Genomic DNA, 144,179 nt, shown 5'->3' on the forward strand with positions numbered 1-144,179 from the left:
AAGTGAGATCTTTCCAGCAGGATTTGTGAGTCTGAGACGGGGAGAGTTTTCAGTTTCTGCACATAAAACTGTTACATGTTAAAGATCTAATTACTTTAACTTTATTTTACTTTATTATTACAATGAATCTTATCATAAAATCAAACCATGTTTCATAGTTATAGTTAATTCATAGTTATTAAGCAGCAGTGGTTGATGAAGATGAGTGTCATTAGTGTTTGTTTTTGTATTATTGGTGTTTTATCCATGTCATGTTGTGAGAAATAACAGTATTGACTTTCAGTAGAGCAATTTTATGGTCTTTTCTCATATATCCTGACTCCAATAATCAGTTTCTAACAGCAAACACTCAGAATAAAGTGAGATGATGTGAATGTCTTGTTGAATGAGTGTTGATAGTCTGAGGATCATCAATATTAACAGAGAAACTGCTGAAAACACTTTTTATTTCATGTCAATAGTTCCTGTTTTCACCTCATTTATTATGCTGATGTCTTCAGATCTGCTGTAAATTGACACTTAAAGCTCATTTCATTGCTGTCAATAGACTGAGAGGATTTGTGGACCTCAAATATGAACAATTATTTTTGTCTTTGTGCTTTTAACTGTTTTTCTTACCATTATCCATATTTGGAATAATTTTGCTACATTATATTCTGTTATCATTTATATATATAAAACAAACCCCATAACTGATATATTTTTATTTTGGCAGATCAGCTCCTCCCACACTGGGATTCATCATCAGTGAAGCTCCTCCCACTGGAATGCATCAATAAATGCTGGAATATTCCCATCAGATGAGCATCAGGAAGAGCTGAAACCAGTAAAGACGGAGTTTATTAAAGAGGACAGAGAGAACATGAGTGATCCAGAACCCTGCAGAATGAAACACACTGAAGATACTGAAGAACAAAGAGGTTGGTGTTTATTCTTCATTCGTTCATGATGCTGAACAACATTCATGTTGGAAAGATTCAGCTACACATTTAGATATGCATTTAATCTAATATTCAACAAATGGTCAGTAAAGTGAGATTTGAAAAATGTTCAAATTGATTGTCAACATCAGGTCAAAATACAGATTATTTTACATTTATTTTATATCTGGTTCAAAATTTGCAACAATGTAACCAACATTTTAGACATGTTTCAAAATAAAAAAAATAGTAATATCAGTAAACACCAAACTGCATCAAGTAAATTCACTTTCCAGAATGGCTGACAGGGTTTTAAGCTTGACCTAAGCAAAAGCTGATTTATAGTTACTGATAAAGTTGTATTTTTCATAAAATGTAGAAGTTATTTAATAGTTCTTACTACAGAAACAGTACACTACAGACAAATACAACAGTGATTTGTCTATAATGTTTTAAATATAATAATTGTTTCAGGGACATATAATAAATATATAAAAAGGCATCAAAGTGATCAGAATATTTTATAGCAGTTGTCTACTTCAGTACATAAAGATTCACTTTTATGTTCTTTCACTTCATAATCCTCATTTTGAATCACTTTAATATACTGAATATTAACTTTTTTTGTAATTTCATTGCTGATGGAAGTGAAGGAGGAGAGTGAAGAACTGAGTGAAGTGGAGGAGGAACATCATGTCAAACCTGGAGAAAAACCTTTGAGTCACTCAAAGAGTAAAAAGACATTTTTAAAGAAAAGAGACAAGAAATCTACAATCTGCACTCAGTGTGGAAAGAGTTTCCCTTCCAAACATAGTCTTGATGTTCACATGAGAGTTCATACAGGAGAGAAGCCGTTCACATGTGATCAGTGTGGGAAGAGCTTCACACAAAAAGGACATCTTAAGAGTCATATGAAAGTTCACACTGGAGAGAAGTCACACATATGTGATCTGTGTGGGAAGAGTTTCACAACAAAACAAAGTCTTGAGATTCACAGTGGAGTTCATACCGGAGAGAAGCAGTTTGCATGTCATGAATGTGGCAAAACGTTTCTCTGGGCATCAAACCTGAAGAGTGTGATCTTGAGTGTGAGAAGACTTTTACTACAGCAAACCATTTAAAACAGCACCAGAGAATTCACACTGGAGTAAAACCTTACAGGTGTTCACACTGTGACAAGAGATTCAGTGTGTCATCATCTCTGAAAACACATGAGAAGATCCACACTGGAGAAAAACCTTACAAGTGTTCATACTGTGACAAGAGATTCAGTGATTCATCAACTCTGAAAACACATGAGAGGATCCACACTGGAGAAAAACCTTACAAGTGTTTACAGTGTGACAAGAGATTCAGTGTGTCATCATCTCTGAAAGCACATGAGAGGATCCACACTGGAGAAAAACCTTACAAGTGTTCACACTGTGACAAGATTCGGTCAGTTAGCACATCTTAAAACACATGAGAAGATCCGCACTGGAGAAAAACCATACAAGTGTTCACAGTGTGACAAGAGATTCAGTCAGTTAGCACATCTGAAACGGCATGAGAAGATCCACAGCAGAGAGAAGCCGCACACGTGTGATCAGTGTGGAAAGAGTTTCACTATTAAAAGTAACCTGAAGATACACATGAAGATCCATGCAGTGGAGAAACCACACCACCACAGTCTGAAATCATGATAAGTAGTTCATCTTTATGTGCTGAGCAACAAAGTAGTTTCCTTACAGCCACAATAAGCAGACAGTTTGGTGGTTGCTTAGTGTCTGCTTGGAAAATCTGAATTTTCTCCTGAAACTACAACAGAATGATCAAATCACTGTAAATACAGACTGTATGGATTTTTCGCTTAAGGTCAATGTGACAAACTAGTGACTTACACTTAGTGAACAAACTGCCGTGTTTCTATTATTGTCATTTACAACATAACAATAAAACAACCTACAACTGACAATATTAACTTGCTGTTGCTCCTCTTAATTCGTTCCATGATAAATCTCCCCCCATTTCCCATCATCATTCCTTCGATCTTCTGTAGTAGTTCTTGTACCTGAATGTCTGATTTACCTTTAATACTGAAACAGTAAAATCATCCCCCACATTCAGATGTTCATCAATGCCTGTTTCAGATCCTCCAGTTCATCTCCATGCGTGAACAGAATCATGATGTACTTCTGAACTTCAGTAGTAAAGGCAAGCAAAAAAACAGGCCATCATAGTAAGAAAAATAGACAGTTTCCAGACTATATTTACAATTCAATGTGTCAAATAATAAAGACAGACAAAAATGACACTGTGTAGACTCACTGGGCCAATGCCTTGACAAGTAGCCCATTCTGATAGTTAATGAGAAGACATGACAATGCAAACAGTTGATTAATGCTACCAGAAATGGACAAGGGGATGACTGTGTCAAACAACTTGTGTTCCTTCACCCGCCGGATCAGGCATTCAACATGCACCCTGAGCCTGGCCACAGACATTTGTGTGCCCTTGGTCACAAAAGCAGGCCTGTGGATTTTGCATGGTACCAGGTGTGACGACCTCTGCTGTTGGTCTCGGGTATTGCTGCTTGGTACCTGTTCCCACAAATTAGCAGTCTATTGGATTCACCTGTGACCAGTGCTTCAGGTGCTCCTTTAAAAAGAGATCTCCAGTTGAGCCAAGGAGAGCTTTGGGAACTTTGGCTTTTGGACTTTGTTTGGTTTTTGACTTTATGTTTTGTTTGATTTGTTTTCTGCATTTATGCCTCAACATTACATTACATTTCCAACCATGCACTCTGCTTTACACACTGACGTTACTGATGACACAGAAACATTGTGACATCCTTTGATTGTTTTCGTTTTATTATTTATTATTTAATGTTACCTTAATTTAGAAGTAAATAAACATCTTCTTGAGCTTAATATTTGGTTTGCGTGTGTCCCTTGTTTTTGTTGCTTCCCTTGAGCCAGGGGTCGTAACACAGGTTGTCAATTAAGAAGCCCCTGTTGACCATTATGGCCATGTCAGGAGTGAGGACGTCAATGATCCCTGATTGCTTGAACAGCTCCCAATCACTGATTGACCCCGCATACAGTCCAGAGACAAAAGTTACTGCACCATGAGGTGCCATTCCTATCAAAGCCTTGAAGGTGCAGTGAGATTTGTAGCTGGAAAAGACCTCACTCTGTAATAGCAGAGACAACGGCGTTTGGCACAGTAACGGAGCTCGGTACTGTCCAGGATAACCTGGGTGTCTCGGAAATTCTCAAATTCCTCTGGCAGGTAGGCTCATACTCTCTCTTTCGGCAACCAAATTTGCACGGAACCTAAAAGAAAATAGAGGAAGTTTGCCCAAGTGGTTATGATGCGGCTCACTGTACTCTGATGGACATGGAAGCGATAAGCCAGGTCTTTCTGCTTGAGGCCCAAGGCAAGGTGCATCATGAAGAGGAAGAATTCAGGCTCCGGAACTGACCAATAATCATGTCCACGATCAATTTCCATTGCGTTTTCTTCCATATCAGAGTCTGGTAGCGGTGGTCGATCTCATCGTTCCCAAACCCTTATCCTCGGCGGCTGCATTTGGCATTCACTGTTCCACTCAAATACTGAAGGGACAGCATCTTTTTTCAGACACCTCCTACTTTTTCCTTCCACAAAATCATCTGGTTTGAAATGTACACTGCATACCTTTGTGTGTTTGATCCTTCTAATGTTTAAAATCCATTTTTTTCATGATCTCTTCATTCACTGGAAAGGAACGAAAACTAGCGCAGAAGTTGTAGCGTGAAGACACAGAGCACAGCAGGGACACTACAGTGCTCAGACACTGCATCAAATGTCAAGACAAGAAAAACAAAAAAAGATTACTTACCTACATGACATTTTAGGCAGAGGGATACCAAACCAACTTTCAGCTGGTGGTTGTCCAGCAAGAATTTCCATGGAGCTGCTCCCAAGTGCTTCAGAAGCAGCAAACATCTACGAGCAGGAGTTGGGATTCTCCCTTTCTTGGGTGTCTGCATTTGGATCTGAACCATTTTCATCATAGATGTCATGCGGTGCAGCTGTTTAGAGAGCGCTTCCCAGACATGTCTCTTTTTTTGATAAAGTGGTTAACAATGACCATGGACTTTTCAGGAGGCACTGTTTTACCTTATAAATGTTACAGAGAGGCATCTGTGAGATAAATATACACAGATGGGTGACATTTAACCCTTACCATGTGTTTATTTGAATGCATGTTAAGATGTTTTGTAAGACCATCTGTATGTTATAAAATCTAAGCTGCAGTTTATTCAGCTGCAGTCGAATAAATATCAAAGTTTGTTCAGAACTTCTCTCTTTTAATGTCAAATTCTAGTATAACAAACATAACAATTCATCAACTCTTTACTTAATGCCATAATGTAACACTGCAATTCATAACATTAATTTAAAACACAATGGTATAGAACTGTATAAACAGACCAACGTTTGTGGCCACCATAGTAGAAGACATGCTACAAGAATAGCTTTTCCAGTGTTGCCAGGGCTTCAGTCAGTCCAGTCACTTCGTGGATGCAGTCCTCCAAATCATCAGCCCGACACTTTGGGCAGTAAGTGTGGCAGCTGGTCCACGTCCTGTATTGTAAATGTTACCTGCTGTCGGTGAGTCGTTTAGTCAAGTCATGTCAAGCCACGTCAAGCCATGTCTCTGTTTTTGTTCACGTTTGTATTTTACTCTTTGTTTGTACTCTGTGATGAAGACGAGCCCACCAGCTCGCCTTCGGGGAGGAAGTGTAAGTCCGTAAGGGGATGTAAAAATGATGGCTCACTCACAGAAACACTTTTCGTGCAAAGTGTTATTCATTTACAGTGCCAAAAGTTAGTCCACAGTGAAGAATATATACAGTGTCCACAAAAAATCCAAAGTACCAAACAAAAACGAAAAATAAACCAGAAAATAAAAGAAAGGTGTTTTTGGGTTTGCTCGAGGCACCACAGTAGCACTCTTGCATCGACTTGGTAAACAAGTCCTGTCTTTAGGTTTGGCCTGGCTTTTATTGGCCAAACCCCGCTCCTTTTTGGGCCACCCCATCTTTGGGTACATATAACATAATACACATCCAAAATACTTCAACTATTTCATATTCAATATGAAAAAACAATAATAATTAACTCCTAAATATATATATAAATAATAAACACAATCCAATCACACATAATACACAACACATAAACTGGACATTTCAATACACACTCAAACACCTATTCACAATGGACAATGGTTTCGTCAGCTTCCGGTTGCGCTGCACCGGCGCGACCAGGCCGTGACGTCATAAGCGGCCACCGCTTGATCGTTCGGTTTGGCAAGCGCAGAATTTCCCACCAGAAGACTGACTACGCCCACATCGACAAACAGCACAGAGACGAAACAAGACGACAAGTGCAGTGTAGGTGTATGAAATGACCGGGAAATGGATATGGAATGGATGGCGGGAGGAGAGTGGAGAAATGGGAGAATGTCCATGTGCTATCGTGATTGTGTGTGTACGATAGCGGCAACGGCTGGGAGGAAAAATACAGAGAATGAATGAGGTAAGTAGACAGGAGTGTGTGTGCGTGTGTGTGTGTGTGTGCGCCAGTGCTGCTTCCCCAGCAGTGGCAGCTAATGTGACTTTATCACATAATCTTAATAAACTGCACTTGGGTTCTCACTACGCTCGCCTCCAGTAGAAGTTACAGAATACATGACCTCACCATGAACCCAGCAGTTGCACTCTTGAATCTTCGCCAAGGTCATCGCATTGAAGACTACGTCCAGGACTTTTGTGAACTCTGCCACCTGGTAAATTTCAATGATGTTGCCCTAAAGGACATTTTTCACTACGGTCTGAATGAACCTGTCCGTGCCAGACTACCTGGAGGGAATATCCACTGGTCATTGGAACATTATATGGACTATGCTCTACTGTTAAGTGGGTCTTCCTTCACTGTGGGAATTGTGGATGAGGAGCCACACAATCCCACATTACCTTCCACATTATACTGTCTCCATACCCCAACATTCATGTCTGGAATTTATGCCACGCCAGTGTCTCGTCTCGAGCGGCCGCTTCGCACTCAGGCCCGCCGGCCATATCGCCCTCGAGGCCAGAGCCTCGCCATGCCACGGCTGCCAAGCCAGAGCCTCGCCATCCCATCATGCCTGCCATACCAGAGTCCCCCCTCATAAATCCTGCCCTAGTTTTCCCCAAGTATTTTTTGTGGAAGGGTTATAGGTACCAAGCTCCTGTGGCTGCAGAGCTTGGTACACCACCTAACCATGGCCCAGGTCCTCCAGTGCACCGGGACCCCACGCTCCAAGGTTCAGGTCCTCCCATGCTCCATGGTCCAGGTCCTTCAGTGCACCTGGACCCCACGCTCCAAGGCTCAGGTCCTCCCACGCTCCACAGCCCAGGTCCTCCCACGCTCCACGGCTCAGGTCCTCCCACGCTCCTCTGCCCAGGTCCTCCCACGCTCCACGGCCCAGGTCCTCCCACGTTCCACGGTCCAGGCCCGCCTCTGCCATGCCCAGGTCCTCCTATTCCCCTACATGGGTCTGGCCCACCATCCCTCTCCCAAGACCACCCTCCTGAACTATAGTTTTTGTTTCATGTTGGGCATCAGGAGCCGCCCTTAGAGGGGGGATCTGTCACGGGTGTTTTGGTTTTGTGTTCATGTCTTTTATTTTGTAGTTTGTTTCATGTTGCTTGTTTTTGTCATGTTTCCCTTGATCCTCAGGTTCTCCCTTAGTCCATGTGTCATGTTCTCATTGGTTGTTTTTGGTCCTGTGGATTTCAGTTCTGTTCTGTTATTGGTTCTCTTGTTCCTTGTGTCACTTCCCCATTGGTTGTCCTAGTCATGTGTTCTATCAGTACTTGTATTTATAGCCATTGTCTTCCCCATGTTCCTTTGTCATGTATTGTAAATGTTACCTGCTGTCGGTGAGTTGTTTAATCATGTCATGTCATGTCATGTCATGTCATGTCATGTCATGTCATGTCATGTCATGTCACGTCTCTGTTTTTGTTCACGTTTGTATTTTACTCTTTGTTTGTACTCTTTATAAACTGCACTTGGGTTTTCACTACGCTCGCCTCCAGTGGACTCCCTAGGTTACAACCTTACTTGCTATTTAAAATCTATCTGCTGTCTAGGTGCTGAGTTATTGTTATAATGTCAATTTAGGATATCATAGATGATGAATCTAATTTGAAAAAGTGGAGATGCAGGACAGGCAAATCTGATGATCACAGCATTTGTTCTCCGCTACAAGATTACAGGAGCAGCTCTTCAAGATCTCCTTACACTTCTTAATGAACTGATGCCTGGTATAGCACCCCATACTCCCTACCTGTTTGAGCAAACTCTATCAGGTGTGCATGGTAAAATGGAATTACATTTCTATTGTCCATCTTGTACTAAGTACATTGGAGAAACTGGGGAGGGTGTGTGTAAGAATACTGATTGCCAATACAAGTATGATTTGACTATTTGCAAAAAAATGGAAACTTCTTTATTTATTTACCACTGGCATCACAAATAAGAGATCCCTTGGAAAACAATGACACTTTCTCAAAGCTTGGAGGGTCCCACAATCACAGTGATGATGCGGTCTCTGACATTTTCGATGGCAGTGAAATGTGGAAAACAATGCTTGAAAACAACATAAGTGAGACAGATCTAACTTTACTTTGGAATTGTGATGGTGTTCCAGTTTTCGAATCATCAGGGTATTCTATCTGGCCTTTACAAAGTGCTGTCAATGAATTTCCACCCGAAAGCAGAAAAAACATGTTCTTTGCATGGCATTATGGTTTGGAAGGTCATTACCAAATATAGCCCTATTCGGACAGGACTAGTTTTCCAAACGACGTTTGAGTAACAATTCTTATCAACCTACGTCTGTGATTTTATGTACGGATTCGGACGGGACTAACATCTCCGTGTTTATTACCGAGGTAGGAGTGTCTGTGTTTTACATGTGGGCATTTCAGAAGATCACGTGTTCAGAATGCGTGGATTGCGTATGGTCATATGACCGATCAATGGCAAGATGGCGGCGAAAAAGAAAGTGACGCGACACTGGAGTAGGGAGGAAACATTGGCTTTAATTTCTGTTTGGAGCGAACCTACGTTTCAGTTTCAGTTTGAAAATTGTATCCATAACCACAAGGTGTGGGAGGCAGTTTTTAAAAAAGTTTGTGAGGTTTGTCCATCTATTCAAAATACCTTCGACTGGGTGAAGTGCAAAGACCGTATAGAATATCTGAAACGACGTTACCGCGAATGTGTGAAGCATAACAAGAAGACGGGGTCGGATCCACAACGCTGCCCATTCTTTGAGGAACTGGACTCTGTTCTTGGTTAGTTGCTACTTTTAAGAGTATTCATTTTCTATTGAAAAATAATTAACAGTGTACAAAGTACTTAAACTTGTAATAAGCATTCATATGAAAAAAAAAGACAAATAATAAAATGCAGTGAATAAGCTAGTAATAGAGACACAAGAATTCGATTTAGGAATTTAACCAGTACTGTCGATATTGAGTAGATATTTCTGTTTCGTTAGCTTGTCGTCCTATGACTAACCCTGGGGATGGACATATGGATGTGTCAAGTTCAGAGGAAGGTGAAAATTCTGGTAAGTTTGTTATTTTTCCCTTTACAAAATGTCAATGTTGCCATTTAATTAATATCTTGCAGCTCTGAAATGTTCTAAATGATATGCTTTGTTACAGGTACCAGTTCACACCACTCATCTGGTATAGCAGAGCCATCAGGAGACCAAGCAGCTACAATGACAGCATCTGATAATGACAGTGGTCCAAGGTCAGAGCTGACCTCCAATCCCAGCCAAAATTCCATCATTACAAGTATGTTTTTTCCACTCTCTCTCTCCAGTAAACCTGCATAAGTTGTCATGCATGTCATTTCTGTCTTGTTGTTAGGGACGTGACAGTATTTTCATCATGTCACATAATGGTAATTGCTAAAATTTTATTGTGGTATACTGCTATTTCACGGAATTGAATTAGCTTACCAAAAACTGTTGTTCTCCTAACATTTTTAGCTCTACATTTGTCCATATAATAAAGAACAATACCAAAAACATATAAAGCTAACATTTTCAAACAGGTTGCACTGGAAAATGTAACACTATAGAGAAAAATATGTTACCCTTTACAGTGAGGCCCCATTAGTTAACATTAGTTAGTCCATAATATAAACTAGCAAGGAGCAACATCTACATTTGTTTCACATTATTGTTCTTTGTTAATGTTAGTTAAAGTACTACAGTTCATTGTTAGTTCAGGCTCTTTAAATATATTAACAGATTGGCCTACTACATTTGATTTTAATAATGTATTAGTAAATGTTGAAATTAACATTAAGCAAGATTAAAACATGATTTGGTATTTATTTTTCTGTTGTTCATGTTAACTAATAAATTATCTAATATTACCAAAGCTATTGGTAAAGTTTTACTGAACAATAATAAAGAATCATAACAGTTTAAAATGTTTTTTATAGTACATTGTGATAGATGTGACCAGTATAGGGAAAAAGATCACGGAGACAGCAGCTTATGCAAATGCTTAAAGGTTTATTTCCACAGAATATGGTTACAAAAAAATATAAATGCTAACCCAACTGAGGAAAACCAAAATGTAAAGGAAAAAAAAAAGGAAGAAAAAAAACAAACAAAACTTATACAATAAACATGGGTCACTGCATTTTGGCTCTTAAAATACAAAGCTCTAGGAACTGCAGGACCTATTCTCCCAAAACAACACTAACTACAACAGACACAGCTCACAAACTTATACATTGGTGGCCAGCACCAATTAACAAGAAAAGGGGGAAGACATATACACATAATGGCCATTACACATCATAAACATATAAAAACATCAAATATACACAAACATCACTTCAAATACCCATTTGTAGAATTACTTCGTTTATAACTTTGCTTAATTTATATATGTATATACAAAGAGGAGAGAAACAGTCCTTGAAGTCCCCCTATGCAGAAACACCAATGGTCCCGGCTAAATCGTCGGCCGGAACTGTATATATAGGTCTGAAGTTTCCGCCCGAACCCCTTTTGATGGTGCACCAGCTCGCGGGACCCAGCCGTGACGGACAAACAAAAGAAATGGTAAGAATAAACAAACTACTCGTTAAAGAGTGTGCGCACTTAACTCCAAACGAAAGTTTAAATAAAGCTTATTAAACCAAATTAATGTTTTTGTCTCTTCTTTACGGTCAATAAATGTAATTAAATGCATAAACAAACTAACCTGACCAAAGCTCTGCAGACATCCGCCACATACATTTATAGTGAAACATTTTTAAATACTGTTCAGAAACAAAGTAACCGGTTAAAAAGTATTTTTCAAATTCATTATAAATATCAAAACAATTCATTAGGAATTATTACATTTTGAAGTCTCCACAATAACAATACTGAGCATGTTCATTATCATGATATATTGTATTTATCAATGTAGTTTTCAAAATGAACCTGTATAATGAGCATGATTTTTTGTTACTATATGAAACTATTTTCTTTTTATTTACATTATACTAAAATTAAATGTATAACTTACATAACTTACATTACACATGTCTGTTTCCACAATACTTACGTTTTTCAAACCTTGTCGAGCGACCTGGTCTCTCTGCCCATGCAAAATCACCCCGGTGGTATAGGGGTTAAGCTGGTACAGTCTCCCAGACTTGTCATGTTTGTTGAGGACTGTACGAATGTAACTCTCCATAACCTACAGAATATTAATAACACAATTAGTATATACATGCAAGCTATTCTTTCTGAAAGCCATAGAATATCTGCACTTACTTCTCCATTTAACAGCTCGTGGGGTCGTAGAGTGAGTGGGTCTGCGTGCCTTAAAACAATACTAAATTTATAAGGCACAGCTTTTATTTGTGCAACAACCTGCTCACTCTCTTTACGTCACCAGAGGGCTGCCACCTGTAGATGTATTATTTGACATTCAGTGGAGAACCATAGGCTTAATTTTTCACATACATTTTTTCACATAATAAAAACGAAGCCTGAGGTGCAACTGCCTCTCAACTTGCTGTCCAAAACAGCGTAAAGATTGCTTTTACTTTTCACAACTTTTTTCCATTCTAAGTAAAACAGTCATCATAGGTTTAAAAACATAGTGCAACCATTTGAAGGAAGTACAGGTCTCCTCCTAGTCTCGTTTTTGCAAAATAAATAAAAATAAAATTAAGCGCAGTCAGACTTATTATAAATACTATAGTTCTTATACCTCTTCTGCAATTTATCCTTCTTCAGCTTCTCCCGCAGTGGCTGGCTCATTGTACTTCACTGATGTGGGTTTATTTTTTTTTTTGCCTTTATTACGACTCTTTGGAATGGCAGCTTGTCAGTGTGTTTTGATCTGGAAATTTTTGGAACTCAAATGAATAGCCAGGAAAAAAAAAAAAAAAAAAAAAAAAATATATATATATATATATATATATATATATATATATATATATATATATATATACATGGAGATAATAAATAATTAATTTCCACAAAGCGGTAGGCTATATTTATATGTGTATTAGCGAAATAATTGTTATGTAGTAAATGATAATATAATCTAGGGTGTTTAAACAAGATAATCTTGTCAAAAGTTTCATTCAGTGGCCGTGCTTAAGCCTCCTGATCATCTGTCAGTTGCTAAGCAATATGAACGAACTTTTTCTTCTAGACTAATGGTGAGCAAATACAACAGATAGAGAATTAAATTCAGCGCTTTTATTTTCAACATGCACTCATTCATGTCTGTTTTATTTAATTCATGTAAAGTTATGTCTTTATTGGGGCAGGACATGACGAATTACACTACGTGACTCAATGAGTTCGTCTCAATTGTTTAGAAACAAGCTGCATAAATTAACTATATCAGGAATTTATGTCTCAGATCTCATTTGTGCATGTCTGTTATGTTAAATAAAGTTGATTAATTAAAGCAAACCAAGTAGAACATATACTTTACCTGTGCACTGAGTTGTTGTTGACTGATCTCCTCAGACGCCCAGGCTGCAATGGCGGAAATCTCAAAACGGCGCCGTAAATCGGCGAATCCGATATTACAAAACCGATACCCGATTATGGAAAAATGCTTAAATATCGGGAAAAATATCGGTAAACAGATACATCGGTCGATCACTAGTCTACTGTATGGAGAACCACCAGTGATTGTTTTAGATGTTATTTCATCATCTTCGCAGTTTGGGGACTCTTCTGTTGATTCTTGCATAGGTAGACCTACTCCTTGATCGATTACCTCCAGCAAGAATGCTACACTGCTTGACACACTGTCAGTGACATGTTTTGAAAGCAGCACAACGCACGTCCTTGAAAATGTGCAGGGCATCTTCAACACACACCGTGTTTTGCAACCTCGCAAAGACAAACGTGGCAAATGATTGCAAGCCTTTATCGCTCGTCTTTTTTTTAAAAGCAGAAGAGACAGCCTTGATTACATGTGCTGCACAGAGATGTAAAATGGTCTTCGATCTAATTTATGACCATTTTTTCTGCTTTTGGCAGATTGCATGCACACTTTCAAGATATGCAAGCACTGATTCCTTGTTAAAAGAAAGAAGAACTGCTTGCATAAGAGACCAGCTGTAGTCTGTCTCTACACAGGGTACTTGCACAGTGGTGTAAGCGGACAATTTCAGCAAAAACTGCATGAGCCAGAATGTTATAAATATGTTATAGGCGGGACAGAATGCTCTGATGAAATCATCTCACTAACTGGCAAAGGTGGGGCATCTCTCCCTCTTCCTGGTAAGGTCAGAGCATAGTAGAGTATTCTCCTTTTTTGAGTTGGCATACTGGAGATTACACTGCCTGTAGTGTCTAAATACAGCGTCACTCGGGATTTTTTTAAGCAATGTGCTAAAATCGTCATTCCAGTTTCCGTGTAGAGGTGGGCCCCAAACGGGTCAATTTGAAAATTGTGCACATATTCCGGTGTGTTGTAGAATGCAGTGTCCGTTGCCCTGATTATTGACAGTGTCAGCTGTGTCTCAATTAAAACGTTGTCATGAAGCTGCATGTTTTTTTTATTTCATGAGAGATTACTTTCAAGATGTTTTTATTGAGGCTGTGGGTTATGTTACCTGCCATAAGTTCCTCCACTGGGGTGTTTCGCAGTCTGGTGTAATACTCTTTACTGACGCCTTCAATGACACTTCTGGCAATAGCTCCTCGCCTGATGTTACTTGCTTGTCGGAAGTGCTGATGGGATTTTTGATGGAGTATTTCCCCAGAACGGCGCACTGACACTGGAACGTACTGGTGTTGCAAGGGTTTGTGTTTGATGACAAACTTGTAATTAGCGGAGCATGAAGGGAAGGTGCATTTGGCCCGCACCGTTATGTACGGACAGTGCCGTTTTCGGCTTCCTGTTACACAAACGTGTTGGTATTTGAATCTAATTGGACAGCAAGGAGTGCTTTTTTGAATTTTTTTATATATGTAGTGAGTCCATGGTAGTCTAAGTTTATTTATCCCTTTCAAAGGACAGATTTTTTTTCCAGATTTTTGGTTCTATGATCAATTTAAAGGTTTTTGGTGGTGGGTTTAATATCTTTCGAAAGTCATCCTTTGTACCATGTACATCTTCATTTTCACCACTTTGGAACTTGCTTGGAGGATGCACATCATCAGCTTCACTCTGAACACTCAGCTCACTTGGAGGATGCACGTCAGTTTCACGCTCCATTGGTTTCACTCTCTCAGGCCCTTTCTGACCCCTCTTCTGATTACCCTGAATTACTTCTTTTGGATGCCAGTTGGAGGGCATAGAATCAGTAGACTCATCTTCCTTTTAAACAATTGTTCTCAAGTCCCTCCTGTTGTATCTCCACACAACATAAAGCCATTGTCTGTTGTTTTGCGTGTTTTGACCAAATATGTTAGTGGACAGCATATGCCAGATTGGTGCATTTTGAGTTGTGTCTTGCTGATTTATGTTTGCTGTCTTGAAAAACTTTACAATTACCTCTTTACCTCCAGCTGCTTTCCACATGTCTTTTCTGACAGCTCCCTTTCCCCTTTTCGTTTTTGCCATGATTACACTGTTTAGTGGTTGACTTTCTCAATAGCATTGAAAGACTAGTTGTGGCACCTTTATAACCATTACCTGAAAAGATTTGTAGCAGGTGAGGCAGTTGTGTATTACAGGTGATAGTTATTGCAATTTCGTCAATACTAAAACAGTGGCAACAGGTTATGCTCACCTCGCCACCATTACGCATATCTTAATGTATCATCAGCTGCGAGCTTAAGGCTACACCCTGAAAATTCTGAGTTGGTCCATATTTTACCCAAACTTGGGGTGAAATAGCCCAGCAATTATCAGAGTGTACAAAGAGCAATGTCTTAGTGTTTAAAATGCCTTTATTCATGTTCATATTAGGTCATACACAATTACTTATTGTTTTTAATATTGTTATAACCCCATCTAGGGGTTTTAAACACATTATAAAAAAATTTCTATGATTTTTATGATTTATGGTAAAACATTTCTACACTTAAAAATATTGATTAAATTGTAAAGCAGTTTAATCAATTACATATAACGTATGAACTAAGTAAATGTAAGTAAAAAAAGAAAGAAGAAGAAGATCTGGGGTGCGTTTCCCGAAAGCATCGTTGGTGAACCATGGCCGTAAGTCCCATTGAACTATTGGTAACAGGCAGGCACATGCACACATAGACAAAAAAGGGGCTTGAGCCCCTGCCCTTTTTCTTCCTCGAGAGAAAGTGCCCTTTTTTCTGGGGTGCTTTTTTTTTTAAATAAATGAATATATATTCCTGTTTGCGCACAGCTTCCCTGTCAAACAAATATATTTACTGAATAAAAAAAAAAAATACTATATCAGGTCGGCTTTGTCGAGTTCAGATGCCATCACTCCGCGACACGCCATTCATGCCCGCACCCCACCTCACCTCACCTCACCTCGAGTTTGCTGCTGGCTGAAAACTTGTGACAATTATTACCGCGAAAATGCAACTGCTATCTGGCGATGAGAAGAGAAAGAGAAAAAAGCCCTAGATGGATCCATCCCGTGCATTTCTTTCAGGTAGGCTAGCCTATGTTCACAAACCTGAATGTTTTGTCTATTTAAGGGTTATTTATATATTTAACGCTGCATTAATAGTTTGACCACAATCAACACATCTGCCTGATTTGATACTAATGAAATGTATATGGCGGCATTATAATGCCATTAATAACCGAGCATAGAACTGATGCTTGTGTAGCGGATCTCGCCCAGCACCACAAATGAACCACCGACACCAAACTCTTTGGGGGACCTCGTCTGCAGTTTATTAAAGACAGGACAGGAATTAAGCATCAACACACTCTCAGTTCTGTGGTCTCTGTCTCGCTCAAATCCGAAGCTGTTCTCTAACATTTACTAATAAAACATTTTTCTTTTTACAATGTCTCTTTTCGTTCATTTCCTTTCACAAAATGCATCACAAATTACATACTACACATCTTAGACACATTAAATCAGGTAAATAGATATAATGAATGCATATAACAAAATGTTCGATGTGTATATATATATATATATTATTTGATTCTTTGAAAATACATTACAGTATGTTTCAATCTAACATCACAATGACATATGATCGTATAGTGGTAATATTTTTTGTTGCAATATGACATACCTGCAGTTTATTAAAGACAGGACAGGAATTAAGCATCAACACACTCTCAGTTCTGTGGTCTCTGTGAGGAGTGTGAGAAGATAGAAAAGTGAACCCCTGCCCCCATTAACACTATAACTGCATCTGCTATCAAATATTTCAAGTACACACGTGACTACAAATACACAATTTTAGACCGATAGAGACAATATACTCTAAGTTAACTGCACAATATCTTATGAGCGTAATCCACCCTTTTTAATTATATTTAAGAACCATATTACTATAGAAACCCGCTGTTCAAAATGGCGTGCGGGCGGCAACTTGAACCAGCACATTAAGAGCTCATTAACACGAAACCCAGAATATGCACAAAAATAACAGTATTCAAACACACTAAGTGACTCAATTCAGCATTAAAACATGTCATTCACCGATATTGATCAAAATATTGACTTAATCTCTTATATTTAAACCCTTTACTTCAGAGCTCATTTACAACATACCTGTCTCGCTCAAATCCGAAGCTGTTCTAAGCTTTGGGCGAGACACGATTGGACAACTCAGCAAATGGAAATGACGTCACTCAAACATATAACTCAATATATTATTTTAAAATGAAAAATGACATTTTTCCTATAGTCTATATAGGATGTGAATGGCAATATGTGCGCAGAAACACAAAAATAATATAGAAATAGATTTAATTTATTTCTGGCAGGGAGGACAAAGTTTGCTGGAATGATCGCAAAACTCAAAACACTACACTCTCCCCTCCTAAATTTCAGCAAACTTTAAGGCCGTAGGTGAGATATTTTCCTTTAAAGAGGGATACCCAGACTTCAGTCATTCAAACGAATAGCAAAACATTTTGCTTGGGAGAAATATGCCCTTATACATATAACCATACATTCCTCAATGAAGTACTTCTCAAATCCTCTTAAAATTTTCCTCTACACAATTCTGATCACTTCTCTAAAGGAAAACATACTTGTATTGCTTAATCTAACTCCCCACAAAACTGGAAAGAACTCTTAACAATTCTGCTAATGGGTCTCTTTTAGTTGGCTCAGATATTATCATGCTCATGCACTCAAGCAGTCTTTTAACAGGTTTCACTAACCTGCCTGACCTGGTTCTCACAGTTCCCTCATTTGCTTTTCGAATTGTGTCTGACCCTGTCACTTTTCTTGGGGAAGCTTTCAGTGTGACTCTAGATCTACTACTTGGGGCTTGAAACCTTGAGCAATGATCTGATCTGTTTTCAAAGCTAGATTCTCTTGGCATAGTAACTGGTTCTGCCTGTACACTGTGACCGTTCACAGACCCTCCAGGCCTGTCTTCTTCATCAATGCCTTCACTGGCCGAATCTGTCTCGGATGCACTGCTCAAATCATCTACACCCCACTCACTTTCTTGGACGTCATCTGTATCACAATTACTAGACAGTTTGCTGGGTTTGCTCCCTTCATTGGTGATCAAAGGGCCTCCATGTCTCATGTGATCTGTTGAAGCTGAAGCGTGAACTCCTCGGACTTGCCAAATGCCCTGTCCTTGAACAGAATGTGCTCCAACAGGCTGAGATGGTTTTGGGCCCTGGCCTTGTAAGACCCAAGCAGCTATCCTCCTGCTCCTCAATTCAGAACTTAACAGAGATCTGTGTTCTTCGTCTTTTGTCTCACTTATTTCTTCTTCAGAGACTGTGGAGAACATTGTGGACTCAACTTCTGGCTTCTCCAAGGGCAGAAAGTTTACAGGGAGGAGGAAGTTATGGTGAACCACCTTACTTTTCCTTGTGGTTGGATCTTCAACCCTGTAGATGTGTAATGTTGGGTCTTTCCATGTCACCACATGAACCACTGAGTCCCACACATCCGCTAGCTTTCTTATTCCCTTTTCTTTCTTATTCACCAGAAGGACACGGTCTCCAACTTCCAAGGCAACACCTTTGGATTTCTTGTTGTACTCCTGTGCTTGCCTTCTCTGGGCTCCTGTGGTGTTTCCTTCAGCAATCCTTATTGCCTCCCTAAGATCCCTCTGAAGAGTCTCCACATATTCATCGTAGGTCTGCACATCATCATTCCTCAGGGCACTCCCAAACATGATATCTACAGGCAGCCTAGGCACCCTGCCGAACATCAGGTAGAACGGTGCAAATCCTGTCGTCTCATGAGTGGTACAGTTGTAGGAAAACGTAAGAGTCTGTATCATCTGTGGCCATCTCTCTTTCAGTCGAGGGGGTAAGGAGCGAATCATATTTCCAAGGGTGCGGTTGAATATTTCCGTTTGCCCATTGCCCATCGGGTGGTAAGTAGTATGGGACTTGCGGACACCAGACACCAACAGCAACTCAGCAATCAATTTACTTTCAAAATTGTCTCCTTTGTCTGAGTGTATCCTTTGCGGAAAGCCATATATACAGAAAAACTGATTCCACAGCTTCTGAGCCACAACTTTGGCTGTCTGGTTTGGGCAAGGGAATGCATGTGCTAACTTTGTAAAGTGGTCCGTTATTACAAGAACGTCAACATTTTCCCCATGTCTCCCTTCTGCAGACCAGAAATCTATACATACAAGTTCCAGCGGCACACTTGTCTTAATAGATTCAAGAGGTGCTCTAGCCTCAGGTTCCTGAGTCTTCCCGACTACACAGCGCTTACAGTGAGAGACATATCTTTTGACGTCTGCATCCATACCGGACCAAAAGAATCTCTGACGCACCAGGTGGAGAGTTCTACTTTGTCCTTGATGACCGGCATCATCATGAGTCCCTCTCAGGGCGGCAGCTCTCAGAGGATGAGGAAGTACAAGCTGGTATCTGAGTTTTCCCACCCTATCCTTGGATCTGCGGTAGAGAACATTGTCCTTGACTTTCAACTTTTCCCAGTGTTTCAGCAGTCTCAATACCAAGGTGGATTCATTATCCCTCTCTCTGCGTGATGGTCTCCTCCTCCTCTCAACAAAGGATAACACATGGGCAATGGTGGGGTCAGCTCTCTGTTTCCCCTGTATCTCCTCCATCGAAAAGACTGGGAGTGTATCCACTCCTCCATGAACCAAATTACTGGCACAGTGGGTCAACTGAGCACCACGTACAGGTCTGCTAGATTCCCAATCTAGACAAGACTCAAAAATAGCTTTCACACCTTCACTTCTTATCTGACTCATGCTCCCAATTTGGACACTCTGAACACTATCCTCAGAATTTTGATGGAGTACATTCACAGACAATCGAAAAGCTTCTTGAACCAATTTTGAAGTTACATGATGAGCCTTGCTCTCCAAGGTTTCACAGACTTCCAGAGTTCTGGCAAAGGGACGTCGACTTAACAGATCAGCAGGAATGTTCTGGGCTCCGGGTATGTATTTCAAGTCAAAGTCAAAGGGAGCCAGTTTGGATACCCACCTCTGTTCACAGGCATCCAACTTAGGCTTAGACATGATATATGTCAAAGGATTGTTATCCGTTAGCACTGTGAACGTAGTCCCTTTCAACCAGTGAGCAAACTTGTCACAAACTGCCCACTTTAGAGCATAAAACTCTAATCTATGAGCTGGATAATGTGACTGAGCCCTCGACAGGGTCTTACTCGTGAAGGCTACTGGTCTTGGCTTTTTCTCCCCATCTGGTATCTGACTCAGAACTGCACCTAGCCCATCCATAGATGCATCAGTAGACAAGAGGAATGGTCTCTTAAAATCTGGATGTGCTAGAGTAACTGTGTCTGTGAGCGACTGTTTGATCTTTTCCACAGCAAGGTCACATTCTGCAGTCCAGTCTTCAGGGCTCAAACGTTTGGGTTTAGGAAAACAGGAGCGACCATTCCCACCTTTCTTCCTGATCTTCTGCTCAGCGGTAAGTTTAAACAGTGGCTTGGCTAACACTGATAGACCCTCTATGAAATGAGAATAATAATTCGCCATTCCAAGGAAAGATTTGATCTTTGTGGGTGATGGAGTCTTTCCATCTTCCTCCATCAAATCCGCCACCCTGAACTCACTGATTGCAGATACCTTTGCTGGGTCAGTTGCAATACCATTCTCTGATACAATGTGACCTAGAAACTTCACAGTCTTCCTCATGAAGTAGCATTTCTTTTGGGACAATTTGAGGTTGTGCTCTCTAAGGCGAGAAAACACCATCTCAAGGCGGTCGAGTGCTTCCTTCTCAGTCCTCCCAAACACCAGTAAGTCATCTAGGTAACACAGAAGAGACAGATAGTTCTGATCTCCAAATATTGCAGTCATCATTCGAGAGAACGTCGCAGGACTGTTGCATAATCCCTGAGCCATCCGGTTGTATTCATAGAGACCCACGGGCGTTGTGCATGCTGTGTACTTGCGATCCTCCTCATGGATTGGGATATTATAAAACCCTGATGTTAAATCCATGGTGCTGAAATAGCAGTTATTTCCCAAGGATGCAAGGGCGTCAGCTTGGTGTGGCAGTGGATATGCGTCTTTCTCCGTTCTTTGGTTAAGCCACCTGAAGTCCGTGCATATCCGCAATTCTCCAGAGGGCTTCCAGACCAGGACTAAAGGTGAGGCTCACTCGCTGTTGGACTTCCGGATGATACCGCGCGCCTCCATTTCATCCAGGGTCTGTCTCAACTTGTGGTAGTGAGCCGGCGGAACCCTTCTATAAGGCAATCGGAACGGTTTTTCGTCTTTCAGGCGTATCCTGTGGACAATATTCTTGACTTCTCCACAATCTAACTTATCACGTGAGAATATGCTCTCATACTGCACAATGAGGTCTGACAATCGCCTTTTCCAGAAGTCATTCACTTCACATGAGTCAATATCAATCTGTGTCAGTCCCAGCTCTCGCAACTCAGCTGCACAGTCTGTTAGCAACATCTTATTTTCTTCATCAGGTTTGTGAACATGAACAACATTTTGAACCACCTCCCTTGACTCACAATTAATGTGCTTTATAAGCTCTAACTCTTCAAGAGCAAGACACGGGTGCACCTGAGCAATCTTTGCATTCCGACGTAGCACCACTGGTCGATCCAACATATTTATCACCTTTACAGGATGTGGTAAAGGTTCTTGTGTAATGGGAAGGAAGAGGACAGGGATCGGCTTTGGGCTGCTGACAGTCTTTATTCTCACCAGAGAAAATATCAAACACATAAACAAAAAGACGGTGCAACGCACACTCAATAATTCCACATCCAAGGACGGGCTTCACTCCATGAAACGAGCACGGCTCACTCAGTCTGACTGTCAGCAGTCCCTCTCTCTCTCCCACGCTCCTGCTTCTCCTGGCGTTTTATCCTGTCTCCACGCCAATTACTGGAACAAGAAACAGGTGTTCGTGATTTACATTCAACCCGTTCAATCACCGCACATCCCCAGACGCTCCCTCCTGTTGCAGACCCCGCTAAACCACGCCCCCCTCGCCACACAGGAATCCACTTATCAGCCCACAATGGACACACACTACGAGCAATCATGATGTTCCGTGGTGAAGATTTGGAAGTTGAGGACTCTACCATCACAGTACTTCCGACAGACAATGGAACTTCTTCTTTCAACCTTCCCCAGACTATATGCTCATGTTGCGGCTCCAGTGTCACACACTGTCTTAATAACACAGTGCCAACTCTTTCGGGCATCCTATCTCCGTGCCAACGGTCGACATTAGAGAGTAGACTGAGGAGAGGGTCATTACTGTTTCCTTTAACAGCTGTGAGATTTTCTCCCAGTACCACTTTGTATTCTTGACCTGCTGAGTCACATGTCTTAAAACATTAGAGCCTACTATCATGTCATCCTCTTGACCTGGAACAACTAAAAAGTTCACAGTCATCTTGCATCCAAGCAAATCCACATTCAGCTCATATGCACATTTTGGCTTTGTCTGCTTGCCTCCACATCCAGTCAGCACTTTCCTTGTGGGTTTACTTAAATTATCACAAATAAGATTGTGATCCTGAAGTATGCGCTCAGCTGACTCACTCAGGGTACAGGTTACAGATCCACTGTCTACAAGGGCTAAGAGTTCTACTTTTCCTTCTACTAACACAGTAGCACGGAAAAGATCATCTTCATCATTCACTTTTGCATAGATCGGATCTTGATGGATGTGTGAGCAACTATTCTCAAGGGTACTTGCCTCACTCTCATTGCTTGTCTTTAAAGTCAGACTGTCATCAGTTTTTTTTTCCAGGACATTAACAAAATTCTCTGGGGATTGGCTGGTACCCACACTATTCCCCTCACAGTGTGGGCTTTCTAGTTTAAAGGCCGCTTGGGTTCAGAAGACATTCTGGTTGTTTCCCGTTTGATTGGTTTTCTTTTGGGGCATTCGAAACCTCTGTGTCCAGTCTCATAGCAGGTGAAACATAGCCCTTCTTTGAAGCAGTGTGTCTTTGTTGTGTGATCAAGGGCCTTGCAAACTCTACAGGAACCTGAATATGCACTCAGCTCTCCAGACGAAGCTTTGACTTGCTCTGCTTTTGGCTCTTGTCCCTTCTGTGAGATGAGAATTTGTTCCAGGAGAGACACCGCTCTACCAAGAAGAGCTGGATCAAGACCACTGGACTGACTACTGCCAGAAGCTTGCTGCTGTGTCATACACCAGGCACCAGAGGGTCTTTCTTCAACTTGTAATGTTCTCTCCGCATTGGTTGACTGTTTATCTCTATGATGGCTGTCTATTAGCGCTTGAACTTCCCTAGCAGTCCAACTCTCCAGTGGTTTACTCCGCAGGGCCGCATACAATGCAGTGATTACTAGGTTGAGATTCGACCAGTCAGGTGGCTGAGCTGAGGACTGTTGGGCATTTTCTCTCTGGGTATTTTGCCCTACTGATGACAAGCTGGCAGCAATCTGGTTACCTATTTCACTGCCTAACTGCTTCATTAGGTCTGCCATAGTTTGCCATTGGTTCGGTTGGTCACCTCCTAAAGAACCTTATCTTTCACTATGAAAGGCTGGTGAGTCACATCTTACACCTGACTGACTTGTGTTCTTGGTCTGTGGGGGGTGTACTGGGGTAGCAATCATGTCATGCTCTAGCATACTATTCATTAATGCCCCCCGCCCCAACCCAGTCGAAACCCTTGGTAACCTTGGAACAACATTCAGAGGGGTAACATTCACATGGTCAACATCTGCATCTTGCAACTGCTCATGTGATCTGGTGTGTGTATTACTGTAATGGTCCATGCTTAAGTGTCACTGCTTATCTGCTCCCCAAAGTTCTCTTTAAAAGTGATGTCAGCGGAGGTTTCTTCCGGCGATCTGCGATGGCTGATCTCTTGAAATCCGGGTCACGGCACCAAATTTGTAGCGGATCTCGCCCAGCACCACAAATGAACCACCGACACCAAACTCTTTGGGGGACCTCGTCTGCAGTTTATTAAAGACAGGACAGGAATTAAGCATCAACACACTCTCAGTTCTGTGGTCTCTGTCTCGCTCAAATCCGAAGCTGTTCTCTAACATTTACTAATAAAACATTTTTCTTTTTACAATGTCTCTTTTCGTTCATTTCCTTTCACAAAATGCATCACAAATTACATACTACACATCTTAGACACATTAAATCAGGTAAATAGATATAATGAATGCATATAACAAAATGTTCAATGTGTATATATATATATATATATTATTTGATTCTTTGAAAATACATTACAGTATGTTTCAATCTAACATCACAATGACATATGATCGTATAGTGGTAATATTTTTTGTTGCAATATGACATACCTGCAGTTTATTAAAGACAGGACAGGAATTAAGCATCAACACACTCTCAGTTCTGTGGTCTCTGTGAGGAGTGTGAGAAGATAGAAAAGTGAACCCCTGCCCCCATTAACACTATAACTGCATCTGCTATCAAATATTTCAAGTACACACGTGACTACAAATACACAATTTTAGACCGATAGAGACAATATACTCTAAGTTAACTGCACGATATCTTATGAGCGTAATCCACCCTTTTTAATTATACTTAAGAACCATATTACTATAGAAACCCGCTGTTCAAAATGGCGTGCGGGCGGCAACTTGAACCAGCACATTAAGAGCTCATTAACACGAAACCCAAAATATGCACAAAAATAACAGTATTCAAACACACTAAGTGACTCAATTCAGCATTAAAACATGTCATTCACCGATATTGATCAAAATATTGACTTGTATATTGATATAAAATATATAAAATATTGATCTCTTTTATTTAAACCCTTTACTTCAGAGCTCATTTACAACATACCTGTCTCGCTCAAATCCGAAGCTGTTCTAAGCTTTGGGCGAGACACGATTGGACAACTCAGCAAATGGAAATGACGTCACTCAAACATATAACTCAATATATTATTTTAAAATGAAAAATGACATTTTTCCTATAGTCTATATAGGATGTGAACGGCAATATGTGCGCAGTGTAATGACTGAGGCAAATCAGACACAATTATTGGTTAGTTAACCAATAGTTTTAAGCTCACTCTGGAGTCTGTCCCCATCCCCCGGGAAGTATTCAGTTACAAGTTTATTGCGCTGAGGAATGTGGTTGCCGCATGGAGAACAGAGTAGAGACACAGAAAATCTGCATCTTCCCTGCATTTTCCACACAGAACACAGACTCTATGGCATTAATGTATAGACAGACTGTGCTATAAATGATTCCTTCTCAGGAAATGGTATCCATTATTACTGATGTTGTATTGTACTCATTGTATTTACATGTTTGATGATTGTTAAATGTTATGACCTGCACGGTAACTTCAATCATGCCATGTTTAGTGTCTATATGTTCGTAGCGGGAAGATTTAAATGTTTGTGTATGCGGTACATCCATACCTGTGCAACACATCAGTATTAAAAGAATATTTAATAGTTCTGATTCAAGAACTCAGCTTGTTAATCTTTCTGGGTTGTAAAAGCCCTGACAGGAGGGGTGTTGCCACCCAGAATTACAACATCTTCATTGGTCCGGTCAACAACTGAGAGGTGTGACTTTGACCAGAGGTTAAAAACCAGCGAACAGTGCCACTCCCTCTCTTTTTCTCCTTGCTTCTGAACGACCGAATCGATCTCCTTGCGGCCGGCCTAGGCCAGGCCTGCAAGGCCTGTAGGCCTCGGCCTACAAACGAGCCATGTGCTCCTCATCCCACATGGAAAAGACTGGCAAAAACTTCGGACTGAATCACCCAAGATCTCTCCTCAGATGGCAGAGCCGATGCTCCTCAGCCTAAGGGCATCTTGCAAGTATCGTACATTTTAACACTAAACAGCAAGTTAGTATTAATTTGTAAGACTTACCTTGCTATTGCTGAAGAAACTGATGATTCCTTTCCAGATTACCTTTGACATTTCATGTAGCTCTAGTAACAGCATCTCTTCCGGTTCAACACTATCATTACTCATTCTGACTTGCGTGTGTGTGTGTGTGTGTGTGTGTGTGTGTGTGTGTGACCCTTTATGTATGTTATGTTATGTGTTTGTTAGTTTAGTTATGTGTTTGTGAGTTAGTTAATAAAGATTGTGCACAATACACGTTTGGTTCTGACTCCGTCTGCTAATGAATTGCCTCTTAAGTGATAGATCCGGACTACGTGAGTAGTACAGTACAATAAGAAATATTATTTTTCCATAACTTGGAAATTGACATTTCTTAGAATTAATAAACAATCAACACTGAGCGTTCACTGGACGAACAGGTTAACTGATTGTAATGTTAATTTTAATGTAGCTACGTCCAGTTAATCTGATTAACGGATTTGCATATTCATAATTAATCATAATTAATAATCATAATGAGTTATGAATAATTATTAATATTTCCCCTTTGAGTTAATTTTCGCTACAGCAGAAACACAAAAATAATATAGAAATAGATTTAATTTATTTCTGGCAGGGAGGACAAAGTTTGCTGGAATGATCGCAAAACTCAAAACACTACACTTGCGTGCGCAGTAAATCACTTCCGCGAGAGGATAACAGATCTACACGTGAGGAAACGGGAGTCCGTGAGCTCATTTTAAACCCGCTCGCAAATCAATCTTCTATTTCGCTATTCTATTCCGCTATTCTATTCAATCTTCTATTTCGCTCGCGCGAACACTTTTTATTTTTGACAGTCATGGGGTGGGACCTTACCAGTGCCCAAGGAAGTCGACCGGAAGTTGAAGTCGGCCGGGTGTCGCCATCTTGTAGCAGAACTTCACTTGCGTTAGCATCCCCATTGACTCCCATTCATTTTGGCGTCACTTTGACAGTGAATAACTTTACATCTGAGGCGTTTAAAGACTCCATTTGTCCATTATTTATTTCTAAAGATACACGACAATGTATAAAGGGCTCCATTACCTTCTATGTTACATTATGGCCCCGTAGATACAGTTTTTGTAAAAATAGGCTAACGATTGCGTCATAACCACTCGACTCTCTGTCGCACAGTAGAGAAATTACCGTACAGACAGGAGGAGAAGCTCCAAGGCAATCAGGGAGACGTCAAGAGAGAAGCCCATAGATATAGAGTCCATAAAAGCAATGGGACAAAATATTTCAACAAAGTTTTTGGGGAATTGGAAATAATTCGGTATGTGGCAAGTGAATACTTATGAAGTAGCTTTTATCCACGAACTTTAATAATTTATCTACTTCATTAAATAATGAAGTATGGGTAACGGCCGGTAAATTGACGGGGAATGGAGAAATTATCAGGAAATGATATAGGCAGTGTAAGAAAAATCTCAATGTCAATCGCGGTTAACGTTCTTTTATTTATTTACAGATCTACGCTTGAAGATGAATGTGATCCCTTTCATCCTGGTCGGAAGCCATCTACAAAATGTCATAGCCTACATAACGTGAAATAAAGACAAAAGTTTTTTGTTTAAGTGTTTTTGACCATGATTTATTAGCCAAAACTGCATGATTTAACACCTAGCTCACACTTATTTGAATATTAGCCTATGGGCAAATGTTTTACGTGAAGAGATGAAATCATGTAGAACAATAAACAATTTTAAGAGACTATAAATGAACAGCCTATATTGAATCGATACGAAAATGACTCGAGGGAATATTGTATACTGACAGTATGGTTCCTGGGATTATATATGTCTGTTTTGGATGGGTTACTATTCGGTTTGATGTAGATAGAAGGAAACAAAATTTTTTTTAATGTGTGCGTTTATGCATGTATGTGTGCATGTGCTATTTGAATCACTTTTAATAATTTTGGATGATTTAACATGTTCTTTGTTATCTGTTATATATATATATATATATATATATATATATATATATATATATATATATATATATATATATGTGTGTGTGTGTGTGTGTGTGTGTGTGTTCAAAATATGCTAACTAAACTAACTAAAATGACTAAGTACTGCAGAAAGGCAAACGATTACAATCCAAAAATAGGCTATAATTTCAGAGTCGACAATAATAATCAAAAAGTCGATTTTAGCCACTTCTTCTGTCAGGCCTATAATGTTTTAATGTAAGATGTCATATTATATATAGCGTAATATGATATGATATATAATTATTATAATATTATTATATTATATTATGTTATTATATTATGTTATTACTATACAATACGATTTGATTTCCAAAATCACACACACAGACATATGTGAGTTTATTCTGATGCGTCATTGAGCGTTCGAGTTCAGCTTGCTTGCACTTAACGTAACGTTATATACACCTGGATAGTCTGAGCCCTTATTTCTGGAAAGCCGTGATACTTCGACCTTGGAAACTTCTGATCATCATTCAAGACATTTAAGTATTGTGTTATAGGTGGTATTTTGTTAATTCAGTGTGTTAACTGTTTATTGCCTTTTTTTTCGTGATTTCATCTTCCCATTTACTTCAATTTAATTGTTGCTAGCATATTTTCCCTCGTGCGAAAATGTCTTGCTGTGTAGCATACATGTGTTCTAAGAGGCAAGTCTCTTCTTCCGAGTTAAGCTTTTTCAGGTAAGTACACTTTCTCCATCTATATAATGCAAGATTATGAATTTTTGAATCATCATTATATAGGCCTAAGCAGAGGTGTAAAGAGTAACGTTACCTGAAAACCATAACGTTACTTAAGTACAATCTGATTTAAATCATGTTTATTTTCTATAAAATGCTATAAGTAAAATATAGATTATATTTTGTCAATATAGAGGATATATAAAATAGTGTAAATTAAAATTAAATGCACTGGATGTGCTGGTTTCGGCCTCATCAGCAGCCAGCTGCAGTCATGACCATAGGTCACGAACTCAAACACCTGCAATTCAGAAACCAAGCCCAAAAACTAATTGTACTCTAAGTGATATGCCACAACAACAGGTTTATTTTAAATGAATGGCTGTGTCAATCATATATATTTGTTAATATAGGGAGTGTATGTGCATAATGTGTGTGTTTGTGCATGCACATGTCTGTACGTGCATATTCATATGGGTGTGTGTGTCATATCCCATACACAAAATAAATATATTTGAAATATATTTTTGGAATATATGCAAATATTTGAAATTGGCCCAATAAATATAAATATGTTTACATATATTTTCATATATGTTTTAACTTTTGCGAATTGTTTCATTTGAAATATATTTTAAAATGTAAAAAGTTAACATTTTCACAAACAAACACATTTTCAGTTTATTTTTTTAGATAGACCACTTCAGCCGTGGATGTGGGCATGGGAGAGCAGTGCTGTACCACTTCCCCCACCCACATTTTTCCTATTGGTCGGGATTGAACAGGCAACCCTTCGGTTACAAGCCCAAAAGCCCTAACCAGTAGGCCACGGCCTCCCCTTTACTGACTTTATTGGCCTAAAATGACAATTTTATGTAATAACACACAGAATGCAGAGTTTTTTTCCCTATTTTAACAGAATTGAATACAGTTATTTAATAGTGTGTGTATGCAGTGTTAGATACTGAGTTCTATCTATTGTTTAAGTGCACTTCACTGTAGGAGTGTCACTGTTGTACTTGCATCATAAATATTGTGCATATTTTCAATATTTAAATGACTTCAGGAAAGATGTCAATAAAACAACAATACATCTAATAATTGCACTTAGTGTTAGGTACGTGCCACCTAATATGGCCTAATAGTCCTAGGAAAGCAACTATCTGTCATTTTACATTGCAGTAATTTAAATGTAAGTACAGTACAATATAGTATAGCTGTGTGTCATAATTCAGTAGTGAAATATGGTAGCCTACTGTTGTGTATAGGGGAAAAGGTTGAGGAATTACTATGATCAAAATACATTTCCAGATCCATTGTGATTATTTTCTCCTTCATTTTGATCAAAGTGTTTTTTGGTTTGTTTTTGATTATGCATATTTTTATGCGTATGTGGATATGTGTCCATTTACATATTTATGTATGTTTAAAGAGGGAGAAAAAAAAAGGAAAAAAAGGGGGGGGGGGAAAGGATAAATTGTATCTGTGAATGGAAATATTGTATTGTTTTGCTTTTCCCAATAAAAAGAAGAAAAAAAAAAAGAAAAAAAAATACATTTTCGACCCTTCTTTAGCAAGCTAAACATTTTATGACCATATATTTTGTCATATATTTTACATTACGTTATAAATGTAAATATATTTCACAATATATTTTTGTTATATTTCAGAATATATTTCAAAATGATAAATATAAGTGAACAACAATGCAAATATATTTCAATGTATTTGAAATATATGCCACATATATTTTTGACACTTTAAAATATATTTCAATATATTTCTTTTGTGTATGGGATAGCCTATAGTGCCCAATTGAATGCTTTCTATCAATTTTAATATACCACCACAGCCACATTTTATTGTTTTGGTTGGTTGTGAGTGACAGATCAGCTTTTGCATTGTCGCTGCAATTTATTCTCAACTGGGGTGGGGGGTAGTGAGATCATTTTTGGGTAGCATGGCATGCAGATATTTTATGAGAAAAAAAAAAACATCACTTCTCATCCTTTTGGTTTAATTTCCATTTAATTCATTGGATGAATTGAATGACATGAAATTCATTAAATGTAAATGATATTAATTTCCATTTAATTCATTTTCTTGAACAATGTGATATGCTTTTTTCTTGTCAGGTTCCCCTTCAATGACAAAGACAGGTTGCAGCAGTGGATACACTGTGTCAAGAGAAAGAACTGGATACCAAAGAAGTATTCTCGCCTCTGCTCCCTTCACTTCACACAGGACTGTTTCATCCCTGTTCAGGGACGAAACACCCTTAAAGCAGACGCGGTGCCAACCATCTTCTACCCCCATTGCCAGGCAAAGGTCAAGGTGAGGCACACCAGAGTCAGTAAGAACACAACGGTAAGTAAGACTGACTCTAACACACAAGCTGTTAAATGCAGGAACTTCAGTCATGACCATGATTACATCAGTTGCACTCGCAGTGAACCACTGACAGTCGAGATGAGTGTAGCCAGCTGCAGCCATAGCCATTCTGCAGATCATGGTGCATACACACTGGAAAAATCCCATAGTCCTCTAAAGAGGAAGGTGTCATTTGGTCAAAGTAGCTTGCGTCCTTACAAGAAAAAATTGAAGCTTCAAACGCAGAGAGTCAGAAGACTGAAGCAGAAAGTGAAGTCTCTTTCTTCAGTTGTCACTGATCTGAAAGAGAAGCTGCTTATTTCCACCAGCTGTGCTGATATGCTGGAGGCTTCCTTTAGCGGTGTTGCTAAAGAAATTCTTATAAGGCCCAAGTGCAAGACTAAATCTCAAAGAATCTCTGATAATTTGAGATCTTTTGCCATGACTCTCCATTTCTACTCTCCAAAAGCTTATTAGTTTGTTCGTGAAAGCTTTGATTGTGTTCTGCCTCACCCTGAAACAATCAGGTCTTGGTACAGCAGTATTCCTGCAGACCCAGGCTTTACAGAGGTATCATTCGCTGCCCTACAATCCCATGTGGAGGACGGAAGGAAAGATGGTAAGGAGACTGTTTGTGCCCTTATGATGGATGAGATGGCCATTAGAAAGCATGTTGAATATGCTGAAGGGAAATTCCATGGGTATGTTGATGTAGGATGTGGCAAAGTTGATGACTCTTTACCAGTAGCCAAGGATGCATTGGTCCTTATGGTTGTAGCTATTAATGGATCTTGGAAAATCCCTGTGGCTTACTTTCTCCTTGATGGGTTAAGCGGACAAGAGAGAGCAAATATTGTCACACAGTGTCTTTACAAGCTGCATGACATTGGAGTGCGCGTTGTTTCCCTGACATGTGATGGACCGTCTTGTCACTTCACCATGATGCAGGCTCTTGGAGCCAATATCACAGTTGGAAACATGAGGCCATTCTTTCCTCACCCTGCAAATTCAAAGCAGGCTGTACACGTGGTTTTTGACGTGTGTCACATGATGAAATCTTGAGGAATGCTTTTGCTGATGGACGTGTTTTCCAGACAGGCAGTGGCAAAAAGATTAGGTGGAAATACCTAGAAGACCTCAACAAACTTCAGGAGACAGAGGGCTTGAGGCTGGGTAATAAGCTGAAGATGGCACATATTCAGTGGAGGAATCAGAAGATGAAGGTAAATCTTGCCGCTCAAGTTTTCAGCAGCAGTGTTGCAGATGCTCTTGAATTCTGCAACAAGGAGCTCCACTTGCCTCAGTTTCATGGTTCTGAGGAAACCGTTGAATTTCTGAGAACAATCGATTTAGCTTTTGATGTTCTCAACAGCAGGAATCCTCTGGCAAAGGGTTCCAAAGCTCCTTTGAGAAGTTGTAATAAACTTCACATGCTAAGTCTGTTGGAGAGAGCTGAAAATTTCCTTCTGCAGCTCAGAGATAGCTCTGGGAGACATCTTCATGCAGGCCCTAGGAAAACGGGTCCCATTGGATTTGTTGCCAGCTCCAGAAGCATTTCCAACATTTTTAAAGAGCTGGTTGAAGCGCAGGAGGCCCCTTGTAAGTATCTCCTTACTTACAAACTCAGTCAGGATCATCTTGAGCTGTTCTTTTCTGCAGTTAGGGCACGCGGAGGCTACAACAACAACCCAACTGCCCGACAGTTCAAAGCTGCATACAAACGCCTCCTAGTGAGACATCAAGTGAAAAATGGAACAGGGAACTGTCTCATTAGAGATGGAACCAACATGTTGGCAGTGACAGTTGTTCCAGCTTCTCGTCAATTTGATGTCACACCAGCACTCCCTCTGGATTCTGACCAGGACTACAGCATCTTACCTTATGTCGAGTCAATATCCGAGTTCAAGGACGCCGCTATCCATTACATTGCTGGATTTGTGGTGAAAAAGATGAAGGAGAAAATCTTGTGCATGCCCTGTTCTCTTGCACTGAGTTCTGATTCCAGCATGCACGCTTTCATTGCCCTGAAAAATAGGGGAGGCTTACAGAATCCATCAACAAACATTGTGGAGGTGTGTAAAGCCTCTGAAAGGTGCTTTCAAAGACTTCTGACCACCAGTGGAGGAAAGCTTCCTCAAGGAAAAGGAGTGACAGCTGCCATTACAATTCAGGTTCTGAGTGATTGTGCTGACAAGAATATTTTTTCAGAGTTGCACAACCACATGTTTGACATCACCAATAGTATGGTGTTTTTTAGTGCACATCTTCCTGTTAGAATAATGTTTACAGCACTTTTTGTGTATCGCTCACACTTGCTTTGCTTAGAGCCCGCATCAACGGGGCATAAGTATTTGCTGTGAGAAACCTTCCTTTAAATACGTTCATAATTCGCTCACACTTGCTTTGCTTACACATATGCTATCAACAAGTTACATGAGGTTATAAGGTTGAACTGTTATTTTTTGTTATTATACAGTACGTTCTGTTCAAATGTTACACTGAAATGTGACCCTGGACCACAAAACCAGTCTTATGTGTAATTTTTTTTAAATTGAGATTTATACATCATCTGAAAGCTGAATACATAATCTTTCCATTGATGCATTGTTAGGATAGGACAATATTTGGCTGAGATACAACTATTGAAAATCTGGAATCTGAGGGTACAGAAAAATCGAGAAAATATTGAGAAAATCTCCTTTAAAGTTGTCAATTTCTATTGGAGATAGTGCTGCATCCATTCACAAAAATAAATGTTTTATATATTTAAGGTGGGAAATTTACAAAATATCTTCATGGAACATGATCTTTACTTATTATCCTAATGATTTTTGGCATAAAAGAAAAATCTATAATTTTGACCCATTCAATGTTTTGTTGGCTATTGCCACAAATATACCTGTGCAACATAAGACTGGTTTTGTGATCCAGGGTCACAAATGTTCAATTGTTCAGTTGTTTCAGTGTTATCTGTTTGTGGCGTCTGTTTTAGTGATGGGATTTATGGCTCTTTGAGGGGATCCGGATCTTCGCGATCCGTTCCTTTCAAAGAGCCGTTCAAAAGAACGGCTCTTTTGGCTCTTTTTAAATATTTAGTCAGTTTTAAGAAGCCAGCTTGGGGGCATCTCAGTTTATCCTGGAAATAATCACTGGGAGGAATGATGAGGTGAGATTTGTAGTCAAATAATTAAAACTCGGATATCACACACCAATATCTGAGTTTGAATTATTCTGAAATATTGATTATTACCTCATTTGTCATGTGTGGACTATATTCCATAGGGTTGCACAAATCCCTCTGCTTAGACAGTGACATCACTATTTTGGATTTACCTTTAGTACAAAGTGTGTGTGTGTGTGTGTGTGTGTGTGTGTGTGTGTGTGTGTGTGTGTGTGTAAAGCTACGTTGACTTATGTTATTCATACAATACCTACTCACAAATAAACAAAAAAACAAAGCCGGCTGCAATGAATTTCTGTGCAAAACAGCTTTTACTACAAACACTTCCACACAAGAACATTGTTATCACACAAGAACATTTTGATAGAAAACAAAAAATATTTAAAGTAGATAAAATTAGAATAAATAAAATGGAAATGTCTACATACTACATACTATTACTACTGCAAACTTTGCAAATAGGACATCAGCCCCTTCAAGTCAATGAACAATAACAAAGTGGGCTTTTTTTCCACTGGAGTACTCACGTGAAGGATGCGTGCACAACTAATAACTAATATCATCACGCTATAAAGGGTTGGCCTGCGCTGGGTGCGCCCCTCCCCCTATAACTGTTCTGTCTCGCGGAGGAGCTCATTTGTGTGCATCTGTGTGAAACACGCATAGGAAAAAAGAACGACAGAAAGAACGGCTCCCCTCCAGCCGCGACTCGGCTCCCATCGTTCATGTTTATGAGCCGTTCAAAAGAATCGGTTCGTTCGCGAACGTCACAACTCTAGTCTGTTTGTTACGTTTGCCTTGTCCTGTGTACCCACTCTGAGCCTGCACCTTGACGTGGTGAGTGGGCTTCTAACTAAGCCAGGCTAGATGTTGAGAGTTAAAGCCAAGATGCTGTTCATCCTTTCTCTTTTTCAGACATGCTGGTGATTGCTGTTTCCAAGTTTTTCCAGTAACGAACACTGCTAAGTATGAAAGAACTTTAACTCAGATTGAGGACAGTGAAGAGCAGCACACATACAAAGCACACATACATAGTTTAGTTATAATTAGTCACCTGGCTGTTAAGCCAAGTTAAGTTAGATAACTCAGACAACATCTGTAGTTTATATTGTATTATTTGTATTTGTCTATATTGTTCATACTGCAGTGCATACCCATGTGTTCTGCTCTTATGCTACCGTTAATATACTTTACATATCGATTCCATCATCCGGCACGTCCACGCTACCTCAGGTAAAGGTAAGGTGCGCAGTCACTGCTTTCCTGGTGCTCGTGTTCTAGATATTGCTTGCCAGGTTCCCGAGATCCTGAACGGTGACGAGCGCGTCGGAGCTGTTGTGCTGCACGCGGGAACGAACGACATCAGGCTGCGGCAGATGGAGGTTCTGAAGAAGGACTACAGGAGCCTGATTGAGACAACGATCATCGTGAACATGTTGAACATGTGTCATAATGTAGCTCAATGTGTAAAAGCCAGGTACCTGACGAGCCCTGTACCTAAAGATAGTGGGTTCGAATCTCGGGTGGAGTGGTTTTATGAAATTGTGTGTTTTGATTCCTTTATTGCCTCTAGATTAGAAATAAATGCTTTTTGTTTCATGCTGTGTTCATTTTCATCTAAGCTTCTGTACTTTCTGAGTTCATTCTCACCCATAATTCTGAACCAGGTGTTTCATGTTTGTTCATTTTCTGCTGTTTTTCTTCTTCCTGCTCTGTATTGCGCTACAGCATGATGAGCTGCAGAATGATCTAAAGTAAAGTTATTAAATATAACATTCAGTGCAGTTTCATAAAAATTCTTCTTTTTGAGTCCATTTTCACATAAACTAGTGAACTTCGGCAGTTGTGTCAACAGTCACCTGCGCAGTGGTGCAATGACATGCGCAATGGACACTGGACCTGGAGGTTGTGGGTTCGAATCCCGTGTTGGGTGGTCATTATGCAATTGTGTGTAATGAGTCATTTTGATTCCTTTTTTATCCAAATAAGCATTGTACTAATCTTTATTCCTCTTGAATTAGATACAAGTGTTTTTAGTTCATTCTGTGTTCATTCTCATCTGAACTTCTATTGATTTTCATTTCATTTCCACCTGTCCTTCTGAACCAGCTGTTTTGCATGTACATTCAATTTCTGATGTTTTTGCTCTACCTGCTCCGTATTGCGCTACTGCCCCTTCTGGGGCTTGGCCCCGAATTGCTGCTTGCAGCTATATTTTATTGTTTATTATTGTGCCAGAAAGGCTTTATAGCAAAGAGGATAACTATTCCAAAATAAAATAAAATAAATACAAATAAATAATTCAAAATGAAATAAAAAATAAAATATAATAAAGCCACAGTAATAATAATAATTATAATAATTATAATTAAAAATGAATATGTTTAAAATAAATAACACTTTTGTGCCAAAAAAAAAAACTTTATGTCAAAGAGGATAACTATTCCCAAAAGAATTTTAAACCATTTAAATAAAAAAATGAAAATTAAGAGATACTAAAGCTACGGAGCTTTATAACAAATTACCTTTAAAATCACAACAACAACAAAATATTGCACAACAAGCTAGTCTCTTTCTAAATAAAAAAAAAAATTAGATTTAAAATAAATAGCACACTGTGGCTATATTTTTAGGACTTGCTTTAAGGCATGTTTGCATTCAAAAAAAAAAACAAGCTCCCGGACCTTGGATGGGCTGAGTCTGAGATAATCTGCCCAGTTTTAGAAAAAATTCTTTCAGATGGCACAGATGTGGCCACACTGCAAACTCTTGTCTTTGTGACTTCAGAAAGAGTTTTGTATACTGGTGAACATCTCTTCCACCTGGCCAGAGGATCTGATGTGCCTCAAGCTTGCTACCCTCTCATCAAAGTCTTCCCAAAATTCAAAACATGGCCCCTGCACCGGCAGTCGCACCAAGATCTGAAGTATGCTCCTCCTCACTCTGAGCTGGGTTAATAGCTACTGCAGCTGCTGTAATCCGCTTTACTGTCTCCTCTGCTGCCTGATGATTGACAAAAGCTTGCTTTTTGAACCTTGGGTCCAGGCAAGTAGCATCAGCAAGCTTTTCAATGTGTTCCACTTTGCCAAACCTCCTAAGTCATTTCTGACATCAGGGCATCCACTAGTTTTTTAACAGGGTCAAAGCTGGAGGGATTTCTTTGATATCAGGCAACAATCCTCTGAAGACCTCTTGTCATCAAAATGACTTTGAATGCAGTCACAAACCAATGAAGAATACAAATTGTTTATAAAATAATTATAACAAAATAAAAATCAGTACTGCATATACTTCTCTGTTAAAAATAAGGCTACAGAAAAACATGCATCAAGAGACGGTATAAAATGTGGTTTTAAAATGAATAATAATTAAAAAATGTCCTAAAACTACTTGCTTTTCTGCACTCACTTGCTTTTCTGCACTCACCTCCTCAAATGGCTTAATGATGTCCAACATTTCTCTGGAAATTTTCCACTCCTCTGGCGACAAGGTTGGCAGAGATGCATTAGTTAGTGCCAGGGTGGAGATGATTGGATCTTTGATTTCAGTAAATCTTTTCAACATGTAATATGTTGAATTCCACCTTGTGGCCACATCCTGTTTTAACCTCAACGGCTCTTGACCCATCTGTTTCTGTGTGGCCTTGAGCTTGTCTGAAGCAACTGTACTTCTATGGAAGTATTCAACTACTGTTTTGACCTTTTGCAATATTGCTTGGACCTCCTTCAATGCAGCTCTGGCAATGAGGTCCAGGCGAAACAAGGTATGTGGTCCCAGTGGAGATGGTCTTTCAGGGCTGAAACAATGTTGGTGGCATTGTCTGTGACACAAGCTACAATTTTGTCACCCACACCCCATTCATTTGTAACCCTTGTCAGCTCACTTGCCAGGTAAGCAGCAGTGTGTCTGTCTGTCAAAACAAAGCATTCCAGGAGATAGGAGGTCATCTGAAAGTCCTCTATGGAATGACATGTCACAGTCATGTAACATGTTGTAGTCAAAGAGGTCCAGCAGTCTGTTGTGAGACAAACAGCAGAGGCAGTCTTGATTTTGTCCATTATATCACCTCTTAATTTGTCATACAGCCTAGGCATTACAGTTTTTTATAATGTTTTTCTGCTAGGTAGACTGTATGATGGGTCCAGAAGATGTGAATACTCCTTAAAGCCCTTGTCCTCCACTATAGAAAATGGCTGAAAGTCACAAGCAATCATTCTCACCTGAGCCTCATCAAGTTTGCTTTGTCTTAATGTAGGGGTCGGCAACCCAAAATGTTCAAAAAAGCCATATTGGGCCAAAAAAACAAATCAGTCTGGAGCCACAAAAAATTAAAAGCCTTATATAAGCCTTACATGAAGGCAACACAGGCTGTAAGTGTATATTAGCTATATTAGCCTACTATCAAAATGACTAAATAGACTACAAATACATAATGAGCATTCATGATTAAATATTTATTTTCCCTGCATCGCATCCTGGAGAGAATGACGCACCACGTGACTACTCTGCTGTACGATATTTGGTGCTTTAAGTTTAACTTCCATTACAATATTAATGTATTATGTTTTGTTGCATTGATGAAATTATAGAAATACAATAAAGAAATCAGATTTTTGGTGTCATTTTTATTTTCAGGATTCGAAAAAAACAAAATGGAATGTGCATAATAGGCCTCCTGTAATTTCAGACCTCCCCATGGAAATAAAATGCAGTCCTCTTCAAAACTCAATAACAATACAATCCTCTTCTCTTTCCCCCCCTATCTGGGCAACAGAGTGCAATAAAGCGCAGCTTGCAATTATAAAAATAAAACAGCCTTTTGAAAAGGTCAGTAGGCTATATAAATATCTTTGGCTCTGTAAATAAATCACGTTGCACGGAAGTGCTATTGTGGGCTGAGCCATCATTTTAACATCTGTTATGGACACTCACTTTGTCCCCAAGTGAGTGGTGGATCTCGCTTTATCACACAGTGCATCTCAGAGCACAAACCAAGCCTTGAAGTCCAAGCAATTGTCTGTAGACCTCTGAGACAGGATTGTATTGAGGCACAGATCTGGGGAAGGGTACAGAAAAATTTCTGCAGCACTGAAGGTCCCAATGAGTACAGTGGCCTCCATCATCCATAAATAGGAGAAGTTTGGAAACACCAGGACTCTTCCTAAAGCAGGCCGCCCGGCCAAACTGTGAGATCGGGGGAGAAGGACCTTAGTCAGGGAGGTGACCAAGAACCCGATGGTCACTCTGACAGAGCTCCAGCATTTCTCTGTGGAGAGAGGAGAACCTTCCAGAAGAACAACCATCTCTTCTGCACTCCACCAATCAGGCCTGTATGGTAAAGTGACCAGACAGAAGCCATTCCTCAGGCACATGACAGCCCACCTGGAGTTTACCAAAAGGCACCTAAAGGACTCTCAGACCATGAGATCAACAAAGATTGAACTCTTTGGCCTGAATATGTCTGGAGGAAACCAGGCACCACTCATCACCTGGCCAATCCTATCCCTACAGTGAAGCATGGTAGTGGCAGGATCATGCTGTGGGGATGTTTTTCAGCGGCAGGAACTAGAATACTAGTCAGGTTTGAGGGAAAGATGAATGCAGCAATTACAGAGACATCCTTGATGAAAACCTGCTCCAGAGAGCTCTGGACCTCAGACTGGGATGATGGTTCATCTTCAAACAGGACAACGACCCTAAGCACACAGACAAGATAACAAAGGAGTGGCTACGGGACTAATGTCCTTGAGTGGCCCAGCCAGAGCCCAGACTTGAACCCGATTGAACATCTCTGGAGAGATCTGAAAATGGCTGTGCACTGACGCTCCCCATCCAACCTGATGGAGCTTGAGAGGTCCTGCAAAGAAGAATGGGAGAAACTGCCCAAAAATAGGTGTGCCAAGCTTGTAGCATCATACTCAAAAGGACTTGAGGGTGTAATTGGTGGCAAAGGTGCTTCAAAGTTTTGAGCAAAGGCTGTGAATACTTATGTACATGTATTTTTTTTTATTTTTAATAAATTTGCAAATATTTCAAACAAAATTCTTTTATGTTGTCATTACAGGGTATTGTTTGTAGAATTTTTAGGAAAATAATGAATTTAATCCATTTTAGAATTAGGCTGTAACATGACAAAATGTGGAAAAAGTGAAACGCTGTAAATACTTTCTGGATACACTGTACTTTGACTGATTTTGATGAAACTTCATCCGTCTATTCTTTGTAGGAGACCGATCACATGGATGTGAATATTGTGAGTCTAAGTTATAGCGCCACCAACTGGCAGAAAGAAGTACAAAATGGTTTGAATCACTCTCTTATTTATCAGAATAATGTCAAGACACTGCAGATGTAGAGCTGTGAAAGGATTTTTGATATCTTAAATACTGTTGCCATGGTGACGTGCCACATTTTAATATTCATTTTGGGTGTAGTCTCTTAGCATGCTTAAAATTGCATTAAACCCGACACACATCAGAGATGCTGTCTAGTAGAGATGGTCAAAGGCAGCGGGGAGGAGGGCCTCTATAGCGCCACCTTTTGACAAAAGTGGGGGTGGGTTAGTTTTACCTACAGTCACCAAGCTCATTACATATATTGTTCTTATCAAGCTGCACAACTTTCTAATGTACAGTCATTAGCTCTGACCAGCAAGACATTGACTACTTTGGTTTAAATGTGGATTTTAAAAGGAAGAAAAAAAAATCAGGTTACATTTTAAACTACTATTAGAGGGTTTATATAATTCAGACCAAATTTTTTTTTTAACATGGTGCTTAGACATTGAAGATGTTAAATTCTTAACGAATATTGGATATCTTGAACAGTGTTGCTGTCATGATCACTGTCAGTTCCTGTCAGTTCCCGGACTACATTTCCCATCATCCTCTCTGCCAGTCACATGCACACACTCCACACCAATCACCTGTCGCCACATACAGCATAGCACTAGGCATGTGACGGTATCAAATTTTCACGTTGCGATTAATTGATGAAGCTTTTATCACGGTATACGGTATTATCACGATATTAAAATAAGTTGCAAAAAAATGTTGTCATAGTTTAACAGGTTTAAGAACTCTTTTTGTAATAAAACAAAAACAACTCTGAATGTTTAAATACAATAATACACTACAAAAAATATATAAAGTGAAATTTTCAAACAGATTAAAATGCAAAAGATTTAGGCTATAAAGAACAACAGATAACACTTTACAATAAGGTCTCTATTTATTGCATTAACTAAGATTGAGCAACAGCTACATATGTTACAGAAAGTTTTATTTTTTGTTAATGTTAGTTTAGAAACACAACTGATCATTGTTAGTTTTATCTCAGGTCCATTAAATAAGTTCTTTTGATTTTAGTAATGTTATTAAACAGTAAAAAAGAAATTAACAGTAACTAAGAATAATTAATGCTTTATAAGTATTTTTCATTGTCAGTTTGGTAATAATGAATTAACATGTTAACTAATGAAGCCATATGACTTTAAGTTTTACTGGACAATAACAAATAATCAGAACATTTCTAATCATTAGGGCATGTTGTATTCCAGATTAAAATATAAAAATGTTTAGGTTTGAAAATAAATATCCTTTTAAGTCTTTTTAATTATTCAGTTTTTGGTGCTGTGATGAACAACACTGAAGGTGCGTCCCAATTCGCGTACTTATGCACTATTCTGTGACGTTTTTAAGTATAAATAGTGCAGTAGTGCGTTCACACTGAAAATTCCAAAAAGAAAAAGTGCACTTTAAATACCCGGATGATGCACTAAATTAACGGAAAAAACGAAGTGTGGAATGTTGGACACTTCGTGCACTCAACTTTCGCAACTTTAATCACGTAGTGGAGGGGAAGGGAGGATCAGACTCTGTTGTTAAATGACAAAATAACCTTATACAATTCACGCACTACATGGATGAGTGCATAGTGCACAAGTACATAGTGTATAAGTGCATAGTGTATAGTGCGGCATTTGGGACGCAACTTGAGATTACAAAAAAATTAATGGCTGTTTGAAGCATTTTAAAAACTTCACCAGCACAGTTACTTTGTTTGCGGGGTTTCCGTGGTAACCGCTGCATTCTGCTGTTCCATCAGCGCCCTCTGCTGTCAGAGAGTGAATGCGCACTTTCATTCAGCGCGTCTCCTTCACTCGTTCCGCCATGTGCTTCTCATGCACGATGGGCTTGTTTACATCTGAGCGCGTGTCCTTTTGACGCAGAATACAGCGGGGTTGTACATTTTATACGAGTGATGGGTAAAGTATTCTTAATTGCATTATAAAAAATTAATAATTGGTCATAAATGATTATTTACGGTATTCTGAAGTGCCCACGATTACAATATCGTGCATATTCATTATCGCGATTTATCGCATTAACGAATATCGGCACAAGTCTACTTAGCACATCATCTGGACTATAAAGGACTCACACACAGTGTGAAGTCTTGTTTACCTTGTGTGCAATTCTAAGCATTATTATCCTGTCTGCCTGTCTGTTACTGTTCCTGCCTGTTACCTGTTTACGATCCTCTACTGCCTACCCGACCTGTGTTTTGTATACCGACCTGTGAGTGATATCTGCCTGTCCTGATCTTTGCCTGTATCCTGACTACGACTCTGCCTGTCCCTTGCTGTTCCTGTTTGTTCCTGCCTTGACCCTGCCTGTATGACCACACTCACTTTTAATAAAAGCTTTGCATTTGGATCCCTGCCTGAGTCCCGCTTTGTTACAGTTGCCATGGCAAGAGATTAAATAATGTCAAAAAGGGAAACAGCAAGAGTCTCTTATCTTCTAAACAATACATAATACAGCATCAATTTCTATATAAAACAATACAAATGTTAGAAATAAACATTTTATTCAAATTTTATCAATTCAAGAAGCATGTCTGAATTAAAAAATGAGGAAATTAGTCACCTCTGGTTGAGAAAGTAAATAAATGTCATACATACTGTAAACACTAGATGAAAGTATTTGCATATTTTTAAACTGGGTTGAAAAAGCTTGAGGACATTGTTTGATAAGAACATGTGGTGTGAAAGCCACAAATAACTTTTTTCATAATAATGACTTAAAATATCACAATAATGTGAAACTTTCCAAGCAGACACCAAGCAGTCAGAAAAATGACCTTTCAGTAATCATAGCTGTTAGGAAACTAACTTTGCTTCTCAGAACATGAAGAAGAACTAGTCACTGTGATTGTTCAGACTGTGGTGATGTGGTTTCTCCACTGCATGGATCTTCATGTGTATCTTCAGCTGATTTTTAAAAGAGAAACTCTTTTCACACTGATCACACGTGTGCGGCTTCTCTCTGATGTGGATCTTCTCGTGTGTTTTCCAACTTGTTAACTGATTGAATCTCTTGTCACAGTGTGAACACTTGTAAGGTTTTTCTCCGGTGTGGATTCTCTGGTGCAGTTTTAGACAGATTGCTGTAGTAAAAGTCTTCCCACACTCAAAGCACATATGATCTTTTACACCATGTATTTTCTCGTGTTTACGTAAATATGGCAGCCGTGAAAAACTCGCTCCACACACAGAACAGAAATGTGGCTTCTCCTTTGTATGAACTGTCAGGTGTTTCTTCAGGTCTGATGAATCGAAAAATGTTTTGTCACACTGACCACATGCGTACGGCTTCTCTCCGGTGTGAATCTTCATGTGTCTCTTAAGATGTGCTGATTGATTGAAACTCTTCCCACATTGATCACATGTGAACGGCTTCTCTCCGGTGTGAACTCTCATGTGAAGATCAAGAAATGTTTTTCGTGTGAAGCTGTTCCCGCACTGATCACATGTGAACGGCTTCTCTCCCGTATGAACTCTCATGTGATCCTTAAGATGTTGTTTCATTGAGAAGCTCTTCCCACACTGATCACACGCATGCGGCTTTTCTCTGGTGTGGATCTTCATGTGTTCCTTAAGATTTTGTTTGTATGTGCAGCTCTTCCCACACTGATCACATGTGAACGGCTTCTCTCCTGTATGAACTCTCATGTGAAGCTCAAGACTTTGCTTTGTTGATAAACTCTTCCCACACTGATCACAAGTGTGTCGCTTCTCTCCTGTATGAACTCTCATGTGAATCTCAAGATATTGTTTGGTTGAGAAACTTTTTCCACACTGAGTGCAGGTTGTAGATTTCTTGGCTCTTTTCTTCAAAAATGTCTTGTTAGTCTTTGAGCGACTCAAAGGTTTTTCTCCAGGTTTGTCATGATGTTCCTCCTCTACGTCACTCAGTTCTTCACTCTCCTCACTCTCTTCCATCAGCTCTGAAATGAAAGAAAAAGAGTTTAATTGCATTTTCAGTACATCAAAATCTTTCAAAGTGAGAAATATGAAGTGAAAGGCCATTTTTTTGCATATTTTGTATGCATTTTTATAAATTTTAAACTTTTCATGAATGAGCTACCTTGATCTATTTTTAAACATTACAGACAAATCCCATGTTTCTGTAGAGAACTATTAAAACATTTAATCAATGACACAATTGTCAAATGAAAATATTAAACATGAAATATTATGCAGTATTGCCATAAATTTGGCACCAACTTTTAGATTGATGATCATTTTATTAACAACTTTTATAATCATTAAGGTGATGGTCACACTACATGTTTCATTCTACTGACTTCCATTCAAACACATATGAATGCGGGGGACCGGAGAGTTTTCATATCAAGTTAAGACGTGTGACCAATAGAAGTTACTTCACATATAGTGTGTGCAATGTTTATCATAGCATAATGCTGTAACTGATGTATTGACGATGTGCCAGATGACATTGTAAAGTATGTTGCTTATTTGCCAAAAACAAAAACACGTCTTAAAGAGTCCAAACGGATTCACTGCATGATGAAGTGCAGTCAGAAATCAAGTTATGAAAGCAAAAAAATATCCCTGTACAGGTTTTTGTTTTTATATTTATAAGATGTGATGTAGTTCAATAATATCATTATTTTTCTCAAATACCATGTGAATAATGCATGTGAGCATCATTGCAAAGGTAATATTGATTTTATACAACAGTTCAGCAAACAAGAAGTTAATATGATGAGCTACATTTTAGACAATATTGTTTTTTTCTGTTTTGCCAACAAAAATACTTAAACAAAGCCAGATCTCAGAGATTTGCCAGATTTGACCATCTCAGACTAACACTGTGGTGTTTCGTTCCTGAATGAATCTGTTTTTGAGCGAATCATATGAGTCAATGAACGATCCAAATTAAATTAAATTAAATTAAATATTATTCACAGCATTTTTTGTGTCCTACATGTTTCACTCAACCCTGTTACTTCTGACATGTTTTTCCTCTTAAAAATAGAGCATTTCAATGGATTGAGATTATTTTCTTGTCCTCCCATCGTGCTGTAGAAAGAGCCTAGATGATGTCACTTCCTTGGCGACGGCTTCAGAGTTTTAAGTCTCATTTTTTTACACAAACTGTACAGTGTTGATCACATTCATCAGCCCTGTTAGCAAAGTTATTATAAGAAGAAAGTTATTATAATCTCTGAGAAATACAACTTTACCTATAAATCAGATTTAGCTTAAATTATGCTAACAACCCTGTCAGCCATTCTAGAAAGTTAATTTACTTGATACACCTTGGTCTTAACTGTTCATTGCTAAAAAAAATCACAATTTTGTAAAATATATTGAGAAATGTACAAAATTGATAACATAGTAGCAAAAGATTGTGAAGCAAAATAAATGTAAGATGAAACAGCTAAAATAATGTTTAGTTTGAACTGATGCTGATAGTCAAGATGAAAGTTTGTCAGTCAAACCTCCATTTACTGACCATTTGTTGAAAACAAACAAGTATATTTTGCACCATTTCATAGTTTAACTGTTTCTCTAAATGTGCAGAAGTTCTTGAATCTTTCTAACATGAATGTTGTTCAGCATCATGAGTGAATGAAGAATAAACACCAACCTCTTTGTTCTTCAGTATCTTCAGTGTGTTTCATTCTGCAGGGTTCTGGATCACTTGTGTTCTCACTGTCCTCTTCAATAAACTCAGTCTTTACTGGTTTCAGCTCTTCCTGATGCTCTGATGCTCGTTCTGATGGGAATATTCCCAGCATTTATTGATCAGCTGCTCTGGGAGGAGCTTAATAGGTTGTTTTCAGTCACGTGGTTCTCGTGACGCGCGAAATTCCGGTGGAGGGCAAGCGGTGAAAATTAGAATGGAAGAGATGGGAAAAAGTCTGTTCTGTGCTGATTTAGACAGAAAATCACAACATATGTTGGACGTGATACTTATGTTATGAAGAGGAGCGACATTTCCACTGAATTGAAAGACTTGACTGCCATCGAGGAGGTAGATATAGAGGATGTTAAGCTGCCGTAACGCCGTGTTCAGTTCTAGTCTGGGTTTGTTTATATCGCGCTGCCTTTCTGCAAGTGATGTTAAGGGCAGTATTTTAATTTTCTGTCATGATTGTGAAAAATGTCGCCATTGTTGGTCATTTATGCTGAATCGAGAACTGTAATAGGAACTCACGATATCGTTCGGGGGGAAAAAACTGCTAATACAATTTTTGCCTTGGTTGAGAAGGTGAGACGACTAGCAAATGTAATAATGTCACTAAATAAACCCACTATCTTTCACTCAAAATAAACACATACTGTACTTAGCTGAGTTTTGTATTTGGTTTTTGTGTAATATTTAATTAACATTGTTTGTGAGTATGACTCACTCGCTTGTGAATGATTATAACTTGCACACAGCCACTTCAAAACTGTTGACGAGCTTCTATGAGTTTGATTTTGGTTGTCATTTGTTGAAATAAATATAAAAATACAGTGTGTCGGTGTCTGTCCCTGAATGTGACCCTCCGATTCTCCTTCGTGGTCATATGGGAAAGTGAATATTTACCAAAAAAACATTAAAACTAGTTACATTTACACGCTTCCAACAAAGAAATGCATCGACTTCTGTCAGCTTGTTAAACATTTATTTTATTTGGACATTTTCTACAATACGACGGCTGAAGCAGCAGCGCGTGACTGTTTTCATGGTAACCAGATCAACATGAACGGAATTCTACAAAAATGAAGTTAAAACACCAAATTATCATTCAATAGGATAAAATATCTTCTCCTCCCTGCAAACAATAGCATGAAGAATGTGAATATTTAACCAATTCAAAAACAAAAGGTAAGGTATCCATATTCATTTCAGTATCAGCAGACGCAAAACGCTATAAAAGGCGACAACTTTTAAAGTTAAAAAAACTAAATAAGTTATAAAAAAACGGTATAAGATATGTAAACGATAAAAACACCTTCTGGGTTCTCGATTTTAACGATTTGTGCAACCATAAACAACGCAAAACATACGAATATTGAGTTTTTGATAGGATTCCTATATAGAAACATCACTCCCTGCCCTCCGGACACATTCGCGCTGCTGCTGTGACGTCACGTGAAACCAACCGGTGATATGACAACTGTGGGAGGAGCTTAATTAATGATGTGACTGCTGTGGGAGGAGTTTCGCTGACTGAACTGCAGATTGGTTGGATCTGCCAAAATAAAAAATAAAAATATATCAGTTACTGTGTTTGTTTTTATAGGGTTAAAGACCAGATCAAATTAAATGTACAAAAGTGATATTACATAGAAAACCAATTAAATGCATGTGTCTATTTTAATGTTTCAACTTTTGTGAAAACAAAATGTTTTAATGTTCCATCATCTTTTAGTGTAACAGATATATTTATTGCTAAAAGGAAACAGTTATTTCGACCTGTACTTAATAAAATATATAAAGGAATAAGAGATATCATACTATTATATTTTAAATGATTAAAAACTTCTTGCTGACAAATGAGTGAAATCTAGTGGTTTGAAGGAAAGTGGCAAAGTATAAAGATTTAAAATGACAATTAAAGAGTATTTTGGGCTGCACTGTGATCCTTACAAACAGTGTTTGAATGTCAGAAAATGATTCTTATTCTAAATACTGACAAGTTATTTTTTTTTTTGCTATATTCCTTTTTGTATTTCACCCATAAACTAATTGCATTAATAAACTTTCATACCCATAAACCATCTATCATAAAGCAACTTTTTGTTTCTAATTCTAAGGCAAGGCAAGGCAAGGCAATTTTATTTGTATAGCACATTTCATACACAATGGTAATTCAAAGTGCTTTACATAAAGAAGAATAATAAAGATAAAACATAAGGAATAACAGTAAAACAGATAATTTTGCTATCTGGATGGAAGAGCTAGGAAGTCTTAGGGAGTTTTGTGTTGTTGTTGTTGTCCGTCAGAGTGGATCTAAACCTCACACGACAGGACCGCTCTCTAGCGACCTGTTAAGGCACTTCAAACTGATAAACAAAGTTTCAATCTCCTCTTTTGCCAAGACACCTCAAACTGCGCCACACAGCCCTAATCCCCCTTCCGGAGATATCTTATCTATGCAACACAGTTCAAATTTCCCCTTTGGAAATTTCCCCTTTGGAAAGTGTCCTGACTGTAATCCAGAGATATCTTAATCATCCATCACAGCTCAAATTTCCCCATGGTTTGTCCAAATTTACCAAATTTTAACCTAATCACAAATGCTTTCTTCCTAATTCTCCCAACTTTTTTCAAACAGACAGCAATATTTAAAATGCATTAAAAATATATAAAAGAAATAACAAGATAAAATACATTAAAATGAAATAAAAACAGGAAAAGTTATTAAAAGAATAAAGAGATAATACATATAAAATAAAGTGCAATCAGTTCGGACATAGCACAGTGCTCAATCTGAAAATGCATAGGTAAAAAGATGTGTTTTGAGTCTTGATTTGAATGTGGCTATTGTTGGAGCACACCTGATCTCTTTTGGAAGCTGGTTCCAGCTGCGACTGGCGTAACAGCTAAAAGCAGACTCTCCCTGCTTTGAGTGAACCCTGGGTATTTCTAAGTGATATGATCCTGATGATCTGAGTGATCTGTTAGGTTTATATTCTGTGAGCATATCCGTAATGTATTGGGGTCCTAGGCCATTGAGTGATTTATAAACAAGTAACAGTACTTTAAAATCAATTCTAAATGCAACTGGAAGCCAGTGCAAGGACCTGAGGACTGGTGTGATGTGTTCATATTTTCTGGTTCTGCTCAGAATCCTGGCAGCAGCGTTTTGTACGAGCTGCAGCTGTCTTATGGTCTTTTTGGGAAGGCCAGTGAGGAGCCCATTACAATAATCCACCCTGCTGGTGATGAAAGCATGAACACGTTTCTCTAAGTCTTGACTGGAGACAAAGCATCTAATTCTTGCAATATTTTTGAGATGATAATATGCTGATTTAGTTATTGTCTTTACATGGCTACTGAAACTCATATCTGACTCCAAAATCACACCAAGATTCCTGACTTGATTTTTAGTTGCTTGACCCCTAGCATGAAGATATGTGTTCACTTTGAGAACTTCATCTTTGTTTCCAAACGCAATGACTTCAGTTTTGTCTTTGTTTAACTGAAGGAAGTTTTGGCACATCCAATTTTTAATTTCATCAATGCATTGGTACAGGGAGTCAATGGGGCTGTAGTCGTTAGGTGATAACGCAAGGTAAATCTGGGTGTCATCTGCATAGCTGTGATATGCAATTTGGTTCTTTCTCATTATTTGGCTCAGTGGCAGCATATATAGGTTGAACAGGAGGGGTGCAAGTATTGAACCTTGAGGGACTCCGCATGTCATGGATGTCCACTCAGACTTATGGTCACCGATACTCACATAATAACCTCTCCCTTCTAAGTATGACCTGAACCATTTAAGGACCATCCCAGAAAGCCCAACCCAGTTTTCCAGCCTGTCAAGAAGAATGTTGTGATCGACAGTGTCAAACGCAGCGAGTAGAACCAGCACTGATAATTTACCTGCATCTGTGTTTAGGCGAATATGATGCGGTCGGAAACCAGATTGAAAGTTGTCAAAGTACCCATTCAAACTTAAGAATTTGTTCAGCTGATTGAAAACAACTTTTTCAATGATCTTGCCTATGAAAGGAAGATTTGAGATTGGCCTGTAGTTGCTCAATATGGTGTTATCCAGATTGCTTTTTTTCAGGAGGGGCTTAACAACTGCAGTTTTCAGGGATTTTGGAAAAGTCCCAGAGAGAAGAGAGGCATTTACCACTTCTAGGAGATCTGCTTTTAAACAGTTAAACACGCTTTTGAAAAAAGATGTGGGAAGTGTGTCAAGGGCACAGGTTGATGTTTTAAGGTGCTGTACTATTTCTTCCAAAATTTTACCATCAATTGCTTCAAAAACAGACATAATGGCTACTTTCTGAGGTTGTGATCTGATCTGTTTTTTCCCCAGTGCAGCTCAAGGATGTGCTGATCGCCTTTCTGATATTATTAATTTTCTCAGAGAAGAAGGAAGCAAACTCACAACATTTGCTGTCTGAGAGCATTTCACTAGGAATCTGACTTGGGGGTTTGTTAGTCTCTCTACAGTAGCAAAAAGAGTGCGGGTGTTGTTTAAGTTTCTGTTTATAATATTTGAGACGAAGGTCTGTCTAGCTTTCCCTAGTTCCACATTGAAAGCATGAAGGTTATCTTTATAGATGTTATAGTGGATTTCAAGTTTTGTCTTTCGCCACATCCGCTCAGCTTTTCTGCATTCTCTTTTCATATTTTGCACTGTTGTTGAGTTTCTCCATGGTGCTTTTTGCCTGCCACTCTTCTTCCTGACTTTCACAGGAGCAATGTTATCAATAACATTCTGTACTTTTGAGTTAAAAGAATCAAGGAGAAAATCAACAGAGTCTGCAGATATGCTTGGTGTTAAAGATATAGCCTTCATAAACAGAGCACTAGTATTCTCATTTAAGCATTGCTTTTTGACCGAGATAGATCTAGCTTCAACAGTCGGAGAGATCAATAAATCAAAGAAAATACAGAAATGATCAGATAGTGCTACATCCTTAATGACAATGGATGAAATGTTTAGGCCCTTACTAATAATTAAATCTAGTGTATGTCCACGATTGTGTGTGGGTCCATGTACATGCTGAGTCAGATCAAAAGTATGCAAAACTGTTAGAATTTCTTTTGCCATATTGGATTCTGCATTTTCTATGTGGATGTTAAAGTCCCCATTAATAGCAAAACAGTCAAACTCTGAGGAGATTGCTGATAACAGTTCTGTAAAGTCCTCCACAAAGGCTGGAGAATATTTTGGAGGCCTGTAAATGACTATACGTAGAATGCGAGGAGCACCTTTTAACACAATACCCAAGTATTCAAAAGACAAGTAATCACCAAATGACACTTGCTTGCACTGATAGACATCTTTAAATATAGCGGCTACACCTCCACCTCTCCTAAAAGCTCTGCAGACACTCATAAAAGTAAAGTTAGGAGGGCTGTTTCATTCAGGATTGTTGAACTGCAACTGTCTTCAAGCCATGTTTCATTTAGAAGCATAAAATCTAGATTGTTTGTGGTTATTAAGTCATTGACTAGAAATGATTTATTTTTAAGTGAACGGATGTTTAAAAGTGCTAACTTAATAGTCTTACTTTCTGTTTCTACAGTAATCTTAGTTTGACGTGTAATAGGCAGCAGATTAAATGGGTTTACCAAACGTTTTGAGAAGGCCTTTGGCTTTCTATTATGTAACAAAACAGAAATAGAGAAAGCAACAGGCACACTGGGTTCCCGCTTGTTCTGTAAACATTTGACAAAGTCACTGTTATCATAGCGGGGACCCGACACACATACTGAGAGCTGTTATCAGTTGTTTTTGGTTCACCTAGAACAGACGGAGGAGGTTGAGGGCCCTGGCGTTGTGGCAGGGGCCGAAGAACTCTCACAGGAGGAGGGGGAGGTCGAGCTGGGCCCACAGGCTTTGGTGGTTGTGGGGCTTGTCGCTTTTTTGTTGATATCTGGGGGCTCGCAGCAAAAGAATGGCAGAGTTTGGTTCCAGCATACACCAGTTCCTCCATTTTCTCTGAGAAGCACAGAAGAGGGGATGCTGGAGAGAGGGATAACGTGTCCGGTGAGAGAGGCTGTTGCTCTGGTGTTACAGGAGGCTGTAATATGTTGTCCTGGCTTCCCTGGCTGTTTTCCAGAAAGTCGTCCTTGGGTGCTGAATCTTGGAGAAGTTCTAATACGTCACTCTCTATCGGTGAGCTCTGTGGGCAGGGCTCAGTTGGGATTCTGTCCGTGAGCAGTGGTTGTTGTGGCTGCGTGGTGTTATCATTGTCCTTGTGGGATGTGTCAGCCGCATGTCCATTCAGCTGCTGAAATGAAGTCCTGTGGTTAGTTGCACTCTGTCCAGGTGTGTTTGTGCCATTCAGATTGAGTGGATTTGCACACACTGCTGAAGGATGATGAAGGGAGAAGTAGATATTATCCTTTAGCACTCTTGAGCCCAGTTTGTTTGGGTGCAGGCCATCATGTGTGAACAACTGTCTCTGACTCCAGAAAAGATTGAAGTTGTCAATGAAATTCAGTCCATTTAAGTTGCAGGTATTTTGCAGCCATGTGTTAAGACCAAGCAACCGTGTAAATCTATTTGTTCCTCTTGCTGGGAGTGGTCCACTGATGAACGACTGAACTTTTAGTCTTCTGAGCATTTCAAAAGTTCATTGAAATCCCTTTTAAGGAGTTCTGACTGCTCCTTCCGAATATCATTCTTCCCCACATGGATGATTAGTCGGTTTGCAGTTTTATATTTCATCAGAATGCTCTTAAGTTCCCTGTTTACATCAGAAACTGTTGCTTGTGGAAGGCAGCATGTAGTTGTATCCCTGCTGCTAATGTTTCTGATAATAGAGTCACCCACTATCAGAGTCCTGGGCTCGGCTGCTCTAAGAGCTGAGTGCCGCTGTCTGTTCAACCTTGAGCGGCAGTTAGCGGTGTTAGCTGCTGGCTGATTTGATCTGTGTCCGATCATGTTTGGGGATTCCTCACCCACATTCATCACGTCTGGAGATTCCTCACCCACATTCATTAACACTTCAAATCTGTTCTCCAGATGTATTGGCGGTGGTAGGGAGCTAGTGTTTGGGGTAGAGGATGCTACTGCAAAATGTGATACTTGTGATAATCTGATGTCTCGAGTGCCTTTGGGTCTCGCTCCCTGTTTGTGCCATCGATTAGTATGTTGATCAGTTACGGCACTCAGTATGGCCTGATTAGGAGCGTTAGATTCATGGGACTCACCGACTGTGTGCTGAGGACGTCCATGACGAAGCTCTGTTGTTTGTTCCGTCTGGTTTGGTAGTCCCGCAAGTAACTTTGTTTCAAGAACTGCAATCCTTTGTAGAAGTCTGTGGCAGTTTGTGCAGCAGGTAGATTCTTCAACCAGAGGAGGCATATTATTTCTAATCCTTTTGGATGTAGGCGGCTGTGTTTTCCCTTCTCCGGAATGTAAGCTGATGGTTCCCGTCAGTGGGAGGCTGGTTGGATAAAAAATTCCCCTTTTTTGTAGCAATTCTTCCAGTTAAAAAGTTTGTTGGTGCCAAGATTTGCCGTTTGAGCACTGTGCTGTTTGCTGTATTTAAAATTAGGAGATAAAATATAAAAGCAATAGAGCAAAGCGCAGAGCTGTAAGCAAGAGCGTCCGAACAGTAGCGAAGCAGGAAGTGCTCTAACTTTATTCTCTTTCTTCATTAAAATAATGACAGATATCTAGAACAGTAGAAAAACAAAAAAGTAAAAAAAAAAAAAAAAGTTGAAAGCATGAATACAGAAAGCAATTAAATGAGTTTTAAGTGTCAATTTACAGCAGATCTGAAGACATCAGCATAATAAATGAGGTTAAAACAGGAACTATTGACATGAAATAAAGAGTGTCTTCAGCAGCTGTTAATATTGATGATCCTCAGACTATCAACAGTCATTCAACAAGACATTCAGATCATCAGCAGATCATCTCACACTCTTTATTTCATGTCAATAGTTCCTGTTTTCACCTCATTTATTATGCTGATGTCTTCAGATCTGCTGTAAATTGACACGTAAAGCTCATTTCATTGCTATCATTGGTGGTGTTTATTTCTGTATTCATGCTTTCAACTGTTTTTCTTACAGTTCTTTACTACTTTTCTTGATATTTGCCATTATTTTAATGAAGAAACAAAATAAAGTTAGAATTAGAAACAAAAAGTTCTAAATTAGCCTTATTTGCTTTACGATAGATGGATATAAATGCTTAATGCAATTAGTTTATGGCTGAAATACAAAAGGGGTTAATATAGCAAAAAGAAAGAAAGAAAGAAAGAAAAAACTTTTCAGGCATATTTAGAACAAGAATCATGTGCTGACATTCAAACACTGTATTGAAGGATCACAGTGCAGCCCAAAATACTCTTTAAAGGATTAGTTCACTTTTAAATAAACTTTTCCTAACTTTTCCATGTCTTTCTTTCTTCAGTCAAAAAGAAATTAAAGTTTTTGATGAAAACATTCCAGGATTATTCTCCTTATAGTGGACTTCAATGGGCACCAAACAGTTGAAGGTCATAATTAGTTTCAGTGCAGCTTCAAATTGTTCAACATGATCCCAGATGAGAAATAAGGGTCTTTTCTAGTGAAACTATCGCTCATTTTCTGAAAAAAAATGAAAATTATATAAGTTTTAACCAGAAATGCTCACCTTGAGCTAGCTCTCTTCTTCTTCTTGTCTATTTGAATTCCAGCAGTGTAGACACTGCTAAGTGTATTACTGCCCTCCACAGGTCAAAGTTTGAACTAATTGTTATATGCAATATGCTAGTTCAATAGTACAGGACAGGTTTGAGAACCACTGCCTTATAGAATCGTATCATTTAAATAATCGTCACCTGATGTGGATTAGAATAAATAAATAAATAAAGATTAAATTAATGTTCTTCTGGAGGTAGAGCTAAACACGATTTCTTTAAGCTATATATATATATATATATATATATATAATATATATATATACACAGTCAAACCACAATTTATTCAGACACCTTGAACATTTTATTCATATTTACAGATTATTCACTATAGTTTTTTTTTTTTTTCTTCTTTTAATGGTAATAAAATATGACAAGATCTCAAATAACACTTTAGCAAAACACGGTCAGGTGGCTACTATCTCTCGCTTTAGCTACTGTTTATAGACCTCCAGGGCCTTATGCTGATTTCCTAAAAGAGTTTTCAGACTTTCTCTCAAGCGGCTCCGCGATGGCTCCTCTGGTGGGGCCCAGTCGAGGTCCAGATCCTCGACGGCCTTGGACAGGACACGGAAGAGCTCGGCGTCCATGCCCGTGCCGTGGTCGATGGGCTCCAGGGAAGGCAGGGGGGCGGGGTCGTCCGACTTGCCAACCCACACTTCGGGTTCAGAGGCCGGCATTGACATTGAGTCGAAGAGTGGCTCTTCGTCCAATCCGCCGAAGGAGACGAGGGCGCTCGCTTCTGCTGAGGGACGCTGGTCCGGGCGGGAGAATGAGACGGGGGAATGCTCTCTGTTGGGAGAGGGCGAGGCATGCGGGCGCTGGGCTGACGTGGGCTCGCCCATCTCCACGCGCTGAACCGTTCTGCCCCGCGGTCTCTTCCTCGCCAGCTCGTGAGGAGAGGGGGACGGGAGGGCGCGAACGGCAGGGTCGTTCTCCCTGAAGAAGGTGGCCCGCGAGTGCAGAGACGCCAGACTCATGCACTCGCAGTGCGGGCATAAGCCGCCGGCAAGTGTGTCATCTGCGTGGGGCTTGCCCAGGCATCCAACGCCCTCGCCATGCCCGTCTCCTTTGTGCAGAGGGTCTCTGCACGTACCACAGGAGTGGTGTGGCATTTAAAAATGCCGGGCGCCGTGAAAACGGCGATTGGGAGGCTCTTAACGGTGAGGGCCAGGCTCGAAGCGGTGAAAACCGCTGGAAAGTGCTCAGAAAAGTGGCTGTGTAACCGCGGGGAGATGCTCAAGGACGCGCCGGATGGCTGCAGGAGACGCGCTAGGTAGCGGCCGGTCGCAGGAAGCGCGTGGCAGTGGCTCGTCGACGGTGTGAAGGCGGCAGTTGGCGAGGGCGCGGGCGCTGGCTGGATCCGGCGAGTCAGCTGGGTCCGCTGCGGGGCCTCTTCAACGGCGGCAGAGCGTCTTCTTAGGCGGCGGGCTTCTTTCTCGGCGAGCAGGCTTCGGTGAGGATCAGCGAAGAGAAGTAGGACTGATGGCCTATGGCGAAACGCTCGCTTATATAGCACATTACCCCGCCCCTTTCGGCGGGAAAGTTCGCGTGCTCTGTCGCCATAGGCTGCGCAGCTAAAGCCGTGCCGTCATTGGCTTGTCTATGAGTGAACCAATGACAATGCAGTTACACTGCGTTATTGAAAAGGCTTCAGTAGCGGGGAAAAAGGGAGAGTTTTCCCCATACGCAGTACGAATGAAGTATCGAAAGGGAACAATGGAGTTTGAGACTCACTGTATGTCTTTTCCATGTACTGAACACTTGTTATTCAACTATGCCAAGGTAAATTCAATTTTTAATTCTAGATCACCTTTAATGACAATGTGTGTTCCATCCACTGCACCCAGTACATTTGGAAATGCTGCAATCTCAAAGAATTTTCACCATTCTGCTGAGAGCCCTTGACACACTGAAAACAATTCTGCACACACACTGGATTGACTTATTCCCACAGTATTACTTAAAACTGCTTGGAATGATCCAGAAGCAAAGAATCGTAGCGCAAACATTATCTGCAGTATCACGGGAAGTGGAAAGGACCTTTTGTTTTTCGCTGCATATTATCTCTCAGAATATGTGCCAGATACATTACTGAGTTTCTTGGTAGCCTTTAAATTCTAAGCAGAGCATGATCAGGAAGGGTGAGAGGATCTGCTCGATCTCTAAGAGGCCTTTCTGGCTCTCTCTCCCTATCGACAACCCACAGCACTTCCATCTGGAACACAGACATCTAATTAGCTAAGTATACTAGATTATATAAGTAAAATATTTAAGTAGTTACACAGTTTAATATAAGTTTTCTAATTTTCTAAGGTTTAATATCTGAAAAAAGCATAAATTTCATTAAAAATCGTACCTTTTGGGGATTTACAAATGGTATTCAGTTATCCTAACTTTAAGAAGCTATTTAAGATGATTTTTTAAGAACATTCTTTTCAAGAATTTGAAGTTTTCTTAAGTTTTGTCTTAAGAACAATCTTAAGAAAAAAAAAAGAACTTTCTTTTTTGGAAAGATTTTTTGGAAATACAAAATATTCTTATCTTTTTTCTTAAGTTAAAAATAAGAAGAAATTGGCAGTTAAGAAGAATTTTATTCTTAACGTTTTGTGAATCCGGCCCCTGGACTCGCGAATCAATCACTCGCTTGATGTGATCGGTTCATTTGAACTGCTTTTCAGAAAGGTCTGAAACTGTTCTTCATTTAGTTTGATTCATTCAGGGAGTTCTCTCTCTCTCACACACAGAAAAACAGAAAGAGCGCTGGATGAGGAGGAGATTTACTGACAATCCATTAAAGAAAACAAAACTTGTGAAGTGACCAGATTTCTTAAATGGAAACTGGGGATATTTCCTGTTTAAATGCTCTAAATATCACCAATATCATCATTAATCTATTAATTAAAAACAGGGGACAATACATTTGTGAATGTTTTATATATCTCAGTCTTGGGTATACCATCTTCCTTAAAGGGGTACTTCACCCCTGGAAAGATGAATGTGTATTTAAAATTGGTCATTTATGTAGTAGAAATGTGAAATTATTTTTGAATTTGGAGCTTTCTAGACTGAGAAAAGGCAGAAAATGTATTTTGACTAATGTGGATGAAAGACAACAACTCCCAGAATGCACTTGTTTTGCTGCCCTTGCGAGGCCACGCCCAAACCACGCCTATCGGTTACAGGCGGCATTACAAGGAAAATTCAAACAACTAGGCATGCTTTGTTACATATTAATTCTAAAAATCGTGAGTTAGTTCATACATTTACAGCGAAATGGTGCTAAATTGACACACGGCCTAAGGCTGAAACAAATTCCTGCAAAATCATTTACAAGTAAACAGTGCCGTGGATATTCCGTATCATAGCAACAAAGCGTCTCAACGGAAAAAAAACGCTGCGCTGCAGAAGCGCTCTCAAGCGCTCACAGACGGGCGTTTTAAGCAGAGCGCCTAGCGTTTTCAGCTGGCTAAAAACGCTCTGGTGGACACACGGCCTAAGCGTATTCGCCTAGAGGTAAGACTCGCTGATACTAGCCTCTATTTCTGATAACACAGTAGCCTATATGTAGTGTTGTAGGTAGCAGTGAAACTGCAAACTTAGCAAAGTAACGTTAGATAGACAATTACATATAAGTTGCATATAAGTTGACTGTTATCAAAGTAAAGCCACTGTTCTGTAAAACTGAGTTAGTCTATTTATCTATTTATGCTAACGTTACCACAAAAGCCTGTTGCTGTATTGGTTGAGATGACTGCAGAGACCGATAAATTTGCGAGATGAACCACTGATGTAGTGCAGACAAAATAAAGTTAATTACTGTAAGCTTAAAAATATAATTGACACCCACTTTTGATAAAATCTTTGATCTATGTCCGTGAGTAACCTCAAACGCGCTATGTTATGGGCGTGGTGAAAAAATGCGGAACTACCTGCTATTACTGGCTGTAGTTTTAAGCCTCTGGCCAAAAAAGCCTCCGATGACGCAAAATGACGATTTTTGCATCATCGGAGGCTTTTTTACAGAATAAAAATGCATAAATCTCTCATCTCGGGCTGATATGAAGGGGGAAAGCATGGTAATTCGAAAATAATAGTGGTATTCTACTAATACAAAGCTTAATGCTAAATCCTGAAGTAACCCTTTAAAACCATCGCTGGCTGAGAAAAGTTTAAAAAATAAAAAAGTTTAAAAATAAAAATATAAACCAGAAAGAAATCGCACTCCAACAATCAAGACACAAGCCGTAATCACATCAACTGCAGACACTGTTGATCAATTTACAGTCAAGAAATTAATTGATATAATTATTATATTTTATTTACTGACAATAGGAATAAAAGTAACCATCACAATAAATAAATACACACACACAAGTCAACAACACATGAAACAACGCTTTATTCAAACTTATTGATTGAACAATCACGTGTTTACAGTCCTGCTGCATCTCAACACATCAGAATCTCGCGAGAATCAGTACATCACTCAGGTAATTCTCGCTACTCTTTTATGATTACTGAGGTTTCTGACACACTTATTCTCTCGCCTACTGCTTTTCCCCTACTATATAGTAGAGAAGTAGACGGTTTCAGACTCTTTCAGTCAGAGTGTCTCAACTCTCATATTTAACGGCTCTGACCAATAGTTATTCTCACTGTCCAATGACAGCGCGCGTTACATTTACAGTGACAGAGGATTGGCTCTTCAAACTGAGGTGAAAGTTGATTGGTTGCTCCACGTGTGTCCTGACCAATGGCATTTTTAACTCGATTGACAAATGGATAAAGAAAAGCAATTGGCCAATGCTTTTTAAAAAGAGATTTAAAATGATTTATTAATGTACTTTTCATTGTTCTGTTAATCTACATTTTAAAACATGAATCGAATAAACAGTTTAAAATGTGTGTATTTATTGATACATGTAAAAATGTCCATTTGTGTTTGAATGATTAAATTGATGAATTGATTGTTGATGTTATTTTTCAGTGGGTTAGTGGATCTAAATCTGTAAGTGTCTCTCCTGCTCCTCATAACGGCACCACATGACACAATATACATGAAAACATTTATTACAATATTTCAGCATTTATTTCATCATGTGATTTTGAGTCATTAAAACACATTTATTGTGTCGTGATATTTCAGTATTAATGTAATGAAGAGACTATAACATTTGATTCATCATCAGCTCAAAGCATTATGGGTAGAGTCTCTCTGTTCTGATTCATCATCAGCTCAAAGCATTATGAGTAAAATCAGCCTGTTCTGATTCATCAAATCAGTTTCACTGATGATCCAGGATAAATCCTAAACCCAGGATAGAGCGGTTGAGTGAATGTGGTCTGGACTGAGTGAATGAGGATCATTGTGTCTCCAGAGACGCTGTAGAAGGACAGAGTTCCTGCACTGTGATCCACATACACTCCTACTCTATAGTGATTCTCCTCATTCACTGTTCTACTGATGATGGGCTTTACAGGGAGAACAGTCCATATGTTATTGTGTATGAATGAGCTACTGGAGGAATAGCAGATCAAACTCCAGGACTGATCATTATATCCAAACCCACTCTCATCACCCGTTCCTTTCCTTCTGATGCTCTTATATGACACTGATATAAACACATATTCTCCACTCCACTCAATCTCCCAGTAAGAGCGTCGATCACTCACACTCTCTCTACACAACACCTGAGGCCAATCGAATCTGTCTGGATGATCAGGATACGACTGATCTGTGTCAGTGTTAGTAATCACTCTGTTCCCCTCAGACAGAAGGAGGCTTTCACTCACTGTGTTCAGATCCAGAGTGAGCCGATGGGAATCTGATGGAGATAAAACACATCACAATCAGGAATGATCAATCTGATCTTTTAATGTATCTGAACTCTTCATGTTCAGTATTTCATCAGTGTCTCAGTACAGCTGAGCAGATATCCTGTGAAAATCATCATTATCATGATCAACTCTAAATCTCTTCTGTCGTGTTTTCTCACTCAGTGAGTTTCTCTGCTTGTTTTCTCAGTGACTTACATTGTAGGAAGCCTTTCCTGGTCTTGGGAACAAAGTCTCTGTCTGTGAAATCAAGAGACATGAAGAGTGTGATTATCATGTCAGGAGAAAATGATCCCTGCATCCATCGCTCACACATGCAGAAATCCTCCAACACAGAAGATATTTAGAGAAATGCCTCTGCTGTTTCCTGACACAGACACTACTGAGGGTTTGATATTATTGACACGTCAACATATTTGATTTGTCTTCTGTAGACATGAACTGATCAGAGGGAACAGGATCAAATTTCACTTTGCTCCCCATACAGAGAAATCATATCGCTTCATAAGACTTGGATTAAACTTCAACCTCCTTAGTAATGTTCTTCAGAGAGACTCTGATCAATCAATAAATGTCTCCTGCTCAATCATTTGATTAGCCGACAGTATATTATAATTCTACTGTTTATTATGAAAATGACTGAATACATGGAAAACACATTTCAGCTTTAGTCATTAAAATCATAAAAATTATGTTCTGGTTTTAAATTCTTCTAAAAACATATTTAGTATCATCAGTATTTAAATGTGTGATTTTAATGGGGCTGCAGTAGACTCATGTTAGTGCTGTTAGAAGTGACCCAGTGTTTGACGAGTCGATCTCTTCTCTCCTTCAGTTCACCAGGTTGAACCAGTTATACCTGTTTTACTCTCATTCTGCAACTTTACCATCCTTACATTAGCAACATTATGATTTCACACTGGTTATGCCTCTCAGATAATCTACCAACAACAAACAAAGCCTGATATTAACCCCATAGCATTCCTATAAAATTTGCCTAAAACGCCTAAAAAATGCATACCCAAAGTAAATTGCATTCAGTTCCATAGATGTTTAATATGGAATATAATCTACATTGTTTAGAGTTGTAAATTATGTAAAATAACAAAATTATAGGATCAGATCAGGGGTCGGGATCTTACTGCACTGACTCCATATTCAACAATGAATGAATTCAAAGCAACAATGGCTGGAAAGATATAGTTCCCTTTCAGTCGGTCACGTTCGACGTACGTCAGTAGTGACCGACGAATCGGGCTATCGCTAGAGAGCCCTATCAGCTTCGAGTGAACTAAAACAAGCCAATGGAATTGGCGTGCGATATTTGCATAATGCGCACCGCCCCCGACAGGTGCATATGAATAGGAAGCAGATGCAATCGCACTCTGTCTTTCGCTTCGGAGCCAACCGGTTGGTCTCTTCAGCTTTCAAGACTGATTAAGTCAGAGTGTTCTTCAGCCTTTGAAGTGGTGCAGCACTTTCTGTTGGCGTTACAGCACAGCAGCGAGGTTGCGAGTTTCTCCAGGAGCCTGAGCATTGAGCTCTAAACTGCTGTTTTCACAGCAACCGTTTGCCCGTTAAGCGCGCTATAGAAAGAGCGGTTGCGATTTGGGCCGGTTCCTGCGTTGTGTTCGGGGAGTGGTGTACCCGAACACATCGTGACACTCCCCGAGTGCTTCAGCACGAGAGAGCTGTAATTCCCCTTCTAAAAGAGCTTCACAGACGAACCCTTCGTCTTTACAAAGATGTCATTTCATCTGTGTGTTACTGGGTGCGGTCGTTCCCTGGTCCCTGCTGATGGGCACAATCGCTGCATCACGTGTTTGGGCGTTCAGCACGCTGAAGCAGCTTTTGTGGATAGCTCATGTTCCCATTGCGGGAACATGACTATCGCAGTGCTGAGGTCTAGACTCTCGTTCCTGAAGTCTCAGGTAGCGGGGGTCCCCTCCCCTATGCCCCGTTCGGCCGTTTTTTCCGGCTCCGGCCGGAATGATGGTTCGACGGCGTATAGGCAGGGTGACCTGAGGATCACCGTCAGGGCTTCCCCGCCGAGCTCCGCTCCTCTGGCCCCTGCCACCTCAGCAGCACTGCAACCCGTCGTGCCGCCATCGGTTTCCGCTGGGCCCTCTACGGACTGTCCAGCCGTTACCTTTGGTGCGCCTGCTGCGGATCAGATGTCGATCTCAGCATCGGAAGGTGAGCCCGAATCCTCGGGAGATGAAGACTCGGCTCCGCTGCCGCCCTCCGGGACGGTAGCGCCGCCTGAGGCCGATCCCGAGTTGATGGCTGTGCTTTCCCAGGCGGCCGAGAGTGTCGGGCTCGTGTGGAACCCTCCACCCTGTCCCGGGCCCTCTCGGCTCGATGATTGCTACCTCGGGGCCGATCGCGCTGGTCAACCCTAGCGCCCCGCCCCGATGCTATTCTTCCCGGAGGTGCACGATGAGGTGATCAGATTCTGGTGAACGCCGTATAGCGCTCGTGCTAGAACTGGTCCCTCGTACGCCTTCACCTCCCTGGATAGGCGGAGAGGCTAGGGGATACGATCGGATTCCCCCCAGTCGAGCGGTCCGTTGCGATGCAGCTGTGTCCAACGGCCACCGGCTGGCGCAGTGAACCGCGTCTCCTGTCCCGGGCCTTTAAATTCTCCTCAGGACTGACGGAGAAAGCTTACAGAGCCTGTGGACAAGCTGCCTCCGCCCTGCATGCCATGGCCCTTTTGCAGGTGTACCAAGCAAAAGCGCTATCGGAAATGTCCCAGGGAGGGCTTGACCCACAGCTGCTGGGGGAGCTGCGCGCTGCCACCGACCTCGCCCTCCGAGCGACGAAGGTGACAGCACGTTCTGTTGGTCATGCGATGTCTACGCTCGTAGTCCAGCAGCGCCACCTCTGGCTGACCCTGGCGGACATGAGGGAAACCGATAAACATCGGTTCCTGGACTCCCCCGTGTCCCCGGTCGGCCTTTTCGGCGACAAGGTGGAGAGCTTCGCCCAACAGTTCTCCGCCACACAGAAGCAGGCTGAGGCCATTAAACATGTCATGCCCTGGCGGTCCGCTGCTGCCTCCACCCAGCCGCCGGCGGCTCAGCCTCAGCCCGCTCGTCGCCGAGGGCGCCCACCTGCGCCAGTACAGTATCAGTACAAAGTCCTACCCTTTGGGCTGGCCCTGTCGCCCTGCGTCTTTCACGAAGGTTGCGGAGGCGGCCATTGTTCCCCTCAGGGAACAAGGCGTTCGTATTCTCAACTACCTCGACGACTGGTTGATCCTGGCCAGCTCGCGAGCGCAGTTGTGCGAACACAGGGATATGGTTTTAGCTCACCTCAGCCCTCTTGGGATCTGACCCTGGTTCTTACATCTCTCCGGGGTCAGCCCTTCGAACCTTTGAAATCAGTCGAGTTAAAAGCACTGTCTCTCAAGACCATCCTCCTGGTTGCACTGGCTTCTCTGAAGAGGGTAGGGGATCTGCACGCATTTTCGGTCGACGAATCGTGCCTAGACCCCGGCCCAGATATGTGCCCAAGGTTCCTACCACTCCCTTCAGAGATCAGGTAGTGAACCTGCAAGCGCTGCCTTCGGAGGAGGCAGACCCAGCCCTAGCTTTGCTCTGTCCCGTCCGCGCTCTTCGTGTGTACGTGGACAGAACGCAAAGCTTCAGGACCTCAGACCAGCTCTTTGTCTGTTACAGAGGCCAGCAGAAGGGAAAGGCTGTCTCCAAGCAGAGGATGGCCCACTGGATAGTGGATGCCATCACCTTGGCGTACGAATCCCAAGGCGTGCCTTGTCCGCTTGGGTTGAGAGCCCACTCCACCAGAGGAGTGGCCTCTTCCTGGGCGTTGGCTCATGGCGCCTCGCTGACAGATATCTGCAGAGCTGCGGGCTGGGCGACACCTAACACGTTCGCTAGGTTCTATAGCCTACGTGTAGAGCCGGTATCTTCCCGTGTACTCGCTTCCACTAGCCAGTAGACGCGTTGAACCCGCTCTAAGTGTTGGCTTGCAATGCCATTCCTGCCCCCTGGGCCGGATGCTTGCATATTTTTGACTCCAGTCGTGTTCCCCACTTGGCGAACCCTGTCGAGTTCCTCCGCCTCCCCCTTCGGCTCGGACATGGTGGAGTGTCTGATGCCAGGCCTACATCTGTCGCTGACGCTGTCTGTTGGCTGGGGTCCATATGTCGTGACTCCTCTACGTGAGCGGTCCCATATGTGTAATCATCCACGGTTTAAAACTCCCTACGGGCGAGTCCGTGTCTTCCCTTAGCAGAGCCAGCTCTGCTGTCACCTGTCAGATGAGTCTCCCCCTACCCAGGTGGAGCCATCCCAGGGACTCCATATGCGTACTGCCCCTCGGGCCAGTCCATATGTGTATTCTCCACGTAAATTCCTCCCCTGTGGGTAGGTAGTGGCCTCCGCAGCGTCACCTACGAGTTCGCTTTCCCAGTGTAGTCTAGTTTACTTAGTGGGTAATTGTGGAACAGCAGTAGACTCTCTCGGTGTAAGCTTGCCCCCTTCACCGTCCCAGCTAGTGCCATGGGCGGCCGAGCTTGCGCTGGGCACTGGAAGGGGTTTCATAACTGTGGCGCTTTAGTTGGGATCCCAATTCGTCAGTCACTACTGACGTACGTCGAACGTGACCGACTGAAAGGGAACGTCTCGGTTACGTATGTAACCCTCGTTCCCTGAAGGAGGGAACGGAGACGTACGTCCCGTCACCACAGTTTCTGTCCCTCGCTGCTGCGCCACACCAGTCGTCTCCTCAGCGAAAAACAGTGCGATTGCATCTGCTTTCTATTTATATACACCTGTCGGGGGCGGTGCGCATTATGCAAATATCGCACGCTAATTCCATTGGCTTGTTTTAGTTCACTCGAAGCTGATAGGGCTCTCTAGCGATATCCCGATTCATCAGTCACTACTGACGTACGTCTCCGTTCCCTCCTTCAGGGAACGAGGGTTACATACGTAACTGAGACGATTTTTTTAATGTTTTTTTTTTTTTTTTTTTTTTATGATCTACATAGGGCCATAAATGTTTAATATAAAATATTTAATATGAAATGATACAATATAAGGTTCCAAAAATATTTATTATGAAATGTTACAATATAATATAAAGTTCCAGTTTAATAATACAAACATACAAAAAGTTTTTTTTTTTTTTTTAAAGACAACATTCCTTGTGTACTTTTACAATTTGAGTGCATCTCTCTCCGTCTGTGTGACACACAAGAGCGTCCTTCAACGATTCAGTCTCTGTTCTGACACTGTTGTGCTTTCAATTCATAACATTAACAGAGTAAATAAAATAAAGTTAAAATGTGAATAATTCAGTGCAGAAAAGCATCTCTCAAAGGTTCTGTATACTTCAAGCTAAGTCATTCTTCATTTAGAGGTTAAAACCTTTGCAGTAAGTGTATCAAACAACACAAGAACTGTGGGTAACACTTTAGAGCACTGTTTCTTACTTACTGCATAACTAATAAGAAATCACTGAAGAACTAATAGGTAATTCTTCATTAACACCTAATTCACTACTGTTAACTACTAAGGAAGTTGTGTTAACTAATCAGTATGAAATAGAATCTTATGATTATGTTGAGTAACAATTAGCTAATCAATAACTAATGAATTCTGTCATAACTCCTGAAGAACTATTAATTATCTACTAATTAATGTTCAAGAACAATAACTATGAAATAATTACTAATGTATTACAAAGGGTTACTGAACTGTGATATTGTTTTGTTGATTTGGCTTTATCTTACAACTGTGACTGTCTTTATTATTGCTATGTTACATTTATCATTGTGTCTGTAAAAACACTTGAAAGAAAATTGCTGATAAATTAGTTATTAGTTCAAATATATATAAAAATATGCATGAAATAAGACAGTTGTTGCATCACTCAAGTCATTGTAGATAGATAGATATATTTTAACAATTTAACACATTGCTAGCTTGAATTAGCATATTGTTAACATTATTTAAACTCATTGTTACCATTAATTAACATGTTGCTATCACGAATTAGCTCACTGCTACCATGAATTAGCACATCGTTTGCATGTATTAACACACTGCTAGTAAGAATTAGCATGTTTTAGCACATTGCTAGCATAAATTAGCATGTTTTAATAGTGCCCTAGAACCCTTTTTCACAAGATGTAATATAAGTCTAAGGTGTCCCCTGAATGTCTCTGTTAAAGGTCCCGTTCTTCGTGATCCCATGTTTCAAACTTTAGTTAGTGTGTAATGTTGTTGTTAGAGTATAAATAAAATCTGTAAAATTTTAAAGCTCAAAGTTCAATGCCAAGCGAGATATTTTATTTAACAGAAGTCGCCTACATTGAACGGCCAGTTTGGACTACATCCCTCTACTTCCTTCTTTAATGACGTCACTAAAACAGTTTTTTGACTAACCTCCGCCCACAGGAATACACAAAAAAGGGGGCGTGGTCTTGTTGCGCTCCCACGGAGAAGAGCAAGAGTTGCGTTTGTAGAGTGTGTTTGTCGCCATGTCGTCGAAACGCTGTTATTTTCATCCCGCAGTCCAATCACCTTCGTTTGGCCTTCCCAGGGACGCTATACTTAGAGATCAATGGTTACAATTTATGTTTAACTCGGTTCCCGAAAATTATAATTGTGGTATCCTTACTGCAATAGTTAATGTTGGACTGCAGTGCACATAATGGCCACAAGAGGGGACTATGTTTATGTATATGGCTGTTTTCCGTATGAGGTACTCTTCTGAGTGAGTGCTAACGTTGTACATTTTCTGTCGCTGCTTGTGAAGATTAAAGAGTTCAGTCTCTCGGGAATTATTGTCTTTTGTGTTCATTCGGCACGACACCACAATAATCCACATGTAAAACTGTGCAGCACACGTTATGGTAAAATGTGCAGCACACGTTATGGTAAGAGGCGTGACCTTTCCGGGCAAGGTGCGCTCTCTCTATGGCTCTGGGTGCGCTAAGCTACTGTCGAATCACAACACAGGAACCGCTGGCACAATCAGAACTCGTTACGTCTTTCTGAAGGAGGGACTTCATAGAACAAGGAAGTCATCAGCCCGTTTTTATGACAGTGGAAACAGCGGTATACAGATAAGTAAATTATGTGAAAAATACTGGGGTTTTTTTACACGCGAAACATGAACACATGTTATATTGCACACTATAAACACAATCAAAGCTTCAAAAAACCACAAAAAAATGGGACCTTTAAGTTTCAGCTAGATTTTTTTTATTCATTAATTTAGCTGCCTATTTTGGGGCATCATTATGAATGCACGATTCAACGTGCTTCCCCTTTAAATGCTTGTGATCCCGCCCCCAAGCTCGCAAATCTATAATACATTGCATAAACAAAGTTCACACAGCTAATATAAAAATGGATCATTACAAAGTGTTCGTCATGCAGCATATGAGATCATGTGAGTATTGTATTTATTTGGATGTTTACATTTGATTCTGAATGAGTTTGATAGTGCTCCGTGGCTAACGGGGCTAAAGCTAACATTACACACTGTTGGAGAGATTTATAAAGAATGAAGTTGTGTTTATGAATTATACAGACTGCAAGTGTTTAATAATGAAAATAATACTGGCTTGTCTAATGCCTTGAACATGGGCTGGCATATGCAAATATTGGGGGCGTACATATTAATGATCTCGACTGTTGCGTAACAGTCGGTGTTATCTTGAGATTCGCCTGTTCTTCAGAGGTCTTTCAAACAAATGAGATTTACATCAGAAGGAGGAATCAATGGTGTTTGAGACTCTGATGATTCTTGCAAAAAATAATGATAAGTAAGTTTTATAATTATGACCTTTACATTTATGACCTTTTTTTAATAATTTGCTCACACTTTGAATATCAGGTAGGCTATTGTTTAATTTAATTCAATAGCACTTTTCACAATTTTGCATGGTTGCAAACAGATATACATTATGGAGGACCAAATTACTCAAAATGAAATAATTAAATAAATCATGAATTCAATAAAACAACAATTTAATGTAACAGTTTATTCTGAAATAATTAATTTATTTAATTATTAATTCAATTATTAAATACATCAATAAATAAATGTATTAATTTTGTAAAATTCCATGAAAACACAATGTTTATTGTATAATATATTTCACAATATCCTCTTTCACACACTAGTATTGTGTTCAAATATATATTTTTTCATAATTAAATGTGCTTTTTCAAAAAGCTGTTTTTCATAATAATATGCTGCATTTATTACGAATGACACCTATTTGACAAATCATATATTTCCAAAGTTCGATTTTCCCAAAGATTCTTTTCATAATAATAGAGTACTATTCACAAATGCCAATCAACAGGCAGTGGGCGGTGCTTGGCGCTAATTGGTTTAAAGTTGAGGAGCTGACAGGCAGACACGGCAAATCGATCTTCGTGTGGTTGGTGACATTTGTCATGGAACGCCATGTTCCACCCTCATGAAGTTTTTTTCTCCTCATTAAAATCAAATGATCAGCAGTGATTGTAGATCAAGAGCAGGGACACGTTTGTGTGCATTTTGTTTTGTGATTACACCGGAAAGAATAGACCCTCCGCAGCGGCATTAGCGATAGATACGCCGATCAGCCTGCACAGCGCCGATGCATCTCGAAAGTTCAGTTCACCACGCCAGACCCTTAGTAATTCATCCAAAAGGATTAGCCAATTAGCGCCAAGCACCGCCCACTGCCTGCTGATTGGCATTTGTGAAATGTCCTCTATTATTATGAAAAGAATCTTTGAGAAAATCGTGCTTTGGAAATACATGATTTGTCATATAGGTGTCATTTGTAAATTCAGCATATAATTATGAAAAACGGCTTTTTGAAAAAGCACATTCAATTATGAAAAAATAATTTAAACAATAATATTGAAAGAGGATTTTTTGAAATATATTAAACAATAAATGTTGTGTTTTCATGGAATTTTACAAAATAAATAGATACATTTATTGATTTATTTAATTAATAATTATTTAAATTAATTTAATAATTATAAAATTCTTTCAGAATAAACTGGTACATTTAATTGTTGTTTTATTGAATTCATGATTTATATAATTATTTCATTTTGAGTAATTTGGTCCTCCATAATACATAAATATAGAAAGTAGTTACATAAGTAAATATTTGTAATTATGACAAATAAAGAAAACAACATATAGTCAGTTTGAAATGGTGAAAGAAATTCACGTACTTGATCATAAGTTTATTACATTTGTGTATTCCTAATGCACTTCAATGCAGCTACTGTGATACACTTTACCCATTAATGCTACTTTAATGGCACTTATTCTTGCTGTCAAAATATTATGAATTATTAAATTAATTATTAAACTGATCCTGAGAAAAAAAAAAAAAAAGTTTACTGCATGAAAAGCAAATAATTTTAATGTATGCGTCACATATAAATCCGCAGCTTAAAGCAAGACCGCCAAATCATTTAATGTGTTTTTGTCAGGAGCAGTTGTGGAGCATTGAGAGTTGAAGCGCACAGAGACAATCGGCAGAGGAATGTTACGGATTATATTTCATCCGCACACATGGAAACACAAGCAGTTCTGCAAGTTCACATTTTTTTCACAATTGTTTTAGTGCGTGCACAAGAATAAAACTAATGTGCCGGTTTATGAAATTGCTTCATGTTGCATTAATGACGGATAATGTCAGGTAAAATGGAAGCAAAACATTCTTGATATTTAATGTTGCGTCTAATGGTTTGATTTCTTCAACAGCTTAAAGTTTAACACACATTCGTGTTGTTTAGCAACAGGCCGTTTCATGTTTATTTTCACGCACGACTTACTGTGTCTATCACAGGCTTTTAATCTATATAATTTGTTTTGTCATTAATAGTTGTCATTAATAATGTCTGCATGCTTATAGCTGTACTTGTAACAGTAGAGAGAGAACACAAAGTAACACCAGTTTAGTGTAGTTTATATCTGTGTGATGGTGCATCAGGTAAGCCGAGTGCTCATACTGCCCATACTGGTTCCTGCATTCAATATACATATAAATCTGTTCCCATTGTCTCACTGATGTTCACTGGATAAGTAAGTTACTGGTATACTGGGGCTGTCTGTAAAAGGCATATTCTAAAGCTGTAACTTTATTTATAAAGATTACTTTATTGTAGTCTATTTGAAGCACACTATAATGATGCCATTAGCACACTACAAGTTCACTTGGAATGTTGTAAAATCACTAAAAGTTTGTTATAATATTAATGTATGTTCAACACTCTCAGTCTAATTGAATTGCAATTCTAATGTCACCAAAATACATTTAAAGTTTATGGTGAATGAATTCTGCATTTAAAAACTTAAATACAAGAGTATATTTAAAGTGTACTTAAGTATAGTTGGAATAGTTCCACTTCAGCACAAACAAGTATTTTTAATACAACTTTAATTTAACTTCAGCACTGCTTTTGGACAACTAAAATGCATTTAGTACAAAATTAGTTTTAATTAGGGTAGTAGGTTTAGAAGGCTATACCTATTTATACACAGTACATTTAGTTATACTAAAGTACATACAAATAAATTGTGTGGTACCACTTTATATTAAGTGGCCTTAACTACTATGTACTTACATCAAAAAATAAGTACAACGTACTTATTGGGTTCATATTGAATTGAAAAACACATTTGCTGCTATTGAGGTGGGGTACGGGTAAGGCTAGGGAAAGCTTTGGTGGTATGGGTAGGTTTAAGGGTAGGGGTAAGGGTTAAGGGATGGGTCAACAGTGTAATTATAAATGTAATTACAGAAATTAATTACAGATGTAATTACATGCAGGTGTTTTAAAATATAAGTATAATGTAAAAACATGTATGTACACAATAAGTGCATTGTATCAAATGATTAATTTAAATGTAAGTACATAGTAGTTAAGGCCACTTAATATAAAGTGGGTCCAATTGTGTTTAAGTATACTATTTTTTCACTAGTGTAGCCTCACCTTGTTTTTCCTTTTTGATTTCCTCAATCTGAGCTTCACTCTTAGTGAGTCTGATTTCCAGATCTTGTAGTTGCTTCAGTACATCTGTGCATTTCAAAGGACAAGTCAATCCTGAGACGGCAGCTTCTGTTGCGAATATGACGTTCGGAGCGAATACAAGACATTTGTACAGAAGCAGAAGAACTGCTACTCTGAACTTCATTCTTAGTGCTTTAGCTAAAGCGTGTTGGAGATGTGTGTGCTGTATCTGTATGTTCAGAGTGTTACAAATCGAATGCTTTTATACCATAATCTTCAGTCATGCTCACATGATTAACAATTTAGCCAATGACAGACAAAACAGCCTACAGCATATGACTGTTTCTCAAAAAATTTTGTTGTGCTGGCTTAATGTTTTACAAATGTATGCAATGTTGACATTAGTTTTTCTTTGGCTGCTTTGATCTTACAAAACACTGAACTTTGGGCTTAATAACAGTACAAGCTATCCAGTACTAGACATGCATTCCTCTATGTGTGCAACATGTTTTTTTCTGCATTCACTGTAGTTTGGATTCTGAGAGTGACGAAACGCAGCTGTTTGAGATCCTGCTGTGCTTATTCCATTAATTCATGTATCATATCGTACAAGGTATAAATAATTTAAATAAACATATCAAATACTAGAACATGTGTATGATCAGGGACGTGCACAGACATTTTGGGGGGCAGGGGCTCAAGTGGAAAAAAGGGCACTTCTCATAATTATTTATTTTAAAAAATAATAAACCCTTAAATATATTATTTATATAAATATATTATAAATATAAAATAATCAGTTCACACACAGAGAACATTGTCCTCTTTAGTATTGACTAGGTTTATCACAAGATAAGGCAACAGCAAAGGAAACTATGCAACAATGTGAATGTTTTTTTATTTTTAAGTAGCTATATATATTTAGAATTAAAGACTGCACCAAGGAGAGGGACATAGTTTCACTAATAATTTGTTTATTTTGCACAAATCAATAAATCGTTTTAATTATTTTGGTGTTATTGGAATACTTCTTTCATGTAGTGGACAATTTTAAGATTGTGGTCCATTTTTGCTTCCATGACTTTTACTTTAATGGAAAGAAAACTTAACCCTAACTCTACACATTTAGATGGTGTTTGTTTTAAGCCTTCTACCCTCCGTCTGTTTGCATCTGTAGATTTCTTCTAAATGAACCAAAAGAAGCTAATCTGCATATTTAAATACATCAAGAGTTTTTCCCCCTGAAATGCTGTAAGTACATAATACATATTATAACACATGCCTGCAGAGGGCGCCAAAAATGGCGTGTCACTGAGGGAGGGCATCTGAACTCGACAAAGCCGACCTGATATATAGTATTTTATTATTATTCAGTAAATATATTTGTTTGACAGGGAAGCTGTGTGCAAACAGGAATATTTATTCATTTATTTAAAAAAATAGCACCCCATAAAAAAGGGCACTTTCTCTTGAGGAAGAAAAAGGGCAGAGGCTCAAGCCGCCTTTTATGTCTATGTGTGCACGTGTCTGTGTATGATGTAGTATTTTAGTTGATTTACTAATACTGTGCTTTCCCCTGGCTCTCCTGAAATCCAGCAAACACGATGTAACCAATCACAGAATTTATTAATTAGCTCAAATTATGGATATATATATTCAAACCCTATTCCAAAAAAGGTTGGGACACTGTACAAATTGTGAATAAAAACAGAATGCATGTGCAATGATGTGGAAGTTTCAAATTTCAATATTTTATTCAGAATACAACATAGATGACACATTAAATGTCTAAACTAAGAAAAGGTATCATTTTAAGGGAAAAATAAGTTAATTTTAAATTTCATGGCATCAACATAAAATAACCCATAATGGGTTATTTTTGACCCAAATCCAGGGTTAAAAAGGGACCAACTAAATTCTGGGTTATTTTAACCCAGAAAAATGGGTTATTCTTTTTGACCCAACTTCTGGGTTAAATACCTGACCCACATGTTGGGTTAAAAATAACCCAACATTGTAGTTAATATAACCCAACTTCTGGGTCAAAAGAACAACCCCAATATCTGGGTTGAAATAACCCAGAAATTAGTAGGTGCCTTTTTAACCAAAGGTCAAAGGTCAAAAATAACCTAACTTGGGTTTCTATGCCAGTATGCCTTATTTCAGAAAATAAAACTTCAGGCACTTACACACTTCAAGCACTTTTACATTTTTATTGCATTAAATTAAATAAAAAAACTTTATATTAAAAACACACACTTGGACCTATTTATTTTAGGTCACACTATAATAACATTAGAAAAAATAGAAAAATAAACAATTCATTCTCTGTCAAACATTTGACAACATTCAATAACTGGATTGAACTTGAGTCTTAAAGTCTTCAAACATTGGTTGTGTCATTTACTGCAGCTTAACACAACTTAAAACAGTTCTGCAATTAAGCAAGGCAGTCTGAAGAAATTTGACAGGTTTTGATTCAGATCCCTCAATCTGATACACAACTTGCTGCAGAAACTCCCATGCGGGAACACACTGCCTGACCAGCTAATATCACAAATGCCTGAGAAGCACATTGCTGGGGATCTCCCAGCGCCAGGACAGAGGGGAATGGCTTCGATTGCAGGAGGGATTCCACCATATTTGTTCCAACCTAAAACAGACAGAGACAGAAAGATAGACAAAAGAAAGTGAATATTGAGTAGAAAGTGAATTGTAAGCAAGATAATAGACTACCAGTTTGTGTTATAATGCTGATACTAACTGTACAAGGAAGCCAAATGAACTGTGGTTCTTAATTGGTGTGTTCATTTTGAGTGGGTCATGAATGTGTACAAGAAAATGTGGGTTGAGAACCACTCAGAGTAATAAAACTTAACATCTTTAACTTCACTTTCTAGCTACCTTAGATGGCATCACTCAAAACTGAAGGCGAGGAACCTTGGAGTTTTTTTTTTTTTTTTTTTTCACACTTTAGTTTTCACATGAAACATGTCACTTGGATTGCCTTCTTACACCTGTACAGTATAGTTAGAATTAAGAATATTCTCTCTCAGAGTGGTGCTGAGAAACTGTCCATTGTACTTACAGGCATTTTGTGTATGAACGCTGTCTAGGACTCTTCAATGGAGTGCCGGATAGTCTTCTTCCCAACCCTGTAGACGGCCTGTGGCACCATGGTGGGTAGCAGTGTTAGGGCTAGTTCCCCTTTGGCATCTGTAGGTTAACAATATTCTAGGTGAATTATTATTCTAGGTCTAGGTGTGGAAAATAAAATGACTGTATAGAAATATGTAAATGAACAGATATTTGTGATTCCTGTGTCAGATTGTGACCTGTTTGAGTCACAGCTCCACACTGTCGGGCAGACATGCTGTCTGGGTAAACCAGGTATGAGAGCACACTTCACCTCTACGTTATCTTTCATAGCCGTTTGTGTTTAAGCTCTTAACGTTTGTTTGTAGTTAATGTATATTTGTGTGTTCATTATTTAGACAGTCACTCTGGAGGAAGTCAGCGAAGGCGGCAGCTCCTGTGTTTGTTTTATTTAGGTTTTGTTGTTGTATATAGTTGGTTTTGTATGTGGTTTAATGTTTTCATCTAACGTCTTATGTTGGTAATTTATTTGTTTGTTTAATTTTTATTTAGTAGTTTAATTTGATTTTGTCCTAGCCTGAGGAGCAGACAGTGGTGCATGTAGCCTTACGCCTTTTTCACACTGCAAGCGTAAGCAGCGTGTGAGCAGCGCATATTTTTTCAGCGCCCATGTTAACCAACGGATGCATTCACTCATGCAGCAGGAGCAGCACGTAAGCGGCAGTGCTGCGATCGTTTCGGCGCCGAGTCTATTTTTGCTGATTAACAAATTGCATTTTTTGTTCTTTTGTGCAGTCCTAAGTACTCACTCTGTTTCTATAGCAATTCAGAGCTTCTAATGGCAGCTGCAATGAGTCACAGGTGTAGATGTAATTACTCAGCTGAAATGGGAGAAACCAAAAGGACCATCACAGTGGGACTTATAATATGAACTAATACAAAGAATAATCACAATTTCACAAACATCAAAGAAAAAAAAGACAGAGAATAAAGAGAAAACAAATCATATGGTGGTCATTTCTTTTTCTTTTTTGAAGTATGCGATTACAACCACACCTATAACCATGGAATTGGATGAAGCTAGAGTAAAAGTTTTTTTGTTTAAAAGCAGAAGCTCTGGTGTTTATACTGAAATAATGTTAGTGCAGATATTCATACAACAAAATATTGTGGGGGTGATGAAAATCATCAAAAACACTGGTGGTGGCTGGCATCTTTTTAAAAACATTGGATGGGGAAAGAAAGAGCACCGTAACGACTGCATAATGTTACCGACTGTAGAATGTGTATAATATAACCTATTGTATAATGTTACCTTCCACATCTAGGAGCCAGTCCCTCCAGAAACAGACTATTCTGTTTTCCAGTGCTCGTCTGTTGGTGCCAACTGGAGACAGTTGTGGAATGAAAAGCTCAGCTAAATCTCTTGCCATAAGTGGCTTCTCCTCGAACATTAGCACTCCTCTAAAGAGATTGGGATGCTTTTCAACATGTTCCAGAAGCTGCAAACACTCCAGGCCTTCTTTGAATCTGGAAAAAAAAAGGATTTAAAATGAACAAGCTATGGTTAAAGTTTTTCAGTTTAAGGGATCTTCAACATGTTGGACACACCTACCTAGTAGAAACTATATTAAACATTAAGATGTTTCTTGAGGTTTCTTAAGATGTTTCACTGTAGGCCTGTCTAACAGACAGACTGTACTCCCTGAGTCTTCTCTTGACAGTCGATTTACTCACACCCAGTAATCTGGCCATGTCTGGAACTGAGAAATGCAGCTCAAGCAGAAACTCCAGCTGGTCATAGGTGACTATTAACACTCTGGGGTCGGCGGTCACGCCGGCGTGATCACCGCATTTTTTTTCTAACCAGTGTGAAAGAGACTCAAAATACTCTGTCAACGTTGCACATACAATTAAGAGTTATACACCATTTTAATCTGTGGAATATCTTCTTTTATTTGTGTACACTCGGACTAAAAACAAAATGTTGTGCTTTTTGTAAAATAAAGAAAACTAACATCATGCATGATCTCTCGTCTCCCTCTGAACGAAGTCCAATCTGATAGTTCTCAGAAAATGAACTGTAACTTAGTGAATACTAATCACAAAAAAATTAGACTTATGTCTAAAAAACTTTGAAATGTCAAATCGAAAACAAATATTCTGAGTTTATGTAATCTGTATGAAAAGAGAGCCATGTCAGAAGTCCTTGATTCAGCTCATTACCCACTAATGCGGCTACGCCAACGGAGCGAGCGCTATTCAGACGCAAATTCAGTCAATACATGCATACATCGTCTCAATCGTGTATTTATTGCCTTGAAAAGTGTTTTGAATAGCCATAGTTAGCGATCTCTGTCCTCTGTTAGTTCGGTTAGTTCCTGGATTGCCTATTCTTCTTTAGTGCTCAGGCATTTGTGGACTAAAGGTGTACAGAGTGCCCTCCGGCTGCAAGTATGAATGATGAAAACACAGTATCCAGCGTTCATAGTAATGATAATAAATCCTGAATATTACTCCTTTTGTATAGAAAATTGACAAACATATGAGAATCCATCAATATTTCTCCAAATGTGCATGCTTTTAAGCTAAAAGCCTATATGAAATGCCATAGAGGTAACATAATTGTTCAGACACTTTGCATCACAGAAATACATGATATTTTAAAGAATATAATAGAATACCATTATTTTAAATTGTAATAATATTTCACAGTGTTGCTGTTTTTTCTGTATGTTTGATATACACCATGAGCTTGAGACATGATCAATGTCTCACAGGTTTTTTCACAGCCTACCTGACTGAAAGAGCTCATTATTATGCAAGTCATTTCAGGTCATTATTATGTGATTCTTTTGTCTTCTCAGGTGAGAATCACCCATTATTCATGATTATTCATGCCTCCACGCATACTGTGTTTCTTGACCAAAGATGTTTTAGAAAATTTAAATCTCTCTATTGTTTTATATGAACAAGCAGGCAGCATAATTTTTACCTCATTTTGAAGCAAAAACTCTAGTCTCCAACCTCCAATAACCAGAAGTCTTGTGAACAAAGATTTAATATATATTTTTTGGCTTTATTTCAGTTAAGTTATTAAATTTTTTGTTTTTTCAATAACCACGCATAAACGTTATTCCTTCAAAACACAAACATGTACATACATGTTCCTCACATATTATGGTAGCCTAGTTTGTGCTGAATACGGTGTAATGACACTTTTTCCATTAACCCTCAGGGGTCTGAGGCTGATTTGGGGCCTGGAGAAGTTTTGACATGCTCTGACATTTGTGCTTTTTTTCAGTTGTTCATAAACATATTAATGGAAAAATTTTCATTACACTGTATTCAGCACAAACTAGGCTACCATAATATGTGAGGAACATGTATGTACATGTTTGTGTTTTTGAAGGAATAACGTTTATGCGTGGTTATTGAAAAAACAAAAAACTTAAGTCACTGAAATAAATCTAAAAAAAAGTATATTAAATCTGTGTTCATAAGACTTCTGGGTACTGGAGGTTGTAGACTAGAGTTTTTGCTTCAGAATTATGTAAAAATTATCATTCCTACTCCTTCATATAAACAATTGAGAGATTTAAATTTTCTAAAACATCTTTGGTCAAGAAACACAGTATGCGTGGAGGCGTGAATAATCATGAATAATGGATGATTCTCACCTGAGAAGACAAAAGAATCAGATAAAGAGCTCTAATGACCTGCATAAATAATGAGCTCTTTCAGTCAGGTAGGCTGTGAAAAAACCCTGTTGATCATGTCTCAGCTCATCATAATGTAAATCAAACATACAGAAAAAACAGCAATACTGTGAAATATTATTACAATTTAAAATAATGGTATTCTATTATTAAAATATAATGCATTTCTATGATACAAAGTGTCTGAACAGTTATGTTACCTCTATGGCATTTCATATAGGCTTTTAGCTTAAAAGCATGCACATTTGGAGAAATATTGATGGATTCTCATGTTTGTCAATTTTCTATACAGAGGAGTATTTCGAGGGCTTGGAACCAGAGGGGCGTAAGTGGCATTTGACAAACTTTACAGGAGAGCCAAAACAAAATTTTGACCACACTTCAATCAACTGTATTTATTAACCTTCAACCACAACATTGCAACCACATACATACTTATATGAGTAAGTTCTTAAGTGAACATATTATGGCATATTAACACAATGAACATATTATAAAACCTTGCAAAATCTTGAAAATATGGCAAGAACATCAAATACGCCTTTTTGGCACCAAACATTTCCAATTCTTCTAAAGAAAAATAGGGCGTATCTGCTGATCAATGCAGAAATGATTGGTAAAAACATTGGTTAAAAACACTCTAACTTCATAACTTTTCATTTTATTTAAAATACGGTATACATAGTAATTTAATTTCAGTTCTCATTTATGAGTTCACATTCATGTCAAACAGTTTAACATTTAATTTCAAACAGTTTAATTTCTCTTGTTTATTACACATTTCACTTTTTAGTTCACTTTAGTTGAACTAAAAAGTTCACTCACTGCCCACTGTCAGAGTGTTATAGAACTCTACATAACAGTGGGGAATACTCCCATTGGTGCACAGGGTGAGTAGGTCTTTTTTCTTTAAGGCACTGATCCCTGGAGGACTTTCATACAATGAGCTGGGGTGTGTGGTTCTGGTGCCTCTGGTGCCTCTTGTTGCCTGTCGTGCCACCGTCAGTTTTCGGAAGTTTGGGGCGGTGAAATCATACTTGAAGAAGATTGTGTTTGGTTCATCTTTCGTGTGGCGGAACCATTTAATCTTCTGCCAATGAACTGATTGTCCCTTCTCATCTTTTGTTCTGTTTTTGAGTATGTGGTTGGAGAGGGACTTGAAGTCCAGAAAGTCCTTGTGTTCAAGTTCATGTACACTGTATGAGTCGTTCCTTCTTGCCATTCTCACAAGTGTGTAGTAGCCATCAGGGGAGTAAATAGAAACTTTTCTTCTTGCAGTTTCCACTGCAGCATGCACACTATCACACTCCATCTGGCTGTGACCAGACTCCATGTATTTATGGTCAATAGTGGAGAGGGGCAGCGAGCTGACAGCACGCAGGCACATCGTGCTAAAGGCAGCATTCCTGTTCTGTCCACCACAAGTATCTGAATAAAGAACTGCATGTTTTGCATGTGGACTAAGTTCTTTAAGGTACTTGTAAACACGTGCTAATCTCTGAAGATCCACGGCCGCCTTCCCCCTCATGCCACATGTAACACTTGACATCTTTACTGTCTAATTCATACACAGTGAGGTTGTACGTACTTAGCTTGCGTGAGTAGAACAGGCAACTTGCGTTGCTCCAGGGAGTGGTCAACACTTGTTCTAGGTCAAAAGTGACAGCCTTGTATGACTCATTCTCTTTTGCTTTCTTTTTTATCATTTTCTTTTTGTTCTCTGGCCTGGGTCTTTCTTAACTGGTGAGCATCATACTCATTCTTGTGATTTGTCTTCTCACTGCCTTCTAAACGTTGGTACCACTCACAGTATTTACATGCATCTTTCTTCGGAGTGTGAAAGGCAAGATTGAACTCATTGTCAAACACTGTTCTATAAAGACTTTGTTTTTCTGGTATAATCTTCCACTCCTGTTCGCATTTCTCTTTATACAGTGCATACATTTTTGGCAGATTCAGAGATCCTTCCAAGTAGAGCTTGTTTGTATCTTTCCTGGAGTAGTGGGATTCAAGTTTTGGGAAAGAATCGATATGCTCTCGAATTTTATCTTTGCTACTCTCAGGGACTTTGTTTTGAGGTGCATGCCGCCCTTTCTTGCTTGAAGGGGTAATTCCCAATTCACTAGAGGTATGGCCGCCTGCAGACCGTGCAAATTTCTCTGACACATCAAGGGTCTTCAAAAAAATTGTCCTTGCATACCCTAATCTGTCTTCTCTCTGAGGTTAAATAATACTCAAATGTATGATTTCTTCTTGAGATTGTTTCCCTGTTTATTTTCTCTCTTTTGACAACATGATTGACAATGAAGTCTTTCTGCCTCGCTGCATCTCCCATCTCCCAATAATATTCAAATACTTTTTCCCTCACTTCCTCAGGGAAGTTTTCATTGCATTTGTAGCAACAGGAGGCACAGTTCTTCTCCCTCATCCTCCTTCTTGGGACCTGAATGCCATGTGAATTCATGTAGCTTTGGCCAGAATTTCTTAACCTCTTGCGTTTGTTCTTTTTCCAGTTGTCAACATTTCTCTGTCTTTTTCTCCCTCTTTGTGTGTTGGCATCCTCCTCCTGTCCATTGTCTGCCTCTCCCTCCTGAACAACTTCAAGCACAATAACTGTCTCACTCCCTAGAGCTTCTTCTGTCTCTGTGTGTCCCTCATCAATTGCATGATCTCTCGCCCTGTCTGTCTCTCTCCCTCCATCTTGTGCTGTTTCCATGTGCGTGTCTCTCTCTCCAATCTCCTCATCTCTCTCCCTCATCTCATGTGGTTGTGTCCCTAAACGATTAATCATTAATATTTACCATTATCCTATATTGGTAGTACTGTTTATAAAATATGATATATATATATATATAGGCCTACTGAGCCTGGGCCTGCAACAGATTCTTGGGCCTGCAACAGATTCTTGATAACAGATAACATACCATTATCCTACATGAACTGAATGATTGAGGGTTAAATTAGGTTATGCTTAATGTTCAAAAAGTGCAAGTCAGAACTCACTTTCTCCATCATGTGCTGTCTCCATGTTTCCCTTAAGCCGATCTCTCTCCCTCACTTCATTCGGCTCTGTCCCTTTATGATTTACATACAGTATGTATTAATATCCTACATGAATTCCCTGAATCTAGTAGTTCAGGGTTAGAGTTAAGTTGACTGTGAATTTTTAAAAGAATATTCGGTAACACTTTATAATAACTGCACACTATTAATCATTAATAGTGATTAATGACAAGGCATAACTAGTACAAGGCATAACTAGTCCTCACTTTAGATGAGCTCACAAAATAGTTCACTGACCACTACTAAATGCTTTATAACTACCTGAATTAACCCTTAATTACAGTAGAAATACATAATAAATCATTATTAACACACCAAGCAACTATTACTATATGTCTGAATAATAAGATGTATGCATGTACATTTAAATAGTTTATTAATCATTTACTTACAATTTCTAAGTGATCTTATCTGACAACTCCTAAATAATTGGTGTGTAAATAATGCTGTACTTCATTTAGAAATGATAAATTGATCATTAATAAAGTATGAAAATACATTTATTAAACACATTATAGATATGCTTGTAAATCAAGTATAAAGTGTTACCAAATAGTCTATGCCAGAATATTAGGCTACTTTAAATCACAGTTAGCCAGATTAGACCAAGACAAAGGTATTAGCATGCTAGGCTAGGCTAACAAGGCTAGACTATCAATGCATGTGTCTTACCTCCAACACTCAAGTGAGGAGCAGCATACAAAAACATCTCTTCATCTGTCACTTCTTCACAAGATTCATCCGTTTGCTTCATTATATTCATCAAAATTTGTTCTGCCTCAGACAGTTCCATGTGTGCAGCATGCGTGTCAGCCATTTTAGCTAGTGCTGTTTAGGGGCACCACCCACTTACGCCCTTCTGGCTCTGAAAAATACTGTAGGCTCTTGTATTGTTCAGAGCTAGAAGGGCGTAAGTGGACTTGCGCCCTTCTGGCTCCAAACAATGTGTAGGCCATACATGTATTTTTTAGAGCCAGAAGGGCGTAAGTGGACATACGCCCCTCTGGCTCCAAACAATGCTCAAACTTTTGTGTTAGGTCTTTGTTGTTTTGTTGCTTTATTCAATACAGGTTGATTTCTGATGCGTCTTTTTGGCACAACTAGATAGAGCTCATCAAGACCTTTAATTTGATATATAGAACTCATTTTCACCCAAAATGCCACTTACGCCCCTCTGGTTCCAAGCCCTCGTTTTGTATTTATCCATTATTTAGACACCCTGTAGGCTGACGCTCTCTGGGTCAGTCAGTAAAGACACAGCACAGAGGAGATCTTTCTCTAGTGGAGAGAGAAGACTAGAAGAACTGCACACTGCGTTTGGTTCATTTAGGGTGCTGTTGCTTTGTATATACTCAGAGATGGGCAGTATTTATGATACATGTATTTCAAATACAAAATAGTATTTTGTAATTTGTATTTGATAGGGTTGATGAAAATGGCTTTGTATTTTGCATCAAAATACTTTAGTGTTTTGTATTTTTAAAATACTGTAAAATACTTTGTAAGAAGTCTACATGATGACATCATAAAATTGCGGCCTCTGATTGGTGACTACTCTATAGTTTGCAGAGACAAGGTGCTCAAGAAACGTGCAAGCTGCCAGCTTTCCATCAATTTTTAGCATTAATTGCTATAATTTTTTTTTTTTTTTTTAGATATTCTTTTTATTAAACATTTTAATTATTACAAACAAAAACATATTAAAACAAAAACACAGCACAGGAAATAATTAACATATCTATGAACGTGGACAATTTACATACAGCATTTCGTCATATGACTGTACCTAAATTTTATCCAGTTTTTGTTTATTTCACCGTGTGTCTCAGTCTACACTGAACGTAAGTTGCTTGTAACAGTTCTTTCCAACATTTAAATAAATTTGTGAGCTTTCCATAGTATCTGCTTTCAAACATGTATTGTATATTACTTATTGTGCCAGATATTTTATACAACTTGTTTTATCGTAGTTGGATGACTTAGAACAGAGCATCACAGATGAGGGTGGAGAAGACCAGGAGACAGAAGAGGATGTGTGCGAGTCATCCACCTCCACCTCCCACCACACATCTACACCTTCAACTCAAGAAACCTCATCATCTCACCATCATCACAAGGTCACAATCAATCCTGAAAGGGCACATTACAAGGCCAAACAAAAATCAGGAGATAAATCATCAGATGAACTTGAAATAGAGAAAGTTAGCATTCTTAAAAATATGTCTGAATCACTAGTAGATGCCAATAAGGATGTCGATCAAACATTTGGCAAACAGGTAGTGACCGAGATGAAGCTGATCAAAGACCCACTGACCAAGATGAGATTGCGTCGCAACATCCTTATGATGTTATATGATGCACATGAGAATGAGGTCAGATTAGCATTAGACCCCCACGAGCTTTACGCCCCCAAACAACTTGGCAGGGACACGCAAATTTTAAATCAACCCTACCAAAACACATCCAATCATGTACCCTCTGCAACACCTCCAGTGAGCTATCTCAGGGCAACAGAATAGGCATATGACCAGGAAAGAGACAGGATGTAGGGTCAAGTCTTGATCTGTTTTTGTTTTTTGTTTTCTGATGGTGATAGACTGCAGTCACATTGTTGGTTTTGCTGTTTTTTCGTTGGCACTTTATCAGCCGTTGATGTTTATTCTGTTCTGCAATATTTGCATATTTAAAAAAGTGAATACATTTTTTTGTAAAGAGTAAAGAAAAGAGAGTGTAATTTACTTTTAATAAAAGTTTTTAATAAGGAAAATTAATCTTGTGTGTTTTTAATAAACAAATCATATTAATTTTGGCCATTCTGCATTTTTTTTAATTTACACATATATAATTAAGACTTTAAAATGTTAGTTTAATATTGTTCTAAATGTTATGTTGGTTGTATTTTGTTTTAATATTTCCTTAGTGTAAAAAAAAAAAAAAAAAAGGAACGTTTTAAGCATTTACTTAATAAGTAAATTTACGTAAGCTATTATAGCTTATTTTCTGAATAAAATTCTGAGTTTTTGCTTAAAACGAGCTAAAAAAATGTATTATCTTACATAATTTTACTTATAGTAAATGCTTCCTGATTTAAGACAAGACAAAACAAGGCAAAAATATTAAGTAAGAAAAACATTTTTTTTGCAGTGCAGTTGGTGTCTATGTGTAAATCATATTTTCCTGCCAGGAAACAGATCCAGCAGGTGAAAAAAATATGCCTTCAAATTGTCCCGATAATGTTGGAAAGAAAAACACGAAGTCTATTGGCCAAAATTCCAAATGCATTTTCAACTGTACGCCTTGCCCTTGAAAGCCTGTAGTTAAATATTCGTTGCCCATGGTCCAGATTTCGGAAGGGGTATGGCTTCATTAGGTCGGTTCGGAGAGGGAATGCTTCATCACCAACAAATGTATAGGGCAAAGTTTTGTTACTGGCTGGGAGTGGCTCTGGACGGGGGACATTCAGTAGATCTCTGTCCATGGCAGCTCGGAGGTCTGACTGGCCAAATATTCCTCCATCTGACACTCTTCCTTGTACGCCAACATTTGCATAAATAAATTTGTAGTCAGCGTCGACTACTGCCATGAGTACAACTGAAAATCTTGGTTTGTAGTTGTGGTAAGTACTTCCAGAGTTTGCAGGTGGCTGGATGTAGATGTGCTTTCCATCTATGGCACCTAAGCAATTAGGAAACTGCCACTTGTTTTGAAACCTCATTGCCACCTCTCTCCACTCTGTCTCCGTTGTAGGAGTCTGAAAAGATAAACAGCATATATAATTAATACATGTAATGTTCTCACATTTTTACAAAAGTCATAAAATGTTTTTTTTTTTAAATCATTAAAATTAATATAATTTAGAAATCCATTATCTACTCTGGTTTTGCCTCTGTGGTTAAAACACTTGTTTTTGATATAGCACCTGTAAAGGCTGTGTCCACCTACTGTTGTGAAATGTACATCTGTCTGTTATTTAAATCAAATGCCTTGCCTTTAAATGATCATCAAATGGCTTACCTTTAAATGATCATCCTTTAAGACGTCATACAAGGCTTGACACGTCTCCATTACTATCTCACTGATAGTACTACGACCGATCCGGTACTGGAAGCTCAGAGATCTAAACGTCTCTCCTGTGGAGGGGAGCATGTGTATAATTTGAATAATACACCATGGCCTGCTTTCACAGACGACTTAGATTAAACCAGGATTAGGCGTTACATTTACTAGGACATTTAAGTAGCTTTTACAATCGTAAATGTAAAAAACATTACTGGTGTGCATCTTGAGACAAAACAATGGCATTGACATTTTTAAGACAAGTCAGTGTAAGTTACTTTCAGTTAAAAACAGCTCAAGCATGCATTTCAGACTAGTTTAAGCCTGTTCTGTGAAGCTAGGGGTATATGATTTTTAAAATGTACTTTTTACCGGTAGCAAGGAATCGTAGTGTTAGTGACAGCCGCATTCTTGCACTGATGGCTCTTCTTTATTTTGTGTCCCTTCTTTGGATGAATGGTGTAACTTTGTCAAGAAAATAGCTGAAATCCTCCACATCCATCCCAGGCCCGGTTCTAGGATTGCGTGACTTGGGGGGCATTTTGAAAAATTGGTGGGGCAGCATAATATGACATATGAATCATAGGTTTATGATCTCCTAATCCCTCGCCCCCCGCACCCCCTTTTAACTACTAAACAGTTTCCTCCCTTTTTCAGGTTTTTTCAGATTTAATATTGATCACAAAAGTACTTTCTGTGATTTTTTTTTTTTTTTTTTTTTTTTTTGTGATTCTGTGAGACTTTTGGTCTAACATATACGAATGGCTTAAAATTACAATTCATTTTCTAAAAATGACATAACTTTTGGCATAATAATGGAAGATGTACACATTCAATTTCTACTGAACAATATTTTCATTTTGGGAAAATGTTATATTCATTTACTGTAAGTTACTTAAAACAAAGCCATTGTTTTCTGTTTTTCAGAAAGAATTTTGGATTTACTCTAAATCTTTAAGAATGGTAAAATTTAAAAGTGGAAGAAGACAACTTGGTTCATTGAAGAAATTTAAACCATTAGAAGACCTGGTTACATGATTCTTTCCTTTTTCGTGTTTTTTCCCCCTTATATTTTTGGTTAATTTCTATAGAGTTGTGCTCAGTTATTTTGACTATATAAAAATAAAAACAAGACATAATAATTGAATTTACACAAAAGATCCAGTTCAAAAGTTTATATGCTTGATTCTTCATAGTGTGTGTTGTTACCTGGATGATCAAAAGCTGCAAACATTCACTGATGCCCAAGACAACACAACACAATAACCTATGAACAGGATGACTGGAAATTCTGACTGGAATAAGACTGGAAGTTATTATTTTATTTAAAGATCTACTTTTTTTTAGTTTTGTCCTACTAAAGCTTTATAAAACACTTTTCAGAAGACAAAATAAAAACAATTTACCCCCCTACCATCCTGTGCAAATGTTTACACCCCCTGAATTTTAATGCATTGTTTCCTTCTGGAGTATCAGTAAATGTTTTCACCATTTGTAACAGTTGGGTATGAGAAGAGTCCCAAACATGGGCCTAATCATAAAGAAAATTATAATTAAATTAAATTAATGACACACAGTACTGAGAATAAATTAAGTGTAAGTAAACTTTTGAACTGCTTAATTTGTGTAAAGGCAGATATTATATATTGTGGACTATATGTAAACATCTCATAATAATACATTTTTGTTGCAGTGCTAAATAAAAAAAAAAATTTGATCTCACTTATTTATTTTTTTAATTATTGATATTTTGCAGATTCTGAAAGGAGCATGTAACTTTTGACATCAAATAATAGGCTACTATTCAACAAATAGCGCAATATGCTGATAGAATATTTCAGAGCTGAACATAAGTGAGCAAAACTATTTTATATTACTAGAATACTTACATCTATTTATTTATTTTTTTTTTAATTTATTCATTTTCGAGATTTTTCATGACTTGGAAATCACAATTTTAAAATTCCAAGCTAAATTTCCAAGTGTTCCATGATCGTGTAGCAATGAATTAACGGTGTGTGTGCATGTTTAAATATAGACTAGAGCGCATTTATGAAGGAGCTGCATGTCATCTGCTCATGTGATTGTCAATGGCCGTCTTGAGAAGTGATCCGATAAGGTGTGCAAAAGTCTTGGAAAACTGCTTAGAAAAAGGATGTGGATGAGGACATGAATGCTTTTTACAAGTTGAAATCTTGTAATTCTGGCAATTCTGGCATGGTGTGAGCACCTGAAGTGCTGAGCATGCCTGTGAGGGAGAACTGTAAAAGGATGCGCGCCGTGAGGTGCGCCAGAAAAATACAACAGCACAATGTTTCTAGTAATTTGCATGTGTAACTAATTTAGTGTTGATATATTTTTTACATTTTGTGTGCTATCACAAAAAAAAAAGAGTATCCTGGGGATGTTGGAGGGGCACAAGAGAAATCTGGGGGGGCTTTGCCCCCCCTAGCCCCCCTAGACCCGGCCCTGATCCATCCTGAGCAGATCACGGAAACCTTTTTTGTCACTGTCCTACAGTGTAAAGAAGAAAAAAAAACATGTTGGAAAGTCAATTTTGTTTTTGTTTTAATCTAAAGCAATGTTTAACTTTTTTTTAAGCATATGATGGAGTTATGAATCAATCAAAGGCATTAAACCATTGAACTGAGATTTTTTTGTTAGAGGCTCAATTACCCTATATGTGACTAACGTACATAACAAACAAATTGTACATCTGTACATTAGAAGTGTTAAATTACATTGGTGATCATTAAAAAAACCATTGTAGTTGTATATTGCTTTAATGTAAGCTTAATAGATTTTTACAAATGCGTTGTGGCAAGCTTTTACTACTGGCTAATAACAAAATATTTACTATGAAAAGAATGATATTTTACCTCAAGTTCTCTTTGGAGGATTGACAGCCCATACCGTCCTCTTTGAGCAAGCCAGGAACGTGTCCATTTTCTGTTTTTTTTTTCTTTTCTTTTTGTCTTTTTTGCGCTTTTCTGAACATAATACAGCCAGTACAAAACACGCCGCTTCAGTCATTGTTTACGCTCTTGTTTCTCGCGCGTGTCGTGACAACAAGCAACGATTGGTCGCGTAGCAACGTGTAGTCTGACATGTTTCAAGTCCAGGACACGACAAGATTTTTGGAGTCAAAATCTGACACAGTGACTATCGTAACAGACAAAAAAATCGTGTAGTCTGAACCAGGCATTAAAGACTTCAGACTTGACTCTGACTCCAGATAAAAGACTCGTGAACATCTCTGGTGGGAAGAGTTTCCTGCTTTTGAGGCTTCTTACGTGTGCCGCTAATATCAATGTTGGGGTGATGTCTCCAGAGATGCGCTTGCATATTAGACGTGTTTCCTGTCATATAAGTAAGTTTTGTGAAACAGTTACGACAGATTGTATGTGCTTTGTCTATGACACGAATTCCATTCCTGTACTCCACTGGAAAACCAAAATGTTTCCACACAAGAGACTTAAATGTGTCTGGGGGATCTGCAATCTCAGGCGGAGCAGCCATGTGTACACAGCAGTAACCGAGTGTGACGCTCACTCCCAAGTCACGTGACATGACATGCACTTTGAAAACAGTAACTTTGGAATATAAAATTTAGAACAGCATTTAAAAAGCTCTTATTAGTCGTTACTAATACAATTTAATCACATGTATGCAAAGAATTTTGTTTTTTTTAGAAAAAGATTTTGTTTAAATTAATAGATTAGTTAGTTAGAGATAAGAGATAGAGATAGAGACATAGAGATAGAGACATTTACCTCAACAATGGGCAGCAGGAGGTTTTTAATTACCCATGTGAAGGTAAAAAAGAGCTTTAGCCCACTTATTTCAATACTGAAAAATATTTTGTCAGCCACAGATGGTAAAAATGAGCTAATATTTTTTTTTTTCAAGCTGAAATATTATCTAACCTAATCTAATGTTATTTTCTTAAACTTTTGTGACTGTCATTTAGGGTCATGGACATGTATGCAAAGTTTCAACACACTGATGTGTTGTGAAATGTGAATACAGAAATCTTGTTGTTCGTTGTAACAAAAGAAGAAGGACAAAGTAGGGCTGGCGCAATCCTGGGGTGTTTTCAACGGTAAGGTATTCAGATAAGACACTTCAGTATTTCATCATTTTAAACTCAGAAACAAACTCAGATAGTGAAGTCAGGCAATGTAATGCTCGCACTGAAACCAGGACTTCAGCCAATGTCGGACTGGTCTGACTCGAGTCATGCTAAATATAGAAATTTATTTACTCACCCCCATGTCGTCCAAGATGTTCATGTCTTTCTTTCTTCAGTCGAAAAGAAATTAAAGTTTTTGATGAAAACATTCCAGGATTTTTCTCCATATAGTGGACTTCAATGGAGCCCAAACAGTTGAAGGTCAAAATTACAGTTTCACTGCAGCTTCAAATTGTTCAAAATGATCCCAGATGAGAAATAAGGGTCTTATATGGTGAAACCATCGCTCATTTTCTGAAAAAAATATGGTATATATATATATATGGTATAATGGTGGTATATATGGTATATTGGTGTTGGTATATGCGGTGATAAAACTACAAATCCCATGATAAATGCAATAACTGCCCGCGAAATATGTCTGCGTCTCCTCAGAGTTATTTTCAACGAGACATGTTTAGATCACAGCGATTTCTGCTGTTGGTTACAAGCAGCACCCAGCTCCATGTACGAGGCTCACTGCAAAAAAAAAAAAAAAACACAAGCTAGCTGCAAAATGCCTTCAGCGGACTCGGGCAATGGACCCTTCTCTAAGCCCCGCCCTCCTTAGTTACTGTTGGTACGTCTGGCAAGTCATTTACAGTATGTATGCACCGGTGTCAGACATTTTCAAGGAGATAATTAGTCATTTTTGGCGAACAGGTGAAATATCTGAGAGAGCAAGACAAAAGGGACTGCAGTATGCATTCGAGGGATATATCCACAACATAATAGCAACAGATTAGAAAATAATTTGATCAAATTGAAGCTAAAGCTCCCAGCGCGAGCAGCAGCCGCCTCATATGCTGACCAGTCAAATGGGAAACAGACAATCTATTGAGGAAAAGCTTTGTTCACACAGCAGGCTAAGTGAAATTTGTGAAAATAACCTAATAATTGTAAATCAAACAGCTTATCCATAAGTCTTGTGGAATAAACTCAAGACGTTAGCCTGACCACTTTGCAATGATAACATTCTCCCGCTTATATTTTTAGCACGCCAGGCTAACGTTATGGATTATCTGGTGGGTGTGAGTGAGTGAGTGAGTGTGTGTGTGTGTGTGTGTGTGTGCTACATTGGTTGTTACATGGGTTGGAGTAGCCTGTTCAATCTCTATTAGGCTAATATGCTGTTTTGTAATGTAAATAAATATGAGATGAAATCTATTCTATTTGAGGGCAAGTTTGTTTTAGTCTATTTTCATTTTGGGCCTAAGATTTTGGGCATTTGGCACATTGATGTGTGCAGGGCCGCGGGAAGTAATTTTGAACAGGGGGTGCTGTGAATCTTTTTTTTTTTTTTTTTTGACAAAAAACCTATGAGCCTATAGGCCTATTTAAAATACATTTTAAAAATAAATACATTGAGATTTACTACTTTATTGTCATATACACTTCAGTGCACAGCCAGCCAGGGTCTGAAACACACAGACATCAGTTCTCAGATATGCGCAATGCGCTATTAATCTGAAGCAGAAGCAGAATCAGAAATAATAGTTTAATAATCGAAAGAAAACGAAATAATTACTTTCATTACAATTTCAGATAGCCTATACATACATGCAACTTATTTAGATACAACAAATAATATTACAACAAAATATAACGCTAAAACAATGCAATCGATTTGGTCAGCTGGCTTGAGTCACTGCACGTTTATGTCACACGCAACTCTATTAACTCCAAAATCTTTTTACGCACACCACAAGGAAATAATCTCTGACTATTTAAGCAATTTGTTTATTGAACAGTTCTCCACATCCATTACGCAAAGAACACACGCACAGTATAAAGCTTTCTGTCTCCATCTCCAAACTTTTTACACAAACCACAAGGAAATAATCTCCGACTATTTAAACGTTATTTAACAGTTCTCCACAACCATTACGCAAAGAACACACGAACGAAATAATACTCTCCATCTCCATCCCCACCACCTTACAAAAATACTATAGTGTACTACTTACAATTGCTTGGCTAGTCAAAGCTGATCCCACACTTGTTGCCAAAAAAATAAATGTTACAAGCGCGGCAGCACCATGCTCTTACCTGAGCTACATGCAGGCGGGGGTGCCCTGGTTACAGGTGTCCAAATGTCGAGGTGCGCTCTGCGTTTCTGTCATTAAACTATGTAAATTTACTAGTCAGCTGCTGCCAAAGATGGATGTATTCTGCATGGAACGAGCGGGAAACCTCTTTACTCGGCGACCAAACCTGCCTGCCTGACGTTGACAACGTAACTTCCGAACCTGTGTTGATTAGGCCTCAAAATATGAAATTAAAATCCAAAATATACGTAATAGCCTACGTGTGTCAAAATCATTTTCTAAAATATTCATAAGGAATTTATAAATTGTGCAAAATATTTTAATAGGCCTACATTTTTTTTTTTTTTTAAATCTCCCTCTCGTCACTAGGGGGTGCTGCAGCACCCCCAGCACCCCCACTTCCCGCGGCCATGGATGTGTGTGAAAGGTTACTAATGTGATTGCTTTATCTGTAAATTAAATTAATGCTTTTTCAATGACTGAATTCATTGAAATAAAATGATTTTTTCAGAATTTCTTTGATTTGAGTATTTTTTGGTAATGCGTCGTGTAGGTCTTAAATTTCAATCTTTATGGTCTTAAAATGTCTTAAAAAGGTCTTAAATTTGACTTACAGAAACCTGCATAAACCCTTTAACAGAGGCTTCCAGAGGTCGCTAATCATGGTTATAACATGCAGATAGACACTTTTCAAGATAATAAATACACAATTGAGACGATGTATGCCTGTATTGACTGTATTGATTTGCATCTGAATAGCGCTCCCTCCGTGGGCGTGGCCGCATTAGCGGATAATGAGCTGAATCACGGACTTCTGACATGGCTCTATTTTCATACAGATTACATAAACACAGAATGTTTGTTTTTGATTTGACTTACATGATTTAATACCTGAGCAATTTTCTGATAACTATCAGATTGGACTTTGTTCAGAGGGAGACGAGAGATCACGCATCATGTTAGTTTTCTTTATTTTACAAAAGTTACTCTGAGTGTACACAAATAAAAGAAGATATTTCACAGATTAAAATGGTGTATAACTCTTAATTGTATGAGCAAATTTGAGTATTTTTAGTCTCTTTCACACTGGTAAGAAAAAACCGAGGTGGTATCGCTGGCGATACCTCCGACTCCAGAGTGTTAAACAAAAGAAGAGGAAGTAGAATGGTGCACTTTTACTTAAGTTGTGTCTCATTTCGAAGGCTGCATCCTCCGGAGGTTGCATTCAAAGGTTGCATACCTCATTGAGGCTGTATCATTTCAGAAAAGTAAGTAGGACACTCCGAATGCAATCTTGGAATGTGTCCTTCTTTCACAGGAATTTGGAGGATGCATGAGGTGTATCCTTCGCTGCTGCAGATAGCCCACAATCCTTTCCTATGCTGTTAACAACCGTCATTTATTTGAGGATTTATTTATTTATTTAAGCCTCGGCAGATGTACATGTACAAGTGAAAGTGTAGTGTTTAAATGTAAGTAGTTTCAAGCTTGTTTTTATTTTACACTTTGTTCTTCTTAATATCTTCCTTTGTCTCTGTAACAGATATCTGTTGTACATACACCACAGCTCCTCAAGCATTAACCAAAATAAAACAAGTAAATACATTTTCTTTTCAAATTACTTTCCAAATTCATAAATAATTTCCATTCAATCGACTGTTGTGAGAGCGCAACAACGCTGCCATGAACGTGTTGGGATAGCAACGTAATACTTCCTGTTTCCTTTCCTGCCCGTGTGTCCTACGAAGGATGTCTTGTTTAATTCTGTTTAAGGACACTCCGTATACTACATCCTTTACAGGATGTGTCCTCTGGAGGATGCAGCCTTCGAAATTAAATGAATTGAGACACAGCTTTATCGTCTGTTTCCATGGTGAATCATTGATTCGTCGCTCTGTTGAGTTTCTTGTGTGTTACTGTCAGTGCCGTTTCGGGGCATAGGCAAACTAGGCGGTCGACTAGGGCGCAAACAGCTGGGGGGCGCCAGTGAGAGCCTCCGCCCCACCAATATAAATATATATATATATATATATATATATATATATATATATATATGTATATATAAGTAAACAAAAATGTATTCAGATAACTTAAACATTTCACACATCAGTTTATTTGCTATAATTTAAAAAAAATGGTGATAAAATATGACAAATTCAAAGTTAAACTGTCAGAAAAAATTAATCTTCATAATGTCAGATAACACTTAAGCAAAATATGGTCAGGTCAGAGTGTCTGAATAATTTTTGGTCCCAGTTTTTTTTTTTTTATTATTATTTTACTAGTAGTCCACTGTATGAAGAATGTTTGGATATAATATGTCACAATTTACTTTATTTTGCTATCCTCACTTATAAATGAACTATAGTGTATACTGCACACACTAGTAATATATATATATATATATATATATATATATATATATATATATATATGTGTGTGTGTGTGTGTGTGTGCCCATGATCGTTTTGGTCTAAATGGAGTTTGTGTCCTGTATAAGCAGCACGGTAAGGTATAGGATTAAGATTCTGTGCAACCTATGACAAGAGAAGGGAGAAGGGGGGGTTATATGAATTAGAGTCATGTTTGAATTACTTGTCCAGTATTTGTTAATAGCAGTAGGCCTGAAAAAGTAAGAGATGTAATGCCAAATGTACATTACAAGATAAAATGTTGCAGTAACAGTAATTTAGTGGTGTGTGTATTAATAATACTTTTTACTGTTGTTTTGATGAGTACAGACTAATAAGGATAATAGGAACAACAATAATAATAAATAATAATAAACTGCCTTACTCACATTTCATGGTATGGTCGATGTATTGTCCGGAGGGCTCGTCCAACCCGACTTTCTGCGGCTCAAATTCCCTTTGCTGCCAAAAACCTGTCATCAACTTACGACCGTAGGTTGGTCCTGCCTAGTGGAGGAACCAAATTAATAGGAAGTTAGGAACACAATATGGTTTACTACAGATTATAAACCTATAACAGTTCTCAGCAGCGCCGGTTCAAGCAGTGGTTTTAAAGCAGAGTCAGAAACAGATCTTTGAATGCTACTGCTGCACTGCATTTAACCGTCACTGTGATCAAAATAAGATGCAAAATGTACAGTATGCTGCTGCTGCGCATGATGACACCAGCAGCACCTGCATGCGCTACACTAGGCTACTGTAATAGGATCTATTTAAACCTGCAGTGTATGTTGTCCATCTTCTGAGTCATATACCTCAATGATCATTATTCACGTGGAAATATTTTCTTTGCACTAAAAATTTGATTTATTAAGACTCAAAGCGGAAACATTAAAATGTAGGCTAGCCATGACCATATCATGAGAAAACCAAAAGCAGAGCATCCATTGCTGTATACAGTAAGCTAGACCTATATATTTTTTTTTTTAACTTCTGAATAATGATTTCACGTAGTTAATCAAATTTAATTCAATGAGAGCAGCATTTGGTAGGAACATGTCACACGCGTAAATGACAATGGCTGTAGGCCTATCCTAGAACCGTGATGCATACAGCTTCTCGAGATAACACCACAAGTCACATATATTATAACATACATATTACGTTAAAATTGCATATCATTACTTACTTCTTGTACTGCTGTAGATACAGCTATCTCCAGCTGAGTGTCAGAAACCTCCCGTCTCAGACGATGGCTGGCACAAAATCGCCTTGACACTCCTCGCCAAACAACATCACCCGACACCAAGTTGAGACAGGTGCTCTGCAATGTCCGTGTGTGTTTTGTGTTTTAAAATCATGTCAGAGATTACCTCTGTATGGTTCCAGAGACATGGCGCTTTTCATTCAACATTGCGGGAAAAACTATTTCCGGGTTCTAATTTGGCCATAGAAAACCGCTGAAATCGACATTTATTCCATATTATTTTTTTGATGTTTTAAATGTTTGATAAAGGTGCAAAAAGTCAAAAACAAAATTATGAAAATACATCAATATTTATTTTTTTGCGCAGCATTTGGTATGTGTACAGTTCGAATTCAAAATTTGGTATTTAACATTGTGTTTTAAAAATACAACTACCCAACCGTTAATTTTTCGTTTTTCATTTATGGGTTAAAAAGAGAAAAAGGAATGGAAGCAAAAGTACACAGACCTTTTTTATTAGCAAATTTCTTTTTATTTATTTGTGAATAAGTAATTTTTGTGAAACTGCCAACATATATTTGTGGATCTCATTCTATCTATTTGTGCATTTGATTTTTTTTTGTAAATATCTTTATTTACAAAATTTGCAACAATTCTACCCCCATAGGTTAACGCCTGTGCAAGTGCACAGACAAACAGTGTTTCAGTCTGTCAAAAGGGGCGGGGCTGACTGCCTATATCAGTCAGACTGGAACGCCATCAGATCAGAATCTCCATTAGCGCAGATTACCTCGCTGCCTGAAGAAGACTGAAGCCGCTCTACTCGCCATCGAACAAGCCTTGCAGTGGATCTGATGACACTTAGCAAGCAAGCAAGCTGATTCCCCTGCAGCCATCCGGCAATATCAGGAGTTACTGCCCTGGATCTTCCCCCAAATAAGCCCCACCATAACTACAAACAGCCTCACAGTATTTCAGCAGTCAATGTATCACAATCATGGCAGATAACATCACAAAACCCATGATGGTTGAATGAATTTATTTTTGTTTGAACTATAATACTTAAAAAATACTTATTGACTTAAGGCTGTAATTTTTGCCAAAGGTGCTTCAACAAAATTGAGCAAAGACTGTGAATATGTACATTTGTCTTTTTTGTTTTTTATTTTTAATAAATTTGCAAAGATTTCAAACAAACTTCTTCGTCATTATGGGGTATTGTTTGTAGAATTTTGAGGAAAATAATGAATTGAATCTATTTTGCAATAATGCTGTAAAATAAGATGTGGAAAAGTGAGGCGCTGTGAAAACCTTCTGGATGCACTGTATTAATGCATGAATTCATGATAATTCATGTACCCTTATACCGTAAAGTGTTATCCACTTTTTTGTGTTGGGATTTTATACTAGTAAAAATTACTTAATGTCAAAATGTTTGAATGAATCTTTGAAAGTTTAATGGCAGAAGTTACGCTTGTTAGTTAGCAAGTTAACTAAAGGATTATCAACTTAACAGAAAATAATAAATAGAGTAATCATAAATATAATTGCTAAATTCATTGATAATCATAAAAAGATTAATTGACCATCAAAATTTTCATAAGTTACAGGCCTAAAAAGGCCTTTAAAGACGTTACAGACACAGTAAAGTTTCTGTTAAAACAAATTCTACAGCTGCTCTGAATCAACGGTTTTGAGGAAATCACAACACAAATACATGCACAATGTGAACTTAAATTAACATTCCTTGGGCTGAATGTCATCTGTTGAGGAGTCTAAGATGGAGATGTCTGTGTTTGCTGTGTCTCTGGGACATGAGCATGGATGGAGTTTGAATTATTCTTCATGAAAGTCACACCATTGTTCTGTAAACTTAACATTGATGAGCTTTTATTTGAATCTACGGCCATTAATGTCAGAGATTAGTTTTTACTGAAACAAAGTATTTAGTGTAAAAATGTGAGGTAACACTGACATGAAACCTTCATAATCATGACATGACACATTTTACGGTTGTATGCATGTTTATGACAACTGTCACTAAATGTCATTCGCTCAATTATGTCATTTTTAATGCAAATATCACTTTTTGTGAGATGTCCGAGTTATGACAACTTGACATAAACCAATACATCATAACCTGTCAGTGTCTTTGTCATGACAACTTGACATCATTGCATTAAACTGTCATGTTTATTTATGTCAATTCTTTTGACATTGGCTGTCATGAGGCCATTATAATAGTGTCATAAATATATATATTGACTTCAACTACAGTGGGACAAATTGAATTTGTCATTAAAATGTCATTAAGTGTTAATACTCTGTCATTAAGTGACAATACTCTGACTGTTACAATAGGACCAGGCAGGAGACAGAAGATAGGAATAACAGGTTGTTTATTGAACACAAGCAGAGTATTACGATGATGACAGGTGAGTAGCAGATGCACTTTGGTGATGTACGAGTGATATGGAGAATGACACAGTCCTTTGTGTTTGCAGAGTGACAATGGAGAATGATACTTGCTGAATGGAGTTGATGACTTCAAACAATACTTCACACCAGATAGGAATCGAAGAGAGGAGCTAGGAAACCCGGAGTACAGGTAAGTAGCAAGAGGAGTCCTTGAGGTAAGCATTCAGGTAAGTCCTTAGATGCAAACGAGACCGGACAATGTGACTGTGTGTGAGTGTGTCTTAAGTAGTGCTGGTGATGTGTGTGCTGATGAGGTGCAGGTGGCAGTGATCAGTACTCAGGGGATGGTGTGTGCTGTGATTGGAGGGTGCTGGAGCCTGGCGTGTCTGTGACACTGACAAATAATTTTATAACGGCGTCATGAATATTTTTCATATCATGTTGTTTTTTTTGTTTGTTTCCTCCAACAGAAGGTCAGATAATAGACAATTTCAAATTTCTTAAAAAAGATGACACTGTTATAAAATAATGATAACACTTTATTTTAGGGTCTTTTAACTAGTTGCTTATTACTACTATCATGCATATTACTAGAATATTGACTATTTATTAGTAATTAATAAGCACATATTAATGCCTTATTCTGCATGACCTTATTCTAGATTCTTAATCCTACCCAATACCTAAACCTAACAAATAACTATAATAAGCAGTAAATTAAGAGTTTATTGAGGGAAAAGTCATAGTTAATCGTTTATATGTGTTCCCTATACTGAAGTGTTACCAAAATAATGTAATGTAATGTTAACCCATAAAGCTAAGTAGTTTTTTTAAGTTTGATAATCTGCTATGTCATGTTTATGACAGGTTATGATGTATTGGTTTATGTCAAGTTGTCGTAACACAGACATCTCAAACAATGTCATCTTTGCATTAAAAATGACATAATTAAGCAAATGACACTTAATGACAGTTGTCATAAACATGCATAAAACCTCCTTCATATTTATGACACGTGTCATGTCAAGATTATGAAGGTGTCATGTCAGTCTTATGCACACCCCTTCAAGTAAAGTGTTACTCAATGTGAAAACACGTTATAGATTCACAGATATTTTTATTGAGCTTTTTGTTTTTGCGTACATATACTCGAGAAGAAAAATACATTCCAAGCTGCTGTTAATTTCAGGAGCACAAATAAGAGGCTTTATTTTTTTGTTAGATAGTTTGTAGGTTAGTAAGAGCTCAAAGTACAATCACAATCAAATTTTCCAAGACCTGCTTTAGTCATAATCATACCACACATTGTAAACCAACTATCACTGACATGAACTGCAACAGTGAACCCAGTTGTCATTAAAATCCGTGTAGCACCACAGGTAATTTTCACCATGGTAGCCACAGGGGTGATCAGACCTGCAGGTTTGGCCATTCTTAGCGGAGTAGCAGTCATCAGAAGTACAGCAGTAATCCCAGTTGTTGTCATAATCCATGTAGCACCACATATATTCATAACCATAGTTGGCACAGGCGTGGTTGTTGCGGCAGTACTTCCCGTTTATAGCTTTACTCGTCCACAGCGGAGGGCTGCAGTAGTCCCAGCTGCCAGATATTTTGTAACACCAGTAGTAGTCCTCACCGTATGTGGCACATGGGTGATCATCCTTGCATCTCTCTCCTGTATGCGTGATGAGGGAGTACTGAGGTGAGCATTCGGTCAGCGTTTGGCCTGAGTAACACCTGTAGGAATTGTGATTGTCCTGGAACAGGCAGGGAGTGGAGCAGCAGAGCTTAATTCCTCCTCCTGTGCTGCACTGACAGCCGTCACTAGATTCTGAGACGCTCAAGCACTGTGATCCATCAGCTGCAGTCTTCTGCTTCTCTGGGACCAGCAGGCATTCGACAGCATCCGCCTCCTTTGATATGTCCCTTTTACTGATGTGATTCCTTAGTGGTTTGGCCTGATTTATAAGACAATCAGTTTTAAAAGAATCCTTCAGATACTCTGTTTCAGTGAGGTAAGTGCTCATGCTGTCAAAGACTAATTGTACTGTCATCTCACTCATCTTGAATTTCTTTACAGGTGTGCCGTCACTGCTGACAGCCGTTTTTACTGTGAGATACTCGTTTTGATTGGATGGGTCCAATTGGACTCCAAGGCTCACTTGTTGATTGATTAATGTCTGAAATTCAGCCTTAACCTTCTCTAATTTATTATTGTCACCAAAACAATCATCCGCAAAAATTGTAATTTCTGAGGTCTGACTATAGAGATTTTGTATTTGTCTGTTCAGGTCTGAGACGCTCATCAGGCTTATGTAACCTTCCGGGTTGTTTTTCCCTATATAGCCGAAGGAGAAAGACTTACTGTCATCTAAGTGGTGTTCATAACAGACAGCCGTCCAGATGCGAGAGGGCACCGTCACTCTTTCAGTGTCTTCAGAGATTTCAGGGTCATCAGAGATTTCTTTTTGTGGTATCCGTTGATTCACATCAGTTACTGTACCTGTGACAATGTAGGCTGTAGCAGCATTATTGTCACTTTCAAGAGTGTCTCGTAAAAATGTCCTCAATTTATTCTCCCACTTTTTCCATTGGTTCCGGTTGAAACACGCGTCCATAGGTGCCGCGTTGGTCAGCGTATTTGTTGCCATACGGCCTTCACCACACTGGAAGCTGTTCGGGTACAGGTGTCCACGATCGTATCCGGTGTCGCTGTAGTCATCGCTGGTGGCTTGTTTTTCTTTATATTCCTTTTTATTTTTTTGAGTCTCACGGACCATATAGTATGGATCATCAGGTTTGGAAAGCTACAGAAAAAATACCATGTCAGATAATTAGTTTGATATTTTATTATTTGTGAGAAAATAATTTTTTTTGTTATTTTTTTTTGGTAACACTAACTGAGGTAACACTACAATAAGGTTTCATTAGTTAACATGAACTAATAATGAACTGCACTTGTACAGCATTTATTAATCTTTATTAATGTTAATTTCAACATTTACTAATACATAGTTAACCTCAAAAGTTATGAACAAACAATGAACAGCTGTGTTTTGTATACTAACGTTAACAAAGATGAACAAATACTGTATCAAACATATTGTTCTTACATTGTCTCTCATTGGACATGTTTCAATGTTAAAAGTACAGTATAAGAATGTTCCATAAAGCACATCTATTGTATTTTATATATTATTTGGAAAAACAAAACCGAATAGAATGCAGAGCTTAAACTGCAAAGGAAAGTCTTTTGTTAGACAGTGAAGCACATGGTTACCTGTGGCTCTAAATGCCATACGTTTGCTCTTCCACTGTCAGTTGAGCATTGAGGGTCAAATAGGTAGGCACTGTAGAGAGGAATCCTGTGATAAACCGAGTACAGCGTAGCATAAATAGGGCCAAAGTTTGCCAAATACTGACAGATTTTCTTGGCATTCTGATCCATTCCCCCCGGTTCTGTCTTTTTGTAGAAAAATTCTTCACACTCAAAGTCTTCGGCTACTTTTGCCTGAGCACCGAGTGCTCTCAGCACAATACAGATGAACAGAGCTGGAACAAACATGGTGTGAAGCTGCTCGTGTGTGATAGAGCAGAGACAGCAGAAGAGCGGCGGCTTTAAATACAGAGTCAGAGATGCTGCTGGGTGTGACTGAAATTAACAAATGAGCAGAAATGAGGAATAAAATGGAAAATTCACTTCATCATGTTTATGGGACTAATTTTTTGAGCTTTCACGTGTACAGTAATCTTGATTTTGAACTGTGCTGATAACGACCATAGTTGGCTAATGATGAAAAAGAAAATTGTAGAATCAGCCTCACAAAATGCTGCTTGCATGCATCTTTTTCAACCCATGGTACAAACAATATCCTGTAACACCTTAATTTAGTGTTGTAGTTACATGTTACTACATGTACTTACAGCAATAATAACAATAAATTAAAAGTACCTAAACATAAACCAAACTCTAACTTTATAGCAAGTATATGTAGTTAATTAATAGTACTCATTACCTATTTGAGTAATTACAATGTAACTACGGCACTGTAAAATAAAGTGTAACCCAATATCCTTCCAACTGCATTAACTGTACATTGCAACTGAAACTAATGACTTTCTTTAGATGCAGTTCTCCACCCCAGTGACAGTGTACTTTTGTTGAACGTACTAGTGTTTTTGTGCAACTGAAACTGTTAGGAAACGTTTTGCATGGCTGTGAGGCACACCCGTCGTTTTTATGCTGCTTCATTTCTACATCTGTTCTGAGTTTGACTGAAAAGGGGAAAAACTACATGATCTTGCAGCATTTTGCAATGTTGTATTTGTTCTAAATGTCCTTTGTTTGGCTTTCACATCTGGGTCGGTGTGGGCTAGGTATAAATATTTTCCCTGGCCTGAGGCTCTTGACAGGTGTTGTTGAAAGTAAATGTACATTTTTTTCTACCAAAAAGACTCAGAATGAATGAATAAGATTTATTGGTAAAACATTTTAGGGTTTTTTTTATTCCTGAAATGTTGGGACATTTTTTAAATTTGAATAAAATGAAAACTACAAGACTTTCAAATCACATGAGCCGATATTTTATTTACAATAGAACATAGATAACAAATGTTTAAACTCAGAAATTTAACATTTTTATCCACTAAATTAAATCATTTCAAATTTGATGCCTGCTACAGGTCTCAAAAAAGTTGGCATGGGGGCAACAAATTGCTGAAAATGCAAAAAATTTGCAAATCAGCGCACAGACAGTTCGTATTGCAACCTTCTTGCGGGCTACCATTTTTAATAATAACTCCGGTCTTGCATGCGTGATATCGCGTTGTTTCCTTGTCACATCTCACGTGTGTTTGGTTGTGAAACGTAGTTTGCGTGCCAGACAGAGTTGTCGGCGATTCTTCCTATTGTAAAGTCATGCAGTGTGAAACCGTCTGTCGCCGATCCATCGTGCAGTTTGAACACAGCAGCGACTGAATGCTGGCCAAGATAGTCATGCAGTGTGAAAAGAACAGTGACCCGACTACTCTGAAAATCGTGCAGTCTGAACTCGGCTTAAAAGGAACTAAGCTTGCTTCTGAAAACATTCAAAGATGAAGGAGAGTGAAATAGCCGGCTGGCATGGCATGGATCAGCTGAATGTCAGCTGACGCGAGCTTGACTGACGTGTCTGCCAGAACTGATGCTATACGCTTGATAATGGAGCATGCATTTCTAAAAAGCAAAGTGTCACAAATACATGACATCTAATCAAATTGCCTCATTGTCATGTTCCGTGTTGTCGAGAGGCCAGGGAGGAGTTAGGAAGGCTAAGCACACACGAGTGGTTTTTCCAAATGCCATTCATGCTTTATTTTACAAGCATTTCAAAAGCAGGTGCAGCCAACAAAGTACAAAAAAAGAAAAAATATATACTGCAAAAATTAATTCAATTTATACTTGTGCTAAAACACAAAGAAAAAAAGATGTGAGCAGCAAAACCTGGCACTAAACAATGCCCAGTGGCACATCCACATTATAAAATGGGTATAAAATGTTTATAGAGGAGATAAAAAATATAAAAAATAAATATACAAAACTAGTTAGAAATAGGCATAGAAAGAATAACCTACCATGGATTTCGGAAGAGGTGTGGATGCTCATGAAAAAGCGTGATAATGTTCTAAAAAAATCTATAAAATCTGGTTTACGACAGGATCGACTTATGTTTAATTGCTTAAGAAATAAGGTGGTTAAGACATTACGGCAGGCTAAGGCACAATATTTTATTAATATTTTAAATGAGGCTAAAGGAAATGGTAAAAAAATGTGGCAAACTATTAATCAATTGATAAAGAAAGAATCTAAATCATGTATTAAATGTTCAGAATTAAATCATGAAGGAAGAATACTTAATAAACCTGACGAAATTGTAGATACTTTTAATAATTATTTTGTTGACTCAGTTCAAAGATTGACTGATAAATTTGGTACTAGATATAGAGAACTTAACTCTGTTAACTCAGCTGAACCTGCTCTTGATTTAACAACAGTATCAGAGAATAAGATTCAGAATGTTATAAAAACTTTAAAAAATTCATACGCTAAAGATATAGATGGTTTAAATTGTAATTTTTTAAAAAATAACTGTGAACATTTTTTAGTACCAATCACACACCTTGTGAATTTATCAATTAAGCAATCGGTTTTTCCAAATTGCTGGAAAACTGGGATAGTCACCCCAGTATTCAAAGCAGGCGATCCACTAATCGTAGCAAATTATAGGCCCAATCTCAATCTTGTCAGCTGTATCAAAAATAACAGAAAGAGTAGTAACTGAGCAAATTGTAAATTTCTTAGACACACAAAATAACTTACTGTGCCCTATGCAATTCGGGTTCCGTAAACGGCACTCTACGGAGACTGCTGTATGTTACTTCATTGAGCAAGTGCGATTAAAATTAGATAAGGGTGGGGTTGTGGGTGCTGTGTTTCTCGATTTGCAAAAAGCTTTTGACACGTTAAATTATAATATTTTGTTATCTAAATTAACTCATTTTAATTTTTCTATGCAAACAATTAAATGGATTGAGTCTTATCTTATATCAAGGAAGCAGTGCACCCGGATCAAAACGCGTATATCTTCAACAAGACACTGTTTATCAGGGGTACCTCAGGGGTCCATACTAGGACCTCTACTTTTTAGTCTGTACTTGAATGATCTTCCAGATGTTTGTCCTGATGCATTTATTCAAATGTATGCAGACGATACTGTGATTTATGTGCATGCTAAAACAAATGAACAGGTATCACAAAAATTATCTGCTGCTATGACCAAAATCTCAGACTGGTTTAATCAGTGTTGTTTATCGTTAAACGTCCAGAAAACTGCTTGTATGTATTTTACGATTAGAAAGATGGGGGAGGTTGTACCAGATATATTGGTAAATGGTGAAAGATTACAGATTGTATCGGACTTTAAATACCTTGGAGTTATTTTAGACACTCACTTAACATTTGAAAAGCATGTTAAAAAAATAGTTTGTACAGTTACACCCCAACTTCGAAATTTTAAATTTATACGGAGTCAACTTTCGGCAGAAGCTGCAAGAATTTTTCTGCACTCTTTTATTTTTTCTTATTTCTCTTATTGCATTACTTCATGGACCCAAGCAGGAAAATCTACTCTTAGACCTTTACATAGTTTATACAAACGTGCTATAAAAGTGTTTGATAAGAAACCAGACAGATATCATCATTGTCTTATAATTCAAAAACATAATCTTTTTACTTTTAAAAACTTTGTAATATTTCACAATTGTAGTTTAATGTATAAAATCGTGAATGATCTTGCACCTCCACCTTTAAAGATGTTTGTTTCACTGCGCAATAAAAGTTTAAGACAGACAAGAGCCTCCTTAAGAGGTGATTGTGAAGCGCATTTTAGAAAGACAGATTTTGGACGATCAGCTTTTTCTGTAAAAGCTGTTACTAATTGGAATAGTTTACCAACTGATATTAGACAGTGTACTACCTTTGTCCAGTTTAAATTACATTTGAAAAGATTTTTAAAGGCATGTCAGGTTTTTGATCATTAATTATACAAGGTAATGATTTCTGAATATGTTTTTATACTTTTTGTATTCTATTGTGTTTAATTTCTATGTATTTTTATTGATAATTTGATGTATTCCTGCCCAGGGACAGCAGATGAAATTTAGCTCTGTAGCTAATTCTGGGGTAATATTTTATTGTCCATTGTCCCTGTCAAATAAAGAATAAATAAAATAAAAAACTGCATGTCTCATCTCAGACAAACATGTTCGAATGCTTGCATCATACACAGAATGCCACAAACATACTCAGACAATGGATTAAATAGATAAGTTTCCCACCAAACACTAGTGGGACAAACCATTGTCACGGGGTGGAACCTTTTCCCGTAACACTTCTCACCAAACTTCATTGCATAACAATTTCAACAGTTAATTTCTTACATTCACTCCTCATAATACCAACAAGCACAACATATAAGCACGAAATAAACATTTAACACATCATAGCATTCACACATCTTGTCACGGAAAAGAAGGCTGGATACAGTTGCAAGTTAATATCTCTTTATTAGAGCTTCACGCCAGAAGAGGGTAGACAAACACACACAGCCGCAACACAGACAGCAGGAGAGGGGTAACACAGGGACTTCGATGGGCAGTGAATGTCCGTGGAGAAAGATAATCCAAGCAGAGAGTCCGTGTGTCCGTGAGATGATCCGTGAATGTGTCCAATGCGAGTAATCCAGAGAAACAGACAGGAACCAGGGAACAGCGACGAGAATCCAAACAGGAACAAACAACACGAGAAGCAACGGGACAAAACACCAGGACTCCACACAACGATCTGACAAACATGAGACGAAAGACATGGCGTTAAATAGGCAGGTGTAATGATCCACGCCCACACAGAACAATCAAGTGACACACCCCACAACCTACACACAGACAACAGTATGAGACAGCTGATTAGTGAACCGTGACACATCTCTCCCCGCTTTAGAAAATGGTATGACCGATTATAAGACCAACTCTGGCTACGTGCGCTACCAGAGTCAACCTAACCTAAAATACTAACCCTGGAAGATAAGATCTAACCCGTGCTATAATATGCAAAACAACCACACAAACAAGTAAACAAAGAAGCAAAAAACAAACAAAAAATACATTAAAACAAACAATGACTTTTATATTCACCATATTTCAACAAAAAAAATACATTAAAACAAACAATGACTTTTATATTCACCATATTTCAACAAAAAAAATACATTAAAACAAACATGACTTTTATATTCACCATATTTGAACAATTGCTGTTGGTATTGTCCCTCAATACATACATCAGATAAACCTGTCATACAATCAATGCAAACACAAAAAATACTGAGTACTAGTACTCTAGTGATGATGGCACTGTCCAGGTTCATCATCACACTCACCTTTTCCTGTCAAAAGCTGACTGTATCCACACAGGCAGCATATGAGAAGTTGCGTGCAGAATACAAATCGCTCTGCAATAATAAAGTCGTCATAAATATACTGCAAAACAATGAAATTCTGAGATTTTATTATAAATGGCCAAACATTTACATAGAAGAATAATGATAAGTCTCTTGAAATGTGTTTTTCTCGTCTTATACCATTTTCTTTGATTGGATATATGCTAACTTCAGTGTGTGAGTGTAAAAAGTGACTAAATGAAATGAATAAATAAATAAATAAAATGTCATATTCATCTTTTATGAAAATTAGCAAATTATTTGAACAAGTTAACAAAACCTTTTGTGCGATTTCTTTATAAAGAAAAGAGGGCCAGTTAATATTGTTAGAAAGTTTGACCAGATATCTTTGTTGTAAGACATCCATCAACCATCGCAACTTTTATAGGGAAACAAATATTTTTCAGTAGTTTCATTATTATCAAGAGTTTTCTAATGAATTAAAATGTATTGTTGAGAAAGAGACCAAGTATCTTACTGAAAATCTACATTTTGTAATCACTATGAAATGAAAATGTATTTAAACTACTTTGACTTTGACCAAAAGAAGCTGCTCTTGGGTTCTTCAAACTTGCCTTGATTGAACCTGTTACAAACCACCAAACATGTGAAGATGAAACGGCCTGTAAGAATCATATCATTTCATCAAAAGAACATATAGTTTTACTATAATTTTGTGCGAACAATCTGAAGATAAATTAGCGGAATCATTCATCATCATCTAATAGTTACATATATTTAAATGAAATTTAAAGAAGGCTTTCTGCAGTAGCGGCTCTGTTCATTCCTGCTGACAGACCATCCTGTGTGTTTGTGAAGAGCCTCAACGGTTTCTATTTACTGTGTTTCTGCAGTAGTGATGTGTTGTTCTTGAACGATTTGTTCATTTTGAGTCGTCTCGGGGGGTGATTCGTTCAGTCGCGCATGCGCAATATTCTACAGGTTCTGTACTGCTAGTAGTAGTTCACCTGTTTCAGTCAATGCAGTCTGAGCCGGAAAGAGAATTGATTAGTTCTTTTCGTGAGTCTTTCGGGTTTTTGAGTCGTTCCTTAATCACGTGACAGACCCATACGCTAAACCAGTGCAGTCAATACAGTCAGGCTGTGTGACCCAAGCACATTATATTTCTAAGTAAATAACTTTAACTCTCCAGTTTTATTTCAGTTTGGGTTACAACTGTTAAAGCTGAAGTTATCATAACCTTTAACTGTTTTAAACTAACATTAATAATTCAAATTCAAAATGTTATTTGCTTTTAATTTATTTCATTATGTCCTTTTTGAGCAATCTTCTTATACATATATTAGACCAATATGTCAAGTCTGCCTAGGAAAAGCAATTATTATAACAGCAAACTCAAAATTGGAGTAAAAATGAACAAACTAGGCTATAAATACTTTGTATTGTAGGCTTGGATTATTATATTATTCTATAGCCTAGTGTTTATTTACAGATAGACAGTCAAAAAGATAAAATAATCAATATTTAATTTATAACAGGGCGTTATTTATTTATAAAATAATAACACACCACAGATCCTCAAGAAAAAGTAACAAAAACATAGTGACAGAAATGTCAGAAATAGTGTATGGGTCTGTCACGTGATTAAGGAACGACTCAAAAACCCGAAAGACTCATGAAAAGAACTAATCAATTCTCTTTCCGGCTCAGAATGCATTGGTTTAGCGTATGGGTCTGTCACGTGATGAACGAACGACTCAAACTCGACCCGAAACTGAACTAATCAATAATCTTTTAGACTGCATTGGTTTAGCATACGGGGCTGCCTGTCACGCGATTAAGGAATGACTTAAACCCGAAGACTTGTCAGACAAGAGGTGAGGTGAGCTTATCATAAACTGAAGACCCAGGTAAAGAATGAATTAATCTTTTCTGAATCTTATAGCATTGTAGTTAATTGTTGTATTGTTTGTAGTGTGATCAACGTTTGTATAAGTCGTAGATGTGTTGGGGAAGTAACACGTAACATTTTAATTACATTTTGCTAAAATTAACGAAATGACTCGAAAAAAGATTCGTTCATTTTGCTGAACGAGACTCAAAAGTCCGAACTTCCCATCACTACAGGCTGACTAATAGATCACTGAAAACTTGAAGCAAATCATGTGACCAGCATACTTGAGACAGACCAGGCATTGATAAATGATAAAAGGATTTAATAAAAAAATTGTTCTTATGCCCCAAAAAAGACAATAAAAACTATGTGACTCGTGGGTCACATTGCCTGATTTAGGGTTAACACGTTTGATAATATTTCTGGCCTGAACACATCTATATCCCAATATTCGGTTACGGCCAAAGCGCCACCTGTTGGCAGCAGGAAGTGTGCCACTTTGAAAATGACTTTGCCATAATTCTCCTGTATTTACTCGCTTATATGCACGTCGCCCACTATTCACTCTTTTCCTAAGGCCAACGGGTGGCGGTTAGCCCGGGTGCGAGGGCCCTCTCAGCGCTGCTTGCAGCTTTAATTAACATTACATTTGCGAGTATGACTCTCACTTGGCTTGTGAATGAGTATAACTTGCACACAGCCACTTAAAACTGTTCACAAGCTTCTATGGGTTTGATTTTGGTTGTCATTTGTTGAAATAAATAAAAAAATAAATAAAAAAAATACAGTGTGTCGGTGTCTGTTCGCTGAATGCCCATCCGATTCTCCTCCATGGCCATATGGGAAAGTGAATATTTACAGTTATATTTACACCCTACCAACAAAGAAATGGATCGACTTCTGTCAGCTTGTTGAACACATTTATTTATTTTGACATTTTCTACCATATGATGGCTGAAGTAGCAGCGTGTGACACTGTTCTCATGGTAACCAGATCAACATTGTAAAGTAAAAAGTAAAAAACACCAAATCATCATTCAATGGGATAAAATATCTTCTCTTCCCTGCAAACGATATCATGAAGAATGTGAATATTTAACCAAGTCAAAAACAAATAAGGTAAACTGGTTCCATATTCATTTCAGTATCAGCAGACACAAAATGCTATAAAAAGGTGACAACTTTTAAAGTAAAAAAAACGATACAAGTTACGTAAATGATAAAAGCTCATTCTGGTTTCTCGGTTTGATAGATTTGAGCAACCATAACAATGCAAAAAATAGGAATTTTGAGTTTGTGATAGGACTCCTATATAGAAGAATTATTCTTTGCTCTCCTGCCGCATTTTGCGTGCAGCAATGACGTCATGTGCAAACAACCTATAGAGAAGACATCACTGCGAGAACTGCGAGAGTTTATCCTTTTAACATTTAAGAGGCTGTTGTGTCGACCTTGATTTATTGCAATATTGAGCTGTTCAATTTCATTTTGATTTTAGAAAATAATGAATCAATCAAATAAATTTCTTATTTTCACTGACATTTCTGAACTAGTGCATCTTCCAAGCCTAAATTCAGCATGAGTAAAAAATTAAGTACTGTTAAAGTCTCAGATACTTCAAGACTTTTACTCAAGTTGTATTAGATTGGTGACTTGTAACTTGTAATGGAGTAATTTTTGCTATAAGGTATCTGTACCTTTATTCAAGTATGGTTTTCAGGCACTCTTTACACCTCTGCTCTTTCCACAGTGACGACTTCTAAAACAGCTCCCCTTTCCAGTGAATTTTCATGTGGCCCTTAAGGTCACCTATAAATCTGAAACTCTTTCCACACTTATCACATATGAATGGCTTCTCTCCAGTGTGAATATTCATGTGGTGATACAGGGTCAATTTATGTGTGAAACTCTTTCCACACTGATCACATGTAAAAGGCTTCTCTCCAGTGTGAATTCTCATGTGTTGCCTGAGCCTTCGTTCCCGTGTGAAACCATTCCCACACAGAGTGCAGGTGTAAGGCTTTTCTCCAGTGTGAGTGCTCATGTGGGCTACAAGGCCTTCTTTTCGAATGAAACTCTTTCCACACTTTTGGCAGGTATGAGGCTTTTCTCCAGTGTGAATTCTCATGTGGACTTTAAGCATGTCTTCACGTGTGAAACTCTTTCCACACTGTTGGCAAGTGAAGGCTCTCTCTCTAGTGTGAACTCTCAAGTGGACTTGAAGGTTTCTATGTTGATTAAAAGTCTTTCCACTTTTAGTTTCTGTCTTTTGAGCTCCTTTTTGTTCATGACTCGCCTCTTTCAGTGCCATTAGGTCTAGGGCAAAAATAGACATAAAACAATTTAGACATTTAAAGCATCAAAATCAACAACATGTATGATCTATACCCTATCCTATCTTATGGATCAGGGATGGGCAGCTTTGGTACTGGAGGGCCGCTCTTTTGCAGAGTTAAGTTTCATCCCTAATCAAATACACCTGCCTGTAATTTTCAAGCATTCCTGAAGGCTTAAGGCTGATTTATACTTCTGCGTCGTGTGTACCTAGTAGGTATGGCATAGGCTGTGAGTGCCACACATAGACTACGATGTAGCCTGACGTGCACCTCTTCGAAAATGTAACAATGCGTCACGGACCGCAAGCGCTATGATTGGTCTGCTGATTTCCTGCTTCTCTGCCGCCTCTATTTGTAAGCTTCTCTGACAACGTACATGACAAGCTGCTTCTTCTTTGGCTTTGACCTTGATACTCAACATGACCGTGGACACTGCCTACCAGTGGTCTGCATGCATGTCAATGCGGACAACGACGTATAAATGATAACAGACGCATAGCCTACAGTGCAGAGTCTCCGGCGTAGGTCTGACACAGAAATATAAATCAGCCTTTACGATTAAATAATGGGGTTGGGTTAAATTTTGCAGGTGCGTTTGATCAGGTATGGCGCTAAACTCTGCAGAACAGTGTCCCTCCAGGACCAGTTGTTTTTAAACCTGGTCCAAAGGGACCCACCACTGCACGTTTAGTATGTATGCTTTATTTTTCACATCTGGTTAAGATCATCAGCTTGTTAGAAGATTGCTGACATTGATGGAGGAATTTGCAACCTACAATTCCTGTTCATCACTGAAAAGTGCTTTACTATTCAATAAGTAAAAGAAGATTTGTTGTTGTAATGATGTCAGACATAGCACACACAATTGTAGTAGCCATTCTGTACTTGGTTGTGACCTCACTTCATCCGTACCGCGCTCAAGCCTAATCAACTGTGCCTTTTCAAGCGGGCCAGGGCACGGTACAGAGAGATCACACTAGTGACATTAGATGGAAATAATGAATGCTTATGAGATGTGTTTCCCTCAGCACAAAACTTAGATTTTATGGTTATACTCTTACCTGTAAATGTTATAAAATTGGGGCTTCCGGTAATGGCAGTCATATTTTTCACCTCTCCCAGTCCACATTCCTGTTTTTTTTTAATGTTAGAGAAACAGAAGAGAGAGTGTTTGACCCCAGAGCAGACGATGCCCACAGTCCTGTTGTTATTCACGACACTCACATTAAACAGGTGTGTTCCTGTGAGTTCCTCACATCTACATCGATAACATGCTCACATGGCAGGTTCATGTTGATAATTTATGTACTAAACTCCAACAAAGACTGTACTTTCTGAGGAGACTGAGACTGTATGGTGTCAGCAATAAAATCATGACTGAGATCTGTCAGGCTGTTCTGGAGAGTCGAATCAGGTATGGGATCCAAGCTTGGTACAGTAACCTCTCTGTACAATCAAAAAACAGACTCTTTTATATTGTCCAGACTGTGGGAAGACCATCATCGCTCCAGACATTATATGAGCAGTCTGTGTACAGAGGGACCCTTCTCACTTCCTACACCCTGAGTATGTGCTTCTGCTTCAGGAAGAAGGTATAGAGTGCCTAAATGTCTTAACCGGTTTATTACATCTTCTGTGCCTCCATTAGAATACTGCATAGCAAGAACAAAGGCCAATGACTGTCCCTGATTAGCACTGATTACACTATAGCATTACTGTTTTATACTGTTGGTTATTGTTATTTACTGCTAGTTTTATGATATACGCAGAAGTTATTTGTGCAATAATAGTGGCCGGTTTAGCTGTGCAATATGATGCCTGTCTACATGTTTTGTCCCCATGTTTAGATTGTCTAGGTGAGATACATGTGATTGATTGAGTGACTTATTTATGTATTGTGTTATTGTGTGATTTGGAAATGCAGCATTCACTAAGCCCAAGACAAATTTCCCCAAGTGGACAGTATAAAGTATATTGTATTGTATTATAATCTTGATGTGCTGAGTTTGACAGAAACCTGGCTAAAACCAGACGATTACATTACTGTAAATGAGTCCACGCCTCAAGATTACTGGCTAACACTTTATAATAATGATCCGTCATTAATAGATAACTAACTAAGTAATGCAGGAATAATGAGTAGCACTACATTAACACTTTAACTACTACTGATAACTAATATAGAGAAATAGGGTTAACTAATCAGTAAGTAATATCAAATTTAGGACTAAGATAGTTCCTTGTTAGCCTCATTAATAATGATCAACTATGACGAATGATAAAGAATTACCTATTAATTACTAATCACAACATTATTGTGTGTCTGAAACGTAATCAATCATCTTTTTTACTCTGAATATAGTCATAAAATGCATCATAATTACTCGAGTGTCACTCTGCAGGAACTACTAGTGATCTGGACCATTATTTTGTGTAATGGGGTGATCCCTTTGGGAGGGTTTTCCGTTCTGTGTGGGTGAATGGAGGAAGTCAAGTTCACGGCCCCTTTAAAAAAAACTGGAGATTTCCCTTTACTTCCCTTTTCTTCCGGCATGGAATACAAGCTGTGTGTTGTTCGTGTCACAAGAACTAAATGACAAGCACTGAGCTTGTAGTAAACGCCGTAACCTGTAGATGGTTGAAAGTCTCCTCCAACTCTGGACGTGGACCTGAGGGTGTTCAAGCACATTTCAGGGTATGCAATTGTATTGATTTATGTTGCTGCATTATTTTTAGTGGCGTTGACTAATATTGGACTGTTTATTGGTGAATCGTTCTCCACTCTTATTGAGGGCCAGTCAATGGCCAGTCGTAAGTGAACGCGTGTTTGTGTGTTTTAAGATCAATCGGTGTGGATTTGTTTCTTTCTAGATTTGTTTCTTACAGGTCATGAAAAAAGGCATGTCAAACTGTACCCTTACATGGGACCATCTGCCCTGTGTTTAAAGCCAAAGGTTAGGGTGACCAAACGTCCTGTTTTCACGTCCTGTCCTGGCTGTCCTGGTTGTTTTTTATAAAGTGATGAAAATGTCCTGGTTTTCATTGTTTTTCATTGGGCCATTAAATTGACCGGTGTTACGGGATTTTCGGTTTCTGAGATTTTCAGTTTCCGAAGGCGAAGCATACATGAATATTAATGAGTTTCGCAGACATCCACGATTGCATGTGCACCTGAGAATTTTAGTTCACATTGTATCTCAAGACATTAGTGGATTATTCCATAAAGGTATCGTTATTCTACTAAACTACAGTTGTTTACTTCTAGGTAACAGTTTATATGTTTTCATTTCAAGAGCTCGTGCTCTTCCTTTGTACCTTGCGATGTAACCGCTGACAGGCCTATATACATTTCTTTTTAACTTTCATGCTTATTTGTTAAGTAACAAAAAACTGCTGGGAAAGATCAGCTCTACAGCAAAATACAGATGGGCAAACGGAGGATGTGGAAGAAAAACAGGATGAAGAGGAAAACGAGGATGAAGAAAACTAAAGATATAGATATTTTTTGTAAGTTTGTGAGCTATTTTTGTTAAATTTGGATTGCTAATATAGCTAGCAGAGGTATTTTTTTTTAGTTATTTATTATTTATTAATTTTTCTAATACAGAAGAGACATTATTTCTATCATTATTTCATTCGTTATTTTTGAAACTTGTCATAATAAAACATGTTGAATAACCTCTGAGAAGCCTATCTGAATTTGTGTCTTTGGTTATAGACAAGTACTGAAATTATAAGGCATCTTTGAGTAAACTTCGAGTATCATTTGAGTATCTCATTGCCGGGCCGAGTGTCCTGTTTTTTGGTAATCAAAATATGGTCGCCCTACCAAAGGTACAAATCTGTGTGAACATGAGAAGTGCTTGAGAAATGGTCTGTTTGTTTTATAGTATTGACTTTTATACTGTGCTCACATGGATCTTGAGGATAGTGAATCTGAGTTCAGTGTTGTCATGGACAGGTTTGTTGTGTCTTCCATCTTCTTGACATTTTTCAGTTGATAATAACAACAGAATGCCCAGTTTTAGTTTTTCCCTCATGCAGTCAATCAATTTATCCCTTCAAGCTGTTATTTGATCATCAAAATGACATATTTAAACTTTTTCCTGCTTTTAAATAGCTTGAATTGCTTCATTTAGTATATACACGGATGTATGAATATGCAAATTTGTCCCCACCCACATTCATTCACAGCAGTCCACAAGGTTTACTATAGTAAATGCCACACAATGAAAAAAGTGGAAATATTGGATTAAACCATGTATGTTTGAACCTGAAAGTGATTCAGAAGAGGAAGATCAAGAGTGAATTATTCAGGCTTTTCTACAAGTCCTTGTGTCAGAAATGATAATGTGTTTTCTGCATCGCTCTCGACAGCGTCACACACATTGTAGTATGTCATGATTACACACATAATGATGGATAATAAAGTGTTACTGTGATTTCAGGTTGACCTGGAGGACAGTGATTCAGAACCAGAGAGCAATGTTACACAGGTTTGTTTGTCAAATCTCACAATGGGCCTCATTTGGCTCTGAACTCTGGTACATTACAGCTGTATATATCTGGCTTGTTGTTTTCTTTCTGTCATTGTTATAAGGAGGACTGAGGGTCATTCACAGTCATAGTACAGGTATTCCCACATGGAAAAAACCTATATAAACATATATGTTTCAATATAGGTTTTGATATAGGTTTTACATATATGTGACATAATATAGGAAAACGGCCAATTTTATATATATGTACATATATGTACATATATGCACACATATATGTACACATATATGCACACATAATATAGGAAAACGGCCAATTTTATATATGTCACATACATTAAAAACCTATATCAAAACCTATATTGAAACATATATGTTTATATAGGTTTTTTCCATGTGGGACCAATTTCACGTGTTCGTGTAGCGGTGTGTTTTCTGCGTTGTGTCGTAATCAAAGACAGACTGCGAAAAATCTTGCCATCAGGTCCTCACTTTATTCTGTATAACACAAATGGCAATATATGAGGACTTGTGCAGCATACAAGTACATATACACTGCATATAGGTTTCATATATGCGCATATATCCACATATAGGTTCTTTCCATGTGGGTTGTAAGGAGAAAAACCCTCTTCGCATGTTGATCATGTACAGTAAAGCAGTTCTGGCAGGTGACGTTAGTCGAGCTCGTATCAGCTGACCCTCATGTAGGAGGATGATTCCTGTCACATTTGAACATGAAAACATGCGATTCACCGTAAAACAATGAGTTTTACTTTACTGTTGGTGAACAGAATAGTTATGGATGGCACTGATCTACTCTCACTTCTTACTGTGTTATTCCTGGAGTCAAGGCAGTGACTTTAAAAGGTTCAATATTGTGAAAGATCCGGTCAATCATGTGACTTTCTCTTGAGCCATGTAGAGTCTGAGGACAGTGACGTCTCACAGGTTGTTGTCACGCACCATGAAGTTCTTCTGATATCTCTTTGAATGTTTCAGGAATGGAGGGCTTTACGGCAACAGCAGATGCAGAATATGATCTGTCCCTCAGAACTGATCGAGAAAAGAGAGGATTATTTTTGGGGCGTTAATTTTAATAATAAGAACTCGATCATTATTGATTCATTTCAAGTGTTTATGACATGATGATATTTTTTCCTTGACCTTGGTAATGCAAGTAAAAATAATTGCATCAAAAGTGTATCACTTATTTATACATGTATTATTATAATCTCCATAATTTCTCGTAAGAGGTGTCCTGTCAAGCAACACTCTTTTGAAACAGTCACTAAACATCCATTTTAAAATGTTTTAAAATCCAGTTTTAAATCCAGTGTCATGTTTCCTATAACATCAGGATCAGAAGCAGGAGAACATGAACAGAAACGGTTTGTATTATCTTATCATTATGTTGTATTTTTCAGAGTCCAGTTTAAGGAGAAAATAGCAATGGTGTTGATGTTGAATTTGTACATGGTGTCAGGACTCCTGGGTGATCGATGGTGTGTGTGTGTGTGTGTGTGTGTGTATGTTTATTTACTTACCTGTTGGTGGCGGTTCCTCACGGGTACACTAGCCCCTCCCGCTCGTTTCGGTAATTGTTCACCTGTCGTGTCTCATCAGTTGTTTTCTTTAAGTAGCACACTGTCCTGTCCCTCGTCGCATGCTCATTGTCTTGGTTGGGCACAGTCACGCTGTCCAGTCCAGTCGGAAGCCTTGTTCTTACACTCTTCAGCTCTTCTCAGGTTCTGTCGCCGGCATCTGGATGCTTGTTAATGCCCGGAGTTCACACGCCTGTGGATGTACGTGAACTTGCCCTCGAGTGATCCCTGCCCTGTTTTTCCGGTGCGGCTGGTGCGCTTTGTCTTTAGGCAAGATCCAGTCTCCTCCGGGTTCCGGTGAGCTTTCTTTTCTGTCGGACGTGGTTTTGCCTTCTGTCCAGTGTATGGATTATACCTTCAGTCATCTGTCGTGTGCTCTGTCTAACCTTCTCTTTATCTCTTCTAAATAAACATTGTGAACTTGTATTTGGCTCCAAGACCCTTTTTGACACATGGTTTGTCTGAAAACACCACATACGTACAAACAACATAACTAGATTTTCACCCCAGGGGCTCTTTAACTTTAGCAGATAATTGATTAAAGAAAAGACAGAGTCCGTGAGGAACCTGCCGATGGCATGCCATTAAAGTTTCCCAGATGATCCCATAAAAACTAGCAGGTTTTGACCATCTGATGTTATGCAGGTAGGAACGGTTCAGTACGTGAGGATAATCCACGGCTAGCTGTGCTTTAAACAGTTTTACTGCATGACATGGAGGCAAAGAAGCGCTTGTACCGTGGTCAACTTTAATTTTCTATTGAACAAAGCTCATAAATGAACAGCAGACTGCCCTTCACTGATTCAGTAATAACCTCAGTTCATTCTCATAAAGTCCAGGTGTGCCGATCACCGAGATCTCTTGAGCGTTCCTCGCTGGACTTTCTGATTGACACTGTTTGGTTTCAGAGTTTGAGCTGATGGAGGATTCAAACACACTTTCACCAATGATGGTGTTTCCTGCTGCACTTTTCCCAGCAGAACCAGATCCTGATCTGATCTTGACAGAATAAAAGCATGTTTGACAACAAGAAATGCTTTATTCATTACGATCTTAACCAGAAAAAGGCAGTACATTTTGTGATTAAGTCATTTTCATTCATAGAAATGAGTACATTTATTTGTGAGACAACATAAGTCATCCGTTAAAGAAAACAAAACTTGTGAAGTGACCAGATTTCTGAAATGGAAATCGGGGATATTTCCTATTTAAAGTGCTCAAAATATCACCAAAATCTCATTTTTTATTAATCTATTAATTAACTAAAAACTGGGGACAATACATTTGTGAATGTTTTATACATCTCAGTCTCGGGTATACCATCTTCCTTAAAACCATCGCCGGCTAAGAAAATTTTTTAAATAAAAAAATAAACCAGAAAGAATGATATTTCGCACTCCAGGGCTGGACTGGGACAAAAAAATGGCCCTGGCATTTTTGCTCAGACCGGCCCACCACAATCGGTCAGACACCACCCACCAGAGTATTACAATTAATTGGTAGAGTTATTAAAAGTACACTTAGTAAGAGTAGGATTTCTAGATGGACAATGTGCTCCATGATATAAAAGCTAGTTAACCCTTAGAACGTGGATGTAGAATACTGATAATTCTATAAAGAATGTTTTTTCATTTTTTTTTTCAATGAAACAGACAGCAGAAAAACTATAATTTACAATTACAAATATACTTTGTTTTAAAGAGCACAAACCCCTGTTTAAGTGTCAAACATTTACCTCTCATTGTTTAGATACTCCCCATTAAAAACAATGAAAAAGAAAACTATACTACCAAATTACTCACAAAAAACGTCCTAATAAAATGATATTCATGTTATTCACTTGCCATAAACAACCAAGTGTTCATACCAGAGTAATAGGGTACAAGAGCTACAAAACATAACTTTTTAGCTGAAAAGTGAGATCTAGTAGACCATCATCACGACTAACAGCTATAAATAGACACCTATAGTCTCGTTGTGAAATAAACACATCATCAGTAATATTACATTATAATAATAACCTGATTTTTTTTTTTTTTGAAAAATCAAATTGCATCATTTCAGGTTTTTCTATGAGAAGGGCCGTTACTGCATAAGTGAACTCTGATAGCTACAAGGGCACTGCTAACTACAAAAAAACAGTGCAAAATAACTTTTGCTGTGCTATTTGACTTTAGCTGACTGAGTGACCAGTGCAGTAGGTGACAGTCTGACTTTATAATAACGACGGCGATTATGTTGTCTTATAATATTCATTCATTTAAGCATCATCGTCGTCGCATCATGAGTCCCTCGCTGTTAATCATGTAACTACCCTGCTTACCGCTTCTATTATACTCTCCTGCTTACTCTGTCCCTCATTGGCTTCACTGTCAGACACCTGCTGCTCCTCTGCCTTACAGGTGTCTCCTCCATGTTCTTCTATGTTCACCTGTTTTTGCACGTCAGGTACTGTAGGTTTGGAAACTGAAGCTACAGTAACCGCACTAAACATGCCAGTAATTTTTGCACGTTGAGGCATCAACCTCTAAATTTTTTGATTTTTTTGCCCGCAACTTCTCCGCACCCCCCTTGCACTTGCGCTTTTGTTTCTCCATTCTCCTAATCCACAGATGTTCTGGCGAAACAGAGGGGACGGGGTGGAGTCTTAAGAGATGTAATTGGGCCAGCCCAGTGTCAGTATGGAAAATGAACCAATGGGTCGCTGTCCCTGCTTTATGGGCCGGTCGTTGGCCAATTTTATGTTTATTAAAAAAAATCATATCATATAGCGGCCCCGCCCTCAAGTGCGTAGGCTCACCGGGCATTTGCCCGGTATGCCAGATTACCAGTCCAGGCCTGTCGCACTCCAACAATCAAGACTCAAGCCGTAATCACATCAACTGCAGACCCTGTTGAGCAATTTACAGTCAAGCAATGAATTAATGCATGAATTAATAATAATATTAATAATTATTATATTTTATTTACTGACAACAACAGGAATCAAAGTAACCATCACAATAATATTGATCAACAATCATGTGTTCACAGTCCTGCTGTCATCTCAACACGTCACAATCTGGCGAGAATCAGTGTGTAACTCGGGTAATTCTCGCCTACTGATTACTGAGGTTTCTTCTGACACACTTATTCTCTCGCCTGCTGTTTTTTTTAAACTGATTTATTATTTGATCTGTTTAAGCATTTGAATTTTCATTTGTATTTTGTTAGGAAAAACCCTACTATATAGTAGAGAAGTAGACGGTTTGAGACTCTTTCAGTCAGAGTGTCTCAACTCTCATATTTAATGAATGAATAGTTGTTCTCACTGTCCAATGACAGCGCGTGTTACATTCACAGTGACAGAGGATTGGCTCTTCACACTGAGGTGAAAGTTGATTGGTTGCTCCACGTGTGTCCTGAACAATGGTGTTTTTAACTCGACTGACAAATGGATAAAGAAAAGCAATTGGCCAATGCTTTATAAAAAGAGATTTAAAATGATTTATTAATCTATGTTTTAAAACATGAATCAAATAAACAGTTTTAAATGTGTGTATTTATTGATACGTGTAAAAATGTCCATTTGTGTTTGAATTATTAAATTGATGAATTGATTGTTGATGTTATTTTTCAGTGGGTTAGTGGATCTAAATCTGTAAGTGTCTCTCCTGCTCCTCATAACGGCACCACATGACACAATATACATGAACACTGAGTTCAACATTTATTACAATATTTCAGCATTCATTTCATCATGTGATTTTGTGATTTTGAGCCATTAACACACATTTATTGTGTTGTGATATTTCAGTGTTAATGTCAAGAAGAGACTCTATAACATCTGATTCATCATCAGCTCAAAGCATTATGGGTAGAGTCTCTGTTCTGATTCATCATCAGCTCAAAGCATTATGGGTAGAGTCTCTGTTCTGATTCATCATCAGCTCAAAGCATTATGGGTAGAGTCTCTCTGTTCTGATTCATCATCAGCTCAAAGCATTATGGGTAGAGTCTCTGTTCTGATTCATCATCAGCTCAAAGCATTATGGGTAGAGTCTCTCTGTTCTGATTCATCATCAGCTCAAAGCATTATGGGTAGAGTCTCTGTTCTGATTCATCATCGGCTCAAAGCATTATGGGTAGAGTCTCTGTTCTGATTCATCATCGGCTCAAAGCATTATGGGTAGAGTCTCTGTTCTGATTCATCATCGGCTCAAAGCATTATGGGTAGAGTCTCTGTTCTGATTCATCATCAGCTCAAAGCATTATGGGTAGAGTCTCTCTGTTCTGATTCATCATCAGCTCAAAGCATTATGGGTAGAGTCTCTGTTCTGATTCATCATCGGCTCAAAGCATTATGGGTAGAGTCTCTCTGTTCTGATTCATCATCGGCTCAAAGCATTATGGGTAGAGTCTCTGTTCTGATTCATCATCGGCTCAAAGCATTATGGGTAGAGTCTCTGTTCTGATTCATCATCGGCTCAAAGCATTATGGGTAGAGTCTCTCTGTTCTGATTCATCATCGGCTCAAAGCATTATGGGTAGAGTCTCTCTGTTCTGATTCATCATCGGCTCAAAGCATTATGGGTAGAGTCTCTGTTCTGATTCATCATCGGCTCAAAGCATTATGGGTAGAGTCTCTGTTCTGATTCATCATCGGCTCAAAGCATTATGGGTAGAGTCTCTCTGTTCTGATTCATCATCGGCTCAAAGCATTATGGGTAGAGTCTCTGTTCTGATTCATCATCGGCTCAAAGCATTATGGGTAGAGTCTCTCTGTTCTGATTCATCATCGGCTCAAAGCATTATGGGTAGAGTCTCTGTTCTGATTCATCATCGGCTCAAAGCATTATGGGTAGAGTCTCTGTTCTGATTCATCATCGGCTCAAAGCATTATGGGTAGAGTCTCTCTGTTCTGATTCATCATCGGCTCAAAGCATTATGGGTAGAGTCTCTCTGTTCTGATTCATCATCGGCTCAAAGCATTATGGGTAGAGTCTCTGTTCTGATTCATCATCGGCTCAAAGCATTATGGGTAGAGTCTCTCTGTTCTGATTCATCATCGGCTCAAAGCATTATGGGAAGAGTCTCTCTGTTCTGATTCATCATCGGCTCAAAGCATTATGGGTAGAGTCTCTCTGTTCTGATTCATCATCAGCTCAAAGCATTATGGGTAGAGTCTCTCTGTTCTGATTCATCAACACAGTTTCACTGATGATCCATAATAATCAACCCTAAACCCAGGATAGAGTGGTTGAGTGAATGTGGTCTGGACTGTGTGGATGAGGATCATTGTGTCTCCAGAGACGCTGTAAAAGGACAGAGTTCTGATCCACATACACTCCTACTCTATAGTGATTCTTCTCATTCACTGTCCTGCTGATGATGGGCTTTACATGGAGTTTAGTCTCTCTGTTATTGTGCCAGAATGAGTAACCGTCAGGAGAGCATCTCAAACTCCAGGACTGATCATTAGATCCAAACTCACACTCATAACCCATTCCCTTCCTGCTGATGCTCTTATATGACACTGATATACGCACATGTTTTCCACTCCACTCAATCTCCCAGTAACAGCGTCGATCACTCACACTCTCTCTACACAACACCTGAGGATTCACACAATCAAATCTGTCTGGATGATCAGGATACGACTGCGGTGTGTTAGTGTTAGTAATCACTGTGTTCCTCTCAGACAGATGGAGGAGTTTATTCACTGTGTTCAGATCCAGAGTGATCCGATGGGAATCTGATGGAGATAAACACATCACAATCAGGAATCATCAATCTGTCCATCTTTTAATCTACACTGTAAACATGATTTCTGCTGCTTGTTAAATGAACTTCATTAAAATGAGTTAAAGCACACAATTATTGCACATTCTGTCCTGATTTAATGGAGTAAATCCACTTAAACACGTCAAACTGAAGTTCACTTCATCATTTGTGTTGAACGAACTGAAACTGGGCAGTTCCCAGCATGCTTTTACCTCAACAAAACAATCTCGTGGCCACAAGTTTATATGTTCTGGCCGAGACAATACGAAATGAACCGATCATGTCCTCTCCCGGTCACCGTACTAACTGTCCAATGACAGTGAGTGTTACTAGTGAGAGAGGATTGGCTCTTCAAATTGAGGGGAAAGTTGATTGGATGCTCCCACCTGTGTACTGTCCAGTGGCATTTTACCACTCGATTGACGCAAGCGCCTTCATATTTTTAGTAACAAAGTCAGAAATGTTTTTTTTATTTTTATTTTTTTATTATTCTTTCTTTCACTATTACTTTCCATTTAAATGCAAGATATAATGTCCAATGTTTGGGGGAATATTTCTTTCCATTCAAACGGCTGCTAAAGACAACTGCCCCCCGATACAATTTGCCTTGCCGTAAATACTTTGCCCAGGATGCACTCCTGAAACTGTATTTCATAGTTCACGAACAGCTGTCACAGAAGCTTTCTCAGATAACACACTTCACGAACACTTCTGATCTATAGGAACCCTACATCAGTCTCACCATTCATTTTATTGATGGCTGGAGCTGAAATCCACTTGTCTGCAAACCAGTTAACTTACTCTCCGAATAAACACACAGGGGAGATCATAGCAGATGTTTCTTGGAGTTTGAGAGCTGAGCAACAAGTTTGCATCGCAGCTGATAACAGGAGCAATATTGTCAAAGCGCTGAACTGAATAAGTGCACAAGGCTGCAGTGTTTCAGGCATTGCCTTCATCTTGCTTTTGGTGTTTTACTATGATAGGACAATGTTTGGATTTGTCCTGTGTATGTTGCTGTGAACTTTAGTAAATATGCAGGTCAGGGCGGTTGGTTTAGGGTTTTTTGGCATCTCCATGTGGTCCTGTTCAGTGTCACACCTTTACATGTCTAAAATGTAAAAAAGCTCTTTGCTGTTGCACACACTATACACTGTGAATTATTTTTCATGGGTGCTTTGGTGTACATAAATGTATGTATTATATGAAATCATGTCAGTTGGTTATTTGGTGTCCTTTTGGAGTCTGCAAGTGTCCTTTTTTTGGAAAGACGCCTAAATTTACCTTGAAAAAAGCTGAAAAATAGAGTTTTGTGAAAATCACACTTCAATCTGATGGTTTACTTTGCTGGATAAAGGCAATGATGGCAAAATAGACATGTTAAACAAGATAAATGGTGTATGATTAATTTCATCATAAGTGTGTGGTGTGCGGTTAATCGCAATTAATAATATACTTTTTTTAATCTATTGACAGTCCTAGTCCTGATATATATAAATATATATTTTTGTTCAAGGTAATTCAACCAACAGTTTTTCAATAAAAGAAGAATATGTAAAAGTATGGTATTTGGGGTAAAAAAGGCACCATAATTAACACGATAATACATAGTTTGCTGACTTTTTCATTTGTTGTGACATGGAGTGAGATGGCGAATATCATATATCAAATTGGATATCCATCTTAGTGATAATACCCATATTTATAATGAAACAGTCATATTTAAAAAATATTATATTAATCATATAATAAAATGTTGTTATTTTTTGTTACTACATTAATTTAATCTGCTTCGACACAATCTGCATTGTAAAAAGTGCTATATAAATAAAGGTGACTTGAATTGACTGCTATAAATCTATAATAATATTATGGGATCTCCTTCAATGCTTTCAGAATCTTTATCTTTAAGTAATTTTGTTTCTGTATTTTTAAAATATATTTTTATATTAGCATAGGTCTATTTTAATAACAGTATATTTATTGAACATAAATGAATTCTTCTGTTTATCAAAATAAACAGAAAATAGTACAAACTTTGCTAAAGTGATTCTTTTGAACAAGTATTTACTTGCACATTACTAAAAACATTATTTTAGCTAAAGTATTTGTATGAACACTGTGTGCCTTTTACTCCATGTGTGTCCTCACCACCTATTTATAAGATTTAAAAAAATTAACCACTTTTATGATTTATTTTCACACAAAATCTGCTGCTCAATCAATGTTCAATACAAACATATATATTTTTCCTGTAATCATCTACTTTGAGAGAAGTGAAAAACAAATGTTTTCTTAAGGTGTGCCTTTAGCCCGTTGTAACCTATATGTGTGTGTGTGTGTGTGTGTGTGTTTGTGTTTGTGTGTGTGTGTGTGTGTGTGTGTGTGTGTGTGAAATCAAGGTCAAAATGTCAAAGAACCCTCAGATCTTCTGACTACAGACAGTGACAGCAACCTCAGGTGTCAGGTTTTACACTACAATTATGGGTTGACCTGCCTTCAAGTTGTTGTTGTCTTCCAGAGAACAGGTAGACAGCAGAGTTTTATGGCCACGATTTACACATTAATGTTGTACAAGAGCTCTGATGACACTTTTTAGTCATCTAAACAGCCTGGGCCAGACAGGTGATGAGTGGAATGATTAGATTAGATAAGATTCCACTGTATTGTTATTGAGCAGAGCACAGGTACTGTTGTTGATAGCCACGCCCTGTCTCACTGGAATAATGCAACTTTGATATTGAATGTACATTTCCAATCTACAAGAATAATAGATTAATAAAAAGAAAGACATAACTACAGAAATTGATTTGAAAAATGTTTATTGAAATATATAATAGACATAATAGTGTAAGGATGGATTTCACCAAGACTGAATTCAAGATTTCTATCCTGTAATAAAACAATAAAAACTCTCTAATCTGAAGCGAGGATCTGTGAGAAAGAGCATGTGACAAATACCCAGCTCAGCCTCCTCTCTTCCCCCATGCTGAGTTCCTGACTCCTCACACCTTCTTCTTCCTCTCAGGCCATGTAGAACTCACAAATTTATGATCTTAGGTGTTTTAAGTCACCTCAATGTAAATGCGTCTGGTGCGGCTGGTAAGATGGTTTCACTCCCACATCAAAGAGCAAGAATAAAGATAACAGAGCCTGTTCTCCTGGTGTGGGAAATGCCCCAATCAACCATTTGTTTGATCCCCAAAAACCAGGCGGGTGACCATTTGGAGCACGAGAAAGGTCCGACAAAAGTTGCATGAATATTTGGGTGCTAAATGTTTACTGCTCTTTTGTTAAGATTTGGGTATTTAAAGGGACTTGGCAAACCACTCAAGGAAGAAATCTGTAATCAGAGCTTCCCGCACAACTGCTGTGTGTATCTCTCTATTTGCCAGGTATGCTGACTCTTTGAAATTCTTTTTAATATTTTGGTTTGAATTGTATTTTGTATTTTATGCTGATCGGTTGGGGGATGTATTCTGTTTTGATTATTCTTATTGATGTTTTATCCTGCCTGGCAAATTAATAAATGTTATTCTTGATTTATTCTGTATTAATCTTAAATTCATTATTTCTAGTAGATCAAAGCGAAGGTATTACCTCAAATCTGTGTTCAGGATTGTTCATACGGAAGGTTTGATGGATGGAGCATAGAGCACGTCAATTGAGTCCATTCTGATTTCTGACAATCACTGTCTTAAATAAGTTGCAGTTTTCGTAAATATATCAAAACTATGCTTTTTGTTACGAGTAAGCAGAGCGCGACCGACTTAAAGGTAGATATTTACCCTGCATCCAATGTTTAAGATCAGAACTGACGAGTTTGTGATCGGGAAGAGCATTTAATTCGGCCGAAATGACTCTTCTAAAGCGATACCGGGACTGCAGTGAACCAAATATTTGTAATTATAAGATAATCAGAAAAATCTAAGATCCAAATTTAAATACAACTAATCACGGTCAGCTGTTGCATCGGACACATTTTGAAACTAAGAGTCACTTATAATTGGAGTCAGATTAAAACTATTCATGGAGTCAGATTTTTAATTAGACACAAAATTGTATTAAATTAAGATGATTTTTTCAGTGCCAGAGGACTTACACGCAAAGTACCTTCGACCAGACCACTAGACGCCGTCGTTGGGCTAGTGGGTGGAACTTTACAGTGGTGACATTCCCTCCGTGATCCTCCAGTCTCAGGCGAGTGACGTCATCTGGCGCGACAATTCAGATCCAAACAAGGAATGAGGTTTGAGATTCTCCTTCTCTGTCTGCAGATACTGTGGTAAGTCCATGTTTTGTTTATCTTTTTAGAAACGTTTGAGGGAAAACCTAGACGCACCATATATAGACACATTTGTAGAACGGGTCGGTATACCCAGGATAGACCGGAACCGAAAAACCCGGTGGTGTTTGAGATTATTAGAGTAACAACATGGCTTATCAGGGAAATGGTAGTTCGAGTGTAGACAGAGAAATAATGGAATCGCACGCTTTGAAAATAAAAGACCTCCTTTTTCGTCTGCGTAACAAGGGAGTAGATTTTGAGTGGAACAATGATCAAATTCTAGCCTGGTACGTTACCGAAGGCCGAAAATTGGAAGCTAAATCTTCCTATCGAAAATTACTGGTCGCGATTGTTTATATGCTGCGTCGAAATGATTTGGCTACTATTGCAGAAAACGAACGCATAATAGCGAACATAAAAGAGCTAGAAGCAACGCGATCAGATGAGCTTAAAAAGCTCAGAGCACAGGTCGAAGCATCTGTGTATGAAAAACAAACTTGGGCAAGACAGGGCGACGCGATGGAAACGCAAATTAAAAAGCTCGAAAACAAGTTAATATTGGATAAAAAATACACATCCGCTCTTGAAGAGTGCTGCGAGTCTGCAGGGTTTCCCGTAGCTGCGGTTAAAATAGCGGCGATAAATTCTAAATTCGGAGGCGAGATAAACAGTGATAGTGATGAAGATGATGTTGCTGCTTTAGCAAGCAATGTTAAAGATAATTTGTCCATCACTGAGGTTCGTAGCCGAACTCCAAGGACAAAACCTAGTTCGGTGGTGCGCGATTCCTCTCCAGAACCCGCAAGTGATATGAATTATCGCCCAAATAGACCTGAAGAGAGACAATACAGTCCCGTAAAGACTCGATCTAAAACTGGCGCTGTTCTTAGAAAACCAATGAAAATTGCTGTACTTAAAACAATGACTAACGCTGATGATGAAGTCACTACCATTAGCCGTCCTTTAACTTGCGAAGAATGTACCAAACACAAAGAAGTTGTGGGAATGATGCCAAGGAAAGGCCCTTTCCAACCCTACTGGGACAACTTAATGCTACAAGCATCAGTGTACAATTTAGAGGTCCGAGATGTTTGGCAGATTGCTCTCCTCACTATTCCAGAGGAGCTAAAACCAAAAATGTCCCCTGAATTGAGATCTGGAGAAATTGTAATTAAAAGAGAAGATGAGAATGAAAACGACGTGTATGAAAGATTGAAAGAAACTTTATTAGAGTTAAGGGGACCAACACACGCTGAGTGGAATAGGATTTTAGAGATAAAACAGGCCAATAAAGAGCCATTTGAAATGTATGCGGAACGTTTATGGGTGACGTACAAAGAGCATTCAGGCTTAGAAGATGCACAGCGCGATCAGGAAGTTTTACTACAACTCCTGAAAAATAATGCAGGATCTCACATTCAGCAAGCGTTAGTGCATGGAGCCGATCCACCTGAGAATACCTACCGGTCATTGGTGGATTGGGCTTCCAAAATAGAAGCCAGACTAAAACAGACTAAAGCTCGTTCCGTCTCAACAACGCAATGGTTAGCAGAAGGAAACGGTGCTACAACTTCTGGCCCTAAACCTCAATCACAATTTCGATGCTATTATTGCAAAAAAGGTAACCATAGCATTCAAAATTGTTTTAGATTGAAAAAGGCACAAAACAACCAAACAGGGCGCTCTAAAAATGACAGTGAAATTCTAAAGCGCTTAGGAAATTTGATTGCGAAAAATGATGCTCCAGAGAACAGCCCAAATAAAGCCGAAAATCAATCGTCAAACCAAAACAGCCCATACAAAAATTTGCAGGCAGATCTTGCTGTCCTACTAGCAAAATATGACAATCCCCAATAGGGGTGCGTGGCCTCCGTTACTGTAGGAAGCATTATCAAAAGCAGCAATCGAATCAAAGTAAGAGCTAACCTTGGAGGCCGGTTAGTTAACATCCTAATTGATACCGGTGCCGCCTGTTCCTGCACAAATATTCCACTACCCTTAAGTACACGAACGATCCAGATTAAAGGTATAGGCGACACTTTGATGACAGCAACCCAAACACAACCGGTCCAGCTCGATTTAGGCATGGTAGTGTTAAACGAATCGTTCTGGTATTTACCAGATAACAGCGAAGGAACTGTATTGGGAATGGACATTATGAGAAAACATGGTTTTGTAATTCATTGTTTTGAGAAACAAATTGAAGTGCAAACTAACAAAACAGCAAAGAAATGTCCGTCTCAAAGACATGCCAGTATTATGTCCATATCCAATACAGATCCGATTCAACTTCTCATCAACAAACACAGCGATGTTTGGGCTAATCATGAACATGACTGTGGCCTCATTGACTTTGAAGTATGCATTGAGGGAGAGCCCCCTCCCCCACAGAAACAATATCGCATCAAGCCGGAGGCAGAGATCGCTGTTCATGAGATAGTGAAACAACTTGAAATTAGAGGGATAGTTCGACGATGCAGTTCAACTACAAATTCTCCGTGTTTACCCGTTCCAAAACCCAACGGTAAATGGCGCCTTTGCATTGATTATCAACGTCTCAACAAAGTGTTACCCAAAGCAACACCTATAGTGGCAAACCCTTCTACCATCTTATCACAAATCTCAACCAGTGCTTCGTGGTTCACAGTGCTTGACATTAAAAATGGTTTTTGGTCTATTAAAGTCAAAAGAGAAGACCAATGGAAGCTAGCTTTTACTGTAAATCAAATGCAGTACACATGGGAAAGAATGCCACAAGGCCTTCACAATAGCCCAGCCATTTTTCACAGAGCTGTGGCAGATGTGCTCGCTCCCTTATTAGGGACTGGTGAAGTCGTTCACTATGTAGACGACATATTAATTGCTACAGAAGAACCACTTGAGAGCCACTTGCAACTGGTTGACAAAGTGTTACAGATGCTAGGAGACGCAGGCTTCAAAATGAACAAAGAAAAAGCCCAAATTGCGCAAAGAGAAGTACATTATTTAGGGTTACACTCTGACTCAAAGTCACAGAGCTTTAACAGATGACAGGAAAGAAATGCATTGCCGAACTGCCCCGACCTCATACTTTGAACTCGCTGCAGAAAGTGTTAGGTACAGCAAACTATTTACGAGATTTTATCCCTGATTTTGCAAATACCGCCGCACCATTGTATTCGCTTTTAAAAGGCAAAACTAAACCAAATGATGTCCTTGAATGGACTGATGAAACATGAACAAGCGTTTACCGAATTTAAAACAACGATTTGTGCGCCGCGCCCGCCCTGGGCTTGCCCAGCCCATCAAAAGACTTTCATATTCAAGTAGACGCGCATGAAAATCACATTAAGTGGAGTCTTAGCTCAGGAACATGGGGGAAAACTGCGTCCAATCGCTTATTACAGCCGGAAAAAATCTCTAGTTGAACAAGGATTTGACCCATGTACACAGCAGGTACCTCGCGGTGCATTGGATGCTTAAAGACAACAGAACCCATTGTCGGATTTCAACCTGTTGTTATACACACAATGCATACACCTGTATGAAATGCTTGTTACAAGGCCGGATAAAGGGAGTTTCCTCCCAGAGATTAGCGAGATGGCTTAGCAGACATTCAAGCGCGTGAAATCACAATAAAAAACACACGAAATCTTGCCGCATCTGCTCGGAGAAGTTGAGGGACATTCCACACACATGCCAGCCTGAACAAGAGGCACAAAGCCTTGTACATGACCAACCACTACCAGGCCAAATACATGGTGTACATAGATGGTTCTCGATTCTTGTCAGAAATGGTCACTTTCTATACTGGCTGTGCAGTGTGGACTCCTCATCTCTCCCGATACAGATGCAAAACAGCAGTTGTTGTTTAAATTGCCATCTAACATATCCGCACAAGGAAGCTGAACTCGTCCGCATTGCTAGAAGCGCTTAAAGGCATATCCCTGAACCGCTCTGCGTATACACGGACAGTCCGTTACGCGTTATGGCGTGGTAACAGATTTTATGGCTCCAGTGGCAATTGCGTAAACTTCCTTACGTCTGCCGGAACGCCTATAAAGCATTTTAACACTATAACTGCAATTTGGCAAGAAATTCAAGGTGCGAGAAGCCCCCATTTCCGTTGTAAAAGTACGTGCACACATCAACAAGAAATCCTGATGTGCATGAGAAAAACAACAATATTGCTGACCAATTGGCTAAACTGGCAGCAGTGAAAGGTGACCTATGGCAAAGCCGAAGCCACCCTCTGCTTCCTGTAGGCAAGTGCAACACAAGTTACACCTATAGACCTCAAACAGTATCAACAAGGATCTGTGGGTCTCTGATGGAGGAACTTGTGCCACAGTTGAAACATGATCAGATGGTTAATATAATTGAAGGCATAGTCATCCGAGATGGAAAATTTGTAGTTCCAGAAGCGCTTACAAAAACCAATAATCAAATTGTATCACGAATATGCGCATGTGTCTGCAACAAAGAACAGCACAATTGATACAAAAACAATTTTGGTGGCAAGGAATGACAGCTGACATTGAAAGATGGTGCAACATCCTGTCTAGGTGTGTGCCACTATTAACCAGGGAAAACTAGGTCGGACAAATCTGCGCAGGCCAGAACCACCTAAAGGACCCTGGGAGTCCCTTACAAATTGGATTTCATTGGTCCCGCTACCCAGTGCCAAAGGGGGGTATCGATTATTGCCTCGTGATAATTGATAAATTCTCAAAATGGGTCGAAGCGAATTCCCACTCACAATAACACCGCAAATACAGTGGCACGTGTGATGGCGAACCAAATCATCCCTCTTTGGGGAGCGCCAATTCCAAATTGAATCTGATCCAAGGGAACTCATTTTACTGGACAGGTTATGAAAGATATGTGCAAAATGCTGAACATTAAGCAAAGACTTGCATGTATCACATCGGCCACAAAGCTTCTGGGAATGGTTGGAACGTGCTAACCGTTCTATCAAAGAAAACATCTCCAAGCAGATAGCTCAACAACCAAAACAAATGGATTGATGCTTTTGCCCACTGTTCTGACTGTGCTGCGTGCAACCCCATCAAAAGCTACAGGCATTAGCCCATATGAGCTTATGACTGGAAGGGTGATGAAGTTGCCCATTGATCCAGAGAATTTCCCCAGCAGACCTGGGGCCTCTTAATGCTCGCAACACAGCAGACTGTATTGGTGCAATTGCAAGAAAGATTGAAGGTGTTGCACACTCCAGGCTGATCTGAAACGACAACAGTCAGACCTGATAAATGATGCACAATTCAACCCAATCTCTGAGAACAAAATTTTCAGAAGGAGATGTTGTGATGGTACGCGTTTTCGTAAAACAAAATGCATTCTCCCCTAGATGGCACGGTCCCTATGAAATTAAAGCTGTCTGTAACAGCTGTGTGGCCGTGACCATCAGAGGAAAATTAAAATGGTATCCACATGTCCCAGTGCAAACTGATTCAAAGGTTCATTGAAATTAATTATGATCTTTCCTCTTCCATAGGACAGTCACTGCAATTCCATGGAGGCCGGATGCCAGGGCTGGTATCCGGACCCAGCCTGCGTCGAATTGGGACAACGAGTCACACTTGCACACACCCTAGGATGCGGGAGATGGGTATGGAAGTATACAAAGGGGCCATTCACATCTTACACTCCAATTACATACAAAGAAATAGTCACATGGCCTCCCAGATTAGCACCGGAACCAAAATGTGTAACTAAAATCTGCTTGTAAGTCAAGCTTCTACCCATCTCCCCGACACAAATCTCACAGGTTACACACTCGCACCAAAAATGCAACCATAACATTACAACCTGGAATCAACTTAACGAGTACCCAGGTTCAGACGTTGGTAGTCCAAACACTATTGTATAAGGTTAACAATTATGGTCAAGATCCCAAAAATTGTTACTCCATTAAGGATCTAGAACCAGCAACATATAGGTGTAGGCACACTACAACACATAATGAATACACATTTGAAGTTTACTGAACTTCTTTTTAACCTAACAAAGCTTGAACCAAAAAACAATTTGAAAACATTTGTTTGGACTGGACGAAAAGAAGGGACATACTGTGTGGGAAAATGTGAGGCAAATATGGACGATTTTACTAGCCCTCATAATTGTTCATGGACATTACATCATTGCTTTAATCTAACCACATGTGGATATAGAAAGCCCACACAGTGTCCAAAGTTGTATCCCACCCCTCCGGGTGGCCTTTATCAAAGGAAATGTCAACAAAACTTTGCTTCCACGATGTTAATCTTGTGATAACACATGTGAACATATAACATCTCTAACATTTTGTCTGCTTATGTAGAGCATTGTGATTATAATGATGAAACATATACATGGCTACAGTCACGCATCGAATGATTTAGTTTCTGATTACAAAAACAGACTTGCAGTTCCAAATTCCACCTGCTCGTACAAAGCGAGACCTATTTGGAAATATAGCAGGCCTTTTTGGGTCAGTTAATTCTATATCCAACACTTACAAAATAACAAGTCAATCTCAATTTTCAACATGGTTGGCAAATCAGGTGGCCACTGGTTTTCAACACATCACCAATAGTAATGAAAATATAATCAAAGCGGTCAGATCTGAAGCGCATGCGCTTCTGATGGCCAGTCAAACAATTTTCAATCAGACCCGTACCATCGAGCATGACTTAGCCTGTAGATTGTATGCACAAGATTTGTTTACTGCAGCAAGACAAGAAATTTTAGGATCTTCGTCCTTCATAAGACACCTAGACATGTTTTAAAAGATCTCATAGAAATTTTAGATCCTGCATAGATGGCTTACTTCAGAAAAAATGAAGAAACATTAACTATTCTGAATTATTGTCGAACATTAATGATGTATAATGGAAATGAATGTATTGGTTGTATTGGGTTTTTTGCCACATTCCCTCTTAATTCACCCAGATCAAGTCTACCTTAAATTCCACTACCATACGCTCCAATTGGCGTTGTAGTGAAGGATCAGATCAATTAAATGGGACCATCTTACGGGGTATATGACTTTGAAGGGCACTGAAACCTTGTTTACCACTCGCACCTGTTGTCATGAAACATCTAAGTTACATTATCTGTACCTGCAATACTTTACAACCTTTTTCTGCTAAATGATTCTAAGCTCATTAATGTGCAGTCTTTGCATGGCCATTCCGATGCTGTCCAAGTGTCTCCATACTCAGTGGTGTGTCGTGAAGCGAGATGAATTCCTTTACCTTACGGAGGTCTGACCTGCCCTGCAAATCCACACTTTCTGCCTTGGAAGTGAAAGGAGGACTTTTCAATGGGCCAGATAAACATCCTGGGAAAGATACCGCTAGGACGTAGATGTTTCCCCATGGTGGGAGGACACTTTTTATGAGCAGAGCACACAAGCTTTGGTCAACACGATGGACTTAGTTCAAGGAATTCTTTTACAGACTGAATACCACCTCAACCAAGCACAAGTGGAAGCGAAACCTGGCGAAAAGAACTGCAGAAATCCTGTCTAGTTCCTCTACCCGCTCAGCTTGGTATGCTTACACCTGGTGGGACTGGATGTTTCGGGGATGCGCCATCGCCAGTGTGCTCATCTTCTTATTCACTCTCATCCAGTGCTGCTACTTCAGATGTCTCCTCCGTGCAATGCGCACTTCAACTAATATGGCCATTGCGCTCAGTCCCACTACGGGTACCAGCCTTACAGAAACTACAACCGTAAGCAATCTGCAAGAAATCCATGGATAGTGGCCCCTCAGGGACTGCTCTGGATCTGCCCCAAGTGGACCAAGGGCGGAAACTGTAAGGATGGATTTCACCAAGACTTGAATTCAAGATTTCCTATCCTGTAATAAAACAATAAAACTCTCCAATCTCAAGTGAGGATCTGCGAGAAAGAGCATGTGACAAATACCTGGCTCAGCCTCCTCTCTTCCCCCCATGCTGAGTTCCTGACTCCTCACACCTTCTTCCTTCCTCTCAGGCCATGCAGAACCTCACAAATCTTACTGATCTTAGGTTGTTTTAAGTGACATCAATGTAAATACCTCTGGTGCGACTGGTAAGGTGGTTTCACTCCCACATCAATAGAACAGACAAGAATAAAGATAAACAGAAACCTGTTCTCCTGGTGTGGGAGAATGCCCCAATAAAGAGCTTTATTAGCCATTTGTTTGATTCCCCAAAAACCAGGCGTGGTGACCCTCTTGGAGGCACGAGAAAGGGTCCGAACAAAAGTCGCATGAAATATTTGGGTGCTAAATGTTTACTGCTCTTTTGTTAAGGATTTGGGTATTTAAAGGGACTTTGGCAAACCACTCAAGGAAGAAATCTGTAATCCAGAGCTTCCCGCACAACTGCTGTGTGTATCTCTCTATTTGCCAGGTATGCTGACTCTTTGAAATTCTTTTTAATATCTTTGGTTTCGAATTGTATTTTGTATTTTATGCTGATCTGGTTGTGTGATGTATTCTGTTTTGATTGATTCTTATTGATGTTTTATCCTGCCTGGCAAATTAATAAATGTGAATTCTTGATTTATTCTGGATTCCTCTTAAAATTCATTATGACTAGTAGATTATTAGAGTCGAAGGTATTTCCACAAATCTGCGTTCAGGATAGATTCAAAACGGAAAAGCTTTGAATGGAAAGGAGCATAGTGGGCACATCAATTTGAGTCCATTTTGATTTCTTGTCTAATCATCTGACTTAAATGCAAGTTGCAGTTTTCGTGACTATATCAAAACGGTGCTTTTTGTATGAACAAGCATGTAAGCAGAGCGCGTTCCGACTTAAAGGTAGATATTTACCCTGCATCCCTCTGACTTTAAGATCCAGAACTGACGAGTTTGTGATCGGGAAGAAGCATTTAATTCGGCCGAAATGACTCTTTCTAAAGCGATACCGGGACTTTTAGTGAACCAAATATTTGTAATTATAAGATAATCAGAAAAATCTAAAGATCCAAATTTAAATACCCAACTAATCACGATCAGCTGATTGCATCAGGAGACATTTTGAAACTAAGAGTCACTTAATAATTGGAGTCAGATTAAAACTATTCATGGAGTCAGATTTTTAATTAGACAAACAAAATCAACGGTGTATTAAATTAAGATGATTTTTTCAGACGTGCCAGAGGACTTACACGCAAAGTACCTTCGACCAGACCACTAGACGCCGTCGTTGGGCTAGTGGGTGGAACTTTACAATAGTAACAATTAAAAACATGTAAACAAAATGTTTGATAACTGTTTATATAAAACAAAAGGTTTGATAACTGTTTATGTAAACAAAAGGTTTGATAACTGTTTATATAAAACAAAAGGTTTGATAACTGTTTATGTAAACAAAAGGTTTGATAACTGTTCATGTAAACAAAATGTTTGATAACTGTTTATATAAAACAAAAGGTTTGATAACTGTTCATATAAACAAAAGGTTTGATAACTGTTCATATAAACAAAATGTTTGATAACTGTTTATATAAAACAAAAGGTTTGATAACTGTTCATGTAAACAAAAGGTTTGATAACTGTTCATATAAACAAAATGTTTGATAACTGTTTATATAAAACAAAAGGTTTGATAACTGTTCATATAAACAAAAGGTTTGATAACTGTTTATATAAAACAAAAGGTTTGATAACTGTTTATATAAAACAAAAGGTTTGATAACTGTTCATGTAAACAAAAGGTTTGATAACTGTTCATGTAAACAAAAGGTTTGATAACCGTTCATATAAACAAAAGGTTTGATAACTGTTTATATAAAACAAAAGGTTTGATAACTGTTCATATAAACAAAAGGTTTGATAACTGTTTATATAAAACAAAAGGTTTGATAACTGTTCATGTAAACAAAAGGTTTGATAACTGTTTATATAAAACAAAAGGTTTGATAACTGTTCATATAAACAAAAGGTTTGATAACTGTTCATGTAAACAAAAGGTTTGATAACTGTTCATGTAAACAAAAGGTTTGATAACTGTTTATATAAAACAAAAGGTTTGATAACTGTTTATATAAAACAAAAGGTTTGATAACTGTTCATATAAACAAAAGGTTTGATAACTGTTCATGTAAACAAAAGGTTTGATAACTGTTTATGTAAACAAAAGGTTTGATAACTGTTCATGTAAACAAAAGGTTTGATAACTGTTCATATAAACAAAATGTTTGATAACTGTTTATATAAAACAAAAGGTTTGATAACTGTTCATATAAACAAAATGTTTGATAACTGTTTATATAAAACAAAAGGTTTGATAACTGTTCATGTAAACAAAATGTTTGATAACTGTTTATATAAAACAAAAGGTTTGATAACTGTTCATGTAAACAAAAGGTTTGATAACTGTTTATGTAAACAAAAAGATGTGATCACATCAAAAGAGAGTAGAAAGAAAAACAGCCCAATAGCATATGCATATTAACCATTAAAAAGTGAAAGACAACGGGTATTGTAGTGCCTTTATTAAAGCATGTACTAATTACTTAGTAAAAAATGACAGACAATGGGTTCTGTAACACCTTTATTAAAGTATATACTAGTTACTCAAGAAAAACGGCAGACAACTGGTATTGTAATGCCTTTATTAAACTGTGTATTAATCATGTATTAAGGAATAAAAAGAACAACTGCTAGTATAATGCATTTGTTAGTAATATGTTAGTAGATTAGAGAGGAGAAAACATGTATTAGATAGAAAAACAGGTATTACCTTGAAGTGATGTGTTGCAGACGAGGAAGCGGAGACAGCAGCGCAAAAGGGCCCAAAGAAGAAGGACCAAGGAACAGCGGGCTATTTATAGACACATTTTGTGGTGTTTTCCAGATCTTATGACAGCCCCTGATTTTGGATTCGACCAATTAACTGTAAAGGACTGATGATTTATGAGGGGACTTTTATGTGTCATTACATCAGTGGTTTGTGTTGTCTATAAAAGGTTAAGAGAAAAGCAACAGGTCAGACGCTGCTTCTTGATGAACGGCCTCTCCGGTGTTAGATAACTTGCTGTTAGCACCTCCTGCAGACAAAACGCTTATAACCTAAGTGTAACCTGTAATTTTATTTTATTTTATTTTACCATATTAGCGTTTTGTATGTAAACTACTTAACCTGTAATCAATAAAACTATACTACTTATAACTAAGAAGCTCGCCAGCAATAAGTCTCTGATTTCTAAACTGAGCTGAACAGACCACGGAGAAGTCTTCTGCAGACCTATTTGTGAGTATGAGATTTCAATTACTTATGAATTAGGGCAGATTCGACTTTCTTTACCTAACCTGAGAATAACTAAAATAAGGTAGAAGGTGTAGATAATTCAGCACCATAAAACAGTACAAAACCAATGACAAACATTTAGCGTTTAACCAGTGTCCTTATTTTTTGCAAAATCATTGTTCATGTCAAGAAACAGTTGTGTCCAGAGACCTGCACATGTGTATTTAATTGTGTTTGAACTGTACATTGTGGCCTTTCTGTGTCACCATCACTGACCATGTGCATACAAGGCAAAGTCTGGATATATCATAGACACACAGTTATTCAAAGCCTAAAGCTCTTCTTTCATAAGCTGCTATGTACATTTCTGTACAACACTGAAAGTAATTGGCAGAGAGATGTTGAAAAATTCATGGTGATGCATTCATGGTCAGTATGAAAGCAAGATTGAAACTTTTTTTTCACAGTACAAAAGAAAATAAATACATCAACCATGTGTAGTTGGACCCCCCAAAAAAACTAGCAACCAAAAAACTAGCATAATTTTCAAAAAGGTGAATATTCCAAAGGAATGGTGCGTATGTGTGTCCTGGTAGGGGACCAAATGTCCTCACAGGTAAAGTAATACCAGTGCATTTTGAGTTTGTGGGGACACTTTTAAAGTCCCCATGAGGAAACAAACTTATACATAAATCATACAGAATTATGTTTTCTGAACATCTAAAGATTGATCTAAAGAGTAAAAGAACATCTAAAGAACAGAATGTTTTCTGTCATGGGTAGGTCTAGTGGTAAGGTTAGTGTAGGGGGAGAGAATATATGGTTTGTACAGTATAAAAACCATTACGCCAATGAAATGTCCCCATAAAACATGGAAACCCAATCACATGGAAGCAGGGTCAGTGTCTCCACATGCCTCCTCCATTGCCTGAAGAAGTGTTATGTTGACATAGAGACAATGATCATGCACTTTCCAGCACCATGTGGAGAAAAAATCCTCAATAGGATTTAGAAATTATGAATATGGAAGCAAGTAGACAACAGAAAATTTGTTAAAAAACCTATAATTTGACCTTTGGCCTATTTATAGGCCTATTCTAAAGCCATAAATTGGTCGGTGTTAAGTAAAGCAATAAGTGTTTGCACATTTGAGGAGTTAGTGTGAGGCACTGATGAATTAGTGTGGCATTTTGACTGGTTGTGTTTGAAAAAGGAAATCAAGGTACTTCCTGTTAGATTTTTTTTTTGTGTTTTGCAAAAAGTGTTTTATGAAATTGAAAAATAAGTAAAAGGCCAAGAATTAGTGTGTGGTTTTGCAGATTTGGTGTGTGGTTCTGCTGTGTAAGTGTCAGGTTTCAAAAATCGTGTGACATGAAAAGATTGTGTGCAAGCAGTTGGAAAAAACTGTAATAAATGGCAAGATGTCAAAGATCAGTGGCATCTTGCCCATTGAAGCGCTAATGATGTGTTAATCTGATGCTTTGCAAGACAGTTTGCTAGTACCAGCTAAAGTCAGTAGCCATCCCTTTATCTAACCCTCCTTTTGTGTTCATTTCATGTTTGTGAACAATTAAAAGCAGGATTTGATGTCACCAACCTGGGATATGGCATAGCTTGTTGGTCATGGGGACATCTTTATAACATTTTCAGCTAGCAGCCGAGCCCTTATCTCAGGTGGGGATTGTAAGGGTGGTTCGCCTACAGTGGTTCAGGCGGCAGGGCTGCCAAGTGACTAAAGAAACGTTAACCTCAAGATGGTAGAAATCCCAACAGAAAGCCCCAACCCTGTCTTCAGTCAGGAGATTTATAGTGCAAGATGTATGTTATCTTAGGTGAGATAAGGTAGCTGTGAAAATCCATCCTTACACCCCACCCCCACCCCCCTTTTTTTGATTAAAGGTCAGAATGCCAACAAACACTGCAACCAATCATAAACTAAAGTTTGAAGTTGTTTCCTTATTTGGAAGAAGGAAGGTATTAATTATTAGATCAGGTGTCATGACAGTGACGAAAATGAAGAAAGTTATAAAATGCTTGGATTCTTCTGCTCTTGGCTTCTTCTTGTTTGGGTCATTCTGAAAGGAACAAGTTTCAATTCAATTCCTTGTTTTTGCAAAAACTTGGTAATAAATCTTTGCTAGTGTTCAAGTGAAATGTAATTTTTTGAAATGTGAAAGGTTTTTGTGGTAATTTAATTTCTCTTTACAATCAATCTAGTAACAACAGTTTTTACACTTATTACAGCAGCAGCATCGTGACTTCTCTTACAGTTAGATGTGAGAATTGCTCTTTCTTCCACTCAATCACTCTCTCTCTCTGGACTTCATGTGATATTCTTTGGTGGTCTCATCATGTTTATATTTTCTCTTAAAAAGAGAATTTCTTTGCAGAATAGCCATGGTGATCTACACAGTAACGACACACACTGGACAGAGGCTTTTGGCGGGCACCACAAGCCTTATCTCTATCCAACTGCGTGGTACTGAGGCTGAGAGTGAGGAACAGAATCTAAATCGCTTTCAGGGTTTTTTTCAAGGATCGGTAAGTGCAACCAGTTAAACCAACAGTAAGGAGTTTTGGTCCAAAAAACAATCAGTCAGAATCCTTACATTTGAAATACATTTGAAAGTTGAAAGTTTTGTGTAATAATGATAAAAATTTTGCATTTTTAAAAAATTTATCTTAAAGTATATTCCCATATGTCTGTGCAGGAGCGAGCATTTAAGATACATTGCAAGGCGTCCCTGGGAGAGCTCATATCTGTCAAGCTCTATTCCAAGTCATTTATGGGTCTTCTTCACGACCACTGGTTCTGCGATAAGATCTTGGTCAACACGCCCGAAGGTGACGAGATTTTGTTTCCGTGCTACTCCTGGCTTGGCTGTAACGAGAGGCTCGTTTTAAGACCTGCTAAAGGTAGGCACTCCCATTTCTGGTCATGGCCAAAATTCACATTTACCAATGTACTTGAAAGCTCAGTGGTGATGTCTTGAAAATGTACTGCATGTGCACACACAAATGTCACATATGTCACTTACATTTAAATACATTTGAAGAGTTTGGTTCCAAAACGCTATAAATCCATTTTGATTAATTTGAGTTAATGTGTTTTCTTTACCAAGAAAGTGGCAAGATGAAAACCACTATTTTCTGTTTCAAATAACAATTTCACATAACATCTTTAGGTTATAATAACATTAAAAATTCAAATACAGATTTTGATTTTCAAAGATTTGTTATAAAAACTGATTTATTTTTTCCCCCAAAATGCAATAAATCCATGACATTTTTTCCCCCCAAAATGCAATTAAAATGCATTTAATCCACTGAATCAATATAAAGGTTATGTTTAATATTGAAACTGTTGAAAATACACAACAAAGTAAGTTGATCCACATATGTAACCCTGGACCACAAAACCAGTCTTAAGGGTCATTTTTTTGAAATTGAGATTTATACAGTACATCATCTGAAAGCTGAATATCTAAGCTTTCCATTGATGTATGGTTTATATTTGGTCAAGATACAACTATTTAAAAATCTGGAATGTGAGGGTGCAAAAATAAATAAATAAATAAATATTGAGAATCGTCTTTAAAGACCTGAAGGCATTTTTAAAGTTTTTTTTTTTCTGAGTGACACATGTAACCTCTTTCTCAGGGTTAACTGTTTAACAGGGGATTTAAACGGTTGCACTTACCGATCCTTGAAAAAAACCCTGAAAGCGATTTAGATTCTGTTCCTCAGAATCTAAATTTGGACCTTGAGTCTGGAATAAAAGATTGATTGATTGATTATTGGTGTGTTCAAGTCATGTCGGTAAGATCGTTTTTACGAGCTGAACGCACATGAACGACACCACAATGTAGTAAATACTAGTAGGGAGCTTGGGATTTTCTTTAAGCCCCGATCTGAATGAGTTGGGGGCGTGTCAGTGAGAAACATGGCGAAATACCACAATACTTATAGGTATTTAGCAGTGACATTGTCAGGCTGTTTACAACAAAGTAAGCTGATTATCAGCAAAAAAAATATGATAGCATCATAATATAACAATATAATATATAATGATAAAGTTTACAATGGCTTCGTAAATTAATTAAAAACATAAAAAAGCAACATACAACCAATGCACATTCTTTGCTCTACATTTTCTAGAAGAAGAAGTGTTGTTATTTTGTGTAATTATTTTAGAGAAGGCACACCACCATCATACTCCGACGAAAGTGACTTGAACGCACCTACCGTCGTACACACGACTTCCCACCTCGTAAATACGAACTTCCTAGAGGACTTGAACGCACCATAAGAAGTAAAACAGGGTAGAAATATAAAGGGTTACACAAACACAAAAGTAAAGACTCATATACTTAAAAAAATATAGCAAAGGAAGTCAAAAGGTAGGTATCGTTTGATAGAACACTTTTTAAAATTTTAGAAAATATAAATTACATTACAATTGGACATTCTCATGCTGAGAAACTGCTGATAAAACAAACAATGTTTTGTTGCTAGGTGGCGCCACTCCGGTTTATAGAGACTACTCAGCACTAAGAGTTGATCAAAATCGTTAGATGAATTAAAAAGCTGAGTTTCTAAGCTTTAAAATGGTACAATGGGGCTAAAGGCACCGCAGGGCAAAAGGCGCCTTTGGTTTTATTTTCCTCTAAACCACTAGCAGCAACACAAAGTTAATTCTGAGGTAGTTTGATCTAATATTTGATGTTTTTAAAATGTTGTTAATTTAAGTAGCAAACGAGAATCGATTAAATTAATGTTTGTATTTTCAGACAAAGGTCTTCTTAATGGTTTTCAGTTTTGTTCAAATTAATTCAAGCAATAGTTTTTCAATAATGGAAGAATATGTAAAAGTATGGTGTTTGGGGTAAAAAGCGCCCCTGCTGTTGGGGCAAAAGGCACCATATTTAACATGATAATACATAGTTTGCTGACTTTTCCATTTGTTGACGTGACATGGTTAGATTCAGATGGCAAATATCATATATCAAATTGGGTATCCATCTTAAAGATATTACACATATTTAATGAAACAACCATATTTAAAAATATTATATTTATCATATCATAATAAAATATAATTTATTGTTACTACTGTAAATCCATATTAAATATTATGGGATCTCCTTCAATGTTTTCATAATTTTACTTTTTAAAGCAATTTTGTTTCTGTATTTTTTAAATATTAACATGAAATTTTTATATTAACATATCTATTTTAATGACAGTATTTATTGAACAAAAAAATAATTATTTTATTTATCAAAATAAACAACAAAAAAAAAAAAATTACAAAATTTGCTAATTAGTGATTCTTTCCAACAAGTATTAACCTAGACATTATTAAAACATATTATTTTATCTAAAGTATTTGTATCCTACAGTGTGCCTTTGTGTGTGGGGTAAAAGGCCCTCTCACCACCTCATACATTTCTAAGATTTATAAACAAAATTAACCACTTTTATGATGTATTTTCACACAAAATCTGCTGCTCCATCAATGTTCAATAAAAACATATATAATTTTCCTGCAATCATACACTTTGAGAGTAGTGAAAAGCAAATTTTTTTCTTAAGG

The 144,179-nt window shown here is 38.4% G+C and overlaps 3 protein-coding genes and 1 pseudogene across 3 annotated transcripts; 1 reads left to right on the top strand and 3 right to left on the bottom strand.

The window, feature by feature from the left end:
- Positions 1 to 60,149: 60,149 nt before the first annotated feature.
- Positions 60,150 to 72,002, bottom strand: LOC125261678 (tripartite motif-containing protein 16-like protein). Its single transcript, XM_048180236.1, has 3 exons — positions 71,705 to 72,002; positions 60,909 to 60,950; positions 60,150 to 60,700 (listed from the first exon to the last, which is right to left on the bottom strand). The coding sequence occupies exons 1-3, from the start codon at positions 71,904 to 71,906 to the stop codon at positions 60,150 to 60,152; spliced, it is 795 nt and encodes a 264-aa protein (XP_048036193.1). The 5' UTR covers positions 71,907 to 72,002.
- A 12,427-nt stretch (positions 72,003 to 84,429) lies between these two features.
- Positions 84,430 to 88,160, bottom strand: LOC125261681 (protein ALP1-like). Its single transcript, XM_048180239.1, has 3 exons — positions 86,029 to 88,160; positions 85,615 to 85,730; positions 84,430 to 85,351 (listed from the first exon to the last, which is right to left on the bottom strand). The coding sequence occupies exons 1-3, from the start codon at positions 86,063 to 86,065 to the stop codon at positions 84,818 to 84,820; spliced, it is 687 nt and encodes a 228-aa protein (XP_048036196.1). The 5' UTR covers positions 86,066 to 88,160; the 3' UTR covers positions 84,430 to 84,817.
- A 10,923-nt stretch (positions 88,161 to 99,083) lies between these two features.
- Positions 99,084 to 101,553, bottom strand: LOC125261682. Its single transcript, XM_048180240.1, has 2 exons — positions 101,255 to 101,553; positions 99,084 to 100,781 (listed from the first exon to the last, which is right to left on the bottom strand). The coding sequence occupies exons 1-2, from the start codon at positions 101,537 to 101,539 to the stop codon at positions 99,291 to 99,293; spliced, it is 1,776 nt and encodes a 591-aa protein (XP_048036197.1). The 5' UTR covers positions 101,540 to 101,553; the 3' UTR covers positions 99,084 to 99,290.
- A 32,086-nt stretch (positions 101,554 to 133,639) lies between these two features.
- On the top strand, positions 133,640 to 135,203 carry LOC125261679 (annotated as a pseudogene).
- Positions 135,204 to 144,179: the final 8,976 nt, after the last annotated feature.

The sequence above is a fragment of the Megalobrama amblycephala genome, unplaced genomic scaffold (genome assembly GCF_018812025.1).
Source record: "Megalobrama amblycephala isolate DHTTF-2021 unplaced genomic scaffold, ASM1881202v1 scaffold460, whole genome shotgun sequence".
Lineage (NCBI taxonomy): Eukaryota > Metazoa > Chordata > Actinopteri > Cypriniformes > Xenocyprididae > Megalobrama > Megalobrama amblycephala.

What these genes read in the sequence shown, in the direction of transcription:
- LOC125261681 (XM_048180239.1), bottom strand. Translation starts at nt 86,065, where the DNA reads ATGCGGCTGTCACTAACACTACGATTCCTTGCTACCG. An exon ending in ACTACGATTCCTTGCTACCG is followed by an intron (nt 85,731 to 86,028) that starts GTAAAAAGTACA and finishes TCCCCTCCACAG; the next exon opens with GAGAGACGTTTAGATCTCTG. An exon ending in TAAAGGATGATCATTTAAAG is followed by an intron (nt 85,352 to 85,614) that starts GTAAGCCATTTG and finishes TTATCTTTTCAG; the next exon opens with ACTCCTACAACGGAGACAGA.
- LOC125261682 (XM_048180240.1), bottom strand. Translation starts at nt 101,539, where the DNA reads ATGTTTGTTCCAGCTCTGTTCATCTGTATTGTGCTGAGAGCACTCGGT. An exon ending in TATGGCATTTAGAGCCACAG is followed by an intron (nt 100,782 to 101,254) that starts GTAACCATGTGC and finishes TTTTTTCTGTAG; the next exon opens with CTTTCCAAACCTGATGATCC.
- LOC125261678 (XM_048180236.1), bottom strand. Translation starts at nt 71,906, where the DNA reads ATGAAGTTCAGAGTAGCAGTTCTTCTGCTTCTGTACAAATGTCTTGTA. An exon ending in AATCAAAAAGGAAAAACAAG is followed by an intron (nt 60,951 to 71,704) that starts GTGAGGCTACAC and finishes TTGATTTCACAG; the next exon opens with ACAGAGACTTTGTTCCCAAG. An exon ending in CAGGAAAGGCTTCCTACAAT is followed by an intron (nt 60,701 to 60,908) that starts GTAAGTCACTGA and finishes TATCTCCATCAG; the next exon opens with ATTCCCATCGGCTCACTCTG.